The sequence below is a fragment of the Oncorhynchus clarkii genome, chromosome 20 (assembly GCF_045791955.1).
Source record: "Oncorhynchus clarkii lewisi isolate Uvic-CL-2024 chromosome 20, UVic_Ocla_1.0, whole genome shotgun sequence".
In the NCBI taxonomy this organism is placed as follows: Eukaryota; Metazoa; Chordata; class Actinopteri; order Salmoniformes; family Salmonidae; genus Oncorhynchus; species Oncorhynchus clarkii.
Window position 1 is genome coordinate 68,025,511 of NC_092166.1, and position 144,179 is coordinate 68,169,689.

Below are 144,179 nucleotides of genomic sequence, written 5' to 3' on the forward strand. Positions count from 1 at the left end.
TCTTTCGTATGTGTTTAACATTGGGCCATATAGACTAGCCCTACTAGACAATATTCAAATCAATAAATATTTTAAATATTTTTGCACATGCACATTTTTATTTAGGCGATACAATTCTAAAAAGCCGAATAATTCCAGAGCCCCTGAATCATGCGGAACCACTACATCCTGTTTAGACTACGCTACTACAGGCCTAGCAACCGACGGTAGGCTAGTGAACTTGATCGACCAAATAACATTGAGGGATCGACCCCATCCACGTTAGAAATGTACAGAACACGAAGAGCCTCGATCTCCTCTGATAGTAAAGTGGAAGACAAAAGGCAACTATTAGGCAACGTCTTTATATGATCCATCAACTAGGTTGTCGTGGAATGTGAGCCATTTTCTCGTTTAATTCTCTGAGATCAGAGCCCAGATGTCGGGTCACTATGGACATAAAAGCCAGCATGCGTTCACAGTGGATGTCTGGATGGAAAGTTCCTTCCGCGTGTTTATCAATATTTCACTCTTTGTTGTTGACTCTGGCAAAGGCCCTGCTGCCTGACACTCTGGTGCCTTCAGTTGACGGTGATTTAAAGGGTGCATGTCAATGCGCTGTATAGAAGTTTTAAGTTCCAAATGGCACACAACTCCCAATGCAGTGCACTAAATAGGGTGCCATTTGGGACGCCACTAGAAGATACTTCCTTTAAATTAATGATTATGAATACATAACTTTGGGATAAAATATAGGAATTATTCTTACGATTAAATACTTCTAGTTCATGAACTCAAACCAAAACCACATTTTGATACATTTCCCCCGCCTCATTCCAAATAAAGGGAATAAATAGCGCTGAAATATTTATATGACATAAAACACGCACGAGGAAAATAAGAACTTTTATGTTTAAGACTATTACTCAAATATAAAACTAGGCTACTTTATTAAAGATGGAACAATTGCCATCTTCATAGGATGATATCATTTACCTGTTAACAAGACAGCAGGTGAGGAATCAAGGCTTCTGGTTGACAAGGTCCATCAGCGAAGGGAGCTCCAGGACTGTAGAAATCTCAGAGTGGAGGCCTGGTAATACGAGTCATAGTCGCTATACACTTGTCATAGAGGCAACAGGTGAGAGCTGTATTAAATGCCTATGAAGTTTGTACAGCATCTGAGATAGGAAGGGAGAGCGAAGTAGAGGTCTGTGTCTACGTCCAAAATGGCACCATATTCCCTACATAGTGCACTGGTCAGCAGTTGTGCACTATTTAAGGAATAGGGTGCCATTCAGAAGGAACCGAGGGGCGAGAGGAAACCCCAGCAGGGGAAAGAGAGGGAGCCGCAGGGGCAAGGCAGACCCCCTTGCCTCCCTGTGGATGGAATCGAGTGAGGTCCAGTCTACCACACTGCTTTCGCAGCCTCCTCTGAGCGGATGTTGTAAACGTGACAGGCAGGCAATCACACTGACTGAGCCCTCAGAAGGTTGGCAACTGACATTTCATCTACACACAGAGAGTGAGACACAGAGAAACACACAGACACACATAGGTTGCGGTGGTGTTTTTTCAGCCGATACAGTAACAGCTGTGCTGATATGGAACACTGTATCCATTCTGAGCCCTTTCGGGGGATATTACAGTTCTGTTCCTCTGCAGCATGCTTGGGACAAATCCCACAGCCCCCTTTAACTAAGGAAGGGGAGGTAAAGAGAAAATGTCCCAAATTGCACACCATTCCCTAAATGGGCCCTGGTCAAAAGTAGTGCACTGTATAGGGAATAGGGTGCCATTTGGGACACCAGGATTGTTTAATGGAGGTGGGTGATGTTTAACGTAAACAAGCTAAGGGTAAAGAGTGGAAGGGGAGCATGTGTTGGGACTAAGTGACAGGTACAGCAGAGGGTTGAGTTTTGCTAAATAGGTGTTGGTGATATTGATATTCATGTGACTAACAGGACATATGTATCTACTAAGGCTACGATTAACCTGAATCTTGACATTACCGAAGTTCATGCCCATGCCAACACAATTTTCTAGCTGGCATGTGGTGGTGGTGTGTGTGTGGGTGATGAATATCTACACAAATGTGTAAGACTCATCCCTTTTATGTCAGATAGCACAATGACATCATCTGCACTGATAGGAATGACGCCCCCTGTGGGAAGGACTTGGTGTCACTAATGAAACTCCCTCTAAATTTGCTTTAATATGGATAACAATGATAACACACTTTTGACACAGTATAATGAAATAATTAGACAATCAACTGACTAAAAAGTAAATCAAATAAATTGGTTAAATCATAAAACGTTTATTGTAAGAGAACATTTGTAATAATTTTTGTGTCTTACAAAAATGGTTTACAAGTTAACTTTTCTCTTTTGTTTTGGTGCAGGTGAACCGTGTAGAGTTAAAGCAGTGTGTTGCAGACAGAAGAATACCCTCCACTGAGATTGCTGAACAGCTAAAACCAAGAGGCATAGGCAATCGTTACAGTCAAGTAACATATAGGCAAGTAATAACTTATCATTGCATTTCAGTGCAGTGGCTAGGTTTCTTTAATACGTATTTCCTTAATCGATTATTTAAAAAAATGGAACAAATGTTGACGTAACTCAATGTACTGTTGTCTCATTTATCTTACAAGTCTTCATGTCCATCACAGTTCACTCTCAATTCTTTCTTGACGTCATCTTGTGTTGATACAATGCATGGGTTTCTTTCAAGATTGGGGCCCAATTGCGAATCCATAGGAGCAATTTACACTGTACAACGTTCTTATTAACAACAGTCATATACAACATGGACAGGGACTAGAGGGCAGCCTTCCATTATAAATACATATATACACACACACTGAAATGATTCCTTACACTCTGAAGTTATTTCAGGAATTCACAATGTGTGGTTTTCATTGATCAACCATTTCAGCCATGTTGCTTCCACCCCGTCCCCTTGTCTTGAGGGCATGGAGAGTGCAGTTGGTGAGCACCACAAGTCCACAGACATACATACACACAGTCCCTAGTACTCCTCTCTCTCAGGGTACAGAGGCAGAGGGAGGAAGACATGGTAAGGTAATACCTCCATTTGTACGAAGGGTGGGTGGAGAAGTAATGGCCAGTGTGTTGGAGGTTGGATGTGGTGGTGGGGTCTAACGGGCTATCCTAGTTCTGCACGGCGAGGGGCAGGGGTGCTGGGGCTAGGCTCGAGGTCTTGGCCACGCCCTCTTTGTCGGTCCGGGACTTCTTACAGGTGAGCGCCAGCAGCAACAACATAGGCAGGTGCCACAGACTGCAGAAGAAGAGCTTGCGGGCGGAGCTGCGGTCTCCCTTCTGGTAGAAGCGGAAGGCCAGATAACTGATGTAGAGGTTGATGGGCAGGGAGACTAGAGGAAAGGTCCAGGTGGTGACGTCCAGCACAGGGCCCAGGGCCGAGAGACCGATCAGACCCAGGCTGTGGCGCAGGGCCACCCTCTTACACATGCCCGGGTGGGTGACGGACATCATACGGTAGCCTCCCCGGGAGTAGTCCTCACGCAGGTTCCAGCTCAAAGCGTTGAAGTGGGGAAACTGCCAGCAGTACAGGAAGCCACCCAGCAGCAGAGCACCTAGAGAGGGGGAGGGAGAAGAGAAGATATTGACAATGACTAGATAGAGAATTCACAAATCTCTTGGTGTTGAATTTCCCAGTCCCTCTCGCAGGGATTTGTGGGCAAAAATGCTTGATTTTGCTGCAGCAATTCTGACATTTTGGACAGCAATATGCAATGATTCTGTCCAATTTGTCACAAAAATGCACTGAGGGAAGAAGTTCATTGACATGTGGCTTGATTGAACCATATTACCCTCTTGTTTTGCTGCGGTGATGGGTCTGTTGTATGCCACAGAATTGGGATGATTTGACGTAGTGCGTTGCATAATATGCAGGAAACTGTTGACTTTGCACATTTGTTTTTTTGCCAACGCAGTATCCTGGAGGGACTGATTTCCTTTTTGACTGAATCTACGTCTTTTTTCAATCAACTTATCCTTCCTGGACATTTCACTGCCCTGACCCCTATGACACAGCCTCTGTACACGATACAGGAGATGTTGTGAGGTGAGAGAGTGAATGGGTAACTGAATACGAGAACATGAATGTTGTAGACACTAGAGTCAGAGAGGAGGAATCCCCCAGTCATTCTGTCTGTTCTGTTCCTCTCAGACCTGTGGTTAAACAGAGAGAAAGAGACCCATTCATCAGCTCGCCTTGCACATCCTGTGTGTGTGTGGGGGCAACAAACAGCCCGGGGCCACGTGTACGGTGTGGCGTTGTAAACGTTCCACCAGAGAGCAAGAAGCAGCAGAGAGAGAAACAGGAGACCCGCCCCGGCCGCCGAGGCACAAAGACTTACTCGGCAGCGCTGCAGAGGCACCCGAGCGTTACATACAGGGTTTCCTTTTGTTTCACTCCGCTGTTCTTGCGTTTTGTAAACACAAAAGAAGCCTAAATCCTGTAGGAAAACAGGGCCTTAAGGCACCTCTACTGCAAACCTCTCCGATCTCACCAAACACAGTGATCAAACAGGCCAATATGCAGCCTGTAGTAGCAGCTAACAGGACATATGATGGTAACTATTGTCACTTTAGACTTACTTCTGTTCTATTATTTTATTACTTTATTTTTTGAACGTTTAAATGACCCCCAATTGACCTGGTTAAAATGCCAATGTCCAAGTCATACTTATAGCCGAAACTGAGGGGGTCCTTCTTACATAAAGGGCATGAATGTCATTGTATAGCATGAGAGCAGTCATTGAATCAAGAGGGCCACCAAGGGAAGAGAAAACCCCCAGCGGAAGTTCAATGGGAATAAAACACATTCACTCCCACGTGAAAAGCCCCATAGATTCATGATTAACATTTTGTTGAGAGCAAGTCCCAAGATCTTGGCTTGGTGAGTGTAAACTAGTGTGTGTACCCTACGGAGAGACCCCGGTGACAAGCTGCAACACAGTTCACAGTTGCCATAACAGAACACTTAACATGTCTGCCAAACAATCTGGAGAGGAGAGAGGAGAGCCCCCTCTGCTCTGCCTTCCTCATCCACTAGAGAAGTGCACGCACGCGCACACACACAGCTAGCCGAACATAAACACACACAATACTGTGTGTGTGTTAGCAACGTGGGACTCTGGGTTATGGAGTATGTAAATAAAAGGCTGGTCGTAATGGGGGGGAGGGGGGGTCAGGCCTGGTCACAGAGGTCCTCGTCAACCCAGTGAAATACATACAAACTCTGTTGTGTTGAATGTCAGTTGTGAAAGAGGCCTCACGGAGTCAAGCAGAGACTAATTGTGTTGGAATGACAAGACAAACTGTAGAAATAGAATTGAACCTATAGAATAGCTGCAGTTCAGTGGAGACATGGATATACAACATGCAGACATTCCCTCTAGTCTACACTACAGCCTAGCTCCTAAGTCTCCTGGGAGTGACCACACAGTAGGTTCATTTAGGCTGTGATAAACCGTGTATTTCCCACTAGCTGGATATCTAGTTTGGAAAATAATAAAATTGCTCTGAAGTGTCAGATTTGAACCACTTTATCAGAGTTTAACATATGTAACTGTAGGAACGAACACCAATGTATTATCATGAGTCTAAAATGAACATATGAACTTTAACACAACACAGCTGCTCTTTGACCCAATGTTGGAAGAACAAGTATGGTGTATCCTTTTCTCTCCTCAATCCCCCATTTACCAACATATTCAGTTTGAACAGCTCGTCATACACCGGCTGCTTCATCGTGAAACATAAGATGGGGTGTATCATTACTGTGTGTGTGTGTGAGGGAGATCCATAGGACAAAGTATCATGACTGTGTGTGTGGGAGAGGACACTAGGACCCAGCAGAGAGGCGTACAGTGGGTGCGTGTCCTCCAGTTCAGTACCTGGGTCCAGAGCACCTGTAGCGGCCGTCCAGCCCATGATGGGGGGAATGGCCCCCACCACCGCCCCCACCCAGGTGTTGATGATGCTGAGCCTCTTCAGGGGTGTGTAACAGCAGGTGTAGAGGAAGATGTTGAGGGCCCCCAAGGCCCCTGTTAGAGGGTTCACAGCCAGGGTCAACAAAGTGATACCAGGGACACCACAGACTAGGGCAAAGCCCACCGCATGGAGTGGACTGTGCGACGGAGGAAGAAAGGGAGGGAAGGAGAGGGAGAGAGGATAAGGAGGGAGAGATCAGGAGGGAGATAGAGACATCTCTTAATACAACTTCCCCACACTATTTCACCAACAACAAATTCAGCATACAATAGAGAGCTAAGCTTCCTTCAAAATACTGAACACCTGGCTTAAAGACACAGAATACTGAACACCTGGCTTAAAGACACAGAATACTGAACACCTGGCTTAAAGACACAGAATACTGAACACCTGGCTTAAAGACACAGAATACTGAACACCTGGCTTAAAGACACAGAATACTGAACACCTGACTTAAAGACACATAATACTTAACACCTGGCTTAAAGACACAGAATACTGAACACCTGGCTTAAAGACACAGAATACTGAACACCTTGCTTAAAGACACAGAATACTGAACACCTGGCTTAAAGACACAGAAAGACAGAATAGAACAACAATTGTTATCATGCTCTGATTGAGATATGTGGACTTGTGGAGATTATAGGAGAAGATGACAATAGTCCCATGTAAAGACACACACACACAGCGAGTGCCACACACTCGGAGACAGTTAGTGGCGGTCCTGCACTCAGTCTGAAAACATGGGCTTAGAGGAGAGCTCATGTGATCAGCGTTTGTCAGGGATAAAAGTGGCCCTGCAAGACAATGAGCATGTGGCTACGAGGCTGTACGCATTACGCACGCCCAGAGATCAAACCGTCCTCAGCCCTAACCACAGAGGCTCCCGCTTTTAACCGGATGAAGACCTCCTCCTCCTCCCGCTGTCTTTTATTGAAAGCAGCTAGCTAGCGACTGACTCCAGGGCTGGTTCAAGTAAATATGCTGTAAATTAGAGGGAGGAGATTTGAAGATTAAAATCTTGAACAAACGCAGCAGGCCTTCTGAAGCGAAAATGGGCTTTTATTTTGGGAGATGGGGTATTAATGTGATTAGTGTGTTATGTCTGTTTTATGTGGCAGTCGTGTGTGTAAGTGTGTGTGTGCGCGCGCTGAGTTTAGGTAATCTCTGTGGGGGTCGAATTGAGGACTGCGTCTCCCGGCCTGTGGGGAGGGGGTTGTCTGGCCTTAGTTTACAGTTGGACACTGTCCCAGTCATAACGCTGTCAGCCGGGGTGGGGGGGGTAGTCAGCACTTAGCCCATGTAGCTGGCTGGTTGGCTATAAGAGGGAACTTACCTTCCACAACTGGGGGCTAAGACAAGTGCTTCACCCAGGTTTACAAGTTCTTCACCCAGGTCTAAAACAGGGGTACTAAACTAATTTCATGGAGGGCTTAGTGTCTAGGAGGTTTTTGGTTTTCCTTTCAATTAAGACCTAAAACAACAACCAGGTGAGGGAAGTTCTTTACTAATTAGTGACCTTAATTCATCAATCAAGGAAGGAGTGAAAAGGGAGGAGTGAAAACCCACAGACACTCGGCCCTCCGTGGAATGAGTTTGACACGTGCTCTAAAAGTTCTTCAAGCTCGAGTGAGAGAATGAAGAGAGAATGAGGACTTAGACAAGAGCATACGTTGGGGGGTTGAAGGGGTGTCTTCAGCGTGATGAGAGGGTGGTTGGTGGCAGGCTGGCAAGAAGAAAGTGTCTGGAAGAGAGTGTCATGGCTTCTCCATTTAGATCAATGAGGGCTACACGAAGGAATGGCTCAGTGTTCAATTGAAACGAGATCCACACAAGAGTGTGATGTGCTAGAGGAGACGGTGGTGAGCCGAGTCCTCTCTCTCTCTCTCTCTCATCCATCTTACCGAAGGTCCAAAATCTCCACATGCTGCAACCTCAATGTCTTCAACCTCACACCACAATAGAGAATGAGTTCATCTCATTGAGATTTCAACAAGAGATTAGAGGGAGAGCTCTGCAAAGTTGTCCAAACAGATGATCAAAAAGACATCCACCAGTATGCTCTGCTATACATCTAGCTGTCTAGGGACAGTCTTCTAGAAGACCCAGATTAAACTAGACTAAAAATCACTTTCAATCAACTTTTCTTCATTGGACATACTTTGTGATCTAGGCTTGAGCTGGGTCCAGGGAGCCTCATGGAGAGGGTGGAGCGAGGATGGAGCGAGAGAGAGAGAGGATAGAGAGAGAGGATTGGAGAGAGAGGATGGAGGGTGAGAATGTGAGATACTGAGGGCTTGCTTGACAGGGACTGTAAGTGTTGTCTGCGTCACAAATGGCACCTCATTCCCTATATAGTGCACTACGTAGGCTATGGTCATATTCCTTACGTAGGAAATGGGGTGCCATTTGGGATGCTGCCGTAGCCATCCAGCTGGTCCACATCGGGCCACAGGTTGTGTGTGTGTCACACACAGTCCTCAGTCACGTCAACACCAGGATGTACGGACAAAGCCAGGCAGTGGCAGCACCCTGGGTCTGTTTGGAGAACAGTTTACATCCTAAATCTCCAACTCAACAAGAGGAGTGTCCCTTTAAACAACACATCACATGAGGATTCCACTGTGGACAGGAGGAGATGGGGCCAGGTCAGGGTTCAACACCAGCGCTTCAGCATCTCACAGTTGTTATGGTAGGAGTCTTCTCATTTACCCTGGAGTTCCCTATGCCAGGGATCATCAACTAGATTCAGCCCCGGGACCTTTTCTTCTTTAATGGATGGTCATGGGGCCGGAACATAATTAGAAATCATTTTATACTACAGATTGACTGCAAGAAGCCTAAACATATATATTTGACTAAAGCATAGTCATTTCAAAACTTGCTTCGATTTGTATACAATCACATATCTCTATTATGAGTGGGAATATTTCAAAACAGATTTCCAAAATTAAAATCAACTGGAGCTGATTTGCTGGTGTTTTTACAGTCTTATGCCCAACAAAGAAAAAAATAGTTGTATTTATTTTGCTGGCTAGAGCGAGAGTGAGTGAGAAAGAGAGGAGAGAGAAAGAGAGGAGAGAGAAAAAGAGGAGAGAGAAGAGAGAGAAAGAAAGAGCAGGTACAGGTAGCCTACACCCTCCTCCCAGCCTGCCAATAAATAGTATCAGGTTACACCTGGCAGGTGTGGAAGGGGAGGACTGGTTGGTGCTGCAGGCATACTATTTCTGATCTGATATTGGCAGCAACCTTCCTGGCTCCTGGCTGTACTCTGCTACTCTGTATAGACAGCCTGTAGCCTGTCCCAGGCTTGGCACCATAACTAATTGGGAAAATAGTGTAAATGGATCTGTGATATGGGTGGTGTTGCTGTGCTCTGCAGCACTATTGTCTAATTGAAGGTGTGCTCCCTACCTCCCCTCGTTATCACGAGACATGCAATAACACAGAGCTGTTATTACGCCAAGTGGCAGGATCCAGTTTCTCCACTGGTAATACACTTGATCAGATAACCTACTCAATATGGAGACGGCATGATAAGGGAAGTGGCAATGTATTTGGTGATGGTAGCAAGGTATCAAAGTCAAGGGATTTTATCCGTGTGAAATAAAGGTTGAATGATTGTGAAAAATATATTTTATGCAAAATTGTTGTGAGACAGAAACAGAAGTAGACACAAAAAAAACAGAGTCTATCTCCCAAATAGCACCCTATTCCATATGTAGTGCACTACCTTTTGACAATGGCCCATTGAACTCTGCCAAAAGAAGGACACTATATAGGGAATAGGGTGCCATTTGGGATAGAGATAACAATTGTAAGTTTACCTTATCTGTCCCCTGACCAGGGGCCGGTTCTTTGTGCGGTTCATGTTGGAGTCAAAGGGCACCTCAAAGTACTGTGGAGAGAGAAAGAGAGAGAGAACAGAGTATGGGTTAATGGAGAAGTCAAGGAAGGAAGGAAGGAAGGAAGGATGGAAGGAAAGGAAGGACGAACATACAGCTCATATTCAGAGGCCTTTCAAGTTCTTCTTTGTAACCATTCATCCTGTCAACCCACCATTCCCTAAACTGCCTGGCTATGTCACCCATCACCACATACACCTGGTCAGTGGCACTTTCATAATCCTATCTCTCTGGCATAGTTTTGGTCTTAACCAATATCATCTTCTATGGGAGCATGAGAGGCTTTGCTACAAAACTTTTAGGGAAAAGTTTTCTGATATTTTTCATGACCAAAATGAGGCTAAATTGTGGTAAACATACAGGGGAAGATACACAGCAATGTATTTGTCGGACATCTGCAGTGAAAGAACGTGAGGGAAGCAGCTCAAGACAAATCTCTGAGCAGAACAGCGGCCCTTCACGTCGCAGAACGGGGACTGAGGTGGGATGTGGTTAGGAGGTTGTTGCTGGGGTCTAGGGTACATAGGGGGGGGATTATGTGAAAAACAACATTTTTCTGTTTTATGATCTACTCTGCTTCAAAGTGGCCCCAAGAGATCAGCTATGTGTGACTAAAACGCAAACACATGGGGCGCTTAAATGCAGGAACCAGCTAGTATGTGTACGTGTGTACATGTGTGTAGGCCTATGTGTGTGTGTACATAAATCTGAGCCAGCACCCTAATGATGAAAACAGACAGAGCACTCAGACCAGAGTCCAGACAACCAGAGAATATTAAGATCCATTACTTCTGAAATATGGCTGGAATAAAATAAATAAACAGATAATACACTTCTCTCCTCCATCTCCCCCTTCCTTAATTTACGGTCCTTTTGACATAGAAAAGCCTCTATATTTAAAAACACCCGTGGTGGGTAATACGTTTCATATAGAGTACATTTATATTTCGCTAGAGGCCTTCGGAGAGTTGGGTCATACCACTTTAGTTGCAAAGCGGGGGGGAGACTTCTTTGCATTATCTATGACAGGGAAGTCTGTCAGCTTGGCCTGTCGGTGTGTCCCCTCTGGAGACCTAAAGGAATGGATCGTCTTGACCTGATATGCTGCTTTCTCAGGAAAGGAAAACCTTTTTGGATAGATGAGAGGTTGCATAGCAACTTGCAGGATTCACCCGTGTTCTGTGTCTGCCTACGAAATACGTTATAAAAGGGGAAGGCACACTGAATTGTTCCTCAAAAGAATCACTTGTACTACAGATATGACTAAAACATTCCTGACTACTTCATGACCAGTCTAGCAGGTAGGTGTAACGAGGCCCTCAACAAAACTTGTAGCGTACGCATAGCAGTGTTTTAGAATACTGGACCGTTGGCCTTCATACTTTTTGAATTCTCCGTGCAGCTTAAGCAATTTCTCCAACTGTTAACACATTCAAATAAATAGAGGACGCGTACCGGAACCGCATCCTCAGCCCCCGCGGATGGTGTTCTCAGAGCCGCGTAGCTATGTCACAATGGGACGCTGGACTATCACGTCTCAGTGTCTGTGGACTACGATATACGCTTGAAACAGGTGGGCAACTGGTCAGGCCTAGGCTTCATACAGAGTGTGGGGTTGATAATTGATGCATTTCATTTTGTTTCAGTGGCAGGTTGTGTAACATAAGCTCACAGCCACCCAAAGGGATAAAGTTAGTGGTGGGATAAGCTAAGCTCCATATAAAGTCAGTCTTCCCCTTCCCTCTTGAGCTGAAGTCTGCTGTGCTGGGGCTGATGACGGGCTGGCCTGGGTTGGGAACAGCTGTGGCTGCGGCTATGGGACCCAGGACTCAGGCTGAGGTGTTAATTCTATTTCCTGGGTCAGGAAACGCGTCAGGGGGTCAGGGGCCGCGAGAGAGAGGGAGAAGAGAGGTCTGTACTGCAGTTGGAGCGGCAGCCAGGGCGAGAGCAGAACTGTCCCTCGTGCAGACCGAGAGCTCACATGCAGGACTGTCCCTCGTGCAGACTGAGAGCTCACATGCAGAACTGTCCCTCGTGCAGACCAAGAGCTCACATGCAGGACTGTCCCTCGTGCAGACCGAGAACTCACATGCAGAACTGTCCCTCGTGCAGACCAAGAGCTCACATGCAGGACTGTCCCTCGTGCAGACCATGAGCTCACATGCAGGACTGTCCCTCGTGCAGACCGAGAGCTCACATGCAGAACTGTCCCTCGTGCAGACCGAGAGCTCACATGCAGAACTGTCCCTCGTGCAGACCAAGAGCTCACATGCAGAACTGTCCCTCGTGCAGACCGAGAGCGCACATGCAGAACTGTCCCTCGTGCAGACCGAGAGCTCACATGCAGAACTGTCCCTCGTGCAGACCGAGAGCTCACATGCAGAACTGTCCCTCGTGCAGACCGAGAGCTCACATGCAGAACTGTCCCTCGTGCAGACCAAGAGCTCACATGCAGAACTGTCCCTCGTGCAGACCAAGAGCTCACATGCTGGACTGCTCGTTGGTCACATAAAATCACAATCTTTTCAGTTTCCAATAACGACGTCATTCTGACCTGCACATAAAACTCTGACACCCACATAACTGTACCTCTGCTTTGCTCCCCCTTCCCTACAGGCATGTGTGCAAAAATACCAGGAGTGCAGAAGAGTATCCCGGAATACAGCCCTAGTGTTTGGAGCAGGGTTGGATTCAATTCAGATTTTTTTATTTATTCACTACCATTCAACTCATTAATTGAAATTCAAAATTGGCCACAATCCCACAGGATGTAGAATTGTAATTTGTGTTTGAGTGACAGGAAGTATAATTTAATTCCACTCAGTCAGTCATAGAACATGAGTTTCTATGACTTCCATTTACCAAAGAATAAATCACTTAGAGCCCGACCGATAAAAATCGGTTGATCTTTTCACAGACACACTTGTATCGGCCTTTATTCCACAGATAAAGCGCCTATATTATATACATAGAATAAACAAATGGCGGTCAATTTTTTGACATTTTCAATGGTAACCTGAAGAGGGCACTCTACGAGATGTTCATTGAACATCATTCAGCCCGAGGTCACAACGTGAGAGAACGTAGGCATGGTGAGTAGCTTGCCACAGCCAACATATTAGAATACGTAAATAATCAAAAGTACACATCACCAAGCAAGCAGCCCTGTCCTCATCACATTCTCACTTGGTTAACATTAGCTGGCTAGCTAGCCGGCAAGGAGGTTAACTTAGCTAGTTAGCAATCGGTGCTACTTATGTGCCAAAACTGGACAGGCGCCAAAGTGAAAACTGTTAGTGTCTGGGCCTAATACCTTAGCTAGTGGGGCTTATTTTGTTAGTTTTCCGAAATATGAAATAATCAAAAAGCAAGACAGTTGGCGCAGATCTATCCTTCAGGCCATGTGCACTAGCTAAATCAGAATGTGTGACAAACCAGTGCGGCAAGCATTTGCCTGCATAAATGTTCTGCCATCAACGCATTCCATTTGCAATTGAAATGTATAGCCATTACCTTTTGTATTGAATAACAGTGTAAAATAGATATGGTTTCTGTAAGACAAAATTGTCGTAATGACCAGCTAGCTTTTGCTTGTTATAACCAAAGATTATGGATAGACTGACAAGATATTTGTCTCTCTGCCCTAACAATGGGTGTCGCTGTCCACAAAGCGGTACGGTGGGCGGGCTAGCTCCCACCTATCCTTTCTTTGAATTGGTGGATACATCTCATTATTGTTACCATTTTTTGAATATTTGATGAGGGTTGTTGACGTCAAACGCCTGTATTCAATGGAGAGAGATGGTATGCTACTAGCCTCATGCCAATAATATGCATAGCCATCGAGACAACAATATACATTTTTTGCCGGGATGTCACGTACACTAGTTATATCAGTACACTCGTAACAACTTAAGCGTAACAAAACTTCTATTTGATCAAATCAACCATACGTAGCAAATAAGCCATTCATTTTTTGGACCAAATTCAACACTCATTGACCTCCATACAAAAACTCCTTGCGTGGTGGGTGAAACAAAAAAACGCCACCTGCTGGAGGGAGACAGATTTTCCGCTGAGTTGAATGGTTGCCATAAAGTGTTTGTTTACATGACCTTTGTTGTAAACACTGTAGTAAATCTACTCAAGACAAATGCTGATACTGACATCTAGTGGTGACATTATGAAAAGCATGTTAGTGCATTTCAATACTTATTTGTGACCTTGTTAAATTCCTTCAACCAGCCACCCCTTGTGGTGGTTTAGTACAAACACTTCTACATACTGCTTATCCACTGCCAAAGACAGGTACAACTTAAATATGTGTCCAAGGCAAACTAAACAAGTTTTGTATTTACTGTCGTCTTTATAGAGGATATACACTGAACAAAAATATAAACGCAACACGTAAAGTGTTGGTCCCATGTTTCATGAGCTGAAAGATTCCATACATTTTCCATATGCACAAAAAGCTTATTTCTCTCAAATTCTGCACCTTGTACTGAGGACAATAAAAGGCCACTAAAATGTGCAGTTTTGTCAAACAACACAATGCCACAGATGTCTCAAGTGTTGAGGGAGCGTGCAATTGGCATGCTGAATGCAGGAATGTCCATCATAGCTGTTGCCAGATAATTGAATGTTTATTTCTCTACAATAAGCCGCCTCCAACGTTGTTTTAGATATTTTAGCAGTACGTCCAATCGGCCTCAGAAATGCAAACGACGTGTACCCACACCAGCCCAGGACCTCTACATAAACCCAGCAAAAAAATAAACATTATTTTTTCAGGACCCAGTCTTTCAAAGAAAATTCATAAAACTCCACATTACTTTAACCTCTTTACAATGAAGATCTGTAAACACAGTTTCCATGACACTAATAGCTTACAGATGGTAGGCAATTAAGGTCACAGTTATGAAAACTTAGGACACTAAAGAGGCCTTTTTTACTGACTCTGAAAAACACCAAAAGAAAGATACCCAGGGTCCCTGCTCATCTGTGTGAACGTGCCTTAGGCATGCTGCAAGGAGGCAAGAGGACTGCAGATGTGGCCAGGGAAAAAATTGCAATGTCTGTACTGTGAGACACCTAAGACAGCGCTACAGGGAGACAGGACGGATAGCTGATCGTCCTCGCAGCAGCAGATTACGTGTAACACCTGCACAGGATCGGTACATCCGCACATCATAACTGGGGGACAGGTACAGGATGGCAACAACAACTGCCCGAGTTACACCAGGAATGCACAATCCCTCCATCAGTGCTCAGACTGTGCGCAATAGGCTGAAAGAGGCTGGACTGAGGGCTTGTAGGCCTGTTGTAAGGCAGGTCCAACACCAGACATCACCGGCAACAACTTTGCCTATGGGCACAAACCCACCGTCGCTGGACCAGACAGGACTGGCAAAAAGTGCTCTTCACTGATGAGTTGAGGTTTTGTCTCACCAGGGCTGATGGTCGGATTCGCGTTTATCGTCAAAGGAATGAGCTTTACACCGAGACCTGTACTCTGGAGTTGGATAGATTTTAAGGTGGAGGGTCCATCATGGTCTGGGGCAGTGTGTCACAGCATCATGGGACTGAGCTTATTGTCATTGCAGGCAATCTCAATGCTGTGCATTATAGGGAAGACATCCTCCTCCTTCATGTGGTACCCTTCCTGCAGGCTCATCCTGACACCTGACATGACCCTCCAGCATGACAATGCCACCAGCCATACTGCTCGTTCTGTGCGTGATTTCCTGCTAGACAGGAATGTCAGCGTTCTGCCATGGCCAGCGAAGAGCCCGGATCTCAATCCCGTTGAGCACGTCTGGGACCCGTTGGATCGGAGGGTGAGGGCTAGGGCCATTCCCCCCAGAAATATCCGGGAACTTGCAGGTGCCTTGGTGGAAGAGTGGGGTAACATCTCACAGCAAGAACTGGCAAATCTGGTGCAGTCCATGAGGAGGAGACACACTGCCGTACTTAACGCAGCTGGTGGCCACACCAGAAACAAACTGTTACTTTTGATTTTGACCCCCCCCCCCCCCCCTTTGTTCAGGGACACATTATTTCTGTTAGTCACGTTAGACAAACTGAACTTGTTCAGTTTATGTCTCAGTTGTTGAATCTTATGTTCATACAAATATTTACACATGTTAAGTTTGCTGAAAACAAACTGTTGACAGTGAGAGGACACTTCTTTTTTGCTGAGTTTATATATAGCAACATGTTTGATGTATTATATACAAGATATACACTATATATTAAAAAAGTATATATTTCAACCACACCCGTTGCAAACAGGTGTATCAAATTGAGCACACAGCCATGCAATCTCCATAGACAAACATTGACAGCAGAATGGCCTTACTGAAGGGGCTAGTGACTTTCAACATGGTACCATCATAGGATGCCACTTTTCCATCAAGTCAGTTTGTCAAATTTCTGCCGTGCTAGAGCTGCCCCGTCAACTGAAAGTGCTGTTACTGTGAAGTGGAAACGTCTAGGAGCAACAACCGCTCAGCCGCAAAGTGGTAGGCCACACAAGATGACAAAACGGGAACAGAGTGCTGAAGCTTGTATGGTGTAAAAATCGTCTGTCGTCGGTTGCAACACTCACTACAGTGTTCCAAACTGCCTCTGGAAGCAACGTCAGCACAAGAACAGTCAGTCGGGAGCTTCATGAAAAGGGTTTCCGTGGCTGAGCAGCCACACAAAAGCCTAAGATCATCATATGCAATGCCAAGCGTCAGCTGGAGTGGTGTAAAGCTCGCCGCCATTGGACTGGAGCAGTGGAAAGGCGTGGTCTGGAATGATGAATCATGCTTCACCATCTGGCAGTCCGATGGACGATTCTGAGTTTGGCGCATAGCAGGAGAATGCTACCTGTTCAAATGCAGTGCAAACTGTAACGTTTGGTGGAGGAGAAATAATCGCCTGGGGCTGTTTTTCCATGGCTAGGGCTAGACCTCTTCCTCCAGTGAAGGGACATCTTAACGCTACAGCATACAATGACATTCTAGCTGATTCTGTGCTTCCATCTTTGTGGCAACAGTTTGGGGAATACCCTTTCCTGTTTCAGCATGACAATTCCCCCGTGCACAAAGCGAGGTCCATACAGAAATGGTTTGTCGAGATTGGTGTGGAAGAACTTGACTGGCCTGCACAGAGCCCTGACCTCAACCCCATAAACACCTTTGGGATTAATTGGAACGCCGACTGCGAGCCTGGCCTCATCTCCCAACATCAGTGCCAGACCTCACTAATGCTCGTGGGTGAATGGAAGCCAAGCCCCAGCAGCAATGTTCCAACATCTAGTGGAAAGCCTTCCCTGAAGAATGTAGGGTGTAAAAACAGCAAATGGGGGGAAAAAACTACAGTAACGTCCATGATTTTGGAATTAGATGTTCGACGAGCAGCTGTCCACATACAAATATACAGTTGAAGTCAGAAGTTTACATGCACTCAGGTTGGAGTCATTAAAACTCGTTTTTCAACCACTCCACAAATTTCTTGTTAACAAATTATTGTCTTGGCAAGTCGGTTAGGACATCTACTTTGTGCATGACAAGTCATTTTTCCAGCAATTTTTTACAGAGATTATTTCACATAATCTCAATTCCAGTGGGTCAGAAGTTTACATACACTAAATTGACTGTGCCTTTAAACAGCTTGGAAAATTCCAGAAAATGATGTCATGGCTTCAGAAGCTTCTGATAGGCCAATTGACATCATTTGAGCCCATTGCCGATGTACCTGTGGATATATTTCATGGTCTACCTTCAACTCAGTGCCTCGTTGCTTGATATCATGGGAGAAAAAATAAAAATAAATCAGCCAAGACCTCAGAAAAACAATTGTAGACCTCCACAAGTCTGGTTCATCCTTGGGAGCAATTTCCAAACGTCTGAAGGTACCACGTTCATCTGTACAAACAATAGTATGCACATATACACACCATGGGACCACGCAGCGGTCATACCGCTCAGGAAGGAAACGCTTTCTGTCTCCTAGAGATGAATGTACATTGGTGCGAAAAATGCAAATCAATCCCAGAACAGCAAAGGACCTTGAAGATGCTGGAAGAAACATGGCCAAAAGTATCGATATCCACAGTAAAACGAGTCCTATATTGACATAACCTGAAAGGAAGTAGCCACAGGTCCAAAACCGCCATAAAAAAGCCAGACTACGGTTTGTAACTGCACATGGGGAGAAAGATCGTACTTTTTGGAGAAATATCCTCTGGTCTGATGAAACAAAATAGAACTGGGGGAAAAAGGGGGAGGCTTGCAAGCCAAAGAACACCATCCCAACCGTGAAGCACGAGGGTGGCAGCATCATGTTGTGGGGGTGCTTTTACTGCAGGAAGGACTGGTGCACTTCACAAAATAAATGGCATCATGAGCAAGGAAAATTTACGTGGATATATTGAAGCAACATCTCAAGACATCAGTCAGGAAGTTAAAGCTTGGTCGCAAATGGCTCTTCCAAATGGACAATGATCCCAAGCACACTTTCAAAGTTGTGGCAAAATGGCTTAACCTCTCTTGGGTAGGGGGCAGTATTTTGATGTCCGTATGAAAAGCGTGCCCAAAGTAAACTGACTATTAATTAATCAGGCCCAGTAGCTAGGATATGCATATAATTGGTAGATTTGGATAGAAAACACTCTGAAGTTTCTAAAACTGTTAAAATTGTCTGAGTATAACAGTACTGATATGGCAGGCAAAACCCAGAGGACTTCCACTAGATGTCAACAGTTTTAGAAAGAGTTTCAGGCTGTTTTTTGGAAAAAAATAAGCCAGAAATTGTAGTTTTTCTAGGTGGCTCCCATTTTGGCTGTAGTGTTTCCAAGCGCGTGAAAGAGAGTGCGTTCTTTGGTATTTTTCTCCGGTAAAGACAATAACGATTCTCCATCTAAAATTTGATAGGTACCCTAATACGTAAATATACTAAGGTTGGATTATAAACGTTGTTTGACTTGTTTGGAAAAGATTATTAGTAACGTTTGGGATTCATTTTGTATGCATTTCGACGGAGGGAATCTGGATGGATTATTGACTGAAGTGCGCCAGCTAAACTGAGTTCTTATGGATATAAAGAAGGACATTATCGAACAAAAGGACCATTTGTGATGTAACTGGGACCATTTGAAGAGCCAACAGAAGAAGATCATCAAAGGTAAGGCATTTTTTATATCGCTATTTCTGACTTTCGTGTTGCACCTGTCTGGCTCAAATATGTTTTTCATGTATTTGTACGCGGGGCGCTGTCCTCAGATAATCGCATGGTTTGCTTTCGCCGTAAAGCCTTTTTGAAATCTGACACAGCGGCTGGATTAACAAGAAGTTAAGTTTTATTTTGAAGCATTACACTTGTGATTGTATGAAAGTTAAATATTTATAATACTGTCGTTTGAATTTCGCGCTCTGCAATTTCACTGGATGTTGGCCAGCTGGGACGATACCGTCCCACCTGCCCATAAGAAGGACAACAAAGTCAAGGTATTGGAGTGGACATCACAAAGCCCTGACCTCAATCCTATAGAAAATTTGTGGGAAGAACTGAAAAGTGTGTGCGAGTGAGGAGGCCTACAAACCTCAGCTCTGTCAGGAGGAATGGGCTAAAATTCACCCAACTTATTGTGGGAAGCTTGTGGAAGGCTACACGAAACGTTTGACCCAAGTTAAATAATTTAAAGGCAATGCTACCAAATACTAATTGAGTGTATGTTAACTTCTGACCCAGTGGGAATGTGATGAAAGAAATAAAGCTAAAATAAATCACTATTATTTTAATAGTAGTTATTCTTAAAATAAAGTGGTAATCATAACTGACCTAAGACAGGGAATTTTTACTAGGTTTAAATGTCAGGAATTGTGAAAAACTGATTTTAAATATATTTGGCTAATTTGTATGTAAACCTCCAACTTCAACTGTACACTACATGAACAAAAGTATGACTACACCTAATATAGATTAGAAGAGGCATTTGAATTTTATTTAATGCAACTATATTTCCTTTCCTTAAAACTAATTGCAATTCTGTATCCTGCTTACTACTTAAATTCAAATTCTAGAATTGAAATAGATGAGGTATTCTCAATTGATTTCTGAATGAGCTGACTGGTTTGACTTTGTGCTAGTCCTCCGTGGAGCCCTGGTTTGATGTGGGTGTCCTATTCTAGCTACTCAGTGAGCCCACTGTGTGCTGACAGTGTGTGTCGTCATTTCACAGCGTCCCCCCTCTATTAGCCTTCCTCCTCTCTGCCTTTTAAGTTGGATCATCTGGATCACATCACTACCAGCCCTCTCCTCTCAGCCCCTTGTCATTACTTCCCTACAACCACACAGTCCCATATGCTCCAAACATGGGTCCACGGCTTTAAACAATTATGCCATTCCATTCTACTGTGTGTGTGAACACACGTTTGTGTAGGTGCAGGTAAAGAGAGCCGGAGCAGTTCAAATCTGTTTAAAGTAATGGAGTATCAAATCAGCTCTTTAAATCTGATTGGCACAAAAACATGACCACCTGACAACTTAATCACTTCCTGTTCTCCTAGTCTCTTCCTGTAAAACAGAATGCTCGGAGGGAGAGACTACGTCCTACTGGCCTAAATCACATCACCAGTGCCATGAATGTCAAACTGATATCATAATGAACAAGTCATTCTACCTCAAAGAGTACAAGAGAATTGACACCCACCATCTCAGATTATTCCAAATACATTGTTGTACATAAAATAAATAAGATTAGCATTTCTAAAAACATTTGGTGAAATATAATTTGATTTCTGAGAAATTAAGCCAATTGATTGTACCCAAATTGGCCATTTTAATTTATAGGATTCATATAATCTACAATAAATATAGTACCTAACATCCAATTTGGACCATCATTCTCACTAACAATAAGACACAAGGTATCCCAAAAAATTATCAAAAGCCACCCATGGACCCCCACGCCAAGCCCACCCCAGCAACCAGTATATAGTATCGGTTCTCTATGTTGACAAGTCCTATGGAGCTGCTGCTTGGAGTATTGTTTCTTCATATTTTTTATGTATTCCCTGTGAATCTGGTGATGTTTTTTTTCTCCCTATTCAGAGAAATTAGCCATTGAAGTGATAAGTCGCTTGCAATATTTACCATAAATTAGTGTGGAATGTGCCCACTAGATGACGCTCTTCCTGTTACTTTTATACATATTGCAGTTTCCTGTGTTCATTAAAAATGGATCACATAATTTTTTTGCAACTTTGGGTAGAAAACCAATACCTTTTGCTCATGGTGAAAACAGATTGTATGGTCATCCTCACAACTCAATCCAGCCCTCCATGAAAGCAATTTAGTTTGTCATTCTCTTAGGCTTAATTTGTGTCCAGGAAACGGTCACAAAGGTGTATGAATCATACACAAAGGTGTATGAATCATACACAAAGGTGTATGAATCATACACAAAGGTGTATGATTTATCCCCTTAAAATTTTTTTTTTTTTTTTTTTTTTTTTTACAATTAGTTAGTCCATTCCTGGTGAACAAGCAAACCACATGGCAACAGCAGTTCTAATGGTTTCAATGTTATGGGCTGCGTTTCAAACTCAAAGTAGACAGCCCTCGGCCCTCAGCAGAATCCCCGTGGCCATGTTTGTAATCTGTCCAAATGCAACGTAAAGCCCCTCAGCCTTAGTTTTTAATGGAGTTTGCGAGTGTACAATGATGTTCACTTCGGGGCCTGAAACGCCCCAGAATTCAATTCGCAATGATTGTACATCCGCTAAGAAAAGCCAACCAAAACTTAAAACCTCAACGTCAATATGGAGTCAACATTCAAGTGTAAGTAAGAACAAATGTAAATAAGTTCGAAATTGTGCTACTAATGCACAAACACGTCTTGTAAAAGTAATTCTGTTTTTGTTCATTAGCTTTTGGAACGTTTTCCTTCTTCAGAAGTAGCTAATGTTAGTTAGCCAGCTATCACACAGTAGGTGTATATTAATATTTATATAGTTCATATAAGTAGACATGCACTCATAATTGACTGTAGCGCATATAAAGAACCCACAAGCTACCGGTGGCTGAAAACACAATCATTGCGCGATGAACAAGTGACAACTTTCCAGGTAAGGGTGTTCCATTTAAAAACCATTCCTTCATCCCTCTCCCCTTGCCCTACAAGTGTATACTCATCAGACATCATCAGTCGTGTCCACTTAATTTGAGGGCTGAGGGGATAGGGCGTGTCTTTTAAGTGTTTGGAATGCAGCCATGGTCTTTATTGGTCAGAGATGTGGACTCGAGTCACGTGACTTGGACTCGAGTACCACCCGAGTTGCAAATTCTGTGACTTGAGACTTGACGAGGCAAAGAGAAAAAACACTTTCCACTTGAGCATCTATGACTCGTGACTTAACTTGGACTTGAGCAGTATGACTTGAGACTTGCCTATCTGTCCTTTATTTCGGAGTGCTGCAGGTTCTGCACATTCGGTTGTGTCTTTACCAATCAGATTCACAGTAAATCGCAGGTTGTGCAGGCCGGGCACAAAAGCACGTCATCTAGCAAAGTGGTCGCCGCTACACGGTCCTCCGGTATTATTTAGCAAACTTGATAACACATCACTCCCGACATACACAAGCAAAAACTCTTGACAGATATGTTGCAGCAGCCTACACCTAAACTGTATGGGAAGAAAAGGAGAGGATTTCTCAGTCTGATCCACTAGGCTACTTATAACCGCAGCCCACAGCTACATAGGCTACAGCCAATGCGCCATGTCCCCTCTCGGCCAGAGGACAGAGTAAACAAAGTGGTAATGTTATGTGGCCTATTTATAGCCCATTTATTTGTGTTTGGAGAAAATGTGAATGTGATCAAATTTGGTTTGGGCTACATTCAAACTGGCTGGCTGGCTACGCTACCTTGACATTTTCAATCCAAAATGATTAACTGAAATTAATCAAACAATAGACTGTGTGAGTTACTTTTTAATTGCAGTTGCATAGGCCTATATGATGCAAGACTGCATAAAGCAAGCTCAGCCCTGTGAGTTCTATTGCAGTCATTGTGTCCGTTACGAGATTAGGAAAAGCTCTGGGCCCCATTGAAAACAATTTGCCCCACCAATCTGGGACCTGTGGTGCCACATTTGCATTGGTCCCAAAAATCGTTGCATTCAAAGACTGTGTGGGAAAAAGGGATGCAGTTTGTAAAACTTGTGGGTCCAAAATCACTGATGCATTGCAATGAAATTAGCAATAAACACTTTACCATTGACTTGAGGACTCAAAACCCAAAATGATGGACTCGTGACTTGACTCCACCTGAGCTGTGAAATGTGGGACTTGACTCAAGACTAAAAAAAGTTGAGACTTGGTCCCATCTCTGCTTATAGTCTTTAATGGTAAAAATCCCAAAACACACACACACACTGCATAGTGTTTTGCTATGGTAATAGTATTGGGTTTAAAGGTACATTTCACTAAAATCACACTACATATAGAGATGTTTTCTAATTATTTTATGTAATACATTTTATTCACGAGACCATTTCTCCATCAAAGTTTTGGGCTTGTAGGAAAAGTCTTCACATGAGAATTGCACCATGTAGGTAGCCCTCAGAGAGCTTCCATTTGTTGGACTATTCAAAGAGTTGGGTTGAAGCATTTAGGTTGCTAAGAGAATGACAAACTGAATTGCTCTCATGGAGGACTGGCTTGACCACACAATTCATTTATTTTGATAATGAGAAAAAGCTATTGGTTATGGCAAACAACTTCAAATGGATAATTTCTCTAAACGGGGGAAAAAACAGAACCCGATTCACAGAGAATATATTACAAATGCTGAAGAAGCAATACTCCAAGCTACAGCTTCATACTACTAGTCAACATAGAGAACGGATACTGTATGCTGGTTGTTGGGGTGGGATTGGCGTGAGGTGGGGGGGTCCGTGGGTGGCTTTTGACCACTCCATAAAGAGCTCTGTAAAAAGTCTGCATCCCAAATGACACCATTCCCTTTATAGTGCACTCATTTTGATCAGATACCATAGAGTGTGTGTCAAAAGTATCGTAGTGTAAAAGGTAATAGGGTTCCATTTGGGACGCAGCCATTAAGAGGCTCACAGCTAAAGCTGTAAGTTTTATGTCTAGCCTGTCATTGTGATATGATACAGAGTCAGTCTCTAGACTGTAGTATTCACATCCTCTGAGGTTTCACAGAAAGAAGACAGAGCTCACAGCGATACTCGGCGTGGTTTGATTGATGGACATGGTGTAAAACTGAAAGGGGGTCCAGAGGGGAGCTGCACCGGAAGCTATGGAGGGGTTGTGCTGCTTTTGATTACACACACACACCCTGACACCGCTGCAGGGACAATTATCCACCAGATGACGAGGGCGGAAAACAGAGGCGAGACCATGGAGAGCGGGGGAGATGGGGTAGCATACAGACACTACAGCTGCCAGATCCAGGGGGAATCAAAGACAAAACGTGATCCTCCAACCACCACCAAGTCTCAATTGACAACAGGCCTTGTGAAGTATGTGTGTGTGTGGCAATTCCTCTTCCTGTGGTCGACTTAGAGGAAAAATATATGCTTTTTTTTCACACTGATTTATAGTGATGGTTAAAAAAACACAGCGGGTCTTCGAGAACTTTCATGTCTGGCGAGATGAACAGACTTTGCAGTGCCATTGTGTCTAAGTGGGTGAGTCTGGAGGACGCCGCTTGGCCAGAGTATATAATGGCTTAATAAAAGGCTAGATGGAACATACCTGTCACTTAGGAGATAAACCATGTGGATGCCAAAGCTATCAGTCCCACACACATACACCCTCAAGGGCAACGTGAATGTGAACTGTGTGGGCCCCACTCTAACCATTCAGTCTTGTCAGAATGGACACTATTACAACACACACCTCAAAGCAGCTGCCTCCCTCAGGCGTCAATCATAACCACGGTGCTACAGTGTTTAAACAGTAACCGCATACCTGTGTCTATGAGGCCCGCACCCATTGTGCACCGCTCACTCCCACAGGGAGAGGGGTTGCCCTACCAACCCCCCACACGACTAACAGCCCGCCAGCCAGGCCACACAAAAGCAACAGGAGTGCGACAGAGGTCGGGGAAAGAGAAGAGATCTGCTAACATTACACACACACACACGCAGCTGTACAATATCAACCCCTCTCTCTTTTTTTATCTTTGTACTGAGGGAAACCCAGGTGCACTGTGTACATATGGTAAACTCAACAAAAACACCAAGTCATCACGTGTTGGGGCTGTCACCTGTTTGTACTGTAGTGTACACTGGAGCTCAATGGAAATGGAGACTGTTCCAACTACAAACATCCGTGGGGGGAGGGGGTTTCTAGCTTCTTGTATACGCCAGCCCTCTTTAAAACAGCACCTGATAGCTCTCCAAAAACCCCTCAACCTGTAGGGTGAACTCTCTCCGATATACTGTTTGGACAAACCCAGACACCCAATGATTTAGAATACCTAGCACGAGCCAACATTTGCTAACATATATACACCTATGGGCCCTAGTCAAAACTAGTGCACTACACAGGGAATAGGGTGCCATTGCCATCCCAAGTTGCTTAAAAACTTCTTAGGGCTGCAATCCAGTTAACGGGATTGATATGACAACAGCCAGTGAAAGTGCAGAGCGCCAAATTCAAACAGAAATCTCACAATTAAAATTCCTCAAACATACATGCATCTTATACCATTTTAAAGGTAATCTTGTTAATCCCACCAAAGTGTCCGATTTCAAATAGGCTTTACAGCGAAAGCACCACAAACGATTATGTTAGGTCACCACCAAGCCACAGAAAAATTCAGCCATTTTTCCAGCCAAAGAGAGGAGTCACAAAAAGCACAAAGAGATACAATTAATCACTAACCTTTGATGATCTTCATCAGATGACACTTATAGGACTTCATGTTACACAATACATATATGTTTTGTTCGAAAAAGTGCATATTTATATAAAGAAGTCTCAGTATACATTGGCGCGTTACATTCACTAGTTCCAAAAACATCCGGTGATATTGCAGAGAGCCACATTTTACAGAAATACTCATTATAAATGTCGATGAAAATACAATTGTTAGACATGGAAATATAGATACACTTCTCCTTAATGCATCTGTTGTGTAAGATTTCAAAAATACTTTACGGAAAAAGCAAACCATGCAATAATCTGAACACAGCTTTCAGACAACAAAGCAGCCAAAAAGATATCCGCCATATTGTGTAGTCAACAGAAGTCAGAAATAGCATTATAAATATTCACTTACCTTTGATGATCTTCATCAGAATTCACTCCCAGGAATCCCAGTTCCACATTAAATGTTTGATTTAGTTTGATAATTTCCATCATTTATGTCCAAAGACATAAAGACATAAGACATTTTGTTAGCACGTTTGGTAAACAAATCCAAAGTCATGAAGCGCGTTCCCTAGTTGCAGACGAAATGTCAATAAGTTCCGCTCCTGTCCGTAGAAACATGTCAAACAATGTATGGAATCAATCTGTAGGATGTTTTTAACATAAAACATCAATAATGTTCCAACCAGAGAATTCCATTGTCTTCAGAAGTGCGATGGAACAGAGCTCCCTCATGTGAACGCGCATGGTCAGAGCATGGTCAGCTCATGGCAGACCTTACTCATTCCCTTCTCATTTGGTACCAATTCACAGTAGAATCCTCAAACAAGTTTCTAAAGACGGTTGACATCTAGTGGAAGCCTTAGGAAGTGCAACATAACCAATATCCCACTGTGTATTCAATAGGGTCTGGGTTGAAAATTGACCAACCTCAGATTTCCCACTTCCTGTTTGGATTTCTTCTCAGGTTTGTGTCTGCCATATGAGTTTTGTTATACTCACAGACATAATTCAAACAGTTTTAGAAACTTCAGAGTGTTTTCTATCCAATACTACTAATAATATGCATATATTAGCAACTGAGGACCAGGCCGTTTACTCTGGGCACCTTTCATCCAAGCTACTCAATACTGCCCCTGCAGCCAGTTGTTTAAGGCAGAGTCAGTAGTGTATACCGAGCGTACAAAACATTAGGAACACCTTCCAAATATTAAGATGCACCCCTTTTTGCCCTCAGAACAGCCTCAACTCATCAGGGCATGGACTCGATAAGGTGTCAAAAGTGTTCCACAGGGATGCTTGGCCCATGTCGTCTCCAACGCTTCCCAAAGTTGTGTCAGGTTGGCTGGATATCCTCTTTGGGTCGTGGACCATTCTTGATACTGCTGAGTGTGAAAAATTCAGTAGCATTGCAGTTCTAGACACACTTAAACTGGTGTGCCTGGCACCTTTTACCATACCCCGTTCAAATGCACTTAAATGCTTTGTATTTTGTCTCCCCTTCATCTACATGGATTGAAGTGGATGTAACAAGAGAAAATAAGGGATCCTAACTTTCACCTTGTCAGTCTGTGTCATGTAAAGAGCAGGTGTACTTAATGTTTTGTATACTCAGTATAGTGTTGGAGCAATGCAGTATAGTGTTGGCAGTATAGTGTTGGAGCAATGCTATGTGAGCGATGCTGTGGTTTCTCACTAGGGCCTGAGTAACCTGTTTACCAGATTAGTCTTCCAGAGTGCTTATTAAACTGTGAGCACACAGCAGGGGGTTAATAAGAGGACTGTCTGGCATTGAGCGAGAGAACGAGACAGAGAGAGGCTGTGCAAAGGACAATATTTATTCAGCTCCACTATACTCGTCAAGTTGCCTTGCCATCAGCGTGGCGTCAACGTTATGATTTACCTGCTACACAGAGCACATTGTTGAGAGAGCAGAGAGGAAGTGTCTCTATTCTATTTTGCCTCAAGTACTGTAGCATATTCATTGATTATGCGTAAGCACAATAGCTTTGGTACAGTTTTTCGCAAGTAGCCTCTTTAAATTGTTGCTAGTCGAGGTCATATGCAATCAAAATCAACTTCCTTTCTCATTGGACGTGACGCTACGCGGCAGTGAAGCAGCTGTCATTGATTTCAAAGGACGCATTTCCTCAACGGCTGATGGCAATGCTGTTAGTGGCGGCCGTGGGGTCAGAGATAAAACGGAAGACAGGAACATCTGCCAGCCGTCCCGTCTGAGGTTCTACAGCTAGCCATTTCCATAGGCCTCTGATCCTGAGGCGTGCTGACATGACTGGGATCACCAGAGGGGAATCTAAGGGGGTGTGTGTGTATTGCACTCTGCCCCATGTGTGTGGAGGTTATGGGGGACATTAACAAAAGGCGCAGAGTTCAGAAACACACTGAAACATTTGAACCAGATCTCTCTCTGGTCCGCATGGCACCATGTGCATGACATAGGCCACTGTAGAGACGGACTCAGACCAGACATATGGAGCTGGTAAGGGTTACACCTCTCCGCCTACTAAATCCCTCAACCATGGAAGTATAGATTAGCTGTACGAATCGTATTTTGGGGTTCCTAGTGCTAGGCTACATCCTGTCACTTGTGTGTGCGCTCTCTCTCTATCCCTTCCTCCCTCTCAGTAGTGTAACACTGTGTTGGCAGAGGTTCAGTTGGCTGTGAGTTGGCACGGCCCATCTCAATTAATTGGTTGATTAATGAGAATAAAGATGTGGAGGGGACAGGGATGAGGAGGAAGAGATACAGAGTAGGAGGAGGACGAGGACGAGGGGGGGGGTAACATTGGGATGTGGAAAACGGAGGTCAGGATAAGTCCGCAAATTCCTACTACAATTGCAATTCCTTTTTCCCCCTGGCATACTGCTGTTTTTCGTCCAGCCCCAATGACCCGAACACAGACTGTTTTCACGGCTGTCGCTCCCGTTGTTAAGAAAACATAAAGGACATTTCCTAAGTTCTCGACTCTATCACTGGTGTCTCACGATGGACGAGTGTTGCCTATTCTGGTTGGATGTTGGAGGCAGTTGGAGACGGCAGGGGTCCTGGGGTAGGATGGGGAGAAGAGGGTCTTTAACCTCTCTGGCAGGGGTCCTGGGGTAGGATGGGGAGAAGAGGGTCTTTAACCTCTCTGGCAGGGGTCCTGGGGTAGGATGGGGAGAAGAGGGTCTTTAACCTCTCTGGCAGGGGTCCTGGGGTAGGATGGGGAGAAGAGGGTCTTTAACCTCCCTGGCAGGGGTCCTGGGGTAGGATGGGGAGAAGAGGGTCCCGTGTTGAGGTGATGGAGACCTAGTTCACCATACAAGCAACAGGATGTCATATCGCGTCACTACGCTCAGCGTTTAGGGCAACACCACGACCCGGCTACAGCGCCTCCTACTGAGAGGAAGGGTTCCGGTTACAGTCTACAGTGTGAGTGCGTGTGTCATGTCTATTGTGTGAGAGCGTAAGTGTGTGTGTGTGTGTGTCATGTCTCACCCACTGAGCTCTCAGTGGATAGCAGTGGGGATGATGAGATGGTGATTAGGTTAGCTATGGCTATAGAACACCCACAGGGAGGTATTCTATTACAGGGCATGTTTATAGGGTCTCACGCAGCAGGTAGACATACCTTCCTGTTTTGACCTCACTGCATATTTCAAGCCATCTGTAAACAAACTACTCAAAACAGTCAAATGTGCTTCCCACCATGAAGTTATGGGTGCTACACAGTGCACTACTTTTGACCAGGTCTAATCTGGAATAGGGTGCCATTTGGGAGGCAATTCATGGCTCTGAGTGGCATCAGAGAGAACAGGTCTGAATCTACAGTGCATATGTAAAATGGATTAAATAAAACATTTTCCTCAATCTACACACAATACCCCATAATGACAAAGCATTTACATTAGAATTTAGACACTTTGCTATGAGTCTCGAAATTGAGCTCAGGTGCATCTTGTTTCCATTGATCATCGTTGAGATGTTTCTACAACATGATTTGAAGTGCACCTGTGGTAAATTCAATTGATTGGGCATGATTTAGAAAGGCACACACCTGTCTATATAAGCATTGTATCGAGGCACAGATCTGTGGAGGGGTACCAAAACATTTCTGCAGCATTGAAGGTCCCTGGGAACAGTGTCCTCATTCTTCAATGGAAGAAGTTTGAAACCACCAAGACTCTACCTAGAGCTGGCCGCCCGGACAAACTGAGCAATTGGAGGAGAAGGGCCTTGGTCAGGGAGGTGACCAAGAAATGGATGGTCACTCTGACAGAGCTCCAGGGTTCCTCTGTGGAGATGGGCGGACCTTCCAGAAAGACAACCATCTTTGCAACACTCCACCAATCAGGCCTTTATGGTAGAGTGGCCAGACAGAAGCCACTCCTCAGTAAAAGGCACATGACAGCCCGCTTGGAGTTTGCCAAAAGGCACCTAAAGGACTCTCAAACCATGAGAAACAAGATTCTCTGGTCTGATGAAACCAAGACATGAATGCCAAGCGTCACATCTGGAGGAAACGTGGCACCATCCATACGGTGAAGCACGTGGTGGCAGCATCATGCTGTGGGGATGTTTTTCCAGGGCAAGGAACTAGTCAGGATCAAGGGAAAGATGAACAGAGCAAAGTACAGAGAGATCCTTAATGAAAACCTGCTCCAGAGCACTCAGGACCTCAAACTGGGGCAAAGGTTCACCTTCCAACAAGACAATAACCCTAAGCACCCATCCAGGACAACACAGGAGTGGCTTTAGGACAAGTCTCTGAATGTCCTTGAGTGGCCCAGCTAGAGCCTGGAACCCGATCTAACATGTCTGGAGACCTGAAAATAGCTGTGCAGCGACGCTCCCCAGTCAACCTGACAGAGCTTGAGAGGATCTGCAGAGAAGAATGAGAGAAACTCCCCAAATACAGGTTGCCAAGCTTGCAGTGTCATACCCAAGAAGACTCGAGGCTGTAATCGCTGCCAAAGGTGCTTCATAAAAGTACAGAGTAAAGGCTGTGAATACTTATGTAAATTTGATTTATTTTTTAAATACATTCAGAAAATTTTCAAAAAAACTGTTTTTGCTTTGTCATAATGGGGTATTGTGTGTAGATTGATGAGGCAAAAAATATTTAATCAATTTTAGAATAAGACTAACGTAACAAAATAAAAAGTAAAAGTCAAGGGGTCTGAATACTTTCTGAATGCACTGTATGAGCAAATCCAAGATTACAATACGAGTTCCAATTTCAAGGATTGTCACAGGTGTAAACTTCTATCTTGGCTAGTGCCCTGGTCCTCCTGACCTGATTTGGTACGATGTCCCTACAAGGAAAACAATGAATCCCTTCCCAGTTCCCTCCCAATCAGACACACCCTGGCAAAGTTAACAACACAGTATAGAACCGGATTAACTAGGTGATAGGGCTGCCATTATTCTCACTCCACTGTAAACATAAATTGTGCTAATAGGACAAACCCCTTTCTCTGGAGCACTGGCTGGCTGACCATATCTATCTCAGACTGATAAAACACACACACACACACACACACACACACACACACACACACACACACACACACACACAATAACAATAGCATTCCACTGAGGCTCCTGTTAATCATTAACTCTCCACACTAGATTAGTCTTTACCCAGACTTGGTGTGTGTGTGTGTGTGTGTGTGTGTGTGTGTGTGTATGTTTGCGTGCACACTCGCACGTTCCAATGTTCCAAACACTTCACATGTTTTGAAGGGAAATATACACCACTTTCTGGGATTTCACTATCACTTGACAATAACTGTGAAGGTGTGTGAGTGAGATGACATGTGTTTCGCAAGTTTGTAATAGTACGTCTCAACAGTTTGGTTAGAGAACAGGCATGTGCATGACTGTGTATAGGGGGAGAGAAAGAGAGTGTTTAGAGTACCTCCTTCTCCTCCAGCTGTGTGGAACAGTAAGAGGTTCCTAGGAAGGGTTCAGCCTGAATCCTGCACTCGGTCGTATTCATTCGGCACCAGATTAAGAAAAAAAAAAAAACTAGGAACTAATTGTACTTGCCCAATTAGAAAAACAATTTTGTTTTCTGTTACAAAACATTTTGCTAAGGTGTGCCCTAATGAACACAACCCAGATATGGTGGGCCCTTGGTGGTCTAGGGAGGTGGGGCGCTCCTCTTGGGAGTTCTACCAATTCAGTCTGAGGCGACAAGTGTCAAACATCTGAACGAGGGCCTCCTGGCCTGATCTCTCTAAATATGACGGGGCCCGTCAGCACCTCTTGCAGGTTTGTGTTGAAGCCGTGGACACCAGTGACCCACAGTTATATCCACTCATTCACCTAGACAGGGTCATTCATCAAGCTGATGGAACATCATGGAACTCTCAGCGAAGAACACAGAGAGAACTAACACTGTTCCCTAATCTTTGTCACGCAGGGCCCCCTTCCAGCAAAGGAAAACTGATGATGCACTACCCAATTTCTATTATAACACAGCTGAACTGGGGGGGGCAGCACAAATGCCTGTCCATTTAAGGTTTTAGACATCAGACTTTGGAAATTATATTTGGTTTGATTGGATACAGGGCAAAGAAAAAGGACAAATTGATACAAATCCAATGAGGCAATTGAGAAAACAAACAAAATCTATCATTCTTAGGTGCCTGTCAGGACAAGTTGGTGAGTTTGTGGTAAAAATGTCAAACTGACGGGCTTACAGACATATTAGGCTATTTAGTTAATTGGATCTTTTTGAGTGATCGACAATAGAAATACACAGCCTATAGTCTTAGGCTTAGTCTCTGACACACAAACACATCGGCACACACGCACACATCCTACATCCCTCATAGAAAAACGTATTCAATTCTTCTGTGTTTATTTTTTCAGTTTTTTTTTCATCAGGGTATTGTGGTAAGCGCTCTGGCATGCTGAGACATGGGTCACAGGCCTCCAGTGTTCTGTCTAGTCTCAGGGCTCCTTCTGAAAACAGCCATACAGTCCTGCCGCTCACACAATGAGACCCAGCTAACGCTGCCTTCCATCACATTCCTCAATCAGGTCTGCCTTTCTTCTGCCTACCGCTCTTCCTTTATTTGTCCTCTTTCTACCTCCCTTTCCCCCTGCCTGCATGTTCTGTAAACTGAACAGCTGATAACACACGATACAGAAGCCCCAAGTCCAACACAGTACAGAAGCCCCAGGTCGTTTTGGGATGCATCCCAAAAAGGATGCATCATTTGGGATGACTATAGGTCACATCCTCCAGTATAGCAGAGCAGCTTTGATGCTGATGGGAGAGAAAACAAGAGGATATAGTGTCCCTAGTTTTTGGATGTGTCCTCCGCAACATACTATAGGTCACATCCTCCAGTATAGCAGAGCAGCTTTGATGCTGATGGGAGAGAAAACAAGAGGATATAGTGTTGTAGCACAGAGCCAGCCTGCCAGAGAGCACATGGTTAATATCAGGGCTGTGTCTGAACATGGCCAACATAGGGAGGGAGTGGGAGGGAGAGATTCCTTCAACCATCACATGGAGACTGGGGCTGGAGAGTTGAAGAAAATAAACGTCCTCCCACCATCTTTATAATCTCTAATTATGAACCAGGATGTATTTATGGTCCCCCCCCCACTCTCTATATGAGGGGGTTGAAAGATTGCATTGATCCGATGCCCCCCACAAACCCCCTATTATTTCAACATGCATTTGCTTGACAGGAAATGGAATGAGTTAAAGGTTAATTTAATGCTGGCAATGGGGGTGGCAGCATATTAACTGGTAAAACAGGAACCGGGAGTTTGAACTGAGGGGGTAAAACTAGTGAGGATAAATAATATTGTACAATGATATTTGTAAAAGCAGATGGGAAGTCCCTCCATGAATAGACAAACTGAATGGTGAGTCCCTGTCATAGCCTCTCCGTGTCCACTTCATGAGCGACACCCCAGAGACCTAGGCTCTCTCTCTGTCCATCATCTACTCCAGTTAGCTCCTTGGATAGCTCCTGAGACGGAGTTGTCAACAGTCTGTCCCTGTAAAGCCACAACATGGTTTTTGACAGACATGGAGAGAGCGGGCTCTCTCTGTCTGGGTCTCTCTCTCTCTGTGTGTGTGTGTGTGTGTGTGTGTGGACAGTGAGCTGAGAGCAGTCAGTCAGAGGAGACCCCAGAGGACTGTAGCCAGGGTCCATGACTTAAGGACTGGGACACATCTAAATGGCTGAGGACAGGCTTGCTGACATGTGTGATTTTACAGCTATAATGTACTGAGGATAGTGTTGGCTGATGAAACTGGAGCTGCTTTTCTACTACCTACCCTCTATCAGTCAGGAAGCATTTACTAGAAAGAGGAAGTGGGCTATCAGATAAAAGGCCTCTAGGCATCAAAAAGCCAGAGTAAGAAGATAGAGACCCACTTTATTAGACACTTTCAGACAGACATAGCGGAAACAGTTAATCCCCAGGATTTGGATACGAGAAACAAAGGCAGTTTCAAGTTCTATCCTCTCCATTACAAAACGTATCTCTCATATACACAGACACCTACTAGGAGGGGAAAATACAGCTGATCACAGAGTCCCTGCAACTACCAATATGAGGGTAAGAAATGAATGGGCAGAGAAACTCAGTGCCCTACCTGAATGACTGGCTACAGAACCTTTCATCTCTAGCTAAATGTGGTGGTGGTGTGTGTTTATGTTCAGGAGTCGTATTTTTCTTGGGAGTATCACGTGTCTGTATTGAGCGACGAGGAACAGGTCGGCAGATCGAGTTCGAAGACAAGAGGATCCAACGAAAGGCGCTACTGGATCAGGCCCGGTTTGATTATATAAAAACCCTTTCATCGCGTGCCAACAAAACAAAGGATCATGAAAAAGATGACACCAACTAAGTGTGTTTAGCTATTGGTTTAGTGAAGCTAGAGAAAACACCACGGACATAATGGCAGCAGCTCCTTTAGATAAAGAAACAGCAAATAGTGGTGCCTGCCTGCCACACTCCAAAGGCTTTCAGGTTTCTTTTGTTCTTGGTTGACAGAGACAGGGCGATTTCTAAGAGGAGAGGCGAGCTAGCAGGTGAGCCATGGAGAATCCGGAAAACGGTTATTAAGCATCAGTGTATGGAGAACTAATGTCATTTCACACTGCTAGAAGGGGGAAAGATTAAGTAACGCAAAAACAAAGAGTTGCATTACAAAAACAAAAGTGTGGTATTCCAGACGCTGTGTGCCCGAGATGGCGAGAGCTGTAATGAGTAGAAGGATTAAAGAGGGAACTTCTACACACACTACTACCTGTCATGTGGACATTCCTCCAGACCACCTGCAGTCTACCCAGAGACACCCCACCTGGGCCAGACAGAAAGGCAGGGCCTCTCGTGCCTCCACACCGCCCAGCCCTACATCGCCGCACCCAGGGCCCCAGCCTGGCAGGTAAGTCTGCCCCAGGTGAGAGCCAGCTGACTGGGAGAGGAGAGCAGCTGGGATCAGAGAACAAGAAGACTAGACAGATCAATGGTAGACTGTAGTAGCATCTCATGCATTGTCACATGTGTGCAAGCATCTCACATTGGTTTAGAAAGCAGGTGGGAGCTAGTTTGTGTGACACCATCCCAGTCGTTTTACTACATTTTTTGGTCTGCATTGCACACACAGATCATATGTCTTCAAAATGTTGCAATCTGTGTTGTCAAAGGTAGCTTTTCAGACTGTATAGTTTCCTGCTTTTAGTTGTCAGTCAAATAAAACTAAATGTATGTCTAGTTTTAGTCACAATCTGCATACTTATTTTCTATTAAATAATTCATATTTAGTCTACCTTCCATCATGTGCATGTTCAGAAAGCCTACGATCACCATTGGTATTGTGGCTATAATATACAGACTATAAAGCCTTGGTTAAACAATTTCCGGCTCGGATTTTCTCCCCATCATAACAGTCAAGGGGGTAAATAACAGTGGTTTCTAGGGCTGGGAACTCACAATATCATATTATCATGATATTTCGGTGCCGATACGATATATTGTGATTGTCATGATTCTATACAGTGCCTTCAGAAAGTATTGATACCCCTTGACTTATTCCACATTTTGTTGTGTAACAGCCTGAATTCATAACTGATTGAATATATTTTTTTCTCAGCCATCTACACACACACACACATCATCCCATAATGACAGTGAAAACATGTTTTGAGAAATGTTTGCAAATTTATTGAGAATGAAATACAGAAAAATATGTATTATATGCATTTACACCCCGAAGTCAATACTTTGTAGAAGAACCTTTAGCAGCGATGACAGCTATGCCTTTTTCTGGGTCAGTATCTAAGAGCTTTCCACAAGATCGTGCAACATTTGCCCATTATTCTTTTCAAAATTCTTCAAGCTCTGTCAAATTGATTGTTGATAGACAAATCTTTAGCAAGACCTGAAAATGGTAAAGTCAAAACCAACTCAGCCATTCAGTAACATTACCCGTCTTCTTGGTAAGCAACTCCAGTGTAGATTTGGCCTTTAAGTTATTGTCCTGCTGAAAGGTGTTTTCCTCTACCAGTGTCTGGTAGAAAGACTGAACCAGTTTAAACAATATTATTGCACACAGAGTGAGTCCATGCAAGTTATTATGTGAATTAAGCACATTTTTACCCCTGAATTTATTTAGGCTCAACAAACAGGGTTGAATACTGATTGACTTAAGACATTTCAGCTTTAATTTATTAATTTATAAACATTTCTAAATACGTAATTCCACTTTGAAATTATGGGGGTATTGTGTGTTGCCCAGTGACCCAAAAATAGCAATTTAAACAATTTTAAACTCAGGCTGTAACATAACAAAATTGGGGGAAAGGGGTATGACTACTTTCTGAAGGCAGTGTATGTACTGCAACTCGATCCTGTGATTTTATTGCAATTCGATGTTCCAAACATATTGCTCACCATGTGTCTGCTGCAGAGGGACAAGAGAGAGAGAGAGCCAGGAGAAAACTAGTTTTGATCAGTCATGGAAATAAAAGCACTGAAAACAAAATTGGCTCCTTATTTCAGAAAGAAGATTGAGAAGAAGCTATGAAGGAAAAACACTGGCGATTTTGTGCAGGTACAGCCAACTAGCTCAAATGAATAAATATTGCAATATTGTCAAAACTATACAATATAATCGTCACAAATAATATCCCTATATATAACTGTATCGATTTCTCCCCTATCACTAGTGCTTTCCTTGAAGAGGGGGGAATTTGACCTATACAAAAAATGCAAGAAGTATTACTGTACTCCATATAGTCAACAAATAGCATTTGTTTCTCCCCATAGGAAAAAAGCAACTGCAACTCGCATTTTGCGGACCGCGACGACACAGATGAATGAATAACAGCGCATGGGGAAATAGAGCTTCTGATGGGATCAAAGCAAAATAGCCTACATGAAAGTAAGAGAGATTTCGAGTTATTTACAAGTCAAGTGTCCTGGCTTCGCATCAGTTCAAAAGATTGATGAGTGATTGAAGTGACCGCCTGGTAGCTGCGTGGTATAGCTGGGCAGATCTGCTCAATTAAGACAGCCAACTGAAAGATTCTGCATACATGCATGCTTATGATTGGACAAAACAGATGAAAAGGAGCTTCAAGTCAAATGCCCATTTGTTTTACATGGAATACTGGTCACATTTTTGTAGACTAAAATGAAAAGTAATTTGTAATAATTCTCCACCCCCCCCCCCCCCCCCCCCGAGTATTTTTCGTAATAGTTATTGTTGACTAAATTAACACTGGATCAGACTAATTGCAACATAATGCTGGCCTGTCTAGAACAGAGCCTTGCATTACTGCTCCGACTGTGCTTTGTAGGAAATTCTTAGAGGTAGAGGGTGTTCCAAAAAATGGGTTACATGATGTCCAAATCTGTCCAGAAATATAGCTAGCAACACCCAGACAATGATATTTCCAAACCTCAAAGCCTTAATACCTCACAGGTCAGTAGATGCCTTGAAGCATTGGGACAGTTTGACAAGGCACATATTTATGCTAAAATACCCTACATTTGTTTTTGTTGTTGCTAAACCACTCTCTCACCATCTGCTGTACCGCAAAATCACTGTAAATCTCCTTTGTGCAATCTAGAAGTGTTACAGCTCCATCATTAGCACATCAGAACAACTCGGTCATTAATACATTAAGCCTCCCGCCAAAAGAATCCTGACGATGCCACATCTGACTAAACGAAGCCAAGGTTCATATGGCGTCAGGTGCAACCAAAGCTCGAGGACAGTCCCAAACAAGGCCCAAGGCATGAGGACAGTTCTTGGGCAATGCTGCCAGGCAGCCATCTTGGTTTTCCAGGCAGCAGCGATGCCCTTGCCCCATAAGCTGCTTGACGGAGTTAAAATTAGCATGAAGTGTTGGCTGGCGGGCAACACCATAAAACAGTGCTGCTTTTGTTAATTATCCACGCATCTCAACATTAAATGGAGGGGTCCTGTTTGCCGTTGGCTGTGTTAGCTACCTTCGAGAGGGGAGTTTGAGAACAAACAAGTGCCCCCAAATGGTACCCTATTCCCTATATAGTGCACTACATTAGACCCTATGGGGGTAAAAATCAACCATGGGTAGAAGACGACGACTAATGAAGTAGCAAAACAGATCTTAAAGTGGTAGCTGCTTAATAAATGACCTAGATTTGGGAACATTGGGTCTCTGTGTTTTTATGACAACCACTACCTGGTCATTCCTTAAAACTTTGTCACTAGTAGCCTAGTTCACCATCAATGCCTTGGCTAAGGTACATCAGATAAGTTTCAATGGAACCAATCCTCTGCGACATCCTTTCCAAACATAACAGCATGTAAACAATTACGCCTAAGCTTTATAAAACATTTCTCAAGCGGAAAACAAGAAGGCGGAGCTGAATGGAAGGTTTGAGATTCATCAATACAGAAGCACCAGAGGATGCTACCGCAATCAAGATTTAGGCCTAGATAGAAATCCCTAGGCATATAACAATGCTCGAGTCTTGAGACCCAAATCTTGGCCCGCGTAAGCTTTGTTTGTGAGCACTCACCTAGTCTGAATTTCCACTCTGGTGCACATTTCACTATGCACAAATGTTGTTAAATAGAACAGACAAGCAACAACTACCCTGATGCGCCTGACAAGGCTAGATATTCATCTAATCAGATCCAATAAGGTAAACCAACCTTAGAAGCAGACCAAGGGGGGAAATGGCTTAATTGTAATCCTTCAACGATGACAGAAGTAGCAAGTGATATCATTAATTTCCTATCCTATTTGACTTTCACTGATCCTTGTAACATAGTATCACACAGAAGATATGCATGTACTCATATTGGCCATCCTAGCATGGTAATTGAACGTTCTGCACCAGTGCTTAAGTTATTACTTTGTAATTTCATTGTAAAAACGCGGCAATTTCTGACTACTCAATAATAACAAAGAGCCGTCCTTGGATGCAGACTTGCTAGATCAAATATGCAACACATGCATTGTTCAAGAAACGGCTCCCTCATGGATGAAATTACTGTCGTTTTCTGTGCTGTAGTTTGTGGAAAATGTTGATGGGTAATACAATGGTAAAAACCATCTTTCCATCAGAGGGGAAAGGTTTAACAGCAGTACTTCAGTAACACAACCTTCAACAAGGCAGCAGGTAGCCTAGCGGTTAAGAGTGTTGGGTCAGTAACCGAAAGGTCGCTGCTTCGAATCCCCGAGCCTATTAGGTGAAAAATCTGTCTATGTGCCCCTGGGCAACAGAATGTGAGCTTGAGAGATCAGGATGGTTTGTACAAGGCTACCTGAGTAAGGCACTTAAACCTAATTGCTCCTGTTAGTCGCTCCGGATAAGAGCGTCTGCTAAATGACTAGAATGTAAAATGTAACAAAGGGCAGTAAAGGAACCTCCTCCGATAACAGACAAGGGGTCCGCGAAGGGGCTGCCCATTTAAACATGCATGATGTGAACTTATGGCCTCAACGTGTTAGTGCTGCGGACTGAGAGGGCATCTGAGTGCAAAGAGGAGAGTCAGAGGAACACTTCTAAAAGGAGTGCATACTCAGCAGTAGCCCATTATCCACACACACTCAGGTGCTGAGTGACGGTAGGGCCAGTGTGTCCTTTAGACTAGAAAGGGGCCACTTCACCACACTGGCCGCACCAGCAGGCACCTCTAGAGAGGACCACCAAGGTGCTGACCAGTCATATCCTTTTCCATGAGTAAGAGAACTCAGACATGAGGTATGGTATAAGACATTATCAGGGCCAGTTTTCAGGACCCAGATTAATAGCATTAGCCTCTTCTAGGATTGTCCATTTAGCATGCTTTTTAGTCCAATCGTTTGTTTCAATCTGGGTCTGGGAAACCATCCCTATCCGTTTACTGTATGACTCAAGCAACTGCACTGTCATACAGGTATGGGGTCGGTCTCGTCATTTTGTCACCATAGACTTAAATAAGGAAGGAAGTATTGATTGCTGTCCTTCTCTGTTCGACCATTTGTAATTATATTGACAGCTGTTTCAATCTGCAGCAGGCTGGTGGCCTGCTGCATGTCTCTCTGGTCACTGAAACCCAGAATCACAGCACTTTGTCAGAACCTGTAAGGGTGAGTTGAGACAGAGAGCTGCCTGCCCAGTCATTCAGCGAGTAAGTCATGAAGTCTTCCTCGCTGGGTGACGGCTGGTTCTATTGTAGACAAGTGTGTGTACAGTAAACAGACCAGGGCGATGAGAGAGGAGGGACACCTTGCGTGCGAGGGGGAAGTGTGTGTCGCTGCAAACACACGCCTTTGATCAAAGAAGCTGATGACTCGTTGTGGATCCTCCTGGGGCAATTCCCATGAAAGTATTCTCAGCGGTCTGACTCACAGTTGTAAAATGAACCTGGATAGCCACTTTTTATTCTGGCACTTGCAACACAAAGATGCCCATACTTTAATACTGCAGTCAAATAGGTTAGGCTAATAGGTTGTACAACTGTAGTCATATGCAGTGCCTTCATTCAGACCCCTGGACTTTTTCCTCATTTTATTACGTTACAGACTTTCTCTAAAACTGATTCAAATAGTTCCCCCCCCCCTTTATCTACACACAATACCCCATAATGACAAAGCAAAAACAGATTTTTTTTTTATACATTTGATCAAATCAAAAGTTTTCAGACACTTTACTCAGTACTTTGTTGAAGCACCTTTGGCAGTGATTACAGCCTTAAGTTTGCTTGGGTATGACAATGCAAGCTTGGCACACCTATATTTGTGGAGATTCTCCCATTCTTCTCTGCAGATCCTCTCAAGCTCTGCCAGATTGGATGGGGAGCATTGCTGCACAGCTATTTTCAGGTTTCTCCAGAAATGTTCAAGTCCGGGCTCTGGCTGGGCCACTCAAGGACATTCAGAGACCACTCCTGATTTGTCTTGGCTGTGTGCATAGGGTCACCTCTACCAAACTGTATAGTTTGGTGGAGAAGGAATAAATGGTATGGGGCATTTTTTCATGGTTCGGGCTAGGCTCCTTAGTTCCAGTGAAGGGAAATCTTAAACGTTACAGCGTACAATGACATTCTAGACAATTCTGTGATTCCAATTTTGTGGCAACAGTTTGGAGGAGGCCCTTTCCTGTTTCATGGTCTATGGAAGAACTTGACCGGCCTGCACAGAGCCCTGACCACAACCCCATCAAACACCTTTGGGATGAATTGGAACGCCGACTGTAAGCCAGACCTAATCGACCAACATCACTGCCCGACCTCACTAATGCTTTTGTGGCTAAATGGAAGAGTGGAGGCTGTTATAGCAGCAAAGGGGTGACCACCTCCATATTAATGCCCATGATTTTGGTATGAGATGTTCGACGAGCAGGTGTCCATATACATTTGGTCATGTAGGCTAGGCTCCTGTAATATTGTAGTCGTATAGGCTAGACTACTGTAATATTGTAGTTATAGATTAGGCTACAAGAGCTCATGAGGTTAAAGGGCAGACTAATGCAACAAGAACTCTTGAAATGGTCCAATTGGTCAATTGAGGGAAAACCACAAACCCTTGACCCATGTTAAGGTTACAGTGCTTTAGGCTGCCTGAAAAGCTGATATACTTGAAACCACTAATCAATCATCCACTTGTCTTCAAAACCAGCCAATTCTGACATCCGAAACGTTTAAACAGTTGTCAAAAACTCCACTCTGGCGCTGTAGTGTTGCAGGCAGCATAGAGCTGAAAAAAGACCAATAGGCTGGACTCAGGTGAATAGGGCAAAGAATGAAAAGGAGGAAGTCAAGTGGCATGAGTGAAAATATCAGGGGTTAAAATATATATATTTAACCTTTATTTAACTAGACAAGTCAGTTAAGAACAATTTCTTATTTCCAATGACGGCCTATACCGGCCAAACCAGGACAACGCTGGGCCAATTGTGTGCCGCCCTATGGGACTCCCAATCACGGCCGGTTGTGATACAGCCTGGATTTGAACCAGGGTGTCTGTAGTGACACCTCAAGCACGGAGATGGTGCCTTAGACCGCTGCACCACTTGTGAGGATATGAAGCTTCATCAGTTCAGCTTTTGCCAAATAAGGCCTGGACTATGGACTTACATTAAAAGGAGCAAGTCAATGGATACCAGAAACGACCGTGGTCTGACCACACATTTGTTTAAGGTCATGTTCCTAACCACCTGCCTCCTAAACTACTTTGTAATGATTTGAAATCAATGAGCACACTTGCATTGCAACTCAATATTTCTTCCTGTTCATTCACACAGATTGGCCAGACGTGATGCATGCTGTAATTACTGTATGACTGCTCCAATGTGCATGTTCACTGCCACCAGCAACTCAACGGTTTCTGCACATATGATATTTTATTAATGTGCATGTTTTGAAAAAATAATGTTATTCCTGGAACATTTTGCGTCATTGGATTGACTGGCTTACTGTGTTTGTTCTAGAACAGTCATGAATGTAGGTGCATTAATTTCAACTGTGAGGTGGGGAGGTCAATACAGTCGGCCTATATAGGCCATTTACATATTCTAGAGCCATTTATTTCGGATGTCATCATAAAAACAAAGAAAATATCAGTGGATCTCATAATATTGCAGCCCTCCACACCAGTGAATACAAAGCTAATAATTTAACAAGCCCAATATCTAGCCAAGGCCCCTCTTTTCCCCAGGCGTTTCTCTTGAGGACACAGATCTATGATCTCCTTTACAGCATTATCAAAGGCAAGCGTCGGTCTCCTCCGGTCTCTCTCAAGCTGCATAAGATCCAGTCGTGTACAGTTTGACATGGATTGGCACCCCGCAGCTCACACAGACAGAATTTAAGGAAATTAACTATTAAACAGTGCCGCCTAGTTAAATATTCATTTTAATCCAAAGCAGAATGAACGAAACCCATCGGGGCTGCTCTCGTGCCTTCCTGATCCGACCAAGCGATTAAACAAGGGACTTTCCATCCTCATAATAAGGCTCCCCAGTGAATTCACTTCACAGCTTGGTGGAAAAGGAGAGAGAATACAAAAATCTTTTAAAAAAGTGGCAAAGGCAAAGGTTAGTTAGCTCTATTGTTTTAACAAAGCTGGTGGAAAACAAGAGCTCTCACACACACACACACAGCAGCAGCAGCGTCTGTGCAAAGGGATCAGGGTAGTGTTAAACCTCTCCTTAGGCAGCCTACTGATGTATCTGACCTTTACCATCAAAAACCAAAATGAGAAAAATAACCCCCCAAAAAACATGTGATGCAGACAAAATACTCAGTCATTACACACAGTCAGAGCGGAACTAATATGATGACCAAATGATGGATTGATTACTAGAGCTAGCAGTCCATCGGTCTTTCTCATGCTTTCTTTGAAGCCCACCACACAAACGATTAGTTAAACATAAACAATTTGACCTCAGCATAGAGGTTATTTTGAAACAGTCTGTTGCAATTCTTCCAAGTGGTGGAGTGGAGGCATGGGGTGTTTAAATGTTTTATTCCATCTCAAAGTAGCTTCATGTTTAGAGGGAGTGTGTGTCATGGTTTCCGTTAGATGTTAATAGCTGGCTTTTGTCCGCTAGATTTTTTTGCCGATAAATAATAAATTGCCGCCGGACAATTGTCCAGGATAAGAAAAAAATCCCATTGCAAAATGTTATTTTTGCCTCTTCATTGATGGAAATACATTTGACCGGTCATGCTTATCGGTCTATGTTAATTTGCATAATTAAGGGGAATTAAATTGGTGTGTATTTTCATAGTTATGTTTATCAACACGGGCAGCATACAGATTATGAGCGGAAAATCCAGCAGACAGCACAAGATCTGCTGCTACAGCTTCTCAAACAGCTCATTCGTTGCTGGAGTGAAATGTGTTTTTATAAGCCCAATCATTGAGTAGCAATTCTAAATGCAATCGTGGGTTAAAAGCAGTTCTGATGGCTAAGATTAAAAAGAGCTACTATTTTTATTTCTCAACTGGTCATTCAAAAGCGCTTCACATTTGCCATTCAAGTGAAAATAGGCAACTTTAGGCAGGCTTCAGCGTGTCACACACCACTGACTTTGCTATGAGCTGGAGGCAGTACGCATTTTGAACACACACACTTAATTGTTTGAAACCTGAACATTTTACTTCATATTATGAGGCATGTCTTACCTTGCTTCAAAGTAAAATCCGACCATAGAAACGTGGAAGCAATCATTGAAACCTGTAGCCTTTTTATTCATGTTCTATTGGGTTTCTTTCACTTTCTTTCATTTTCCAGTAGCCAGTAGACACTCCAAGTCATATTAGCAACCCGTGCTACTTGTTGCATCTTTAGGATTTCCTCTCTTTCTAAAAGTCAAATAGATATTTTAATCTTAGTCACATGAAACCACTCACATGAGCGGTGGGCTTTTAACAATGGTGTATTCCCGCTAACTGCATTATGGAACAAAATGTGTATGTAGCCTACTGCCTTGTGTGCATTGCTGTGCTTATGTGAAGAAATAAATAGTTTAACATTTTAAGATAAAATGTTCTGATCTGTTGCATCAGCCTTATTTTTTTTTGGTAGTCTAGGGCTACTGGGTTGTATGAATTTGGGATCTATCATCCCACAACTGTCCCAGAGTCCATTTGGAATAGGCCATTTCTTTCTCGCACAGAATGACAAGCTGACCAATAGAATAGGTACACTTTTCTACTATGGGGATATTAGATTGCCGTTCGTTACTCATCTTGTTGCTGAGGATAAGCAAATGTGACAGTTATTCTAACATCTTCAAAGTGTGCATCTGAAATCGGTAAAGTCGCATGTCGCATGTTCTGTTAAGAATAACCATAATCTAAATGTAATGCTGTCATTCTGAGCACCGTGGGTGAACGCCCTAATGGGGTTACACACCCAATGCATATGGGTCAGTAAATGTATCAAAATCTCTGTTAAATTAAAATGCTGCCGGTCAAGTGTCCGGCACCAACTTTCCCTAACAGAAACCCTGGTGTGTGGGGATGTTGTCATGCTAGTGGTATTCATGCTCTGTTTGAAAGCGTATCTTCTGTCACTACTGCTCACCAGGGGACAGATAAAACTCTTAGAGCAGAGCATTTTCATGGTCTTTGAAGAGTGTTCTTGTTGGAGAGGTTGAGAGGTCCTGTTACTACTAATGGTCCCTCTTCTGGAGGTAGAATGTCACAAAGGGTACCCCAAAAGACATTAAAACCTTGGAGGGTTTGTGCAACCCTGGGAGAGGACTTGACAGTTGAAACCCACGGGGTAGTTGAGTAGGCCTACCCCAGGGAGGGTAGAATGCCCCGTATGTGGCTGGCACCAATACTGGAAGAGGACACCTAGTTGACAGATTTAGAACTGTGGTGACATCCAACTGATTGTATCTCAGAAGATATGACAGCAAGGTATCCACATACTGTAGGCTATTCAGTGCCTGATATGACCTTCAATAGCCTGACCTTATCTACCATTGTGTCAATACAACGCCTAAAGGAAAAGCAAATAGCAGCAACAATTGAAAAGCACTCAGGAAGTCTTTGGAAATTGATGGTGGGATATTACAATGGTGAATAAACAAATGTTCCACCACCTTTAAAGATGAATGATAACATGCATAGAATAAGCCTGCTATGTGGATGTTATTCTCACCATTATATATAAAGCATTAGGCTCTGCATTTAGAAAATGTCTGAGATAAAAGTACATTTTTAAATGAAAGTATGAATATTTACTGACTGTATAAGTTGCTCTGGATAAGAGTGTATGATGCTAAATTACCTAAATGTAATGTAGTAATTAAAATAAAGCAAAATAAGACTCCATCTATTTATAAGATCTCAATTTCTTGTACACAACAAGGCTGTTTCTGTCATCTCTCACACACTGCCATATCTCTGAGTCACAGTACATTGCCTCTGATGATGCTCCCTATGCATGCAAATGTGGATTTAAAAAATGCATGGGAAGCTATGGGGATGCATGCATGAGCCACTCATTCTCCAACCAAATGACAGGCGACACAAAGTGTGTGGGTGTGGGGAAATTGCCTGTGGAGACAGAGGGGGCCTATCCCCATCTATGTTACCATTGGAAACCTCATAAGTAAATTAGTCTAATCACCAATCAGCTCATTATCAGATCCACAGGTGTTCTAGAACCAGCATCAGCAACATGCTGATTTTCAAGGTTTTGGAACGAGAGAAATTGAGGTAATGGGCCACATAAAAAATGCAAGCCTTGGCAGGCTTCATTATTGCATCAAGCTCAATAGCATGATTAGGACCCCCATGCCAGACAAGTCAAGTCTAAATTAAACAATGATCTGCTCAGTTCAAACGAGGGGAATATAACCAGAAAACCAAAGACAAAATGTAGGCTCTTGCACGTAGAGGGATTTCTTCAAAAATGCACTTTTGAAGTAGGGCATAACCAGACAAATAAAAAATAATTATCACAATAATTTATCCTATAATGATTTATTTTTGTTTTGTGGTTACAGCAAATAACTAAAGTGTGATTCGAAATGGCTTTCCTTCGGACAAGATTTAACATTTGCATCAGTATAGCTCTTTAAATGCCCTTACAGACTCACAAGTTAGAGGTGGGGTGCCCAAAGGAGGGTTCAAGACATTGTATCCCAGTGGGTAATTTTCTGACTCATTTCAGGGCCCAGTCATTCCAACTAGCTAGCACCTCAATTTGACCTCCAAGCGTTTGGGTAAATATGATTAAAACAGTTGATTGATGGCGTCCGGGCAAGCGGTACAGTGCATCAAGGCTAAGACAAACAGACTCCTAAACAGCTTCTATCCCATTGGCCATAAGACTTAAATGGCAAATAACTACTGCTCTCCCACTCCCAGAGTATCCACATTGATTATATACCAATCCACAAGTCTCAACCCCCTCTCACAACCTACGCTGCTGCTAAAATCACTATTGATTTGATGTATTACTCCTATACACTACTATCCATTGATTACCATTAGTATGTATCCTGCTACTGGTCACTATTACTCCTGATTACATGTATAACCACTAGTATGTTAACATAAGTATTTACCATTCCTGCAACCAGTCACTTTCAGCCCCAATTACATGTCAAGTATATCCTCTTCATAGGACAAGGTGGAATCCTATTACACCGGCTCCGACGCTCATTGCATGTGGCAGGGTTTGCAGACGATAACAGATTACAAAGGAAACTCAGCCATGATACACTCTCAAACGAGCTAAATGCTAACGTCGAGGAACACAGCACTGTCTTGCGTGAAAGCCCATTGTTCCGGATGCTTGTGTAATCACGCTCTAAAATCAAAGTGTGTTCATCGCGTATACAGATGGTATCTCAGGTGTAGTCAAATGTGTTTCTTGCTCCAACAATACCTAGAAAACACATAATCCAAAAGAGAGAAATTAAGAAATATCACAACGAGCAATGTCATAATCCGGAATAGACAGACAGCATTCGGAAAGTATTCAGACCCCTTCACTTTTTCCACCACAATTTACATTACATTTTAGAATAAGGCTGTATTATGTATTTTATCAAATCTACAAACAAAACCCCATAACGACCAAATTGAAAACAAGTTTGACATTTTTGCAAAAAGTATTCAGACCCTTTGCTATGAGACTTGAAATTGAGATCAGTTGTATTCTGCTTCCATTGATCATCCTTGAGCTGTTTCTACAACTTGATTGTAGTCCACCTGTGGTCAATTCAATTGATTGGACATGATTTGGAAAGACACGCCTGTCTTATGAAGGTCCCACAGTTGACAGTGCATGTCACACCAAAAACCAAGCCATGAGGTGGAAGGAATTGTCCATAGAGCTCCGAGACAGGATTGTGTTGAGGCACAGATTTGGGGAAGGGTACCGAAACATTTCCGCAGCATTGAAGGTCCCCAAGAACACACTGGCCTCCATCATTCTTAAATGGAGGAAGTTTGGAATCACCACGACTCTTCCTAGAGCTGGCCGCTCTGCTAAACTGAGCAATCAGGGGAGAAGGGTTGATGGTCATTCTGACAAAGCTCTAGAGTTCCTTCCAGAAGGACAACCATTTCTGCAGCACTCCACCAAATCAGGTCTTTATGGTTTAGTGGCCAGACAGAAGCCACTCAGTAAAAAAGGCACATGACAGCCTGCTTGGACTTTTCAAAAAACTACCTAAAGGACTCATGGGAAACAAGATTATATGGTCTGATGAAACCAAGATTGAACAATTTGGCCCGAATGCCAAGTGTCACGTCTGGTGGAAACCTGGCACCATCCCTACGGTGAAGCACGGTGGTGGCAGAATCATGCTGTGGGGATTTTTTTCATGGACTAGTCAGAATTGATGGAAAGATTAACAGAGCAAAGTACAGAGAGATCCTTGATGAAAACCTGCCCAGTGCTCAGGACCTCAGACAGGGGTGAAGGTTCACCTCCCAACAGGACTATAAACCTAAGCACACAGCCAAGACAAAGCAGGAGTGATCCCTGAATGTCCTTGAGAGTCCGGACTTGAAAATAGCTGTGCAGTGATTCTCACACACGGGATGGACCAATATGGCAATTTTGGCCGATACAGATATCCAATATTTCCCCCAAAAAATTCAAGCAAAGCTCGGCTTTGTTTGATGGCTTGTGACCATCCATCTTCCTCTTGATTACATTCCAGAGGTTTTCAATGGGAGTCAGGTCTGGAGATTGGGCTGGCCATGACAGGGTCTTGATTTGGTGATCCTCCATCAACACCTTGATTGACCTGGCTGTGTGGCATGGAGTATTGTCCTGCTGGAAAAACCAATCCTCAGAGTTGGGGAACATTGTCAGAGCAGAAGGAAGCAAGTTCTCTTCCAGGACAACCTTGTACGTGGCTTGATTCATGTGTCCTTCAAAGACAAATCTGCCAAATTCCAGCCATGCTGAAGCACACTCCGATCATCACCAATCCTCCACCAAATTTCAGTGGGTGTGAGACACTGTTCCTTGAAGGTCTCTCCAGGTCTCACACCCACTGAAAAATTTGGTGGAGGATCGGAGGTGACAAGTCAAACAAAGCCGAGCTGCTTGAATGTTTGCGCCAGGAGTGGCATAAAGTCACCCAACATCAATGTGAAAGACCGGTGGAGAGCATGCCAAGAGGCATGATAGCTGTGACTGAAAATCAGGGTTATTCCACCAAATATTGATTTCTGAACTCTTCAAGTTAAAACATTAGTATTGTATTGTTTAAAAATGAACATTATTTTCTTTGCATTATTTGATGTCTGACAACACTGCATCTTTTTGGTTATTTTGACCAGTTCTAAACGACAATATTTTTATTTGGGATAAATGTTGTCAGTAGTTTATAGAATAAAACAAACATTTTCATTTCACCCAAACACAGACGTATAAATAGCAAATCCAGAGAAATTAATAGTTTTTCCAGAGGTCTCAAACTTTTCCAGAGCTGGCTGGCGTGCGTGCATATATACACTGCTCAAAAAAATATAAGGGTACACTTAAACAACACAATGTAATGTCACACTTCTGTGAAATCAAACTGTCCACTTAGGAAGCAACACTGATTGACAATACATTTCACATGCTGTTGTGCAAATGGAATAGACAACAGGTGGAAATTATAGGCAATTAGCAAGAAACCCCCAATAAAGGAGTGGTTCTGCAGGTGGTGACCACAGACCACTTCTCAGTTCCTATGCTTCCTGGCTGATGTTTTTGTCACTTTTGAATGCTGGCGGTGCTTTCACTCTAGTGGTAGCATGAGACGGAGTCTACAACACACACAAGTGGCTCAGGTAGTGCAGCTCATCCAGGATTGCACATCAATGAGAGCTGTGGCAAGAAGGTTTGCTGAGTCTGTCAGCGTAGTGTCCAGAGCATGGAGGCGCTACCAGGAGACAGGCCAGTACATCAGGAGACGTGGAGGAGGCCGTAGGAGGGCAACAACTCAGCAGCAGGACCGCTACCTCCGCCTTTGTGCAAGGAGGAGCAGGAGGAGCACTGCCAGAGCCCTGCAAAATGACCTCCAGTAGGCCACAAATGTGCATGTGTCTGCTCAAACGGTCAGAAACAGACTCCATGACGGTGGTATGAGGGCCCGACGTCCACAGGTGGGGGTTGTGCTTACAGCCCAACACCGTGCAGGACGTTTGGCATTTGCCAGAGAACACCAAGATTGGCAAATTCGCCACTGGCACCCTGTGCTCTTCACAGATGAAAGCAGGTTCACACTGAGCACATGTGACAGACGTGACAGAGTCTGGAGATGCCGTGGAGATCGTTCTGCTGCCTGCAACATTCTCCAGCATGACCGGTTTGGCGGTGGGTCAGTCATGGTGTGGGGTGGCATTTCTTTGGGGGTCCGCACAGCCCTCCATGTGCACGCCAGAGGTAGCCTGACTGCCATTAGGTACCGAGATGAGATCCTCAGAACCCTTGTGAGACCATATGCTGGTGCGGTTGGCCCTGGGTTCCTCCTAATGCAAGACAATGCTAGACCTCATGTGGCTGGAGTGTGTCAGCAGTTCCTGCACGAGGAAGGCATTGATGCTATGGACTGGCCCGCCCGTTCCCCAGACCTGAATCCAAATTGAGCACATCTGGGACATCATGTCTCGCTCCATCCACCAACGCCACGTTGCACCACAGACTGTCCAGGAGTTGGCGGATACTTTAAGTCCAGGTCTGGGAGGAGATCCCTCAGGAGACCATCCGCCACCTCATCAGAAGCATGCCCAGGCATTGTAGGGAGGTCATACAGGCACGTGGAGGCCACAAACACTATGGAGCCTCATTTTGACTTGTTTTAAGGACATTACACCAAAGTTGGATCAGCCTGTAGTGTGGTTTTCCACTTTAATTTTGAGTGTGACTCCAAATCCAGACCTCCATGGGTTGATAAATTTGATTTCCATTGATAATTTGTGTGATTTTGTTGTCAGCACGTTCAACTATGTAAAGAAAAAAGTATTTAATAAGAATATTTCCTTCATTCAGATCTAGGGTGTTATTTTAGTGTTCCCTTAATTTTTTTGAGCAGTGTCTATATCTTATATGCTACACTAGCATTCAAAAGTTTGGAGTCACTCAGAAATGTCCTTGTTTTCCATGTAAACATACATGAAAGGAGTTGCAAAATGAATATGAAATATAGGCAAGAAATTGACAAGGTTATAAGTAATGATTTTTAATTGAAATAACAGTGTCCGTCAAAGAATCATCCATTTTCAGTCATTACAGCCTAGCAGATCTTTGCCATTCTAAACTCAGCAAAAAAAGAAACTTCCTCTCACTGTCAACTGCGTTTATTTTCCGCAAACTTAACATGTGTAAATATTTGTATGAACATAACAAAATTCAACAGACATAAACGGAACAAGTTCCACCGACATGTGACTAACATAAATGGAACAATGTGTACCTGAACAAGGGGGGGGGGGGGGGGGGGGGTATCTGGTGTGGCCAACAGCTGCATTAAGTACGGCCGTGCATCTCCTCCTCATTGACTGCACCAGATATGCTGTGAGATGTTACCCCACTCTTCCATCAAGGCACTTGCAAGTTCCCAGACATTTCTGGGGGGAATGGCCCTAGCCCTCACCCTCTGATCCAACAGGCTTTTCGCTGGCCATGGCAGAACACTGACATTCTTGTCTTGCAGGAAATCACGCACAGAACGAGCAGTATGGCTGGTGGCATTGTCATGCTGGAGGGTCATGCTGAGCCTGCAGGAAGGGTACCACATGAGGGAGGAGGATGTCTTCCCTGTAACGCACAGCATTGAGATTGCCTGCAATGACAACAAGCTCAGTCCCATGATGCTGTGACACACCGCCCCAGACCATTATGGACCCTCCACCTCGATCCCGCTCCAAGCCTCTGTGTAATGCTCATTCCTTCGGCGATAAACGCGAATCCGACCATCACGCCTGGTGAGACAAAACCTTGACTCGTCAGTGAAGTGCACTTTTTGCCAGTCCTGTCTGGTCCAGCGATGGTGGGTTTGTGCCCATAGGCGACGTTGTTACCTGTGATGTCTGGTGAGGACTTGCCTTACAAACAGGCCTACAAGCCCTCGGTCCAGCCTCTCTCAGCCTATTGCGGACAGTTTGAACACTGATGGAGGGATTGTGCGTTCCTGGTGTTTTTGTTGCCATCCTGTACCTGTCCCGCTGGTGTGATGTTCGGATGTACCGATCCTGTGCAGGTGTTGTTATACATAGTCTGCCACTGCAAGGACAATCAGCTGTCCGTCCTGCTCCCTGTAGCGCTGTCGTAGGTGTCTCACAGTACGGACATTGCAATTTATTGCCCTGGCCACATCTGCAGTCCTTATGCATCCTTGCAGCATGCCTAGGACACGTTAACGCAGATGAGCAGGGACCCTGGGCATCTTTTTTTTGGGCGTTTTCCAGAATCAATAGAAAGGCCTCTTTAGTGTCCTAGTGTTTCATAACTGTGACCTTAATGGTCTACCGTCTGTAAGCTATTAGTGTCTTAACGACCGTTCCACAGGTGCATGTTCATTGATTGTTTATGTTTCATTGAACAAGCATGGGAAACAGTTTAAACCCTTTACAATGAAGATCTGTGAAGTTATTTGGATTTTTATGAATTATCTTTGAAAGACAGGGTCCTGAAAAAGGGATATTTCTTTTTTTTGCTGAGTTTAGTTGTCAATTTGTTGAATTAATCTGAAGAGATTTCACCCCATGCTTCCTGAAGCACCTCCCACAAGTTGGATGGGCACTTCTGTACCATATGGTCAAGCTGCTCCCACAACAGCTCAATAGGGTTGAGATCCGGTGACTGTGCTACCCACTTCATTATACACATAATACCAGCTGACTGCTTCTTTCCTAAATAGTTCAGAGCTGTGCTTTGGGTCATTGTGCTGTTGTAGGAGGAAATTGGCTCCAATTAAGCGCCATCCACAGGGTATGGCATTGCAAAATGGAGTGATAGACTTCCTTCTTAAAGATCCCTTTAACCCTGTACAAATCTCCCACTTTACCACCAAAGCATCCCTAGACCATCACATTGCCTCCACTATGCTTGACAGGTGGCGTCAAGCACTCCTCCAGCATCTTCTCATTTTCCCGTCTCATAAATGTTCTTCATTGTGATCCGAACACCTCAAACTTATTTTTGCCTGTTAATAACAATTTCCCAATCTTCCTCTGTCCAGTGTCTTATTTTGCCCATCTTAATCTTTTATTAGCCAGTCTGAGATATGGATTTTTCTTTGCAACTCTGCCTAGAAGGCCAGCATCCCGGAGTCACCTCTTCACTGTTGACGTCGAGACTGGTGTTTTGCGGGTACCATTTAATGAAGCTGCCAGCTGAGGTCTTGTGAGGCGACTGTTTCTCAAACTAGACACTAATGTACTTATCCTCTTTCCAGTTTGCGCTGTTCTGTGAAGGAAGTAGTACACAGCATTGTATAAGATGTTCAGTTTCTTGGCAATTTCTCGCATGGAATAGCCTTCATGAATAGCCTTCAGAACATGAATAGACTGACGAGCCTATGTAGACATTCCATAAAAAATAAAATAAGCTATTTCCAGCTACAATAGTCATTTACAACGTATTTCTGATACATTTGATGTTATTTTAATGGACAAAACCAAATGTGGTTATCTTTCAAAAACAAAGACATTTCTAAGTGACCCCAAACTTTTGAACGGTAGTGTACATCACAAACACACACACACACACACATAGATATATCTCTATATGAGAGCGAGAGAGAATGTATCTATATATACACACACACACACACAGCTCCAAAAGTATTGAGACAGTGACAATTTTTTTTTGTTTACATTGCATCATAGTCAGACTGTCAGCTTTAACTTGAGGGTATTTTCATCCATATAGGGTGAACCGTTTAGAGACTACAGCACGTTTTGTACATGGTCCCTTAAAATGGGGGGACAAAAGTATTGGGACAAATTCACTTACATGTGTATTAAAGTAGTCAAAAGTTTAGTTGCATATTTCTATTACGCAATGTTTACATCAAGCTTGTAAATATACAAATGCATGCAATATACAAATGGATGCATTTGCAGTTTGTTTTGGTTGTTTTCAAATGATTTTGAGCCCAATAGAAATGAATGGTGAATGATGTAGTGGGGTCATTTTTTTGTCACTTATATTGTAAACGAGAATAGAATGTTTCTAAACACTTCTACATTAATGTAGATGCTACCATGATTACGGACAGTCCTGAATGAATCATGAATAATGATGAGTGAGAACATTACATACACACAAATGTCATACCCCCAAGACATGCTAACCTCTAACCATTACAATAAAGCTTGAAGGAGCCCACTAAGAGGAGTTAGAAGCCAGAGATCCTGTAGGAGGGTTAATAATACATGTCTCCACAAGACAAGAGCGAAGGGCGTCGCTCACAGTGGCGGTAATAGCGGACGGGCCGGGGGGCTTGTGGGGGCTCGCCGCTCGCGTGCCACCATCCTTAGACAGCACTTCGCAGGAGACAAAGACACAAACTAGACAGACAGGCAGGCACAAAAGAGCACTCAGTCACCCTTCAACACTACAGGGAAAATGACATGCCAGACAGCCACAAAAGACAACGTTTTATCCACAACAAAAACTAAAATCACACAATCTTTAAGACTCAGTCACACTCACATTTTTATTTAACTCGGCAAGTCAGTTATTAAGAACAAATTCTTATTTACAATGACGGCCTAGACCAGCCAAACCCGGACAATTGTGCGCCGCCCTATTGGACTCCCAATCACGGCCGGATATGATGCAGCCTTGATTCGAACCGGGGACTGTAGTGACGCCTCTTGCACTGAGATGCAGTGCCTTAGACCGCTGCACCACTCGGAAGCACTTGGTGTGTGTGTGAAGTATAACACATACTAGACTGAGACACTTCATTCACACACTAGAAGGCTGAGTCCCAAATGGTACCCCATTCCCTATGTAGAGCACCACTCTTGACCAGATAGCTATGGGCCCTGGTCAAAATAAAATGTTTTGACACGTGCCGAATACAACAGGTCAATGCTTACTTATAAGCCCTTAACCAACAATGCAGTTTAAATAAACATTTACAAAATCCCCCCCCCCCCAAAAAAAAAATGAATAATGAGGGTATATACAGGGGGTACCGGTAACGAGTCAATGTGCAGGGGTACAGATTAGTCAAGGTAATACATACATGTAGGTAGGGGGAAAGGGACTACGCATAGATAATAAACAAAAAAAAGTCCAGGTAGCCATTTTATTAATTGTTCAGCAGTCCTATGGCTTCGAGGTAGAAGCTTGTTAAGGAGCCTTTTGGACCTAGACTTAGCAGTCTATGACTTGGGTGGCTGGAGTCTGACAATATTTTGGGCATCACACCACCAAGTATAGAGGTCCTGGATGGTAGAAAATTGGCCCCAGTTATGTACTGGGCTGTACACACAACCCTCTGTAGTGCCTTATTGAGGGATGCTGAGCAGTTGCCATACCAGGTGGTGATGCAACTTGTCAAGATGTTCTCAATGGTGCAGCTGTAGAACTTTATCTGGGGACCCATGCCAAATATTTTCAGTCTCCTGAGGGTGAATAGGAGTTGTCGTGCCCTCTTCACGACCGTCTTGGTGTGTTTGGACAATGATAGTTTGTTGATGATGTGGACACCAACAAACTTGAAGCTCTCGACCCGCTCCACTACAGCCCTGTTGATGTGAATGGAGGCATGCTCGGTCCTCCTTTTCCTGTAGTCCACAATCATCTCCTTTGTCTTGCTAATGTTGAGAGAGAGAATGTTATCCTGGCACCACACTGCCAGTGATCAGACCAACCACCGTTGTCATCAGCAAACTTAATGATGTTGGAGTTGTGCTTGGCCAAGCAGTCGTGGGTGAACAATGAGTACAGGAGGGGACTAAGCACGCACTCCTGAGGAGCCCCCGTGTTGAGGATCAGCGTGGCAGACGTGTTGTTGCCTACCCTTACCACCTGGGGACAGCCCGTAAGGAAGTCCAGGATCCAGTTGCAGAGGGAGGTGTTTAGTCCCAGGGTCCTTAGCTTAGTGATGAGCTTTGTTGGCACTATGGTGTTGAAGGCTGAGCAGCAGTCTCATGTAGGTGTTCCTTTTGTCCAGGTGGGAATGGGCAGTGTGGAGTGCAATGGAGATTGCGCCATCTGTGGATCTGTTGGGGCGGTATGCGAATTGGAGTGGGTCTAGGGTTTCCGGGATTATGGTGTTGATGTGATCCATGACCAGCCTTTCAAAGCATTTCATGGCTACAGAGATGAGTGCTACGGGGCGGATGTAATAAAGGCAGGATACCTTGACGTTCTTCGGCACAGGGACTGTGGTGGTCTGCTTGAAACATGCAGGTATTACAGACTCGGTCAGGGAGATGTTGAAAATGTCAGTGAAGACACTTGCCAGTTGGTCCGTGCATGATCCGAGTACACATCCTGGTAAACAATTCACAACCCGCGGCATTGAGAATGTTGACCCGTTTAAAAAGGTCTTGCTCACGTCAGCTACGGAGACCTTGATCACACAGCCGTCCGGAACAGCTGGTGCTCTCGTGCATGCTTCAGTGTTGCTTGCCTCGAATCAATAATAAAAAAAAGGCATTTAGCCCATCTGGTAGGCTCGCTTCACTAGGATGGGTTTCCCTTCCTAATCCATAATAGTTTGCAAACACTGCCACATCCGACAAGTGTTAGAGCCGGTTTTGAAGGGTTCCTTCTTAGTCCTGTATTGATGCTTTGCCTTGTTTGATCGTTCGTCTGAGGGCATAGCGGGATTTCTTAGTGTCCCACTCTTTGAAAGTGGCAGCTTTAGCCATTAGCTCAGTGCAGATGTTGCCTGTAATCCAGTGGTTTCTGGTTGGGATACGTACGCACGGTCACTGTGGGGACGACATCGATGCACTTATTGATGAAGCTGGTGATTGAGGTGGTATACTCTTCAATGCCATCTGACGAATCCCAGAACATATTCAAGTCTGTGCTAGCAAAACAATCCAGTAGCTTGAGTGAGTCACTGGTACTTCCTGCTTTCATTTTTGCTTGTAAGCAGGAATCAGGAGGATAGAATTATGGTCAGATGTGACAAATGGAGGGTGAGGGAGAGCTTTGTACGGTTGTGAGTGTGTGTGGAGTAAAGGTGGTCTAGAGTTTTTTTCCCCTCTGCTTGCACATGACATGCCGGTAAAAATGAGGTAAAATGGATTTAAGTTTGCCTGCATTAAAGTCCCCGGCCACATGGAGCGCCCCTACTGGATGAGCATTTTCCTGTTTGCTTTTGGCCTTATACAGCTTGTTGAGTGCGGCCTTAATGCCAGTGTCGGTTTATGGTAGTAAATAGACAGCTACGAAACATATAGATGACAACTCTTGGTAGATAGTGTGGTCTACAGCTTGAAAGGTACTCTACCTCAGGCAAGCAAAACCTCAAGACTTTCTTAATATTAGATATCGTGCACCAGCTGTAGTAGGGCACTATACAGGGAAGAGGGTGCTTTGGGACAGAACAAACACTACTAGACTGCACTTTTCCTCCTGATTTGACAGTACAGGCCAGATCCCGTTTGTTTAGCTGAGGACCTCAGGTTACACCCGGGGTCTTTAGACCCAGCTTGAAACAGTCTTCAGTCCCAATTACTCAATTAGCTGAAATTAGGGCTGGAGAGTGGGGAGTTAGTGATGCGGGGGAGATGGGCCCGAGTGGCCTTCTGATGGCTGGAACACCCGGGGAGTCCTTCCCTGCTGTAGCCCCCAGGGGCTTGGAAAGCCAGACCACCTCCGGGACACTAAAACACTCAAGGCCCTGTCTCCAGACCCATTACAGAGCTGTTCAACCATCTGGCAGGTTTGCAAGGACACAGGGAGCTCTGAGGGAAAACCACAAGCTCAGCCCTCAGACGAGGCCATCACCACCTCATCCCACAAGCAGGTTCCAATACTACTACCACTAGGTTTGAATATTCTCCGGTTTTCACAAAATGTTTTATCCCGAGAATAAAACATTTTTCCCAGGTAACCCGGTATTCCCCAGAAAACATGCAATGCTGGTGCAGGACATGTGGCCTACAAAGTTACAAATATGGGCTAGCAAGTTTGACTATAATAGGACCAATTTTACATTTAGTAAGCTGACGGATATATACCTCGATATCATAATATTTACCCTAATGTTGTGTGTATTACTTTCTCTAGTGTTGCTTCATGCCTTCCTCGCTGTCAACAGTTAAATGAAATTAGTGTCATTGTCCTCATCTTCATTGTCATGACATGCTTGAACAATAGTTGGACTAGAATAAGATGCAGATGGAATGGTCATGAGTCTGAATAAATAACTGCTATAGCCTAACGCCATAGCCTGTCTTCTTCTTTCAAACTCCTATTGGCTGCTGTGTTTAACATTCATCAAACAAGATGAATGTCAAATCATCGAATAGTTTATTAGTATAAGAAATTCAAATAAATATATGTCCATCCAGCTATTCTCGTGTATCCTTTCCTGGGACTCCAAGAGCTAAGCTTTTTTTATGAGAGGAACCAGCGGAGTGCCGGTGCATTTTGCACAAGAAACAGAGGCTATAAGTTAGAAGCGTACGCATAACCCACCATTCATTAGCGAAATACAAGGCTAATACTGCATAGAATGTATTACCTGAAAGAGGTAGGGTAGGACATCTATATGTACACTGTATTATCTTGAACAGGATTATCTACTGATGACATTTGAACGTAACGGAAGGAAAGACTGCTCACTGATTTAAAGCAACGATATTCGAGTGATATGCTGTTTTAGAACTCTGCAGCTGTAATTAAAAGAAAATCATCTTCACAAAAATATGGGGAAAAAAGTGTCTAAGTGCTAAGCTGCAGCAAATGTAGGCCTTCCCGTCACAAGAAAAAAGCTACCATGAGGGTACATGCCTTGTGAACTGCGGTCCATACCGAGATGTGCCGCCTGTCCCCACCCTGAGCGTTAATGACTGATCATACAGAGAGAAAGCCGTAGAGAAGCCAGATTCAGACATTGCATACAATTTAACACTTCCATTTCACGTAATGCTGCTTATAGAAATTATTTATTATAATTTTCCGGTTTCTTGCAGTTATTTATCCTAGGAAAAGGGTGTGGGTTTGGGCGGGAAATCTCGGTAACCAAGTTCCCGCTATTCAACCCTAACTACCACCTTGTCCGTGAAATCAACTTGGGCACATTTCATCTGGTGAGGTAGTCAGAAAGTTTGTCATGAACCACGTCAAATTGTGTCCGCAAGGAAAGCACACAGACAAACAAACTTGGATACCCGGTTTAGCAAAGCTGGTGATCCAACTGCCAAGCCAGCTGTTTAAGTTTTGTTGCGAACTCCTGCGGAAGAGAGAGGGGAAAAAAAAAACTGCAAAAGCCCACTATCCTTCTCTGGCTCGCTGACTCGGGGTCAAATCACATGACTGTCATTGTGTCTTTTTAGTGCAGTGAGAAACTCCAGACGGTGCCATGCCATTGTTACATGACTCCAGGCGCTTACACCCTTGCGTCAGTTTCCCGAAATGGGGATGTTTAAGAAAAGAAACCACAACATTTCTGTCTGTGAGAGCGCCTGCCTTTGGGCACTTCCCCCATGGGAAGAACAGCAGCCTTGGCTTTGATAGCTGCACTACTGAAGGTCTGGCTTCCCTTTGCTGGCTTCATAGACAGGTTAAATCCCAAATTACACCCTATTCCCTGTATAGTGCACTACTTTTGACCAGGACCCATAGAACTCTGGTCAAATGTAGTACTATGCAGGGAATATGGTGCTATTTGGGATACAAACCCAAGACAGGCATTCTTCTTCCCCAAAGACATTTTCTTTTCTCCCTTTCCTGAAGGTAATTCAACCACAGTTGTTTTATGTGGTCTCACACACACACACACACACTCCGTCCGCTGCCGACAATTCAGTCTTCAGGGCCCAACACATTAAAGGATTAAAAGGGTGGCGGGGGAATTCATAGGAAGTGGATCTTTAGTGGGGGATCTACCCTCGGCTTACTTTGATTTGAAGCTGTAGTTTTATTTGTCAAATCAAAGCCCAACCACTGCACTGACACTGTAGCACTACTTGAAGAAAAGAAACACTTGGCACCACATCTAAAGAAATATATATATAAAAAAAATGTAAGTGTAATTTTCTTCGTACCCCTCCCTTTCTTTTGGTTTTATTATGAAAACCAAATGGACGACCAAAGTGTTTAGATCAATTACGCCCAGGTGAGGGTGTGTTTCTTTTACGAGACAAAACCTTGACAGATGATCCGGTGTGTCAAGCCGACACAGCGGAGGATCAGAGTCACCACGGAAGCAAAGTGTGTGTGGCAGCGCACCGCAGTCTTACGTGTCACACGACAACCCCTAGGCCTGTGAGTGTGTGTGTGTAATTACACAAAAGAAAATTACATTATTTTCCAAACAAAGCAAAAACAACTACTTGGCAGTCACGTGCATAGACATACGTACAGTGTACATTTTTTAAAAGGGGGAGCAACTCCCAACTTGTAATTAACTGGCTTTTTTGTCTAAGAATTGTGTTTCCCTGTTAGAGAAACAAATACAAATACTGTAAAACCCTAATCTCTCTATGGGCTCATTGGATATCTTTTTTTAGGTAAGTATCACTGGCCAGCCAGTATCATTGAGCAGGCATACTACCAGCATAGGTAAGGTTAGGTCTGCATCCAAAATGGCACCCCATTCCTTATATAGTCAAAAGTAGAGCATTATGTATGGTAAAAAGGCCCCATTTGGGATACCAACTGGAAGAAATGGCCTCCTTGAACCAGGTGGCTCTTTTCCCTTTCAACTACATTTAATTCAATCCCTCAATCTTGCCAATTAAAACAGATGACATCACAGGGATCTGTCACCACAGAGGGACATTGAGAAAGACAAGAAACATGGAGGCAGACAGGGGCTGCCTTGTGTGGAGTGAAGCCCCGGTCTGTCTGACAACTGGTGCTGGCCACAAGAAAGAGAAGCCCTGGCCTAAAGATTTAATGCCCTCAGATTCCAGACAGAACCGTGAGGAGACGCGGGCTCTGCTTACATAAGGTCTGAAAAAAACAAGGCCATCCACATAAAAAAAGGGAGGAAAACATGTTGAGGTAAGACAGTCCTACAAGAGCTCTGTATTTACTTTCAAAGACAATTTACTGCGATCCAATGACAATGGCATTTTTACCTCATCCACAATTTTCTTCCTGTATGTCTCTTTGCCAGCGTGAATAAATGACTGTCAGTTGGCCAAGTGCACACCGCCACCACCCATAATGCACTGGCCTGGCTGGCGGGCCCATTAAGACTTCAAAGCGGAGACACATCAAACAAAACAAATCAACATGAATTCCATTTGTCCTGCTCTACTGTAATACTACCTCCCAACTCAGACTACTACCCTTCATGTCCGGTTGAAGGAAGTCCACATGTTCCACACTGCCCACTTCAGAACAGCAGCTAACCCACACCTCAAGCCTACCCAAACTATAGCCACACACTCCCCTCTAGGACCCAATAAAAACTGAGTTGGCGTAGAAGGCGGACGGAACCAAAGAATCCAGACATTAAAACAAAATTCAAAAATGGATTGAACTTAGTAGGAAATCATCTCAAATGTTTTTAACTTTGTAGAAAATGCATTAATTTGCCCAAGATTATCATAAGACCTAAACAAAATGCATCAGTGATTTGCATTTTCCTTCAACTTTCTGAAAAGGCACAGGAATGCCCGTGTCTGTGTGGTGTGCGTGTTGGTCTAACACTAGAATGAGCTCATGATTATTTGCGTCAATCCAGTGGCCATTTGTCGTGCAAACACTGCAATCAGATGAGCACTACAGAAACATTGCTAACATCGGTCTAATGATTTTTAGAGCGAAAAACAGAAACCTGGAAAATAAAACCAAATCAGACTAATTTAACTGATTTTGTAGGGCCCGAGACCTGTCACCTAAACCCAGTCTTGGTGGGTGGCTCCCTGGACTTCACCTTCACCCAAGCTCCAGGCTTCTGTTCTGACTAGGCCTGGCTGGTGACTGCTGTGCTGGGAGGAGATGAAAGGAGAAAGATCTAGTACTCTAAATGAAAGATGAATCATCATGTCCTTCCTTGCCCCGAAACAATATCTATAAAGAAAATTAAGAATGACAGCGGCTGACTTGATACAGACAGGGACGGACGCACACGGACGGACGGACGCACAGGGGCGGACGGACGCACAGGGACGGACGCACAGGGACGGACGGACGGACGGACGGACAGGGACGGACGGACGCACGCACAGGGACGGACGGACGCACGCACAGGGACGGACGGACGCACGCACAGGGACGGACGGACGCACGCACAGGGACGGACGGACGCACAGGGACGGACGGACGCACGCACAGGGACGGACGCACAGGGACGGACGGACGCACACGGACGGACGGACGCACACGGACGGACGGACGGACGCACAGGGACGGACGGACGCACAGGGACGGACGGACGCACAGGGACGGACGGACGCACAGGGACGGACGGACGCACAGGGACGGACGGACGCACAGGGACGGACGGACGGACGCACAGGGACGGACGGACGCACAGGGACGGACGGACGGACGCACAGGGACAGACGGACGGACGCACAGGGACAGACGGACGGACGCACAGGGACAGACGGACGGACGCACAGGGACAGACGGACGGACGCACAGGGACAGACGGACGCACAGGGACAGACGGACGCACAGGGACAGACGGACGCACAGGGACAGACGGACGCACAGGGACAGACGGACGCACAGGGACAGACGGACGCACAGGGACAGACGGACGCACAGGGACAGACGGACGCAGACGGACCAACCTGCCACTGCTTTTAGAGAAGGAGACATAATTGTCAACCTATAGGATATTTTACACTCCTGCTCCAGTGTAAGGTAGATGGGTGAAGAGGTAAATTGAAGGGGCAAGGCAGGCAGAGTTTCGTTCCAAGAAGTCATTGACGGGACAATGCCATTTTTTGTTTGTTTGATGGATTGACGCTATTCATATTTCTACAGATGTCACACTGACAATGACACGCTAGACTAGAGAAAATACTACATGCCTGCACGGAAAGGTCAGGTCCAAGAGCTTTGGATTGTTGGGACAAATTATAAGTTCCGTTCATTGTGACCCGGTTGAGAAAATAACCTAATTCCAGCTCTAAACGAGAGAGGGGACACTGCCTGGAACTTGGCTGTTGAAGGCTGGGCTAGTGTTAGGGCTAAGGGAGGGTTTTACAACCGAACACATTTTGCAACAAAAACAAGCATTTCTCATTGGACTAGTTCAGGTTAGTCCCTCCCAGTTTTAGTCGGTTTTCTTCGGTTTGGAGCCTACCTGAGTGAACATAACCCTGCTGTCTGGCCCCTAGGGCAGGAACCTGCAGTGTAATCAGGGCCCAGGACAAATTACAGGCAGAAGGCTGCAGCTAATTGGGGTTCAACCCAGGGCTGAGGGAGAGGTTGTCCATTAAACTAATATTCTTAAGTCATGGAGCGCATTCCAGCGCACACACTCAGCGAGGTCTGATTATTCCAGGCATTTTAAGTGTCCAGGCGCAGCGGTCACTTTATTTTTTGGTACAAAAAAGCCTTCAGCAGACAAATAATAACAGTATTCCAGTTTGAGTCGCCTGTTAATGCATTTTTTAGATATGCAGCGAGAGAGGAATTTAACTAAAAGTTCAAAGGTGCTGTCAATGGCTCCCGCAATGTTTTGTAGAACAACAAGAAGTGCACGACGAGGGGACAGTACTGTGTGTGTGCATGTCTGTCAGCCAGTGAGTTCATGTTTGTGTAAAGTGCAATGAAAATCTATTACGCGTTTCAGAACCCAACTGTAATCTTGCCAGCCGTTGAAATGAGACCTCATCCATCTTTCAGAGAAACAACTTAAGAGGGAGAAATAAAAGTAAAAAATTGACCACTCGGGACCGATTACAGTGATTTTAATGTTTTGTAAGTCTGGGATTGACCAGGGGAAGATGTTAAATGCAGAATCATTAAAGTTTTGAGCTATTAACCACCCCATACAGTGCCAGAAACCAAAGATTTGGCTTTTGTTCTCCATGTAAAACAAAGTTCATCACGGGGAGGGGATATAGTCCACAATAATACATGCATTAATAATACAGCAGGCCTATATACACAGCTAATTGTGCTTTACCGATGGTCATATCTCACTGCAATAACAAGACAATGTCTGAAACCAAACCAAGAATGCCCAGGCAGGCTACTCTGCATGACAATTTTGACACATGCGCACACAGCTGTGACGCAACTGACCTGGTTGATGGAGTTGGCAGTGCAGGAGGCGAGCCCTGTCCCGAGGGATGCCAGGAAGAAGGTGGCAGGGTCAAAGGGCACTGGAGCCATGGCAAAACCAGCTGCTGCCGTCCACACTACTAACGCTGAAACAACCAGACAACAATATCAACATCATAACTACACACACAAGCAACATGCATGCTTATCATACTTGAATACCCGCCATAATTTCCATATCAATTATAGGACTACAGCTTTGGGCAATTACTGGCAGAACAGGATCAGGAATGCAAACTGGTGAGTGACAGAAAAGGGTGACACGGAAACAAGAAAATTCTGTGTAGACTAATTGCGGAGTGGGGTTGTTACGATAACAACATTTCACTAACGATGTGATACAAGGTCAAGTATCACGATAGTTTTCTATACATTCTGCACCTGTGCCACACAAAAACCGGTCCCTGATATTCACACCTCTACTCAATACAACACATTGAATGGGCTACTGCAGAAAATGGCCGATTTGCTCATATCCAAAGGCCTTCCTGTGATTTGGCAGGAGGAATGTAATCAAAAAATATTAACACATATTGATCTGCATTTTCATTGTGGCAGTAATGCAGTAATATTATCACGATACTTGGCTGCCGATGAGATATGAACTGCAATTCGATGTTCTAAACATTAAAAAAAAGTAATGGAAAAAAAGTGCTGAAAACAAAAATCAGCTCCTAAGAAGATGGAGAACAATCTATGAAGGAAAAATAATGGAGTTTTGGTGCAGGTCCAGCTAACTAGCGTAAAAATTATATTGTGGTAGTCAAAACGATACACCGTCAAAAATAATATCCGTTACGTAACTGTTATTGAGACCCCCCCCATTACTAGCCTACTCTTCAGACAACTTTACACACTCACGCCCGCCCCCCCCACCACGACGACAGCTCCCAAAAGTTAGGCACCAAACCGAATTTAAGGAACACCAGAAAAATATAATTATATTGATTCGGCAACTGCCTCCTAAATTTGAAGATATTGGATAAAGCACTCATTCTGATAGGACATCCCACTCTGAACTCTGATATTCTCATTGAAGGATGCGTGAGGATTCATTCTGTGCTCAGTGAATATTTTCAATACGAGAAACATACCCCCCCACACCAAACCTTTTTTCTTAGGATCTACACGATTCATGTGGACAACACATTTTGAAATCAAAATGGCGGATATCGCTGGAAAGTGACGAGTTTGCATCCCCGAGTATATGCGAATGCTACAAGTTCCCATCTTTGTGAAAGGTGAAGCAATACCCTAGACCAAATTGTGCACATGCTTGATTAAAAATAAGACATGCTTTCATACATGTTCCTATGGTTCTACGGACAATTTAAAAAAAGCCTAAAATCATAACACTGTCAATGCTTGCTAAAGTTTGATCACTAAGCAATCACTTGATTTTGGTTACCAAGTAGTCTGGCATGCATAGCCTAGTCCTTAACATACCTGTGAGTTTGATTTTGGAAAGTTTGGCGTACACATCTGGAAGCTCAGCCAGGTCCACCTTGAGCTCCTTCCACTGCCTCTCCAGCCGAGCCTCCCTGGCTTCATCAGACTCCACCTGCACATGGGGCACCTCTAACATCTCAGTCCCAGACTCAGCTGCACTGGACACAGCCTTTGTCTGTGGTGGTGACACAGTCTTGCTGGAGGGAGGTTTCAACACAGCAAGTGCTGCCACAGTCGAGACAGGACTTGAGACAGATGTTGCAGTCATATTTGTGGTTGTGGTCTCTGGCTGTGGTGTGACATCGGTGACCATAGGCACATGGTCGATGGTTGGGACTTGCCGGATCTGACTGTCCATGCCGTCATCACGATGGTCCTCGAGGACGGTCAAGATGGCTGTCTGCTTAGGTTTAGCTCTCTGATAGAGGGCATTGTTACTCCTCATCACATACTGGGAAGAGGGGGGTAGAGCAGATAGTGTGTGTGAAGATAAAGGCGCTCTATTGGCACATTATGGCACATATTCCTCCTTCGAAAGTACAAGCAGTGAAAGTCATACTTGTACATTGGCACACAACATGGTTAGGTGGCACTGGCATAACATGCAGCTGACAAAAACATGTAACACATCGAGCTAGTCGTTCTCTTAGTGGCGGCTGCCCATGACATAGCCTATACAGCTGCAAGTATAATACAGCTAATCCTGTGTACATGTCCTGACATTACCTGGTACATATAGGCCAACTAGGTTACATGAGCATGGACTGAGAAGTCAATTGGTATGATAGACAACATTCTGTCCTTAGATTGTGCCCTATCACTTACAAAACAGGGTTGTTGATGCCTGCTAAAATGGGCGGCATGCGACTTACCTGGCGCTTCAAGAAGTTGAGGTGGTGAATCCATTGTGATGGGTCTCTCCTGGACATCTGGATGAGGCTGCGAGCACTCTTGTGATTTCTAATGGCATTTCTACCAAATAGTTTCTGGTTCACACTCACACCAACCAGACCTAAAAACACAAAACAACCCTGTTCATGACATGAATATGCATCATCTGACAAAAATGTCCACTGTTTTGGACTTGCTAGAAAAGTAATTAATGCTGCTCTGCTATAACAGAGGCTAGCCCAACAATGGACTAACGGAGCCTAACATTACTCCTTATAGTCCAAGGACATTACATGGTTTTGTTTAAAAGCGAATTGGCTCTGGAAGAACTATGAGGCAATCAAAGAGGCAAAACGTCAGTATAGAGACAAAGTGGAGTCACAATTCAACAGCTCAAACACGAGACGAGAGGCCAGTTAAGAACCATATCACCTCCATCTTACCTGACACCCTAGATCCACTACAATTTGCATACTGCCCCAACAGGTCCACCACGTACAATGCAACCGCCATTGCACTACACAATGCCCTAACCCACCTGGACAAGAGGAATACCATGTAAGAATGCAGTTCAGCCTTCAACACCATAGTGCCATCCAAGCCCATCACTAAGCTCAGGGCCCAAACCCCTCCCTGTGCAACTGGATCCTGGACTTCCTGACAGGCCAAGCCCATGTGGTGAACGTAGGCAACAACACCCCTGCCACGCTGATCCTCGGGGGTCTAGGAAACCGATGGACAATATTTTAGGATGAAATTCAAATTTACATTTGACAATGTTGAAGACAAACATTTCCCAGACAGCCATGTATGCATTACATACATTTTCAAATCAAACAATACATTTCACTTCGTTTTTACCAAAATTACATAACGGTAATAATTTTGTTTGAATCGTAAATCTCTTGATAAACTAGGGAAATTTAGATGGCATATTCTTACTCCCAATACATGCAAAATGTATATTCAATAGGAGTATGTGTATGCATTGAGTTATTGAGCTTGTTTTGTCTGATCAGTGGAGTTTATGGTGCTACAGATGCCAAACCGCTTGCCTTCCGTTCGAGAGCCAAACCGCTTGCCTTCCGTTCGAGAGCCAAACCGCTTGCCTTCCGTTCGAGAGCCAAACCGCTTGCCTTCCGTTCGAGAGCCAAACCGCTTGCCTTCCGTTCGAGAGCCAAACCGCTTGCCTTCCGTTCGAGAGCCAAACCGCTTGCCTTCCGTTCGAGAGCCAAACCGCTTGCCTTCCGTTCGAGAGCCAAACCGCTTGCCTTCCGTTCGAGAGCCAAACCGCTTGCCTTCCGTTCGAGAGCCAAACCGTTCGCCTTCCGTTCGAGAGCCAAACCGTTTGCCTTTTGTACAGCCTACTGATCAACATTTGCATAGAGAAGCGTCACTCCAGCATGTCACGCCTCTGTGGAAGGACATATGCACAGCTGTTTTTTTATTTTTATTAATTTATTAATTAAAGGTTAACTAGGCAAGTCAGTTAAGAACAAATTCTTATTTACGATGGTCTACCCCGGCCAAACCCAGACGATGCTGTGCCAATTGTGTGCCGCCCTATGGGACTCCCTATCACGGCTGGATGTGATGCAGCCTGGATTCGAACCAGGGACTGCAGTGACGCCTCTTGCACCGAGAGGCAGTGCCTTGGGCTCCCGAGTGGTGCAGCGGTCTGAGTTGTTTCACTTATACATGCACCTATTGAATATGCATTCACATGTATTGTGAGTAGGCCTATGCCATCTAAATTGACCTAGTTTATCAAGAGATTTAGCATTCAAATACAATTATAACCATTATGTAGTTTGGTCAAAAACAATGAGTTAATGTATTGTTTGATTTCAAAATGTCTAGGAAATGTTTGTCTTCAACATTTTCAGTTTAGTTTGAGAATATAAAATATCTACTCAATGGAAAAGGGTTCAACATAATGTCAAAGATGTTCTCATTGCTCTGTGATAAAGTGTGGTCATTTGTGTGGTCATTTTCCGCGATGGCGGATTTTTCATTTCTTATTCCCCCACTGTCAGGACGCATCTCTAAACAGCTCGGCTGCCAGGATGAAATTAGAAACTAATCAATTGGCTAGTTCAGCCCTCTTTCAGAAATGGGCGGGAAGTAACTGCTACGATTGGATAGAGCGAGGTATCTAATCACATTTCTCGCTGTCGCTCATATCAGTTGCTGCAGTTTCCTGCTACTATGAGAACTAGCTCAATGGCGATGACATTTTCTACCAAGCCATAAATGTGCATAATATCTAAAACATGAAGAGTGAGGGTAGGAGGGGGAAAAAAATGAAAACGAACATTGTCTGAATGACTCAAATCTGCCTATAGTTTAAGTTATCACATGCGCCGAATACACTGAACCTTCCCCAAAGATGTAGTAAAAAATATATATAGAATAACTGAACAAAAACACAACCTGCTACAATAAAGATTTTACAGACTTACAGCTCATATGAGGAAACCAGTCAATATAAATAAATTCATTAGGCCCTAATCTATGGATTTCACATGACTGGGAATACAGATATGCATCTGTTGGTCACAGACACCTTAAAATAAATGGGCCTCGGGATCTCATCGCGGTATTTCTATTAATTCAATTTGCCATCGCTAAAACGCAATTGTGTTCGTTGTCCATAGCTTATTCCATCCCAAACCCCAACGCCACCAAGGGGCACTCTGTTCACAGTGTTGAAAATCAGCAAACCGCTCGCACACCCAACGGCATGCAGTTGAGGCCAAATTCTCTAAAGCGACATTGGAAGCGGCTTATGGTAGAGAGATGAACATTCCGTTCTCTGGTAACAGTGCTGGTGGACATTCCTGCAGTCAGCATGCCAAATGCACACTCCCGCAAAACCCGAGACATCTTTTGCATTGTGTGACAAAACTGCACGTGCTGTTTAATCAGCTTCTTGATATTCCACACCTGTCAAGTGGATGGATTATCTTGGCAACGGAGAAATGCTCACTAATAGGGATGAACAAATTTGTGCACAAAATTTTAATGTAACAAGCTTTTTGTGTAGCTCATGTAACCAACACTTTTCATGGGGGAGAGATCTATCTATATACACACACACGGCAAATGTTTGGAAACACCTACCCATTCAAGAGTTTTTCTTTATTTTACATTGCAGAATAGTGAACACATCAAAACTAAGAAATAATGTAGTAACGGTAAAGTGTCAAAATCAACATATATTTGAGATTCTTCAAAGTAGCCACCCTTTGCCTTGACAGCTTTGCAAACTCTTGGCATCCTCTCAACCAGCTTTATAAGGAATGCTTTTCCAACAGTCTTGAAGGAGTTCCCACATATGATGAGCAGTTGTTGGCTGCTTTTCCTTCACTCTGCAGTCCAACTCATCCCAAACCATTTCAATTGGGTTGAGGTCGGGGGATTGTGGAGGCCAGGTCATCTGATGCAGCACTCCATCACTCTCCTTGGTCAAATATCCCTTATACAGCCTGTGAGGTGTGTTTTGGGTCATTGTCCTGTTGAAAAACAAATTATAGTCCCACTAAGCCCAAACTAGATGGGATGGCGGATCGTTGCAGAATGCTGTGGTAGCCATGCTGGTGAAGTGTGCCTTGAATTCTAAATAAATCACTGACAGTGTTACCAGCAAAGCACCCCCACACCACCTCCTCCATGCTTCACGGTGGGAACCACACATGCGGAGATCATCCGTTCACCTACTCTGCGTCTCACAAAGACACGGCAGTTGAGTGCAAATTTGAGATTTTTGCTTCCATCAGACCAAAGGACAGATTTCCACCTGTCTAATGTCCATTGCTCGTGTTTCTTGGCCCAACCAAGTCTCTTCTTATTGGTGTCCTAGAAGCGGTTTATTGGCAGCAATTCGACCACGAAGGCCTGATTCACGCAGTCTCCTCTGAAAAGCTCATGTTGAGATGTGTCTGTTACTTGAACTGAAGCATTTATTTGGGATGTAAACTGAGGCTGGTAACTAATGAACTTATCCTCTGCAGCAGAGCTAACTCTGGGTCATCCTTTTCAGTGGCAGTCGTCATGTGAGCCAATTTCATCATAGTGCTTGATTGTTTTTGCAACTGCACTTGAAGAAAAATGTAAAGTTCTTGAAATTGTCCAGATTGACTGACCTTCATGTCTAAAAGTAATGATGGACTGTTGTTTCTCTTTGGTTATTTGAGCTGTTATTTCCATAATATGGACTTGGTCTTGTACCAAATAGTGCTATCTTTACAACTGATTGGCTCAAAACACATTAAGAACAAAATAAATTCCACAAATTAACAAGGCACACCTGTTAATTGAAATGCATTTCAGGTGACTACCTCATGAAGCTGGTTGAGAGAATGCCACGAGTTTGTAAAGCTGGCAAGGCAAAGGGTGGCTACTTTGAAGAATCTCAAATATGTTTTGATTTGTTTAACTCTTTTTTGGTTACTACATGATTCCATGTGTTATTTCATAGTTTTGATGTCTTCATTATTATTCTACAACGTAGAAAATAGTAAAAAGAAAAACCCTGGAATGAGTAGGTGTCCAAACTTTTGACTGGTACTACACATACTAAAGTATGTGGACACCCCTTCATATTTCTGGATTTGGCTATTTGAGCCAAACCCGTTGCTGACAAGTGTATAAATTCCTAATAGGCCACACAAACTCACAGAACGGGGTTGCAGAGTGCAGAAGCATGTAAAAATTGTCTGTCCATGGTCGCAACACTCACTACAGACATCCAAACTGTCTCTGGAAGAAACATCAGCACAATCATTATTTCGTCAGGAACTTCATAAAATGGGCAGCCACACACAAGCCTATGGGCAATGCCAAGCGTTGGCTGGAGTGATGTAAAACTCGCCGCCATTAGACTCCGGAGCAGTGGAAACGCGTTCTCTGGGGTGATGAATCCCGCTTCACCATCTGGCAGTCTGACAGATAGATCTGGTTTTGGCGGATGCCAGGAGAACGCTAGCTGCCCCAATGCATAGTGCCAACTGTAAAGTTTGGTGGATGAATAATAGTCTGGGGCTGTTTTCCATGGTGCGGACTAGGCCCCTTAGTTCCGGTGAAGGGAAATCTTAACGCTACAGCATACAATGACATTCTAGATGATTTGGTGCTTCCAATTTTGTGGCAACAGTTTGGGGAAGGCCCTTTCCTGTTTCAGTTGCCCTTCTGTGTACAAAGCAAGGTCCATACAGAAATGGTTTGTTGAGATCGGTGTGGAAGAACTTGACGGGCATGCAGAGAACCCTGACAGAATGAACACCTTTGGGATGAATTGCAACGCTGACTGCGGGCTAGGCCTAATCGCCCAACATCAGTGCTTGACCTCACTAATGCACATATCTGAATGGAAGCAAATCCCTGCAGCAATGTTCCAACACCTAGCGGAAAGCCTTACCAGAAGAGTAGAGGCTGTTATAGCAGCAAAGGGGGGCCAAATCAACATCAATATTTATTTCTGCATTTTAAGACACTTCTTTCCCTATTACGACAATCTAATCCGACTATCAACTGTCAATTTATGGATACAATTGCTGCTGGTCAGATCAGTACACCATTAAATAGCTAAAGTTACACTGCTAGTCAGATGGCTCGTTGCCGAAAATGGTGCATGTTCAAAATACTAACCAGCTAACATTAGCTAGCTATTAGATCATATCTGATATCTTAGCACCACAATCACCTAACCAGCTAGCTAGCATAGTAGCTAATAACGCCACAGATGAAAGGGATAGTTATCGTAATCTTTGCTAACAGGTCACATAGCTATTTCATTAGCTTGCTAGCTTTCTTTTTGCATGCATATCTGAACCTGTTCGACACAAGCTTTATTATTCGTGAATTAACTAAACCAATCATTTGCAACAGGAGTTTGATTTTGGTCACTGTGCCAATTCATCCACTTCTCAATAAATCATATCTCTGTTGGAGAATGAGTTGGCTTGACGCTTTCTGCTGATTTTCCCAGCTAGACATTCCTAGGCATTGAGGTACACATGGCATGGCACAGGCGGTGAGTGGCGGCTGGTATTTGTTATATAAAGGGACTGTACATTAGAAAAAGTATAATATCGGCCCAACATATTCTCGGTCATTCTCTAACGGGCGCCCCCTGGGGTACGTGCTCAGCCCCCTCCTTCACTCCATGTTCGCCCACGACTCCATGACCAAGCACATCCCAAACTCCATCAAGTTTGCTGATGACAGGGAGGATGTGAGTGCCAAAACAAAGTGGCTGATCATGGACTACAGGAGACAGCAGACGCCACATCCACATCGATGGGGCCGCAGACGAGTAGGTCAGAATATTAAAGTTCCGTGGTGTGCACATCACTGACGACCTGAAATGGTCCCTTTACAAAGTGTGATGAAGGCGCAACAGTGCCTCTTCAAACTCAGGAGGCTGAAATAATTCCAGAACCCTGCCCTGAATCACAGACACCTTAGCCACACCTCAAGCCATGTCTAGACTTAACAGTTCATGCAGCTTTAGTATTCTGATCACAAAGTTCTGATCATAGAATTCCGAACGAGTAATGCCTCTACACCTACATATAAAATGTGTCTACCGTGTCCAGATTCCCTTTTCCCGCGCTATATTCAAATGCCAGTATGCATTCTACAAATGGTGGGATAGGCAAAATATGATAAACACTGACGGTAGTAGCCAAATACTGTAGCTAACTAGCCAGCTAACCAGCAAGCGACGCTAAAAGGACCGCAAACGGGTTAGCATAAGTGTAGCCAAAAATAATTATAATTATAAACATTAGCTAGCTGGCTAGAATTTATTAGGCCAGCAAACATTCCTTACACGCTAGGAACGCATTTTCTTCAACATTATAATGAAAAGGTGCCTCTCGTTCTCGTTGTCTTGCCTGTGTGCTTAGGGTCGTTGTCCTGTTGGAAGGTGAACCTTCACCCCAGTCTGGGGTCCTGAGCAGGTTTTCATCAAGGATCTCACTGTACTTTGCTCCGTTCATCTTTCCCTCGATCCCAACTAGCCTCCCAATCCCTGCCGCTGAAAAACATCCCCACAGCATGATACTGCCACCACGCGTCACCGTAGAGATGGTGCCAGGTTTCCTCCAGACGTGATGCCCTGCATTCAGGCCAAAGAGTTCGATATTGGTTTCATCAGACCACAGAATCTTGTTTTCCATGGTCAGTGTCTTTCGGTGCCTTTTGGCAACCTCCAAGCAGGCGGTCATGTGCCTTTTATTGTGAGGAGTGGCTTCCGTCTGGCCACTCTACCATAAAGGCAGAGATGGTTGTCCTTCTGGGAGAATCTCCCATCTCCACAGAGGAACTCTAGAGCTCTGTCAGAGTGACCATCAGGTTTTTGGTCACCTCCCTGACCTCATGGCTTGGTTGTTGCTCTGACATGCACTGTCAACTGTGGGACTTTTATATAGACAGGTGTGTGCCTTTCCAAATCATGTCCAACCAATTGAATTTACCAAAGGTGGAATCCCAGTCAAGTTGTAGAAACACCAAGGATGATCAATGAAAACAGGATGCACCTGTTTTGAATTCTTATGTAAATTACGTATCTGTTTTTTATTTAACAAAATCAGCAAACATTTCGAAAAACCTGTTTTCGCTTTGTCATTCTGGGGTAGTGTGTGCAGATTGAGGATTACTTGATTTAATCGGTTATATTAGAAGGCTGTAACTAAACAAAATGTTGAAAAAGTTAATGGATCTGAATACTTTCCGAAGGCACTGTAATTAACGTTAGTGGCATACAGTACCTGTGCGCCACTGTTTCCTAAAAAAAACTGTAAAACGGAAATATGGCGTGTGGGAACAGTAACATTATAAAAAAGGTGTGTAGCAATGTTACTTTTTTATTTTTTTCTCGCTGATATTAAAGATAGCCTCCTTATGTTTCCCAAACCGTACCGCAAACGATGCGTGTTAATGTTTAGACCAAGCGTCGGGGCGCTTAACAAACACCCATGGGCAGAAGATATTATCGTTAATGGGGTATCGAGTTACAGACAGCCTAGCTAACATCAGCAACTTGTTATAGTGCTAGCATTTGCTAACTAGGCAGCTAGATAACTCTTCAATGCAAAGTATAGTTGACGGATTTGGTGCTGGCACTGCAACACCACACGATATGTCAAATGACTAGAAGAATCGAGAGTAGATTGGCACACATTGGCTGGATTAAATCGAAGGTCATGCAGCATTGCTAACTGACAGACATATACATAACATACCGGTACATAGCTAACAGTTATGTTAGCAAGCTTACCTAACCGAGCAAACGTTGGTATTTTCGACCAGCAAAAGTACAGTAATTAACATTTTATTCGGGTGCATCAGAAAGATAAGCACATTATCTATGTGTTCACCTGTGAGTCTGCTACATGTCGATTTGTACATGTTTTTGTAGCATAAAGCCGGCTCCCTTATGTCCTCTTCACATGTAGCAAGTCGCCATTTTGACCTCGTCTGAGCGTGGGAATCACTTCCGGTGAGACTGACTGCGCAAGCGCATTTCAGATGCCTCATTTGAACGCATAATCATTTAAAGTCATACGTCCACCTTAACACACAGCACAAGTATGTGACACTGGTCCGGTGTTATAACGTTCAACAGAGACAAACATGGAACTCATGTAGCACATCTACTAGTCCTTTTCTAGTCCTTAGCCTATCTCAGGTTGAAATTATGTGCCCACTAGGTTACATAGTTGCTTGAAAAAGAGCACACCATTGACAACAAGAAACAGGAATTCCAACACAAGTAAAAGGGGACACCTAAAGTTTAGTTTATTAAAAGTTTTAAAATCTTCCGATCCTGATGGGTAAAATCACTGGGGAAGCCGAGCCAGAAAATCCTATAAATCCGGTTAGTTCATATGCCTTGCCACTGTGATATAGGCCTAAGGCCGAGACAATAAGAGACACAGTAGGTTTCCATCCAATTGGCGACAGATTTTCATGCAAATATTCAAAAATCATCAAATTGTTTCCATCAAATTGACCTTTTGCTGATAAAAGGCTGTGTGTCATGACGTAGTGCACATAAAAATACATTTTGCACTTAAATCCCCATGGGTTTCCATTGGATTTTCAACTCTACTGATGGTTTTCTCACAAAAAGTGATGCGTAAAACAGTCTGTGCCCACTTTAGTATTGTCACGTGTGCTCTAGCCAACAGCGCTATCTGTCTGCCAGAGTGCATGTATAGCCTACATGAGGAGATTATTATAATTATTATGAAAAGTATGTGGACATAATAAAGAATACTAGTAAAGAACGAGAAGGCCCACACACTGTTAAAGCTCCCAATTCACCACTTTATTGTAACATTGTCAATAAACCTGTGAATTGGGAGCTTTAACAGTGTGTGGCCTTCTTGTCCTTTACTATTATTATTATTACTATTATCATTGTGGACACTAGAGCGATATTAATTTTATTTGTCAAGCATCAACCTCATCACCTTGCACTTTCACCATCCTGTGAAGTTCAGCATAATTTATATAATCTGTAGCTTAATAAACTGCATGCTTTCCTGATACGTTGTAGTGGGAGGACCACACAACATTGACATTGTGTGACTCCAAGTTTACATAGATAGGATGATTATTATATCAATATTTCTGCATAAGTGTTTCCACTGATATTTCTAGCATAATTCATTTTACCAACACAAAAATATCCCACCTTGTGTAGTTTATTTTGTTTTGTCGACATTTGGAAAGTGTAACGAAACTTTCATCAGGCCTGTCATGACATTTTCAATTTGACATGTACTTTACTCTCATAAAAAGGTTGGATGGATATTAAAAAGGATGCATGAATAATATCAAAACCAACTCTGAACCAACTATATTAATTTGGGGACAGGTCGAAATGCATTAAACATTTATGGCAATTTAGCTAGCTAGCTTGCTGTTGCTAGCTAATTTGTCCTGGGATATAAACATTGGGTTGTTATTTTACCTGGGATGCACAAGGTCCTCTACTCCGACAATTAATCCACAGATAAAAGGGTAAGCCGAGTTTGTTTCTAGTACTCTCTCTTCCTTCAGAATAATTATTCTTCTTTGGACTTGATATGGTGGTTGGCAACAAACTTTAAGGTGCATTACCACTACCGACTGGAGTATGGACCTCAGTTCATCTTTCAATCACCCACGTGCGTATATGCTCCTAAAAACCAATGAGGAGATGGCACCTGGGTATATGATACTAAAAACCAATAAGGAGATGGGAGAGGCGGGACTTGCATTGTGTCAAGCATCACAAATAGAACCAAGTTCTATTTTAGCGAATGGCTATGCAGACGCTCGCGAGCAGTGTGGGTGCAATGATTGAATAAAATGCATGTGTACATTTCTTTTGCAACACTCGCACACGTGAAGCGAGCAGTGTGGTCAGCATATAGGCAGAAAAAAGCATGTTGACTCACCCTGCTTGTAGAGAAATGCCAATGCCGTCCTAATCTCTCTTGTGTTGCCGAAATGGGCTATGACTCTATTATACAGTACATGCTTTAACTTTTTGTCGTTCTAGGCTACCTGGCTAAAATGCTTGCTTGCCTAACTTCCATTCATGGGCAACGATTAAGCCAGCTAACATTAGCCTACTACATCTAGCTACATATTGAACTTACATCAGGCCAGAGGCACAATGTATGAATTTATGGTTGGATTAGAATCACCATTATAATCTTTGTCCAGTACGGATAATTAAGTAAAACCACAAGTCTAAATCCCGTTCTCAATGGCTAATTCAGGAAAGGGACAATTTTAGCCAGCTAGCCACCGGAGGACAATAACACAAGGAGATGCAACAATGCACATTTTTTCTGTCAATGATATTGGCTTTTGATGTGATGTGATTGGTGTGAAGCCAAATCCAAACTGTCTTTGCTTGACACTTTTTATTGTATAATTTTTCATCAAGGGAGGCCAAATGCTAGCTGGCTTCCCTTGCATTCAATATTAAGGCGGGAGCAATGTAATACTCTTTTTGACCAGACAGCATCAGATAGATGGGCTGTACATACAGAGACAGGTGGGCTCTGTTTTGCTCACTCGGATGCTTTCTCCGGTTAAATACATTCAGCCTCTGACGAATTGAAGGACAATTATGAAACACAGAGAGATGAAAGATAAATGATTGTATGTATTTTTTTTTAAATACATTTGGGGGAAGCCTGGCTTGCCTTGGCATCCATGAATACATGCCAATGTAGATCACATGCCTGATGTCCTAGAGGAAAATAAAAAAGCGTCCAGTCTTCCAGTCTTCCAGTCATTGCTCTAATTCCAAATTAGTATTGGCTTGCGAAACTACCTCTAACTTCAGTCATACTCCATGCAGAAACCTAAAAATGGTATCCACGAGTTCATCTGACTCTGGGTAAGTAGATCAACTTAATTGCCAGAATCTTGCAGTATCCCTTTAATTCATGTGAAACTTGATGGGTCCTGATTTCAATGAAGTCTACTGTTGTTTGTTTCTGCTTCTTTGCCAACTCCTCCTTATACAGTGCCTTGCAAAAATATTCACCCCCTTGGCGTTTTTCCTATTTTGTTGTATTTCAACCTGTATATTAAAATGATTTTTATTTGGATTTCATATAATGGACATACAAAAAATAGTCCGAATTGGTGAAGTGAAATGAAAATAATACCCAGCGTCTTCTGGGTTTATCCGGTGTACTGTAGGCCGCCATTGTAAATAAGAATTGGTTCTTAATTGACTTGACTAGTTAAAAAAAAAAAATTGCGTGGGAATACTTGGGAACAGATTTCTTAAATTAAAATCAATTAGAGCTGATTTCCTGGTGTTTCTACAGTCTTTTATGTCCAACAATAAAAAATTATATTAATACAAAAAAATAGAATTTTTCTGCTCAGAGGCAAATAATACCACCTGTGTGTGGGCCAAATTCAGTCCACGTGCCGCCAGTTTGAGAATCCTGCTCTATACCCTCAAAAGTCAGATCCAGTCGTTTTTAGTTCAGTCTATTTATTTGACAAATATTCCAGATATCATTTGAATCCCTTGTTTAGCCATCAAGCCAATCATATAAATTCCTATAGTCATGATAACTTTGAGTCTTATCCCGTCCGTTACTGTAGATCAGGGGCATTCAACTATTACTCTATGAGGGTTTTCTGTTCTACCTGAAAATGAATTGCACCCCTCTGGTGTCCCATGACTAAATCTGTCCCTGATTAGAGGGGAACAATTAAAAAATGCAATGTAACTGGCTTCAAGGTCCAGAGTTGAGTTTGAGGGCTGATGAGTTTGATGGATTTCCTCAACCGATCAAAGGTAACAAATCCACTGTTTGTTCCAGATCAAACAACATATTTGTTTTAGCAAGTTCACCTGTTTATTTAGATATATCAGTTTGTTTTTAATTTTGTTGGAACTGAACTAGTGGTTTATCAACCAGACAAACCCTGTCGCTGTCCAATAAATCTGAGTTGCAGATGGGATTCGTTTAACTCTAAATTGCCTTCTAATTCAATGGCTGGCCTTTTGCCTCCCTGCCCTTGCGTGTCCTCTGTGTAGCCCCACTGCTTGGCCTGTTATTTATGTGTGTGATCATCCTGATGGCCTGGGCTGCCAATGGTGGCTGCCTGATTAATATCCTCAGCTTCCTCCTTTCCTGCCTTGACTTTGAGCCTCAGTTACCCCTGTGTTACTACAGAAGTTTTGGGCAGAAAACATAACAATAAAGCCTAATATACTGTGTAGGTGAAAATCAAATCAAGTTTATTCGCCATATGCACAGGATACAACGAAAATGGTGCAATGAAATGCTTATTTGCGAGCTCCCTCAACATACAGTGGGTATCCAATACAGTGGGTGTCACGGTCATCATAGACACAGTGTGATAAGAATACATTCTTCTTTAATGAACACTAAACAAAATAACCTGCCGCTAATTACACCAAGGGCTGACATGCAACTTCTCATAAACAATAACCCACAAAACCAAAATGGAAAATGGCAACCTAAATAGGATCCCCAATCAGAGACAAGGATAAACAGCTGCCTCTGATTGGGAACCAATTCAGGCCACCATAGACCTACATTTACCTAGACATACCAAAACCGCATAGATATACAAAAACCCTAGACAAGAAAAACACACATACCACCCTCGTCACACCCTGACCTAACCAAAATAATAAAGAAAACAAAGATAACTAAGGTCAGTGCTTGACAGTAGGTATCATAAAACGCTTTGGATTTTTTTCACAGAATACTTAATAATGTCCACATTTGCTCCACATTTTTTCAAATGAATAAAAATGAATGAACTAAGATAAAGTTGTTCCATAAGTATTCACCCCCTTTGTTTAGGCAAGCCTAAATTAGTTCAGGAGTAACATTTGGCTTTACAAATCACAAAATAAATTACATGGACTCACTCTGTGTGAAATAATAGGGGTTGACATGATTTCTGAAAGGCTGCCCCTTCCTCTGTCCCCCATACATCTGTAAGGTCCCTCAGTCATGTATTGAATTTCAAGCACAGATTCAACTACGAAGACCAGGGTGCTTTTCAAATCTAAGTTTTTTTGGTTGCGTACACAGTTTAGCAGGTGTTATAGCGCGTGCAGTGAATTCTTATGTTACTAGCTCCTAACAATGCAGTTAAACGTCAAAAAAGTACACAAATAAACTAAATGTAAGCAAAAAATACAAAAGAAACAAGCTTGTAGGTCATAGGAAATAATACTGCACTCTTAGAAAAAGACGGTTCTCCGGCTGTCCCCACAGGATAACCCTTTTTGGTTTCAGCTAAAACCCTTTTTTTGTTCCAGGTAGAACTCTTTTGGGTTACATGTAGAACTCTCTGTGGAAAGGATTTACCTGGAACCAAAAAGGGCTCTTCAAAGGGTTCTCCTATGGGGACAGTCGAATAACCCTTTTAGGTTCTAGATAGCACATTTTTTTCTTTATAAGAATGCAGAAACTGTCTACTCAAATAGTGCACAATAACACTAAAAGAAACAAAAGACTGCAAAGTTGACTGGGAGCTAGCAACAGGTCGTCCATTTTCGGCACCAACTTGTCTCATGAAGCCAATGAAGGGCAATGATTGGTGGATGGGCAACAAGAAAAAATCAAACATTGAACATCTCTTTAAGCATGGTCAAGTTAATAATTATCCTGTGGACGATGTATTAAACCAGGCAGACACATAAAATATACAGTCGTCCTTCTGACCTGAGCTGCAGGACAGGAAGGAAACGGCTCAGGGATGTCACCATGAGGCCATTGGTGATTTTAAAACAGCTACAGAGTTCAATGGCTTTGACAGGAGAAAACTGAGGATGGATCAACAATATTGTAGTGACTCCATAATAATGACCTAAATGAAAGTGAAAAGAAGAATACAAATATACAGAATAAAAAATATACCAAAACATGCATCATAAAGTTAAATAGCATTACTAAAGCAATACTGCAAAAAATCTTTGCAAAGGAATACACCTTTTGGCCTAAATGCAAAGCCTTATGTTTGTGGCAAATCCAACACCACACATCACTGAGTAACTACATCCTTATTTTCAAGCATGGTGGTGGCTGCATCATGGTATGGGTATGCTTGACCTCAACAAAGACTGGGGAGCTTTTCAAGATAAAAAGAAACAAGATTTATCTAAGAACAGGCAAAATCCTAGAGGTAAATTCATCTTTCAGCAGGACATTAACCCACAACACAAGGCCAAATCTACACTGGAGTTGCTAAATTGCACTTTTAACTTAAATCTTGAAAATCTATGGCAAGAGTAGATCCTTGATCTTGAAGAACTTAGAAAATAATAATAGGCCAATATTTCACAATAAAAGTTTGCAAAGCTCTTAGAGATTTACCCAAGAAGACAGACAGCTGTAATGGCTGCCAAAGGTGTTGCTAACATGTATTGAATACTTATATAATCAAGGTATATTAGTAAATTATTACATCTATTTTAATCCCACTTTGTAACACAATAAAATGTGAAGAAATCCCTAGAGGGTAAATACTTATGATATAAAGTGTAGGCTATTACATAAAGTGTAGGCTATTATATAAAGTGTAGGCTAGTATATAAAGTGTAGGCTAGTATATAAAGTGTAGGCTAGTATAAAAAGTGTAGGCTAGTATATAAAGTGTAGGCTAGTATAAAAAGTGTAGGCTAGTATATAAAGTGTAGGCTAGTATAAAAGGTGTAGGCTAGTATATAAAGTGTAGGCTAGTATATAAAGTGTAGGCTAGTATAAAAAGTGTAGGCTAGTATATAAAGTGTAGGCTAGTATATAAAGTGTAGGCTAGTATATAAAGTGTAGGCTAGTATATAAAGTATAGGCTAGTATATAAAGTGTAGGCTAGTATATAAAGTATAGGCTAGTATATAAAGTGTAGGCTAGTATATAAAGTGTAGGCTAGTATATAAAGTATAGGCTAGTATATAAAGTGTAGGCTAGTATATAAAGTGTAGGCTAGTATATAAATTGTAGGCCAGTCTTTGCTGACGTTGCAATGTTTCCATGTGTTGTTATGAGAAATAGCCTATTTGGCTGGGTTATCAACATGATTATGATAACAGAAAGTAGACTCAGTGAAAGTAGTCTTAAAGGAAAAGCACACCGTTGCTACAGAGTTGTTACCATTGTAATCTATCCTAAATGATGTATTTATTTCAGCCAATGTATAGCTAAGCCTACAGTAAAAAGGCTACTTTTTGTATACATATACCTAGGTATGATAGATCCTATTTGTTTATTTCATTATCAAATTGTTTTGCAGAAATGTACAGTATCTGCCATCTTGTATCTTACACCATCATGCTGTGGATCTTTTATATGATTGTAGATGGTTTCATTGAGCACAAAAGGCACTGTGCTGTAATCCAATCAGATCCGGGCATCCCATCCCAATCCAGCAAATCCCTTTCCCTGATTCATCTAATTCATTACAGCTTCCAGCTGCATGGCCCCTCCCCTTCTCTCCTCTTTCCTGGCAAGATTACTCCATGTAATCTGGTTGCTCCATCAAGATGCAGGGGACTGGTGTATGTCAACAATACACACTAGGGTTGAATTCCAAATGTCACCCTATTCCCACGTTTGACCAGGCACTTTTGACCAGAGCTCTATGGGGCCTGGTCAAAAGTAGTGCACTACCTAGGGAATAGGGTGCCATTTGGAACACATCCCATCCTAGACCCAGCTTCACAGAACCTTTATTACAGGAGATAATGATTGTGTGCTGTACTACAAGATTTTATTTGGCTCTGAACCAGTCAACCTCTTTTGTGTGATTTTGATATGTGTGATAAAATGTTTTATTACGTTGTTATACACCACATCTTTCTTTTGCAGTGGAATTCATATTGGCTCCTGTCTTGTTTCATATTGCCTCTCTAATGACGTCTGGAGTGAAGTTGTGGAGGGTCCAAAGTTTAAACCATATCTTCATGCTGTGGATGTGTGTTGAGCTGTAACCTTACCTCAGACCCTGGAATTTCAGTATAGCAGCCCCCCCCAGATGTGATGAGTGACATACAGCCCCAGTAGAACATTATAGGGCCTCTCACATTAACATTAACAATCAGACTCATTCATAACCACGAGGAGCAGAGCTGGCTGTTCTGCCTCCCCCAGCCCATGATGGGAATAATATTTGTTTATATCATTTAGGAATAATTGATACTGGTCCAATGCAATACGAAGGCTTGGATAGAGGAGAGGAGCCATAGGGAAAGGATTTCCAGCATTCAGATCTCCCCATTTCCCTGGCTGGCCATGAGGGCAAAAGGAGAGGTAGTACTGTGGCCTATGTTGTTGACCTGGATGGTTTAGATTTAAGGTACTTTGTGGAGATTTCATTCTAATGTATTTAGGTGATAATGTCTTCCCTTGGTGACAAATATGGCTGTAATGTCAGGCTTCATGGCATACTTATGTGGAGCACAGGGACGATTTATATAGCTATACATGATAAAGATGCAACCCTTTACTTTATCAACAGTTGAAGAGTAATGGCTCCAATTGTCCAACAAAGATTGGATAATTGCATGAGATGCTCAACAGAGGGAAGACAGAAGCTCTGTAGAGGTCAGAAACCCAGACATGCCTCCACTTCCTCCTCTCCCTCCTTCCTTCTCTCCTATCTGTGTTGTGGGGTCTCCTCTCCTCCTCGTGTACTCTATTCTCCTACCCTCTCTTCCTCCTCTCATCCTCTTTTCTGTGACGTGGGGTCTCCTCTTCCTCTCCACAATGTAGGGTCTCCTTGCCTCCTCCTCTCTCCTCCCCTTTCCTCCTCTCTGTGATATAGGGTCTCCTCGACTCCTCCTCTCTCCTCCCCATTCCTCCTCTCTGTGATGTAGGGTCTCCTAACCTCCTCCTCTCTCCTCCCTTTTCCTCATCTCCTCTCCTTGATGTAGGGTCTCCTCACCTCCTCCTCTCTCCTCCAATTTTCCTCCTCTCCTCTCCGTGATGTAGGGTCTCCTCGCCTCCTCCTCTCTCTTCCCCTTTCGTCCTCTCTGTGATGTAGGGTCTTCTCGCCTCTTCCTCTCTCCTCCCCTTTCCTCCTTTCTGTGATGTAGGGTCTCCTCGCATCCTCCTCTCTCCTCCCCTTTCTTCCTCTCTGTGATGTAGGGTCTCCTCACCTCCTCCTCTCTCCTCCATTTTCCTCCTCTTCTCTCCTCTCTGTGATGTAGGGTCTCCTCACCCCCTCCTCTCTCCTCCCGTTTCCTCCTCTTCTCTCCTCTCTGTGATGTAGGGTCTCCTCGCCTCCTCCTCTCTCCTCCCTTTTCCTCCTCTCCTCTCCTTGATGTAGGGTCTCCTCACCTCCTCCTCTTTCCTCCAATTTTCCTCCTCTCCTCTCCGTGATGTAGGGTCTCCTCGCCTCCTCCCCTCTCTTCCCCTTTCGTCCTCTCTGTGATGTAGGGTCTCTTCGCCTCTTCCTCTCTCCTCCCCTTTCCTCCTTTCTGTGATGTAGGGTCTCCTCGCATCCTCCTCTCTCCTCCCCTTTCCTCCTCTCTGTGATGTAGGGTCTCCTCACCTCCTCCTCTCTCCTCCCATTTCCTCCTCTTCTCTCCTCTCTGTGATGTAGGGTCTCCTCGCCTCCTCCCCTCTCTTCCCCTTTCGTCCTCTCTGTGATGTAGGGTCTCTTCGCCTCTTCCTCTCTCCTCCCCTTTCCTCCTCTCTGTGATGTAGGGTCTCCTCGCATCCTCCTCTCTCCTCCCCTTTCCTCCTCTCTGTGATGTAGGGTCTCCTCACCTCCTCCTCTCTCCTCCCATTTCCTCCTCTTCTCTCCTCTCTGTGATGTAGGGTCTCCTCGCCTCCTCCTCTCTCCTCCCTTTTCCTCTTCTCCTCTCTGTGATGTGGGGTCTCCTCTTCTCCTCCTCTTCTCTTCAAGCTATTGGGTCAACAGCGAGGCAGTTCCAGGACCTCAAGAACAGATGGGCACTGTGTGGAAAAACAATGCCCACAAGGCCCAAGAACAATAGGTTGAATTGGAAAGGTCTGCTCAACACAAGGAACCTCTCAAAAGGCCTATACAATGATTTCATCCACAGCTGACAGTGGTCTCAATGTGCAGCTCTTTTATCACGCCACTTTAGCATCTTGAAAAAGACTGTAAACATTCTCTTTGAGAGACAATGAAACACGAGTAGTCCGTAAAGCGTTACAGCATGTATTCAAATTTGGACATTTCGGAGTGGTGACGGATCAGTGTTAGACCACCGTAATCTAACAGTTTGCTGAGGAGATGTGCTGTAGGCTATGTCACTGAAAGCGGAAAATACATCTGGTGCAGGCGGTACATATTTTCTTTGCAAGATGAATTTGCCAGGTTGGCGTCTTCGGGGTAAACAAGACTGGAACATTGCAGCTCTCAGAGAAGATTCATAAAGAAATATTTATCCGCTCAGCTCTTATGAAAACAAATGGGAACACTAAGATAGTGTGTGTTGGAAAAGAACTATAAGCACATTTGGAAAATCTTTAAAAAATGAAAAATAATAATCCTCTATTGGTCATTGGATAACCTCTGATTAACTCCTATTAATTTATGACAAACAAAGTAATGTCTGGGCAGGGTTGTGTAGCCCTATACTCTGCATGCTATTGCTGAGACAGCTATAGCCTAATATCTTGGTTTGAGTTATTTTGTGGGGGGGACTAATTTCTCCCTAGCAGGAGACTAACCTTGCCCAAATGTGCAGCACCATTGAGATTAAAGGTGAACAAACATGGGAAAGCAGTCATTAGGAAGATTGATGGACCAGGACTATGTTAGGGTCTCTTCAGTTGTCTGGGTTGCTGTGAAATCGATGTGGCCAAGCAGCCAACGGGAAAAGGGGGTCTCTATAGCGAATTTCAAATGGCAGAGGAATTTACCCAGCTTGTTAATTTAAACACAGATCCCTGGCGCTCTGCAGTGGAAAGGTGACATGTTGAATCAATTGAAGGTAACTTTGGCCCCAGGTTGTGTAAGCAAAGTGCTGAAGGACCATTAATAGACTTCAATACTTAGGGGCCTCTCTAAGTCTAACTCCAGTCCAGAGCAGCACCCCACATGGCATTCTACAACGCCCAACAGTCCAGCTTATTTGGTGTTTTTTGTTTAACACGTCCAATGCAGCAGAGAAAGCACTGAGCACAGATAATGAGGAGGACCCCCCCCCCCCCCCGAGTGTGTATGTGCATGTTAAACCCTCTAATAAATGGCCCAGTGAAGTAACATTGGCCTCCTGGACCTGTCATCGCACCATTTCATCCTGCCTGATTTACAAGCACTGTCCCACAGGCTTAAGTGCCATCACTAATCCCTTGGAGATGGCCATTTCAACTGCTGTTATGTGGAGTCCGATCTTTAAAAAAGGGGTTAGAAGACAGAGACAGACAGACAGTGACTGGCTGCTACTAAAGTCCCAAGCAGAAACAGATGCAGCCAGGTCAGGCCAGGGAGGGAGGGAAGCTCCGCTGTTTATAATTGATTTTCAAGGGCAGCGTCTTGTTGTCAGAGTTTGTCTAACAAGCCTCCCGGCTGGCGCCGCTGGAGCTCGTCAACTACAGGGTGTCAAATGGAACGGCTATCCCACCCTCCACCCCCCTTCCCTTCTGTTGGAGATGATGGCACCGTTCCGGAATACCGGGATCAGCCATGGAATTAGTCTGAGGCTGGGATTGTCTCTTGTCTTGGTTTCATCTTATGGAGGAGGGAAAAGAGAAGCATGATGACATTTGTCCAAAGTATTTTGAGGCAATGAAGTATTTGAAACCTCCCAAACAGGGCTTCTGTTGTTTTACATAGCGATTAAGTGTGCCTGTGTGCTTGTGTGTCTTGTCTCTCAATTCTGCTTTATATCCCAGAAGAACACATATCCGCAGGAAGTAGGGGTGCTGAGAGTGCTGCAGCACCCCGTGATAAAACCAACCATATTTTTTTTTTTTAAATGCGTTTGAGCCAATCAGTTGTGTTGTGACAAGGTAGGGTTGGTATACAGAAGATAACCCTATTTGGTAAAATACCAAGTACATATTTATAAGGGTACATGGCGATACCCAGATGCAGACAAAGGAGGCAGATGGTTAGAGTCCAAGATGTTTATTAACATTCCAAAAGGGGTAGAAAAGAGAATGGTCATTGACAGGCAAAAGTTCAAAACCAGTTCAGAGTTCCAGAGGTACAGAATGGCAGGCAGGCTCGAGGTCAGGGCAGGCAGAATGATCAGGCAGGGGATAAAGGAGTCCAGAAAAACAGGCAAATTTCAAAACCGGGAGGAGTAGTTTAAGAGAATAGAAAAGCAGGAGCACGGGATAAACACACTGGTTGACTTGAACACACAAGACGAACTGGCACAGAGAGACAGGAGACACAGGGATACATAAACCAGGGAAAATAAGCGACACCTGGAGGGGGTGGAGACAATCACAAGGACAGGTGAACAGATCAGGGCGTAACAGGACCCCCCCCCCCTCTATGCCACCGTCCTACCTGGGCGCATAACTGGCTGCCCGGGGTGATGGTGCTGAAAATCGGAGATGAGGGCCGGGTCCAGGATGTCTTTAGCCGGAACCCAGCACCTCTCCTCCGGGCCATGACCCTCCCAGTCAAACAGATACTGGAAACCCCTGACCCGTGGTCGAACCCTCAGGAGTCGTCTCACCGTATACGCTGGCTGGCCATCGATGACACGGGGGGGATGGGCCTAGAAGCAGGAGACAGAGGACAGTGGGACTAATGACTCTAGAAATGGGGAAAGGACAAATGAAACGGGGGGAAAGTTTACCGAATTCTACCCAGAGGGGTAGGTGCCCAGTGGACAGCCGTACGCTCTGCGCAACCCAATAGCGAGGAGCCAGAGTCCGGTGGCGGTCCGCTTGTCGACAATATCTGGAGGTGGTCTTGAGAAGAGGTCTTTTCCAGATACGCCGACAGCGACGGACGAACATCTGGGCTGAAGGTAAGGTTGACCTTAATTTCTTGCTCTGGGAAGAGCGGGGGCTGATTCCCCTTTCAAATGCTCCATGGGGTTAGTTCAGTAAACCCAGAGGACAGGCTGGCTGACAACCCAAAAGAGTGCAGAATGCCTTCCAGAATTGGGACGAGATCTGTGAACCCCGGTCCAAGACAACGTCAACCGGGAGTCAATGGATACGGAAGACATGCTGCACCATAAGCTGGGACGTCTCCTTGGCTGAAGGTAACTTCGGAAGAGGGATGAAATGGGCGGCCTTGGAGAATCTGTCCACCACTGTCATAATAAATCCAGAGAAATATGGGATCAGGGGTGATGAGGGACAGGATGTGGCTGAAGGAGACTTGCTTTGTGCGCACACCATGCATGCGGCAATGAAGGCTGAGACGTCAGGAACCGTGGTAGGCCACCAGAAGCATTGACGGAGGAAAGCCAGGGTGTGACAATTACCAGGATGACCGGTAAACCTGGAGCAGTGAGCCCATTCCAAGACCTTAGACCGGACCGCATCGGGCACAGACAGATGGTTAGCTGCGCAGATGGTTGTTCCTGGGCAGATAGCTGGGACAGGATGGCCCCCACTCCAACATATGAAGCATCCACCTCAACCACAAATTGACAGGACGGGTCTGGATGGATGGGGATGGGTTCTGTTTTGAACCGATGCTTCACGTCCACAAAGGCTTTGTTGACAGCTGGAGACCATGTAAACAGAACTTTGGGAGAGGTGAGTGCAGAGAGGGGGGCCGCCTGGGTGCTGTAACCACGAATGAAACGGCGGTAGAAGTTAGCAAAACCTGGGAAACGTTGCAACTGCACCCTGGACGTGAGTTGAGGCCAATCCACCACTGCTTTCACCTTTCCAGGATTCATCTGGACATTTTCCAGAAAGGAGATGGTAGAGCGGTGGAACTCAAACTTCTCGGATTTTAAAAACAATTGGTTCTCCAGGAGACGCTGAAGGATCTGTCTGACATGCATAGCATGTTCTTGGGCAGACCGGGAGAAAAACAGGATGTCATCAAGGTATATAAACACAAACTGGTTTAGCATGTCCCGGAGCACATGGTTTACCAGGGCCTGGAAGACAGCAGAGGCATTGGTGAGTCCAAACGGCATGACCTGGTACTCATAATGTCCGCTGGCTGTGTTGAATGCTGTCTAACACTCATCTCCTTCACTTCGCGTATCCAAACCAGATGGTAGGCATTCGAAGGTCTAGCTTGGAAACAAATGGTGGCCCTCTGGAGAGGTTCAAAGGCCGAGGAGAGGGGTGGTAGTGGGTAACGATTCTTAATCGTAATATCATTAAGACCCCAGTAGTCAATTCACGGAGACAGGGTTTTGTCCTTCTTCTCCACAAAGAAAAACCCTGCACCGGCAGGAGAAGCAGACAGACTGACAGCCCCAGTAGCCAGAGACTCCTCTATGTACTCCTCCATGGCCTTGGTCTCTGGCCCAGGTAGAGAATATAACCTACCACGAAGTGGTGTGGTACCTGGGAGGATATCAATGGCACAATCATAAGGACGATGCGTGGGAAGAGAAGTGGCCCGTATCTTGCTGAAAACCTCCAGGAGGTCATGGTGGAGAAATCCGAGATTTGACTTAAGCCCTGAGGAGGCTGTCTCGGGGAAGGCTAACCTGCGTTGAGGCAATGGGAAAGGAAAAACGGACTCCAACCCATGATTGAACTTGTGGTACAATCAATAACGGGATTGTGTTTTTTTAAGCCAAACAAATACCAAAACAACTGGAACCTGTGGAGACTCAAGGAGAAGCAGCTGTATAGCCTCACTGTGATTTCATGAAACCCGTAGATTAACAGGAACAGTGACTACCAATGGAGCGACTATCCAGTGCTCTAGTGTCCATGGGAACAGAAGTTGAGTGGGAATACCTAATTCAGAAACTAGAGTAGCATCCATAAAGCTCTCATCTGCCCCAGAGTCAATGAGCACCCGTAGAGATTTAGACTGGTCTCCCAACAGCAGTATAACAAAGGAGGGAGTACGGTTAAAACTTATTAGGGCTAAGGGTTCCGCGACAACATCCGCTGAAAAGGCAGAGCGCGAAATTCTAAAATATTGACCATAAGAGACTACATTTTCCAAGTGTCCGCCTGGTGTCCCTGCGTCGAAATTGGAGCGTAAAGCCAGGTGCAATTATTTTTCCATTTGAGAGCAAGGAGAAAACAGGCTTCCACGAAGGATATATCATTGAAGAGATATGTGGAAAAACACCTTGAGGATTGATTCTAAACCACGTTTGCCATGTTTCAGTCGATATTATGGAGTTAATTTGGAAAAAAGTTCGCGTTTTGAGGGCTGAATTTTCGTTTTTTTTTTTTTTTTTTTTTTTTTTTTTGGTAGCCAAATGTGATGTACAAAACGGAGCTATTTCTAATACACAAAGAATCTTTTTGGAAAAACTGAGCATCTGCTATCTAACTGAGAGTCTCCTCATTGAAAACATCAGAAGTTCTTCAAAGGTAAGTTATTTTATTTGAAGGCTTTACTTGTTTTTGTGATAGTTGCCTGCTAAATGCTAACGCTAATGCTAACGCTAAATGCTACGCTAGCTAGCTACTGTTACACAAATTATTGTTTTCCTATGGTTGAAAAGCATATTTTGAAAATCTGAGATGACAGTGTTGTTAACAAAAGGCTAAGCTTGAGAGATAGCATATTTATTTCATTTCATTTGCGATTTTCATGAATAGTTAACGTTGCGTTATGGTAATGAGCTTAGGTCTATAAATAGAATCCCGGATCCGGGTTTGGTCGTCGCAACAGGTTAATCTACCTATTGTGTCTGATTTCAAAAAGGCTTTACAGCGAAAGCACACCATATGATTATGCTAGGTCAGAGCCTAGTCACAAAAACACATACAGCCATTTTCCAGGCAAAGAGAGGAGTCACAAAAAGCAGAAATAGAAATAAAATTCTCCAACCGGAGAATTCCTTTGTCTTTAGAAATGCAATGGAACGCAGCTACCTCTCAAGGGTGCGCGCGTGATCAGCTCATGGCCTTCTGCCAGACCTCTGGTTGAAACAGCTCTCATTCACCCACTTCACAGTAGAAGCCAGAAACAATGTTCTAACGACAATTGACATCTAGTGGAAGTCTTAGGAAGTGCAATAGGACCCCATAGACACTGTATATTCGATGGGCAATGAGTTGAAAAACTACAAACCTCAGATTTCCCACTTCCTGGTTGGATTTTTCTCAGCTTTTTGCATGCCATATGAGTTTTGTTATACTCACAGACATCATTCAAACAGTTTTAGAAACTTCAGAGTGTTTTCTATCCAAATATACTAATAATACTGTATGCATATATTGGCTTCTGGGCCTGAGTAGCAGGCAGTTTACTCTGGGCAAGCTTTTCATTCGAACGTGAAAATGCAGCCCCCTATCCCAAACAGGCTAACCTCTTTCTGCTAGGGGGCACTATTTTCACGTCCGTATTAAAAGCGTGCCCAAAGTAAACTGCCTGTAGCTCAGGCCCAGAAGCTAGGATATGCATATAATTGGTAGATTTGGATAGAAAACACTCTAACTGTTAAAATAATGTCTGTGAGTATAGCATAACTTATTTGGCAGGTGAAACCTCAAGGTCAAACCATCCAGTAAAAAAAGATTAAGGTCATTGTTTTTTCAATTCATTATCTATGGGAAACTATATTTATGAGGCACCCAGTTCCTATGGCTTCCACTAGATGTCAACAGTCTTTAGAATTTGGTTGATGTTTTTCTTTTGAGAAATTAAGAAGTAGGGCTGTTCATTGTGAGTGTCGAGCAAAGTGGACTCTATTGTTTGTTGCGTGCTACCTAGAGCTCGCTCCACGTTGATTTTGTCTGCTATTGAACACAGTATATTCCGTCTTAAATTGTATCGATTATTTACGTTTTAGGATACCTAAGGTTGGATTAGGAAAGTTGTTTGAAATGTTTGGACCAAGTTTACAGGTAACTTATTAGATAATTTAGTCATGTTGGGCGAGTTGGAACCGGTGTATTTCTGAATCAAATGTGCCAAATAAATTGACATTTTGGGGATATAAAGAAGGAATTTATTGAACAAAAGCACCATTTATGATGTTTCTGGGAATTGTTGGAGTGTCAACAGAAGAAGATCTTCAAAGGTAAGGCATAAATTACATTGTTATTTCTGACTTTCGTGTCGCACCTCCCTGGTTGAAATATGTTTGTCATGCATTTGTATGATGGGGCGCTGTCCTCAGATAATCCCATGGTTTGCTTTCGCCGTAAAGCCTTTTTGAAATCTGACACTGTGGCTGGATTAAAAATAAGTTCACCTTTATCTTGATGTATTGCACTTGTGATTTTATGAAAATTAAATATTTCTAATAATTTAATTTGAATTCCGCGCTCTGCAATTTCACCGGATGTTGTCGAGATGTTCCACTAGATGAACGTTTAACCGTACCATGCTAACTCCCTGATATTCTCCATAATAGTCTTAAACCCCTGGTCGTGGCATTCCGTCAGGGAATGAAGCCTTTCCAGAAGGTCCTGAAGTAGCTCCAGATAAACAGGCAAAGGTCAAAACCGGTAGGACTAGTAAAAGAGAATAGAAAAGCAGGAGCATGGGAAAAACATGCTGGTTGACTTGAACATACAAGACAAACTGGCACAGAGAGACAGGAAACACAGGGATATATACACCAGGGAAATAAGCGACACAGGGAGGGGGTGGAGACACTCACAAAGACAGGTGAACAGATCAGGGGGTGACAATATTATGGAAAGAACCGCTCAAATAAGCAAAGAGAAACGACAGTCCATCATTACTTTAAGACATGAAGGTCAGTCAATCCGTAACATTTCAAGAACTTAAAATAGTTGCAAAAAGCGTCAAGAGCTATAATGAAACTGGCTCTCATGAGGACCGCCACAGGAAAGGAAGACCCAGAGTTACCGTTGCTGCAGTTCACGAGTGGCGCAGCGGTCTAAGGCACTGCATCTCAGTGCTTGAGGTGTCACTACAGACACCCTGGTTTGAATCCAGGCTGCATCACAAACGGCTGTGATTGGGAGTCCATTGGGCGGCGCACAATTGGCCCAGCGTCGTCCGGGTTTGGCCAGGGTAGGCCGTCATTATAAATAAGAATTTGTTCTTAACTGACTTGCCTAGTTAAATAAAGTTTTTTTTTAAGTTCGTTCGAGTTACCAGTCTCAAAAATTGCAGCCCAAATAAATGCTTCACAGAGTTCAAGTAACAGACACATCTCAACATCAACTGTTCAGAGGAGACTGTGTGAATCAGGCCTTTATGGTCGAATTGCTGCAAAGAAACCACTACTAAAGGACACCAATAATAAGAAGAAACTTGCTTGGGCCAAGAAACACGAGCAATGGACATTAAACCGATGGAAATCTGTCCTTTAGTCTGATCAGTCCAAATTTGAGATTTCTGGTTCCAACCGCTGTGTCTTTGGGAGACGCAGAGTAGGTGAAAGGATGATTTCCACGTGTGGTACCCACCGTGAAGCATGGAGGAGGAGGTGTGGGGGTGTTTTGCTCGTGACACTGTCTGTAATTTATTTAGAATTCAAGGCACACTTCACCAGCATGGCTACCACAGCATTCTGCAGCGATACGCCATCCCATCTGGTTTGCATTTAGTGGGACTATCACCTCCAGACTGTGTAAGGGCTATTTGACCAAGAAGGATGATGGAGTGCTGCATCAGACGACTTGGCCTCCACAATCACCCGACTTCAACCCGTTTGAGATGGTTTGGATGAGTTGTACCGCATAGTGAAGGAAAAGCAGCCAACAAGTGCTCAGCATATGTGGGAACTTCAAAACTGTTGGAAAAGCATTCCAGGTGAAGCTGGTTTGGAGAATGCCAAGAGTGGGCAAAGCTGTCATAGGGGCGATGGTTGGCTTCTTTGAAGAATCTCAAATATAAAATATATGTTGATTTGTTTAACAATATTTTGGATACTACATATGTGTTATTTAGTAGTGTTGATGTCTTCCTTAGTAGTCTACAATGTAGATAATAGTAAAAAATTAAGAAAAACCCTTGAATGAGTAGGTGTGTCAAAACTTTTGACTGGTACTGTATATATATTTTATTTCATTTATTCCCCCCCCCACAAATTTAAGGAACCAGGCCTCTATTACTCCTGCATTAGCATACTCCTGTGATTTGGATCTCTTGATTGAATCTCCTCATAATGCCCCTGAAATGGTCATTCAGAGGAAAATTAATTGTCCATCTGTCTCCAATCTATTAGTCCTTTATTTGGCCTTTTTCACTTGAAATTGTCTCCCTTCTGTTTTATAAACTGGGTGAGAACGAGACTGTTTTCTTTCATTTCACTTTATTATCTTGGTTTGGATGCTAGCTGGACCTGTGGCTGTAACTGGGTGGAGGGCCTTGAGGGCAGTTCCATGTGGTGCTGGAGAAGGTGACAGCCTGTGGACCTCAAGGGTCAACGAGTCCAGCCCATAAGCCAGAACCGTACTCCATACTGGGTCTAAAAGGGTTACCCCAGAGCCACTATTCTTTTCGTGGTCTATTTGGTTTGGCTGAACTCTCACTGTCAGTCCAGGGTTTGAGGCCACGCACAGGAAAACGTTGCAACGAAGGGCCCACAAATTTGTCAATAGGAAGAGGGGGAAAAGTACCACAGCACATGAGGTTTCTGCTGGGGTCACAGCAATGTCTCCATATTTCTCCACATCCATCCAGAGAGATTGCCTGCATGCGCACTGCAACCCCTGGCTTGCTTCAATGTGGCTTTCCCATCAGTCTGTACACATGTTATTTATCTACCCTAACAAGTTCAAATTGGCTTGCATTTGTCCAACAACGGAGCCTTGCTGCTTCAGGGGGCGTGGTGGGGATTAGGTGGACGTTGGGTGGGGGAGTGGGAGGGGTGAAGCCACCTCTCGCTGGAGTATGAGGTGAGGATGTGGAGAGGACGAGAGGAGAGCAGTCTCTGCAACAATGTCGCCCCTGGTATATTCATCCTGTTAAAAAATAGGAGAAAGCTGAAACTGGTCCCATGTCCAATTCTCCTCATTGTCCGAGAGTAATCAACTGTGTCATCCTTGTCATAAATCTCGTCTGACCAGCGGTGGCTCCCGGCCCAGATGGGAATGAGCTCTCTTCACTCGTACTCTCCTCCATGTCATAAATCCACAACCATCTATAACAGAATCTGTTTTCTCTGCTGTGTATTTCCCCTGAACGACCCGACGGATGCGGGAATAAGCAAGGATATTGCAAGACCACAGTCTCCTCCAGAAAGAGTCAATAAGCAAAATGGACTAGGACTATATTCTCTTCCTAGCTGCTGAAATAAAATTGGATTTTTGAGGCGATGATGGTGTGCGATTGAATGCAGATTCCAAAGCTTGGGCCCTGTACTGTCGCTGGAATCACAACAATAGAAAATCATGAGAACAACATGCATGCTTTCAATTACTGCATTCTGCATATTTCATTTTTAAGCTTACTTTTTTTAAATGAAATGAGTTTTAGTCTAGTTTTAGTCACAGCTAAATAGTTCTGATTATAGGACTCGACCAATGTCTCTACCACAATAGTAAACTTAATAACAACTAAAGCTTTCATTCACACATATGGAAAACATATCTGTCTTACTGCTTGTCCCTTTTTTATCCTTCTTAGGTCAAACAAACAGAATTCACAGACATGGACAATCGACGAAAAACAAAAACAGATCCTGTAGTAAAATGTCATTTTTATAGAAATCTGTCCCCAGTTTGTCTGATGTTTATTGGTTTAAGAGTGAGATAATTTCCCATCAATAAAACCATAACCTAATCCATGCTGTTTTTAGTTTGGATTTCAGAAACAGCTGTGGACGTCTCCATAACCCAGTTTTACATCCCTGGGTAAACTAAATGTCCCTTTTATATGATAAAATGTATTCATTTGGGGACGCTAGATTTAGGCTACATGAAACCAAGCTTTTCTGTATAATATCAATATCAAGCATATTGTTAGAAGAATATTCCCCTGTACAACATATATGTGAGGTTCAGCTCTATTTGATAGTTGGACAAATATGTGGGCTTGATTTCAGTATTGATGCAATCCACCTTGTGCTGGTCTTGTACCAGCACGTTTCCAATAAAGAGTTTTGAGTATTGTATAGATCACCATTGTGGCTGTGTACCAAATGGCACCGTATTCCCTTTATAGTGCACAATTTTGCACACAAGTAGTGCACTACATAGGGAATAGGGTGTAATTTGGGAGTCAACACCACTGTGACCCCAGGTCAGTGTGCATGGTTAGCCTTATGAAGGTTTAGTCTGAGCAGCTGTGGTCCATGGAGTCCTGTCTGTCGGAGTGTGACAGCTAGGGAGCATTCCTGGATTCTGCTCTCATTCAACAGGGACCAAGCTGTTTCACACATTACATTACAGAACTCCCTCTCTGACTGCACAGCACCCCCTGTACTGATGGTGTAAGACTGTATTGTACATCAGGTACCACCGACCACCACTCCACCCTGATTCAATGGTGGTGTACTGGCTGTACTCTACATTACCACGACCCCCACCCAGCCTGATCCCTGATCCACTGGTGTTCTACTGACTGTAGTCTACATCACTTAATTTACCAATACCAGGGTTGGGGAGTAACTGATTACATGTAATCTGATTACAAAAAAAAAATGGTTATGTTACCAGCTATAATATCGCAATAAGATTACAGATCATTTTGAAAAACTAGATGATTTCTTCTTGGATTCATTTTTAAATTCAGAAATGATGTTTGTGGAAAAATTAATTATGACACATTTCTGTTTTCTCAATGACATTCAATTCAGCATTGAAGTTTAAGTTTGTTCCACCTGAGTGAGTCTGACCACAAGTCAGAGACCACTATAATGATATTGGTTCTTAAGGGGTAAGTAATTCAAAAGTAACGTTACTGATTACAATTTTGGACAGGTAACTAACTAGTAATGGTAAAGGAATACATTTAGAAAGTAACCAACCCAACCATGTGTAAGGAACAACGCTGCAGAAGAGAAGCAGGTACAGGGAGTTGACATTTCATTTGGAACGGACATGCAACAGGACAGGAACAGCGTCAGAACTGGGAAACATAGAGACAGACGACAATCAATGCAGCAGCTGGGAATAGAGCTGGGGAACTGACAAATATAGGGGGGGTAATAAACAGGTGATTGAGTCCAGGTGAGTCCAGTATCGCTGATGCACGTGATGAGGGAAGGCAGGTGTGCGTAATGATGGTGGCAGGAGTGCGTAATGCAGGGCAGCTTGGCGCCCTCGAGCACCAGGGGGGAAGATCTGGAGCAGACGTGACACCCTGACCACGACCTCGACCATGACCCCGACCCTCACCCCTGATCCACTGATGGTCTACTGAATGTACTGTAGCTACATCATTCATCACCCCGTTCCATAACCACTACCCCTTTTGTTCCTCCAGTTCCTCCAGTCGCCTCGACCCCCTCTTCGTTCAGAGGAGGAAGTGACAGAAAGACAGAGTACACCAGAGAGGCAGAAAACAAGAGGATCCTATCAGTGGATGAATTGAATTACCCCTCCAACGGTTTGGGATAATGAGGAACACGTAGATATGTAATGGTATCGCATAATTCATTCATTGCACTTTTTCTCATTTAAACTTCTCTCTTTACCCCATCCTCCTCCCCTCTTCCGCCTCCTTCCCTCCCTCCTCCTCACTCCCTTTCCTTTCTTTTCTATGTGACACTACATTTTTCTGAACTATGGTCAATAATTTATTTGTAACAGAAAATGTTTTTATATAGGGAATTATCTGCGTGCCATGCGTGTCACTGAGATGGAATGTGCAGGCCTCGGCCCAGGAGGGAGCACAGCACAGGTGGTTGAAATCAGCTCTTCCTCTGCACCTAGTTGATCTTTTCTTCTGCAGTAATGGATTGCAAAGTGGCACTGCACTGTAGTTAGTTTCCTGTCCTTTCTCCAGATTCATGACTTGAAGGCTGTGGGCTCGAGCCCAGCATTGCTTCTGTGCTTTGAAGAGGACCAGGGACCAACAGTTCGGGATTCGTTTTAGAATGAAACCGAAATGTGGTGTTAGATTGAAGCACCAACAGTTTTTTTTTAGTTTTTCAAACATCCCCATACATGCACACCTAAGAAATTAGTGCAGGACAAACAACATACAACATATTGTTTTTCAAACTAGCTAATAATATATGTTGTTGTCCTGCACAATTACTTAATAAGGGTTGGCGATCTGACATCAGATGTTCAACATTTCATTAAGATTTTTTTGGTCAGAAAAGTTGCTTATTATTTAGGCCTACTTTATGAGCTGGTTTCAAAATGTATTTTAGCCAGTGACCTATGTATCTGTATGTATGTGTATATCTCTATTGCCAAGTGTCTTTCAGAAGACCTCTGGGTTCATTTCACCTCATTTACAGCTCATTTAAACGTTTCATTAGGCTGAATTCCCCTGCTTATTACAATAAACTGACCATGGTCTGGCTGTCCACTTCGTTTTACACATGGTGTGTGCATGTGTTTGTGCATGTATGTGTATGGAGGTTAGAAGTGGTTGTTTGAAACGTGATGCTGCAGGGGCCAATTAGATCCTTATAAAGGCACTCTTTCATGTCCTGTACCCTTCCAGACTTTGTCCCAAATTGAGTGCACTACTTTTGACCAGGGCCCTTAGGGTCCTCTGTAGCTCAGTTGATAGAGCATGATGCTTGCAACGCCAGGATAGTGGGTTTGTTTCCCGGGGTTGCCCATACATAAAATGTACGCACACATGACTGTAAGCTGCTTTGGATAAAAGCATCAGTTAAATGGCATATTCCATTATAATTAGGTAGTGCACTTTAAAGGGAATAGGGTTGTCATTTGGGACACCTGCCTGACTTGTCCAGCCTGAATCAAGTGCTTCCTTATGCCAAAGTGTTTACCTGCTACTTAAGAAAATGAAACAAGTCTCTCTGTGAGTAGGTATTGGGTGAAACATTTATAGTGTGCGAGTGTATGCATACATGAAGGTGTCACTCAAACACCTACGGCTTTCAAGAGAAAATAGTCACAGTGTCATGATGTGTTTCTCCTTCCTACCTAAATGACCCTCTCTCTGACTGCGTTGCAATTTCCTCACTGAAGACCAGTTTCTCATAGCTGAAGTAGAGAGACCCGTGAGGAGATTTCATAAGGCATAGATGGATGTTGACATCAGCAGAACAAATTGTATTCATTTAGTTTTTATAGGTTTTATAGGTTTTTATAGGTTCTTTATTCTGTTTCTGTTTAGAACTAAAAGTTCCAGGTGGATTTGTCATTATGTGGAGTCTCAGCCGGCTAGACAGATATTTGGAAGGGAGGAAAATGAGAGGGATACCGACGGACATTCCATATACTCAGGAATGCTGGGATATTTTATAGGGCTGTGGTTCTCCTGTGACAGTGTCCCTATAACCTAACCATCCGTCCCCTCTGGAACATCAGCAACACCCTACATCTGTCAATATCTGTATCGGGTCGGAGGCTCTCCACAAGGGTACACCAAACTGAGAAGATAAAGATGTCCACAAATGTTCCTTACTACTGCCTCACAAATGATGTCTGTGTCACAAATGGCACCCTATGCTCTATATTTCACGGAGCCTTGATCAATAGTGCACTCTGTAGGGAATAGGGTGCCATTTGGTATGTAACCTATATCACTGGGTCATAGGAGGAGGTGACCTAGGATATCTCTGGTGTTCTCCCCTGGATTTTTCTATCAAGGTGGTGCTGATTATCGATGTGAGGGGGAGGCCCGGAGGCCTTTGGACTCAGAGAGCCTTAAATGATCACAAATAAAATAGCAAAGTGAGGAGACTTTGGTATATGAATTTCATGTGATCACTTGTGGAGTGTTCCAAAAACACATGTTTTCATGTGATCACGTGATCTTATGTGAAGTTAATGTGATAACATGTGACACATGTAAAGCAACGTGGTAACATTAAACTACACATGTTTTAAAACATCCTCACATGTCAAATGTTCGAAAAACAGGATTTCACGTGAAATACCAAGTGAATTCATATGATTTTTCTGTAAGGGAAGCCCATGTGTGAGCACATACAACAAGAAGCCTCCTATAAACAGTGGAGGGTTAATTTGATTTAAACTGAAATGGAAACTTGTTGTGACCTCTGTGAATTACAAACGGCTGTTTGCTGGGCCTGGTAGCCAGGTTGAGTACTGTAGGGTTTTTTACTGCAGTGGTCCATCATGTCCAGCTGTTTTGCTTTTAGCAGGATACAGCAGGGCTCTTTGATAGTCTGGCCATTTTGTTACACTTGCAGCTCATCAGGCTACAGTCTGGATTTGGAGAAATTGTTAGCAGGTTTGGAACACCTGTGTTCTGTTCCCCTCAGCTCCATGTTGCTTCAGTGCTCTCTGTTCTATAATGAACAAAGAATGTTTTAGATGGCGCTTTCAGATGGGTATTTTTTCCTTCCTTTATTTTCCTACTGTATGATTTATTTGTGTAATTAATCTAATTATTTATTAGCTTGTTATGAGATGGAAAGAATGTTGACTGGAAGAATTTTCCGTACAGGTTGTGTGTGCCTGGGCATACAATACTGTTATGTGCTCAGTTGTTCTTCATACTCTGTTTGCTCTTTTTTGAGATGACGTGAGATAGCAAGAGTAGAAGTAGAACAAGACCTCCGCAGATGCTCTCTGTTTGTGTGGTCTACTGGGACACATCACCAGGGAGTTGGGGAAACCCCCCCTCCATGGACCCCCTCTTCTGCCGCCTGCACCAATCCCAGGAGCCTGAGCCTCAGGAGACAGGAGGGAATTGGAGAGGATTGTTCATGTTTTGCCACCGTAGCGTTTCGACCTCTGCTCACCCACCGTGTGAGGGGCCTCCATCAACTGCCTGTCTCTCTGATTGATTTATCAGCATGGAGGAATGGTGTTCTCACGACACCCATGTCTAAGTGTGGCTCACCACTCTCACCCACATAGAGTATCAGCTCTCTTCTTCAGGACAATTCAACCTATTCAACTGCCTAAAAGGAATCAGAAATCACTAATTGTGTTTTTAACCTAGGGACATTTTTCCTCCTCCTTCACAGAAGGGCAAGGTGAGGCTTGTTCCTGAAAATGTGAATGTGTAAACAAACATAGTTTTCACTGTGATGCTCCCAGGCATGACAATATTATTATATTAATCTTTGTTAACAAAATAACTTAATCATGTTAAACAGTTTGAACTGCTCAATAAGACACTCTGGTTGGTCAAATTTTTCTTAGATATCTGTACACAAATACAATGTTTACTGTCAGTGTTTCAAGCTTTAAATGGAAAAATGACTCCCAATGTCTCACCTCCAATTCTGAGATCAGAGCTGAGAGTGATTGCATGTTGTAGGCTACAGACAGAGCACAAACGCAGTGAAACAAAAACAGTCCCATATAAGCATTGACTACCAGGACCGCATAATTAAAATCAATCCATCCAGCACCGACATTTGTGCCAAAAGCAAATCTGTTTGGTGGAGCTCAGTAATGGATGGGGTGCATGAATAGAACATAGAGACAGGTCCAACCGAACGCAACCATTCTCTCCCTTACCATGAATGGCTATCTTTGGCTCTGAACAAGCTTAGACATTTTAATTGGCCAATATGGTTCTTTGGAGCATGATTGGGATTCTGGAATTCCACGGGGTTGCGGAATTAGTCCATCATTAGGCATTACAGGAGGCTGTGCCAGTGGGTTGGTGCCCGTTCAAATGGGGCCTTCTGGAGTTGGCGGGCCAATCAATTGGCTGGGGTTTGGGGAGGTAGAGAGAGCTTTGTCTCAGAAAGGAGTGAGACTGTGTCAGGGAGACTGGTAAGAGATGGAGGTCAACAATATGATTGAGACTAGGGCTCTTAGCATCAATCAAGTCTCTTCATCTCTCCTCTCAAGAGGAGACGGGCCATTATGAGGCTACACTGGAGAGTTATATTCTAACTAGTGCTGAGAGCCTTCGTTCAATGGACAGCTATTCAAGAGAAATGAGAACTTGACAGGATCAATGACGGCCTTGTGCGTCTGCTCAAACACTTGATGTAGTGGCACGTTGGATCAGTCTACCCTCTTTCTTTGACATCTCACTACCGCTCTCTGATTTCAAAGCTACTTGAAGATTCTACACGTGACATTCTGTTTTCCACTTCTCCCTCACTGGACTACATGACCTGGAAGTGTGTGTCTCATCCTTCTTCATGCAGTACCGGACAAAGATCCCCAGTTGTCCTCTCCACAGCCATCCTCTGTTTGCCCTGTAGAGGAAATGCATTACATATCATTTTAGTTCTTATATGAACTACTGTATATATTCACTAGAGCAGCACATTTATCATAAAACCACCAATATCCTTTATATCCATCTAGCGCTGTGGTCACCAACCAGTGAGGCATTACTAGTCGATCGCCAAACATTTCTGTGAAAAACAACGATAAAGCCTTGCGTTCCTTTTAATTGTATTTGTCTCATGCAGTTGGCGGTAGGTGCACCTGATTCAGCTGCTCTGCATGGCGGGTAGGCGAAGTGTTCCAATTTTGAACAATTTCATGTGTCTCAAGGTACAAACTCTGCCTTCCTGGCGGGCCCAGAGAGCAAATACAGTGCACTATTGGCCAACTGCTGGCCAATCGGATGGCTCAGATTACTGTGTCTGTAGTAACGTTGCAGGCGTAAAAGAAAGTTAGGTCAAAGTTGATACTGTGAGATTACTGTGAAACTCCTAAAAACATGACTAGAGACAGACTCAACAACTACAGCAAAGAGCTGATGATTTTATGAGTGAGTAAATGTTTAAGCACTGACAGCACTTTTTATTCAACACTTTTATAAGCCATAAAATGCGCGTTCTTCCTATTTCCGCTCAGCGCTACAACAAACACTGCAGCTGTAATGTACATAGGCCATCTGTAAATAGTCCATCCAACTACCTCATGTTTGTTTATTCCTTGTGTAACTCTGTGTTTGTCACGACTTCCGCCGAAGTCGGCTCCTTTCCTTGTTCGGACGGCAGGTCGCAGTTGTAAATGAGAACTTGTTCTCAACCAGCCTACCTGGTTAAATAAAGGTGAAATAAAAAATAACATAAAAAATTTGTGAGTAGGAAAGTGTATCGATAATCTTGTGTTGTTGGGTCTTTTTTAATATCAAGGAATAATTAACTTTCTCTGTTCATAGGAGTAACAACATGAATTTGTGTATGATGCAGAAATAATGCGGTGCGACTCGAGTTTCGCCATCAGCTGGAAGACAGTGTCCCTTTTTGGTCAATGTCAGTGGAGGAAAGGGGGAGTGAAGGGATGTTGAGAGACGGACCCTCAGTCTGCTGCTCTCTCCCTCTGCTGAGACTGACCATCAGATGCAGGCACCATCAGCCCATTAAAATTAAAAGCACATTATTTAAATGTATGCTCACTCAGCTGTGCTTCACAAGTAATATAACAATGGATCTATTACCGGTGGGATCATATAGCCTACTTCAATTTTTTAAAATATAATTTTAAAAGACCAATTACTGGAAAAAAAGATCAGAATTGGGCTGCATGTTTAAACGCAGCCATGGAGTCTCTCATGCTACACCATCCAAATAAAAAAATATCAGAATTTGGCTGCATGTGTAAACGCAGCCATGGAGTCTCACATGCTACACCATCCAAATGAAAAAAGAATTGCACATGCTTCGTAAACAACAGGTGTAGACTAACAGTGAAACGCTTACTTACGTGTCCTTCTCCAACAATGCAGAGTTAAAGATAACATACTTTTTTTGACATAAAAGTGACAAAAGGAATAAATACACAGTGAATATTAAATAAAAATAATGAGTAAAAATAACCTGGCTATATATAGGGAGTAGAAAATAACCTGGCTATATACAGGGAGTAGAAAATAACAGGGCTATATACAGGGAGTACCAGTACCGAGTCGATTTGCAGGGATCCAGCCAGCAGACCAGATGCCATGGCATTGCTTTTTATTACTCTTTTATTGTCTCTCTGAGTGAGAATAAAGCTTCAGTACAACACCGCTATTACAAAATAACTCTGTCAGCATGAAGATGCTTCTTCATTTAAACTATTTTAATGTTGCTTCTCTAGACGCTTCTTTTTCATAGTAGCCTCTTCTTGGATCCAATAGTGTGTGTGTGTGTGTGTGTGTGTTTCTGTATCTGTGTGTGTGTGTGTGTGTGTGTGTGTGTGTGTGTGTGTGTGTGTGTGTGTGTGTGTGTGTGTGTGTGTGTGTGTGTGTGTGTGTGTGTGTGTGTGTGTGTGTGTGTGTGTGTGTGTGTGTGTGTGTAAATGTGTCACAGCAGCAAGGAGAGGTACAATTAATGTAAAGATATTGTTCTGCCTGGGTGGGCTGGGACCTCAGGATATTATCTCTGCAGCGGACAGAAATCATTGTTTAAACGTTAGTTAAACGTTTCAGGTGGCGAGGGGATTTGCCTGACACAGGTGTCATGTTTAATATCTTTCATATATTATTATGAGGGAGGAAAGAAAAGGGAAGAGTGCCATATGTCCCCAGGGAGAACCCAGACACAGACAAGCCATCCTAGACAATTGCTGTGTTCCTTTTAGTATTTAGTATTTATTAGGATCCCCAATTATCTGGTGCCAAGGCAGGGATACTCTTCCTGGGGTCCAAACAGGAAACAACATAACAAATAACAATCATAATATACAAAAATATACACAGCACTACATTTACATTACACTTTAGCCATTCAGCAGACGCTCCCATCCAGAGCGACCCACAGCTATTGCATTCATCTGGCGATAACCAGGCGAGACAACCACATATCACAATCGTATCCCAACCACGTATCACATACATAGTACAATACATAATACAATGCAAAATACAATGCAAATGCTTTAAAACATGTGTGTGTGTCTCTTCACAGTCCCTGTCATGCCGTAAGGTGCTCTTTTATATGTTTTTTTTAATATGTTTTTATTGCTAGCTTGAGTTACCTGGGGTGGTAGAGAGTTCCATGTAGTCATGGCTCTATTTAATACTGTGTGTTTCCCAGCCTCTGTTCTGGACCTGTGGACTGTGAAGAGACGTCTGATTGCATGTCTTGTGTGATACTGATGAGTGTCCGAACTGTGTGCCAACTGATTGAACAGACAGTTCGGCACCATCAATACCTCGCACAAAGACCAATAGTGATGCAGTCCATTTCTCCTCAACTTTGAGCCAGGATAGATTGACATGCATGTCATTGACATTTGCCCTCGGTGTACATCTAAGTGCTGCTCTGTTTTGGACCAACTGCAATTTGCCTATGTCCTTCTTTGTCGCACTTGACCACACAACTGGCCAGTAGTCCAGGTGTGACAAAACTATGGCCTGTAGGACCTGTCTGGTTGACAGAGATATCAAGAAAGCAAAGCAATGCCTTATCATGGACAGACCTCTTCCCATTTAAGCAAGCATTGAGTCTATATGTTTTGACCATGACAGCTTGCTATCTAGGGTGACACCCAGCAATTTAGGTTCTTCAACTTGCTCAATAGCCACATTATTCTATTATACACTTGAGTATACAAAACATTAGGAACTCATCTTTCCATGACATGGACTGACCAGATGAATACATGTGAAAGCTATCATCTCTTATTGATGTCACTTGTTAAATCCACTTCAATCAATGTAGATGAATGGGAGGAGACAACTTAAACAATATTTTTTAAGCCTTGAGACAATTGAGACATGGACTGTGTATGTGTGCCATTCAGAGATGTGAATAGGCAAGACACAATATTTAGGCACCTTTTTAACAGGGTATGGTATTAGGTGGCCAACTTGACACAACTGTTGAAAGCATTGGAGTCAACATGGGCCAGCATCCCTGTAGAACGCTTTTGACACCTTGTGGAGTCCATGCCCCAATAAATTGAGGTTGTTCTGAAGGCAAAAGAGGTGGGAGGGCTTCCTAATATTTGATATACTCAGTGTAGATCTAGATGATGTTTAGGGTTGAGCGAGTGATTTGTCCTAAAAATTATGCTTTTAGTTTTTGAAATGTTTAGCACCAGCCTATTGATCGTTAACTATTCTTAAACTGACTGGGGCTCTATGTTAAGGGTGTCAGTTATTTATTTTACTGTTGCAGCCGATGTGTATACTGGTGAGTCGTCAGAGTACATGGACACATAGGCTGTATTCAAGGTCAGTTGAAGGTCATTAGTAAACACCGAAAACAATAATGGTCCAAGCTGGCTGCCCTGCGGTACACCACACTCAACCGAATTTGCATTAGAGAGGCTTCCATTAAAGAAAACCCTCGGTGTTCTATTGCATAGGTAACTGTCCATATATGATAAGGCAGAGGATGTTAATCCATAACATCTAGTGTCACGGGTTACTAGGAGTGGAAGGTAGGAGTCAGGCGCAGAGAGCAGAGGGTTCAATGATTAGTAATAATTTATTTCTCCAGAGAAAAGGGTCATTCCAAACACAAGGCGCATACACACTGACCAACCCAAAACACAGGGCAAACGATCCAGAGAACAAAAACACATCCACAGTCGACAGAGAACACAAAATAATCCTGCACAAACCTAAGCGGGCCTAACATGCTTAAATAGACCAAAAATCAAGAAACACAAAAGGAACAGGTGCAACTAATAAAACTAAACAAACAGAAAAGGAAAAAGGGATCGTGGCGGCTAGTAGACCGGCGACGACGACCGCCGAGTACTGCCCCGAACAGGCAGGGGAGCCACCTTTGGTGGGAGTCATGACACCTAGGTTTTTTCAGCAATATGTTATGATCAATGATATCAAAGGCTGCACTAAAGTCTAACAAACCAGCTCTCAATCTTCTTATTATCAATTTCTTTCAGCCAATCATCAGTCATTTGTGTCAGTGCCGAGCATGTTGAGTGCCCTTCCCTATAAGCAAGCTGAAAATATGTTGTTAATTTGTTTTCTGTAAAATAACATTGTATTTGGTCGAACACAATTTTTCCCAAAAGTTTACGAAGCACCAGTAACAGGCTGATTGGTCTGCTGTTTGAACCATTAAAGTGTGCTTGACTATTTTTGGCAGCTGAATGACCTGTGCCACCCTCCAGGCCTGAGGACACACTCTGTCTCTGTCTTCTAGGCTTAGATTGACGATGCAGCAAATAGGGAGTCGCAATGTATTCCGCTACCAACCTCAGTCATTTACCATCCAGTTTGTCGGTTCCAGGTGGGTTGTCCTTATTTATATATAGCAATTATTGTTTCACCTCTTCCACACTAACTTTGCGGAATTCAAAGCTACAGTGCTTGTCTTTCATTATTTGGTATGTTAGGCATCAATAAGAAGGCTCAGCATTTGTTGTTTTCATGTCATGCCTGACTTTGCTAATCTTGCCAACAGAAAAGTTATTAAAGGGGTTGGCAATATCAAAGGGTTTGTTATGAATGAGCCGTCAGTCTCAATGAAGGATGGAGTTTTTACATTTTCTGCCTAGAATATCATTTAAGGTACTCCAGAGCATTTTTGCTATCATTCTTTATATAATTTATCTTTGTTCCATAGTATATTGTTTCCAAGACGCTTCTAAACAGCTTCTACCCCTAAGCCATAAGACTCCTGAACATCTAGTCAAATGGCTACCCAGACTACTTGCATTGCCCCCCGCCCCGCCCTCCCCTCTCCACACCACTGCCACTCTCTGTTGTCATCTATGCATAGTCACTTTAATTAACTCTACCTACATATACATACTACCTCAACTAACCGGTGCCCCCCGCACATTGACTCTGTACCGGCACCCCCCTGTATATATTGTTATTTTTTACTGCTGCTCTTTTATTACTTATTACTTTTCTCTTATTCTTATCCATATTTTTTGAAACTGCACTGTTGGTTAGGGGCTAGTAAGTAAGCATTTCACTGTAAGGTCTACTACACCTGTTGTATTTGGCGCATGTGACTAATAAAATGTAATTTGATTTTATAGTTTCTTCTTTTTGTTAAGTTTAGTTACGTGATTTCTCAGTTTACTGTATGTTTGCCAATCTGCTGTGTTGCCAGACTTATTTGCCATTCCCTTAGCTCCATTCCTCTCAGCCATACAGTTTTTTAATTCCTCATCTATCCTTGGGGATTTGGCAGTTTTAACAGTCAGTTTCTTTATGGGCACATGCCTGTCAATACCTGGAAGAATGTGCAGCATCAGGATGTTCCTCATTACACACACCAGACTAACAAATATTTTTCACATCTTGGGAATCATTGCATGGGAATAATGGGAATCATTGCAAAACCTCTTGTATGATCACTTATGCAATATTTTAGGTCCAGACTTTAAAACTTGGGTTTTCCTAGATATGGCTATTATATTATGATCATTACATCCGATGGGTGTGGATACTGCTTTGGAGCAGATTTCTGCAGCATCAGTAAAGATGTGGTCAATACAAGTGGATGATTTAGTTCCTGTTTTGTTTGAAAATACCCTGGTAGGTAGACTGATAACCTGAACCAGGTGGCAGATGTGGTTACAGATTGAAGATTTTTCTTGAGTGGACCGCTTGATGAAAGCTAATCAATATTTAGGTCACCCAGAAAATATACCTCTCTGTTGATATCACATACATTATCAAGCCTTTCAAACATATTATCCTTATACTGACTGTTAGCACTTGGTGGTCTGTAGCAACTTCCACAAGAAAAGGCTTTAGGTGAGGCAGTTGAACCTGTAGCCATATTACATCAACAGCATTTGACATGAGATCTTCTCTAAGCTTTACAGGAATATGTGACCGACCAGCTCGATTTGGTCTTATGTAGCAAAATTTGAAATTGTGTTTTTTTTACATTGGATAAAAGTAGAAAATAGTATATCACACACATGAACGAGTGGAAAGTCATTCTGCTTTGAAAGTTGGCCCTTGAATGTTTTGGTACACCCACTAGAGAGCACTTCTTTGTCTACACCCGTTCAGCATCGTTCACACCCTCTTAAGCCTTAGCCCCACCCATCTCTTCACATGTGTGGCCATGTGCAATACAGAGTGAGTACAGGAGTGTACTAAACAACAGATTTCAAGACTAAAGGCTGGTTTATACTACGTCTATCGACATGCCTGTAGACAGCTGTTGCAGTGACATCATGAACATTCTATTGTTGTCCGACATCAAACTTGTCATTGTCGTTATGAAAAAGTATAAACACAAAAACGACAGGCTGGTGTATTTTAACAACAATAAAAATGAATTTAATATGTCAATCTAGCAAGCCAGGCAACCAAAAGCAACTTTCTAAGCAACTTGAAGTTAGCTGGCTCGCCAGTTTAAATAATGACCATATCATAGCTGACAACGTCTTAACTTTAGCTCATTTTTATTCATTATTACAGGGAAATAAACTCACAAGATCATTATTTACAAGTTCATGGTAAGCTAATTACATAAAACTGCTTACGGTTGTTATTGTGATTGAATGAAAGGAGGGCATTCTACTGGAGAATTTTAAAACTGGGACACTGTCTCAGCCTAACGTTATATCTTAAGTAGACTTTGGTGCAGGTCAAGTTGTTATTCACATTATTGTCTCTGGTAAAAACTTACCATATCAAATCAAATCTAAGTTTATTTGTCACATGCACAGGATACAGAAGGTGTAAACGCTACAGTGAAATGGTTACTGGCATAGTGGAGTCTTTTGTTAAGGCATTTGCTAGCTAGCTAAATAATGAACAATAATCCCAACTCATAGTATTACTACCATGCATGAATCTGCAGGTATCTAAAGCCAACCAACTAGGTGTAATGTTCGCCAGCTAGCGAACATTAAATCAAAATCAAATCAAATTTTATTTGTCACATTCGCCGAATCCAACAGGTATAGATAGACCTTACAGTGAAATGCTTACTTACAAGCTCTTAACCAACGATGCAGTTTTAAGAAAATACAAAAACAAATGTAATCAAGAAAAAAGTAAGGTAAGAAAAACAAATCATGAAAGAGCAGCAGTGAATAACAATAGCGGGTCTATATACAGGGGGTACGGGTATCGAGTCAATGTGTCAATGTGCGGGGGCACCGGTGTCGAGGTAATTGAGATAATTATGTACATGCAGGTAGGGTTGTTAAAGTGGCTATGCATAGATAATAACAGAGAGTAGCAGCGTGGGGGGATGCAAATAGTCTGGGTAGCCATTTAATTAGCTGTTCAGGAGTCTTATGGCTTGGGGGTAAAAACAGTTTAGAAGCCTCTTGAACATAGACTTGGAGCTCCAGTACCACTTGCCGTGCGGTAGCAGAGAGAACAGTCTATAACTAGGGTGGCTGGAGTCGTTGACGATTTTTAGGGCCTTCCCCTGACACCGCCTGGTATAGAGGTCCTGGATGGCAGGAAGCCTGGCCTCTGTGATCTACTGGGCCGTACGAACTACCCTCTGTATTGCCTTGAATTCGGAGGCCGAGCAGTTGCCATACCAGGCAGTGATGGCAGTGACGCCAAATATGGCAGTGACGCCAAATATTTTCAGTGTCCTGAGGGGAATAGGTTTTAGTCATGCCCTCTTCACGACTGTCTTAGTGTGCTTGGAGCACGTTAGTTTGTTGTTGATGTGGACGCCAAGGAACTTGAAGTTTTCAACCTGCTCCACTACAGCCCTGTCAATGAGAAGGGGGCCTGCTCGGTCCTCTTTTTCCTGTAGTCCACAATCATCTCCTTTGTCTTGATCACATTGAGGGAGGAGTTGTTGTCCTTGCACCACATGGTCAGGTCATTGACCTCTTCCCTATAGGCTGTCTCATCGTTGTCAGTGATCAGGCCTACCATTGTTGTGTCATCAGCAAACTTAATGATGGTGTTGGAGTTGTGCCTGGTCATGCAGTCATGAGTGATCATGGAGTACAGGAGGGGACTGAGCACGCACCCCTGAGGGGCCCCCATGTTGTGGATCAGCATGCCAGATGTGTTGTTACCTACCCTTACCACCTGGGGGTGGCCCGTCAGGAAGTCTAGGATCCAGTTGCAGAGGGAGCTGTGTAGTCCCAGGGCACTATGGTGTTGAACGCTGTAGTCAATGAAAAGCATTCTCATATAGGTGTTCCTTTTGTCAATGTGGGAAAAGGCAGTGTGGAGTGCAATAGAGATTGCATGATCTGTGGGTCTGTTTTGGCGGTATGCAAATTGGAGTGGGTCTAGGGTTTCCTGGGATAATGGTGTTGATGTGAGCCATGACCAATCTTTCAAAGCATTTCATGGCTACAGACGTGAGTGCTAAGGGTCGGTAGTCATTTAGGCAGGTTACTTTAGTGTTCTTGGGCACAGGGACTCTGGTGGTCTTCTTATAACATGTTGGTATTACAGACTCAGACAGGTAGAGGTTGAAAATATCAGTGAAGACACTTCCCAGTTGGTCAGCGTATGCTCGGAGTATACATCCTGGTAATCCGTCTGGCCCAGCGGCCTTGTGAATGTTGACCTGTTTGAAGGTCTTACTCACATCGGCTGCAGAGAGCATGATCACACAGTCATCCGGAACAGTTGGTGCTCTCATGCATGTTTCAGTGTTACTTGCCTCAAAGCGAACACAGAAGTTATTTAGCTCGTCTGGTAGGCTCGTGTCAATGGGCAGCTATCAGCTGTGCTTCCCTTTGTGGTCTGTAATAGTTTGCAAGCCCTGCCATTTCCAACGATTGTCGGAGCCGGTGTAGTACGATTCCATCTTAGTCCTGTATTGACGCTTTGCCTGTTTGATGGTTTGGCCGAGGGCATAGCGGGATTTCATATAAGCTTCCGGGTTAGAGTCCTGCTCCTTGAAAGTGGCAGCTCTACCCTTTAGCTCACTGCAAATGTTGCCTGTAATCCATGGCTTCTGGTTATGGTATGAACGTACAGTCACTGTAGGGATGACTTCCTCGATGCACTTATCGATAAAGCCAGTGACTGATGTGGTGTACTCCTCAATGCCATCGGAAGAATCCCGGAACGTATTCCACTCTGTGCTAGCAAAGCAGTCCTGTAGTTTAGCATCTGCTTCATCTGACCAATTATTTTATAGACCGAGTCACTTGTGCTTCCTGCTTAAATGTGTGCTTGTAAGCAGGGTTAGGGAGAGCTTTGTACGTGTCTCTGTGTGTGGAGTAAAGGTGGTCTAGAATTTGTTTACCCCTCGTTGCACATTTAACATGTTGATAGAAATTCGGTAAAACTGATTTACGTTTCCCTCCATTAAAGTCACCGGCCACTAGGAACGCCGCCTCTGGATGAGCGTTTTCCTGTTTGCTTATTGCAGAATACAGCTAATTTAGTGAGGTTTTAGTTCCAACCTCGCTCTGTGGTGGTATATAGACAGCTACGAAAAAAACAGATGAAAACTCCCTGGGTAAATAGTGAGGTCTGCAGCTTATCATAAGAAACTACACCTCAGGCGAGCAAAACCTTGAGACTTCCTTAGATATCGTGCACCAACTGTTGTTTGCATAAATGCATAGGCCCCCACCCCATGTCTTACCAGAGGCTGCTGTTCTGTCTTGCCGAGAGAGTGTGTAACCTGCCAGCTCTATGTTCTTAATGTCGTCATTCATCCATGACTCGGTGAAGCATAAAATATTACAGTTTTTAATGTCCCGTTGGTAGGATATATGTGCTTTCAGTTCATCTCATTTATTTTCTAGCAATTGAACGTTAGCTAGCAGAATTGAGGGCAACGGCAGATTAGCCACTCATCGCCTGGTCCTCACAAGGCACCCTGATCTTTTGCCTCGGAATCGCCGTTTCCTTCTCCTGCGAATCATGGGGATCGGGGCCTGGTCGGGTGTCAACAGTATATCCCTCGCATCCGACTCATTGAAGAAAAACTCTTCATCCAGTTTGAGGTGAGCAACCCCAGTTCTGATGTTTAGAAGCTATTTCCGGTCATAGGAGACAGTAGCAGCAACATTATGTACAAAACAAGTTACGAACAACGCACATTTTTTTTTTAAATTGCATGATTGGTTGAGGGCCGATAAGACGGCAGCCCTAACCATCAGCGCCATCATGTAATCATTAAGCTATAACTAGCAATGCAAATGGATTTCTGAGATACAGAAATTTCTGAGATACAAATAATATTACTACACAGATCATACACATAACGTTAGCCTAGCGAGCCAGCCAGCTACATTTAGCTAGCTAAATTACTACGCTTTAACTTTCAATGAAAACGACTTTCTGCCAAAATTAGAAACGTATGATATCTGAAAATGTAGCTAGATAGACTCTCTTACCCATATACATGGATGAACGCTTCTCCCTCTCTGTCACAGATGCCATGGTTGCCCTTAGTTTGAAGATGTAATCCGGAGACAGGTGTTTTATACAACAGCCTGTGACAACTGTGTTCTCTTTTTGACTCCATTCTCATATTTGCAATCAAAACGGCAGAATTTTCTCCAACTCCTTAGCTATCATACTCTGCTTCCACCGAGAATTCCACTGATTTCAAAACTCTGTCAACATCTTCCGTGACAACAACACTGTTGAGCACCAATTCAGAAGACTCTACAATGTCTGGTTCAATGAATTTTTAAAATCCTAAATTAAGGATTTCCTCATCGTCTGATTCGTTTTCAGAGTTAGAGAGAGTCAGCATGGCACGATCGTCACTTCCAGAAGGGGGAGAGCATTAGCAACAATTTTGCAGTTCTTTGTGATATCTTTAAAAATAAGCTGTGTTAGAAAGGATTACCAACACATACTCAGCCGCTCATGTTATAGACAGAAGCATGCTACATGGCAGACCAATCCAAACTCTTCTCTCGGGATGTCCAGGCCATCCATGATCTCAGCCAATCATGGCTAACGGGAAGGTTCCTGACTTTTTCCGTGGCTAAACCCACTAGTCTGGTAATTTAACCGTTTTCTTCGTATTTACAGACAGCATACAGGTTGGTTATTAAGGTACATGAAAGTTCACATGTTCCAAAAGGCATTTCTGACATATGTTTATGTTCAAATGCCTCTCCCGTGAAGTAATGACACGCGACATATACCTAGTTTCCTGAAACGAGTCACTTGTATTACTCTGAATATAAACAGCAATGTAGATGTTATAACCATATATTGCTACCACTGTATCATCAAATGAATTATCTAAGTGAGTTTCAGAGACTTGTTGCTAGCAAGTTATCGACTTCATGAACCTTGTTTCTTAGGCTATTTTTAGCACTTTTCTGGGATTCCTGATTGTTTTTATTGCTTTACTCAGAGGCTTATGAGGCCCATTTAAAGGCCCATTTACCATTGGTCAGCTATAATAAAGTGGCCATTGTTACTGCACCCCTGCCCTCCTTCTCTAAATTGGGATATTTTGTGCACACCATAAAGTCAATGAGATTATGTATTACTATATGACCCCTGAATTCACTGCAAAATGAGGTGGATTGTGGATAATGGTAATAAAATTAAGGACGAGATGCTCTTAAACTGTGGACTTCTTCATGTCTTCCTTCCATACCCATAAATGTAAAACTAGAGAGAATCGATACCGTGGGTTTAACATTACATGGGACTCCACATTCATGGTAGGTCCTATCATGTTTGATACTGACAGATATGGAGCATTTAAATTGGACATTTGACTTTTTTACTGGTGGTGGCAAGTTTGTTTCATTTCCTAGATATAACAGTAGTGGAATCTCTGTGGCCATTCGTGAGTGCTGCTGAGCTCTGCTGTCATGATGTTCAAGAAACAATGAGGTCATGATGAGGCCACATGCTGTGAATGTGTAGAAGTCAATGATATGACATCACAATGTGTTTAATTACAGTGGAGCCCTAAGGGCCTGGTTGTGGCATCTAACATAAGGAATATACATTATTACCTGTCGTAATTGGAAGACATTACGGGCTCCGGACACAGCTTTGCTATCACACAGACATGAATGACATTTTCTCTCTTCTTCCACCTCTCCTCTCCTTTAGCGCACATCCATCTCCCCTCAGCCCTGTTCCAGTCAGTCACACACACACACACACACACACACACACACACACACACACACACACACACACACACACACACACACACACACACACACACACACACACACACAGAGAGAGTAGTATTAAACTCACTGCATTATTTGTGTTATCAGTCTTTTACTTCGCTGTAGTCAGCCCAGAGCCTCCCCTCCACTTTCCCTCCACTCTGCAGTAAGACATCTAAGCCTCTGTCATGTTGGCCATTTTCTCTCCACTAATTTGAAGCTACTGTACAGATTCCCGTCGAAATCCCCAGACGGATTTTTACCCCTCTCACTCTCCGCAATGAATTAATTACTTTTAATCTCCCAATTACTTTGGTGAGGGCACGGGACGAGAAGAGAGAGAGAGGAAAATAAAAACTGGAAAGATAAACATTCATCCCTTGCATTTTTCTTATGCATTGATTGGTTTAGTCTGCTTTGGTAAACAGACAGGGCTGGCGTAATAAAGAGAGATAGCATCCTCCTAGAGGACACTGGGGGATGAGGAAACCTAATGAATACAAAAACTTACTGCAATGTTGGAGCTAGGAACACAAGCTTTTCGCTACACCCGCAAAAACATCTGCTAAATATGTGAATGTGACCAATAACATTTGATTTAATTTGATTTGCCTTGGCAAACTGGGTTGGAGAATCCCACATGTACAGTACACACACTCACGCACTGTCGCATATCCACGTTAGCACACAGACAGATCAATTTATGATTAATTTAGATGTTTGTATCAAGTTTAGCCTATATAATGTAGCAACGCGCATCCCCCGACCATCTATGGATCGGTCTTTTTCAGCCATCTATTGCCTGTGTTTTAGGGGTGCAAAACTTCCACTTATCACTTAAATCTTGCTGGAGTGGTTTTATTTTACTCCTACGACTCTTCCATACTCTTTCTTCTGCCTGTAGTTTTTTCCCGTTACCGTTAAGACCACAGGAATGTTTATAAGGACCCCGGTAATGGCTGAAATGGGCTCAATGAAATACATTGCCTTTCCGTTGAAAGAATGCTAAAGCTTCTAAGAGGATTTAACTCACCATCTCAACACTTACAGTGCCTTCAAAAAGTATTCAGACCCCTTGACTTTTAAAACATTTTGTTATGTTACAACCTCATACTAAAATATATATATTTTTTTGCTGATCTATTAAAAAACAGAAATACCTTATTTACATAAATATTCAGACCCTTTGCTATGAGACTCGAAATTGAGCTCAGGTGCATCCTGTTTCCATTGATCATCCCTGAGATGTTTCTACAACTTGATTGGATTCTACTTGTGGTAAATTCAATTGATTGGACATCCCTAAAAACACAGTGGCCTCCATCCTTCTTAAATATAAGATGTTTGGAACAACCAAGACTCTTCCTAGAGTTGGTCGCCCGGCCAAACTGAGCAATCGGGGAGAAGGGCTTTGGTCAGGGAGGTGACCAAGAACCTGATGGTCACTTTGTCAGAGCTCTAGAGTTCCTCTGTAGAGAACCTTCCAGAAGGACAACCAATCTCTGCAGCACTCCACCAATCAGTCCTTTATGGTAGAGTGGCCAGACGGAAGCCACTTCTCAGTAAAAGGCACATGACAGCCCGCTTGGAGTTTGCCAAAAGACACCTAAAGACTTTCAGACCATGAGAAACAAGATTGAACTCTTTGGCCTGAATGTCACGTCTGGAGGAAACCTGGCACCATCCCTATGGTGAAGAGTCAGGATCGAGGCAAAGATTAACAGAGAAATGCACAGAGAGATCCTTGATGAAAACCTGCTCCAGAGCGCTCAGGACCTCAGGTTCATCTTCCAACAGGACAACAACCCTAAGCACGCAGCCAAGACTACACAGGAATGGCTTCGGGACAAGTCTCTGAATGTGCTGGAGTGGCCCAGCCAGAGCCCGGACTTGAACCCAATCGAACATCTCTGGAGAGACCTGAAAATAGCTTTGCAGCAACGCTCCCCATCAAACCTGACAGAGCTTGAGAGCATTTGCAGAGAAGAATGGGAGAAACTCCCCAAATACAGGTGTGTGTTTCCTACTTCCGGCGCCGACAGAGATGGCCGCCTCGCTTCGCGTTCCTAGGAAACTATGCAGTTTTTTGTTTTTTTACGTGTTATTTCTTACATTAGTACCCCAGGTCATCTTAGGTTTCATTACATACAGTCGAGAAGAACTACTGAATATAAGATCAGCATCAACTCACCATCAGTACGACCAAGAATATGTTTTTCGCGACGCGGATCCTGTGTTCTGCCTTACAAACAGGACAACGGAGTGGATCCTATGCAGCGACCCAAAAAAACGACTCCGAAAGAGAGGGAAACGAGGCGGTCTTCTGGTCAGACTCCGGAGACGGGCACAGCGCACACCACTCCCTAGCATTCTTCTTGCCAATGTCCAGTCTCTTGACAACAAGGTTGATGAAATCCGAGCAAGGGTAGCATTCCAGAGGGACATCAGAGACTGTAACGTTCTTTGCTTCACGGAAACGTGGCTTACTGGAGAGACGCTATCCGAAGCGGTGCAGCCAACAGGTTTCTCCACGCATCGCGCAGACAGGAAAAAACATCTTTCTGGTAAAAAGAGGGGCGGGGGCGTATGCCTTATGACTAACGTGACATGGTGCGATGAAAGAAACATACAGGAACTCAAATCCTTCTGTTCACCTGATTTAGAATTCCTCACAATCAAATGTAGACCGCATTATCTACCAAGAGAATTCTCTTCGATTATAATCACAGCCGTATATATCCCCCCCAAGCAGACACATCGATGGCTCTGAACGAACTTTATTTAACTCTCTGCAAACTGGAAACAATTTATCCGGAGGCTGCATTCATTGTAGCTGGGGATTTTAACAAGGCTAATCTGAAAACAAGACTCCCCAAATTTTATCAGCATATCGATTGCGCAACCAGGGGAGGAAAGACCTTGGACCATTGTTACTCTAACTTCCGCGACGCATATAAGGCCCTGCCCCGCCCCCCTTTCGGAAAAGCTGACCACGACTCCATTTTGTTGATCCCTGCCTACAGACAGAAACTAAAACAAGAGGCTCCCACGCTGAGGTCTGTCCAACGCTGGTCCGACCAAGCTGACTCCACACTCCAAGACTGCTTCCATCACGTGGACTGGGAGATGTTTCGTATTGCGTCAGATAACAACATTGACGAATACGCTGATTCGGTGTGCGAGTTCATTAGAACGTGCGTTGAAGATGTCGTTCCCATAGCAACGATTAAAACATTCCCTAACCAGAAACCGTGGATTGATGGCAGCATTCGTGTGAAACTGAAAGCGCGAACCACTGCTTTTAATCAGGGCAAGGTGTCTGGTAACATGACCGAATACAAACAGTGCAGCTATTCCCTCCGCAAGGCTATCAAACAAGCTAAGCGCCAGTACAGAGACAAAGTAGAATCTCAATTCAACGGCTCAGACACAAGAGGCATGTGGCAGGGTCTACAGTCAATCACGGACTACAGGAAGAAACCCAGCCCAGTCACGGACCAGGATGTCTTGCTCCCAGGCAGACTAAATAACTTTTTTGCCCGCTTTGAGGACAATACAGTGCCACTGACACGGCCTGCAACGAAAACATGCGGTCTCTCCTTCACTGCAGCCGAGGTGAGTAAGACATTTAAACGTGTTAACCCTCGCAAGGCTGCAGGCCCAGATGGTATCCCCAGCCGCGCCCTCAGAGCATGCGCAGACCAGCTGGCCGGTGTGTTTACGGACATATTCAATCAATCCCTATACCAGTCTGCTGTTCCCACATGCTTCAAGAGGGCCACCATTGTTCCTGTTCCCAAGAAAGCTAAGGTAACTGAGCTAAATGACTACCGCCCCGTAGCACTCACATCCGTCATCATGAAGTGCTTTGAGAGACTAGTCAAGGACCATATCACCTCCACCCTACCTGACACCCTAGACCCACTCCAATTTGCTTACCGCCCAAATAGGTCCACAGACGATGCAATCTCAACCACACTGCACACTGCCCTAACCCATCTGGACAAGAGGAATACCTATGTGAGAATGCTGTTCATCGACTACAGCTCGGCATTCAACACCATAGTACCCTCCAAGCTCGTCATCAAGCTCGAGACCCTGGGTCTCGACCCCGCCCTGTGCAACTGGGTACTGGACTTCCTGACGGGCCGCCCCCAGGTGGTGAGGGTAGGCAACAACATCTCCTCCCCGCTGATCCTCAACACTGGGGCCCCACAAGGTTGCGTTCTGAGCCCTCTCCTGTACTCCCTGTTCACCCACGACTGCGTGGCCACGCACGCCTCCAACTCAATCATCAAGTTTGCGGACGACACAACAGTGGTAGGCTTGATTACCAACAACGATGAGACGGCCTACAGGGAGGAGGTGAGGGCCCTCGGAGTGTGGTGTCAGGAAAACAACCTCACACTCAACGTCAACAAAACTAAGGAGATGATTGTGGACTTCAGGAAACAGCAGAGGGAACACCCCCCTATCCACATCGATGGAACAGTAGTGGAGAGGGTAGCAAGTTTTAAGTTCCTCGGCATACACATCACAGACAAACTGAATTGGTCCACTCACACGGACAGCGTCGTGAAGAAGGCGCAGCAGCGCCTCTTCAACCTCAGGAGGCTGAAGAAATTTGGCTTGTCACCAAAAGCACTCACAAACTTCTACAGATGCACAATCGAGAGCATCCTGGCGGGCTGTATCACCGCCTGGTATGGCAACTGCACCGCCCTCAACCGTAAGGCTCTCCAGAAGGTAGTGAGGTCTGCACAACGCATCACCGGGGGCAAACTACCTGCCCTCCAGGACACCTACACCACCCGATGTCACAGGAAGGCCATAAAGATCATCAAGGACATCAACCACCCGAGCCACTGCCTGTTCACCCCGCTATCATCCAGAAGGCGAGGTCAGTACAGGTGCATCAAAGCTGGGACCGAGAGACTGAAAAACAGCTTCTATCTCAAGGCCATCAGACTGTTAAACAGCCACCACTAACACTGAGTGGCTGCTGCCAACACACTGACACTGACTCAACTCCAGCCACTTTAATAATGGGAATTGATGGGAAATGATGTAAATATATCACTAGCCACTTTAAACAATGCTACCTTATATAAATGTTACTTACCCTACATTATTCATCTCATATGCATACGTATATACTGTACTCTATATCATCGACGGTATCCTTATGTAATACATGTATCACTAGCCACTTTATACTATACTATGCCACTTTGTTTACATACTCATCTCATTTGTACATACTGTACCCGATACCATCTACTGTATCTTGCCTATGCTGCTCTGTACCATCACTCATTCATATATCCTTATGTACATATTCTTTATCCCCTTACACTGTGTACAAGACAGTAGTTTTGGAATTGTTAGTTAGATTACTTGTTATTACTGCATTGTCGGAACTAGAAGCACAAGCATTTCGCTACACTCGCATTAACATCTGCTAACCATGTGTATGTGACAAATAAAATTTGATTTGATTTGATTTGATTTGATTTGCCAAGCTTGTAGCGTCATACCTAAGAAAACTTGTTGCTGTAAACGCTGCCAAAGGTGCTTCAACAAAGTAGGGAGTAAAGGTTCTGAATACTTATGTAAATTTGATATTTCAGTTGTAATTTTTTTAATAAATTAGCCAACCTTTCTTGAAATCTGTTTTTGCTTTGTCATTATGGGGTGTTGTGTGTTGATTGATGAGGCAAAAAACAATTGAATACATTTTAGAATAAGGCTGTAACGTCACAAAATGTGGAAAAAGACAATGGGTCTGAATACTTTCTGATGGCACTGTACATCACAAGAAAGAGAAGAAAGAACTTTATATTGATGGTTGCTAATTTTTGGTGGAATTGAATTTTTTTATCATTTAATACAGTTGAATTGTTTGCAAATTACATGTGCTGAAATGAAAGCAACTTCCAAAAATGATCACTCGGATTATAGTGATAATTTAGAGGTCTCTTCACAGTCCCCAAGTCCAGAACAGACTATGAGAGGCACACAGTACTACATTGTCACGATCGTCGTATGAGTGAGACCAAGGCGTACAAGGTACAAGGTACATTCTCTTTTAATGAATAAAACACTTAACAAAAACAACAAAACCAACGAACGAACCGTGAAGCTATACAAATAGTGCAGACAGGCAACTAAACATAGACAAGATCCCACACCAGAAAGTGGGAAAAAGGGCTGCGTAAATATGATCCCCAATCAGAGACAACGATAAACAGCTGTCTCTGATTGGGAACCATATCAGGCAAACATAGAAATACACAACATAGAATGCCCAACCCAAATCACACCCTGACTTAACCAAATAGAGAAATAAAACGGCTCTCTAAGGTCAGGGCGTGACATACGTAGAGCCATGACTACATGGAACTCTATTCTACATCAAGTAACTGACGCTAACAGTAAAATTAGATTTGAAAAACAGATTAAAAAACACCATATGGAACAATACCTTATGGGACTGTGAAGCAACACAAACATTGGCACACACACACACACACACACACACACACACACACACACACACACACACACACACACACACACACACACACATTCAATAACATACGCACTATACATACACGTGGATTTAGTAATGTAGATATGTGGTAGATCTGTATATGTAATTGTATAAATTGCCTTAATTTTGCTGGACCCCAAGATGAGTAGACAGAGCAGGTAGGGTAGACAAAGCAGCTAGGTAGACAGAGCAGGTAGGGTAGACAGTACAGGTAGGGTAGACAGAGCAGGTAGGTGGGCAGACAGAGCAGGTAGGGTAGACAGAGCAGGTAGGTAGACAGAGCAGGTAGGTAGACAGAGCAGGTAGGGTAGACAGAGCAGGTAGGGTAGACAGAGCAGGTAGGGTAGACAGCGCAGGTAGGGTGGACAGAGCAGGTAGGGTAGACAGAGCAGGTAGGGTAGACAGAGCAGGTAGGGTAGACAGAGCAGGTAGGGTAAACAGAGCAGGTAGGTAGACAGAGAAGGTAGGGTAGACAGAGCATGTAGGTAGACAGAGCAGGTAGGGTAGACAGAGCAGCTAGGTAGACAGAGCAGGTAGGGTAGACAGTACAGGTAGGGTAGACAGAGCAGGTAGGGTAGACAGAGCAGGTAGGGTAGACAGCGCAGGTAGGAAGACAGAGCAGGTAGGGTAGACAGCGCAGGTAGGGTAGACAGCGCAGGTAGGGTAGACAGAGAGCAGGTAGGGTAGACAGAGCAGGTAGGGTAGACAGCGCAGGTAGGGTGGACATTGCAGGTAGGGTAGACAGCGCAGGTAGGGTAGACAGAGCAGGTAGGGTAGACAGAGCAGGTAGATAGACAGAACAGGTAGGGTAGACAGAGCAGCTAGGTAGACAGAGCAGGTAGGGTAGACAGTAGAGGTAGGGTAGACAGAGCAGGTCGTGTAGACATTGCAGGTAGGGTAGACAGCGCAGGTAGGGTAGACAGAGCAGGTAGGGTAGACAGAGCAGGTAGGTAGACAGAGCAGGTAGGGTAGACAGAGCAGCTAGGTAGACAGAGCAGGTAGGGTAGACAGTAGAGGTAGGGTAGACAGAGCAGGTAGGGTAGACAGAGCAGGTAGGGTAGACAGAGCAGCTAGGGTAGACAGTGCAGGTAGGGTAGACAGAGCAGGTAGGGTAGACAGAGCAGGTAGGGTAGACAGCGCAGGTAGGTAGACAGCGCAGGTAGGGTAGACAGCGCAGGTAGGGTAGACAGAGCAGGTAGGGTAAACAGAGCAGGTAGGGTAGACAGAGCAGGTAGGGTAGACAGAGCAGGTAGGGTAGACAGAGCAGAAGGGGTAGACAGCGCAGGTAGGTAGACAGCGCAGGTAGGGTGGACAGCGCAGGTAGGGTAGACAGAGCAGGTAGGGTAAACAGAGCAGGTAGGGTAGACAGAGCAGGTAGGGTAGACAGAGCAGGTAGGTAGACAGAGCTGGTAGGGTAGACAGCGCAGGTAGGGTAGACAGCGCAGGTAGGGTAGACAGCGCAGGTAGCGCAATTTTTTTTATTACCTGATACAAGAACGAGTGAATTCAATTTTTGGGGGGAGGGACATTTGACCCAAAAATTTATAATTAAATTACCACCAACATTACTCCATTCATTATTTGTCCATTCTAGTAAAATGTTTTATGTGTTGTAATTACAATTTTTTCCAACTGCTTACATACAAAATCTTTTCATGTCACACAATTTTTGAAACCTCTCACTCAAAGTGCAAAACTACACACCAAATATCCAAAACATTAAGCTATTTCTCAGCCTTTGACTCAGTTGTCAATTGCATAAAACACTTTTTTTTTTAAACACTACACACAACTCTCTACCTAAAACACAAAAATCTAACAGGAAGTGACTTGCTTTCCTTTTCCAAACACAACCAATCAAAATGCTACACTTATTCACCAGGTCACACACTCCTCACATGTGCAAACACTAATAGCTTAACTGATCACTAACCAATCACTGCTTTACTGTAGTATAGGCCTATAAATAGGTCAAAGGTTTTGAATAATGGATGCAAACAATGGACAGAGAGCAAGAGGTGTAGGAGGGAGAGAAAGAGGAAGAAGAGGATGAGGGCAAAGAAGAGAAGGAAGGAGAGCCATCTCTGATGAGATTAGGGCAACACTTGTTGATCATGTGATCAACCACGGTTTGACCATGAGAGAGGCTGGACTGAGAGTCCAGCCCAATTTGAGTCGATTTACAGTGGCGTCCATAATTCGAACCTTCAGAAATGAGAACAGGTATGCAACTATCTAATGACTATTTTAGCATTACAGTAATGTACTGTAAAATACGTATGACTGCATAGTATTGCATAAACATAAATTGTAACTCTAAGCTGTCCATTTACTGCACTGCATTGAATGAATGAGGTTGGTTATCATGCTGTACTACATTTTTTTGTACATTGTTTACAGTTCCTATGCTGAACACATACTGTGTTTGAATTCTGTACAGAGTGGAAAGGCAAAGACATCATGGAGGACGAGGACGCTTGTTTACAGATGTACAAGAGACTGCAATTATAAATATGGTTTTGGCCAACAATGCAATTAGGATTCGAGAGATAAGAGAGCATATCTTGAATAATGACACCATATTTAACAACATCAATGCTGTACGCCTGTCGACCATACAACGCATCCTCCAACGGCACCGAGTGACGATGAAACAACTTTACAAGGTGCCATTTGAGAGAAACTCTGACAGAGTCAAGAATATGCGACATGACTTTGTAGAGGTATGTATGCAGCACTACTTCCAGTACTTCAGACATACCATATTTACTCATCTGTATATCCTTTTGTCTGTTACAGAGAGTATTGGAGCTGGATGCCCATGTAATTCACCATGAATTTATTTATGTGGATGAGGTTGGCTTCAACCTCACCAAAACCAGGCGCAGCGGAAGAAATGTAATAGGACAGAGGGCATTTACCAATGTCCCTGGACAGCGTGGGGGTAGTATAACTATGTGTGCTGCCATCACTCAAAACGGGGTCCTCCATCACAATGCCACACTGGGTCCGTACAACACCGGCCATATGCTCACTTTTCTGGATGCAATTTACACAATGCTTGTCCCTGATCCAGATCAGGAGCCTGCTAGATTTGTGGTTTTATGGGACAATGTTAGTTTTCACCGGGCTGTTCTGGTCCAAAACCGGTTTGCCACCCATCCACAATTTGTAGTTATGTACCTACCTCCATATTCACCTTTTCTAAATCCCATAGAGGAATTATTCTCAGCCCGGCGCTGGAAAGTGTAAGATCGCCAACCCTATGCCCGCATGCCGCTTCTCCAGGCAATGGAGGACGCATGTGGGGACATAGAGGTTGCCTCTGTCCAAGGTTGGATACGCCATGCTAGGAGATACTTCCCTCGATGTTTGGCAAGAGAAAACGTATCTTGTGATGTGGACAAAGTATTGTGGCCAGACCCAGGCCGGAGAAGAGATGAAGCATAGCTTAGCACTGGTGACTGCCCCCCCCCCCCCCCCCCCACCCCACACACACAATTGTGTTCTTTACTGTATTCTAAAGAATATACTTTTGGTTTACATATGTCTATGGTTTTGTTGTATGCTACTGTATACAACAGTAATGTTTGGCTGAATAAATATTTTCTGTTTCTACATTGCATTGGTGTTTACAGTGTACTTGTTACCCCTCTCAGCAGATGACTTTCACTGTAGAACATTGTATTGAAATGTAGATATAAGCCTATGAAAGACCAAAGAGCTTTAGATTTAGAACAACAGTGTTTACATGGTATATCCAAAAATGTACTATTATGAAAGCGGTGTTTGCCATTTGTTGCAAATGCTTCATTCCGACATGTGTTTATGGCATTTTGAATGCAGTGTTACATTTTGAAGGAGATGTGAGGCATTTTGTATGTGCAGTTTTGGGAATTTGTGTGTAGAGTTTTGAAAAAAGGAGACGTGTAAAACATGTGTAAGGAGTTGGAAAAAACTGTAAATCAATATCTGAGTATCTTCTTCCATTGTCTAACTGTTACCATTTAACAATTTTGATGACCGTTACTAATATAATGTGCTTCAACACATCTTCAGTGGCTTAGAGTTACTGAAATGTTCAGTCCCTAAAAATGTATTTAATGAGTTGGTTCAGTCAGTATTGTATTATCCGGTGGTTTGACGACCCTGTTAGTTAAATCTTATGCAGAGCTTCACCCTGTCTGTGTAGTTGGCACTGGTCTCTCTCTCTCTTTACCTCTCTCTCTTTACCTCTCTCTCTTTACCTCTTCCTCTTTCCCTGTACTTCTCTCCCTTTGATTACTTCCCCCCCCTACTCCCCAGTGGTGTAATGTCTGTAGTCAGTCTGTGTAGTTGGCACTGATAGTGAACCCTCAGTCTGTGTAGTTGGCACTGATAGTGAACCCTCAGTCTGTCTGTAGTCAGTCTGTGTAGTTGGCACTGATAGTGAACCCTCAGTCTGCTGTAGTCAGTCTGTGTAGTTGGCACTGATAGTGAACCCTCAGTCTGTGTAGTTGGCACTGATAGTGAACCCTCAGTCTGTCTGTAACTCAGTCTGTGCAGTTGGCACTGGGAGTGAACCCTCAGTCTGTCTGTAACTCAGTCTGTGTAGTTGGCACTGGGAGTGAACCCTCAGTCTGTGTAGTTGGCACTGATAGTGAACCCTCAGTCTGTCTGTAGTCAGTCTGTGTAGTTGGCACTGATAGTGAACCCTCAGTCTGCTGTAGTCAGTCTGTGTAGTTGGCACTGATAGTGAACCCTCAGTCTGTGCAGTTGGCACTGGGAGTGAACCCTCAGTCTGTCTGTAACTAAGTCTGTGCAGTTGGCACTGGGAGTGAACGGTGTAATGAGTCTCTGGCACTAGCCTTTATTAATGCATGTATCTCTTGGCCAATAAAAATGACACTTCCAAGTAAAGCATCCTTGGAGGCAGCGAGGTCATTTAACTCATCAGCAGCACTGTGTGTACTGTGTCTGTCCAGTATGTCTAATGTGTGTGTGTGTGGGCTTCTCTGGCTTTTTGATATTGATTGGTTTAACTGTTCCGTATTATGTTTTAGTTACTGCTCATCTTTGCCTTAATTGTTAATTAGCAAAAAAAACACATCCTCAATTTGTCATATTTGCATACCATTAGTATTCTCTCTTGAGACGCCAATGTTAGGAAATTTAAGGACAACGTCTGTATGTCCTTACAGCTTGTTCTCTCCTTCATTCAGACAGGCTGATTAATCCGAGGGGGATATGTCTGTTAAATGTGTGTGATTTATCTACTGCTCGTCTGTCTGTCCTTCCTTCCTTCCTTCCTTTTACTGTAAGTGACCAACAGATTTTGGACAAAAAATAGCTTTTAGCTGCCTGTATGCTCTTAGAAAGAAAGGTGCTATCTAGAACCAAAAAGGATTCTTTGGCTGTCCCCATAGGAGAACCCTTTAAAGAACCTTTTTGGTTCCGGGTAGAACCCTTTTCCCACAGAGGGTTCTACATGAAACCCAAAAGAGTTCTACCTGGAAGGAAAAAGGGTTCCATCTGGAACAAAAAAGGTTCTCCTATGGGGACAGCCACAGAACCCGTTTGGAAACCTGTAGGCCATAGAAAGAGACAAAGGAGGAGTAGTTTGAAGTAGTTTGACGAGGGGGAGTAGGGAAGGGGAGAATGTACGAAGGCGTTTTGAGAGTTAGCAGCACATTGCGTAGACACCCCAGACGAAACATCCAAGAACCGAGAAAATCAATGATTAGATCATACGAGGGTCAGGGGGTTTTGAAAACATTTTTGGAACAGCTTCATGTTTGACCAGTATCAGCACAGTATGTCTTTTCAATGGACTCACAAGAAAAATCAACAGAGAGGAGAGTGAAAGTGTAAGGAGAGTATAATTCTCCTCCATTCAGGAACAAATTAAGTGGCTTGGATGGCGTCCAGAAGTCTTCCTGCACTTGGTGATTACAGTACTTGTTAATTGATTTTCAGCTGGGCACACCATCAAGAAAACATTACGTAACGGGATTAGGGCCAATGACGGGCCTGGGGAGGGGGCCAACGAGAGGCCTGGGGGGCGCCTGTGCTATAGATGGGGAGACCTTAAATTAAATCTCCACCACCCTACCTGGCTAGGACTATCACTGAAATGTTACGGTAGTGTTGAGTTAATGTTTGGTACGTTCTATACACAACTTTATACTTTATGCTTTATACTAGGACTCCTGAGTGGTGCAGCGGTCTGAGGCACTGCATCTCAGTGCAAGAGGCGTCACTACATTCCCTGGTTTGAATCTAGGTTGTATCACATCCGGCCGTGATTGGGAGTCCCATAGGGTGGCGCACAATTGGCCCAGCATCGTCCGGGTTTGGCCGGGGTAGGCCATCACTGTAAATAAGAATTTGTTCTTAACTGACTTGCCTATTAAAATAAAACATATATATATACTTACATTATGGCTGAGAAGGTTTCTAATACAGAAAATAAAAGGGAATCTACAAAGTGTAAGGGTGGGAACATTCACTGGAACTGTGTTTTATTCTGTCTCGATCACTCTCTCTCTCTGTCTCTCCACAGAACAGAACGTTCCCTCCCTCCCTCCTCTCCTCGTCTCTATCTCCTATAAAAGCCTCAGTGCTCATTAAGGGGTCCTGCCCCCCACCAGGATATTAGCAAGTAAAGGTGATGTGAGGGAGAATGGGAAGACCTGCATGGCCATCCAATAATTAATCTGCCCCAAAACAAACCAAAACAACTCACAGTGACCTCCTCAGGCTCAAAGTGCTCTTCGTGGCCCATCATTTAAAACAACCTTGGGCAAGATGCACCGTGAGGCTTACAGATGCGTTCTATGGTGAGAGCGCAATAGAGGGCCAAAGGAATGGAAAGGGGTGAGGTGCATCCCAAATGTCACCCTGGCCTATTTCCCCTTTAGTCCACTACTTTTGACCAGAGCCCTATAGTCTCTGGTCAAAAGTAGGGCACTAAGGAATAGAATGCCATTTGAGACACAACCGTAGTATCTGCCGTATCCCTTTGACTGGGTGATGAGGGGAATGAAGGGAATCCCTGAGGGAAATAAAGGACAGAGAGAGTGTTTTTATCAGCCCCTCCAGTCTGTTACATGAGAGAGTTATAAGGCTAGCAGCAGACAGTGGTGCATAGTTCAAGGTTGTGTCCCAAATGTTACCTTATTCCATATGTAGGGCCCTACTTTTGAACAGAATTCTATAGGCCCTGGTCAAAAGCACTACTGTACGTAGGCAATAGAGCACCATTTGGGACGCATCCCAGTTCAGACTCGATCACTTTAGGGACTTTAATGTATCTCCAAGACATACAGTTAGAAATTGTTTTCTTTATACATAGTTGAGGGAAATTTGAGTATAATAGTGAGGTCTCTGCAGTAAAGGGAGAGTGCTGATGTTGGCAGTTTTCCCTTAAAGGAGGCATTCATTAACTTTCTGTGTCTGATACTCTCACTGGTCTGGTTATGCTCTGTCTCAATAGTATCAGTTCACCCCTCCTTCCCCATAGGTGTAGGTTTCCCCCTCCTATCCAGCCTAACACCTTACTTTACAGTAAAGGTCTGCTATATTTCTGTGGAGTGTTGTCCTTAACCTCACAGTCTGTCGTTGTGATGTTATCACCAGGGAGGGGTCTGGCGACCACCATAGTTTTGAAATAAATTGATTTGTGAAATCGACCACCAACTGTCGAACAACAACTTCAAAGTCATACAACAACAAAAGACACTTCAACAACTTGAAGAGAAAGACAGCACTGATAACAATGAAGATATCATCTACCTTGAAAGTGATTCTGGTGCAATGTATGAAATAACAAGGCAATGACAAAACAGCACATTCAAGCGGCTAGTGGAGTGGGTAATTCCTGGTGAAAACATCAACTCTGGTCTTAATGGCCATCATTATCTTCACTACTGGGGACCAGCAGATAATTGTGTTTTGAACCTCCAGTACTCAGTCCTCTTTGACAATGCCTGGTATTGTGCCCTGTTCTTCCCTAACATTTACTATGTAAGAATGGACAATGCTTGCATCCCAAATGGGACCCTATTCCCTACATAGTACACTACTTTCATCCAGAGCCTCAAGGGCCCTGGTCAAAAGTAGTTCCCTACATAGAGAATAGGGTGCTATTTGGGATTTAGACAATGTAAAAATGGACTATGAGCACCTGCTGCCCCCCTGAGCCCACCAATCTATTCCTTATTGGCTGAGTACATCCCCCTCAGTGCTTTTCTCAGGCCCCTGTCAAGCACAAAATAATATTTTGCTTTGGTAAAGAACATTTTAAAACAACAGTCATTTTTATGCATCCCCATGCATTGAACTGTCATTGCAGTTAAGGCATTCCACCTAGAGTTTTCTAAATCACCATTATGGGTAATTTCCCATCAATTTCCCCCTGAGTGGAATTCATCTTTGTTTTGGCTGTTTATTTATTATGACGTCTATTTTACCAGGTTAGTGATTGGACCTAAAAGGGCCGATTGGGTGATTTTTCAGGTGCCTGAGAAGATCTCCAGTGGTGCTTGACAGTCAGCCACTTAGTGGATTACCACTGAGTTAACAGGTGCCATATTATCAAAGGTGGTCTGTAGTGGAAAATGCAGTACATGAGGTTTTCAGTGTCAAGTACCAGATTTTGTTTCAGTTTGAGTGTGCTGTTGAAGTACAGTACGTTCTATACAAGTGTGTGTGTGCGCTACTTTTCCTGAAATCATCCCTTCACCCTGTAAATCCTGACCATGCATTAGCCTCTGTTTCTGTGTATGACATCAGTGGAACTGGTATGGAGCCCCATGTTGCCCTATCACAACTATAAGAGGAGCCCAACCCAGCCCAGCACACCCTAGCCTAGCACAGCCCAGCCCAGCACAACCTAGCCTAGCACAGTCCAGCCCAGCACAGCCTAGCCTAGCACAGCCCAGCACAGCACAGCACAGCACAGCCTAGCCTAGCACAGCCCAGCCCAGCACACCTTAGCCTAGCACAGCCCAGCTTGGCACAGCCTAGCCTAGCCTAGTTCAGCACACCCTAGCCTAGCCCAGCTCAGCACACCCTAGCCTAGCACAGCCCAGCACAGCCTAGCTCAGCACAGCCTAGCTTAGCTCAGCACACCCTACCCTAGCCCAGCACGCCCTAGCCTAGCACACCCTAGCCTAGCACAGCCCAGCCCAGCACACCCTAGCCTAGCACAGCCCAGCCCAGCACACCCTAGCCTAGCCCAGCACACCCTAGCCCAGCACACCCTATCCTAGCCCAGCCCAGCACACCCTAGCCTAGCACAGGCCGGCACACCCTAGCCTAGCAGAGCCCAGCACACCCTAGCCTAGCACAGCCCAGCACACCCTAGTCTAGCACAGCCCGGCACACCCTAGCCTAGCAGAGCCTAGCACACCCTAGCCTAGCACAGCACACTGTAGCCAAGCCCAGCCCATCACAGCAAACCCTAGCTTGGCCCAGCTCCTCTCACTAGATGGTGATGGCATCAGCTGGCTCATAACGTAAAGCTGCCGGTAGGCTACGGTAGCAGTTACTACGTGGCTACAACGCTGCTGTAATGTCCCTGGCTGGGAGGGAGATGCCATGTGGCGCTTAGCCTAATAGAGACATCGTAGGGGGCTTTTAGCACAGATGGTTGTCATATGTATGCAAATAAGGACCAGAGTGAATCACACAGCCTTCATCAGCACCACCTGTCTGCCTCACACAGCTCCGGTCTAGACACACACTCACTGTACACGCATACACACACACACACACACACACACACACACACAGACATGCATGCACACACATACACATGAACGCACACACACGCACACACTCCTCTCCAAGCCTCTGCTCAGGGACAAAATTGTACCACCCGTTTTCTAATCTAGTGGCTGTATATTAATTAAAGCAACATGAATCATAATTTGTTCTGTTTGAAAAGCAGAACAGAGAAAGAGAGATCGGAGGAGGAGACAGGGAGATAGAAGTAGTTAGAGATGGAGGAGAGGTTGTCAGGTCTCCTTTTTTTCTCTTTTGTTTGGGGATGTTTCTACTACTAGGGGGAGGTGTTAAGTGCGTCTGTCCTGGTCAAGGTGCACTATGCCTCTCTGGCACCCCAGGGGGTTGGCATGGTGCCCAGCCCTGGAGTGTGGCCGGGTAGGGGGTAGATAGAGGATCCTTTGAATACCCCCCTGGGTACATGCTCGTCTGCTTAGCCATAATAATGTCTGGCAATTATGGAAGTGTTCAGAAAGTCAAACAGCGAACAAGAGAGTATATAAAATACACCTCTCCTACCATTTGATGGCAGCAATATTTATTGGCAAGAAAAAATAAATGATGGTTATGATGTGGAATTCCCCTCACTAGTGCAAGTATTACTATCTAGTGTCAGTGTAAAGGATAATGTTGTGGATTAGTAGTGAACATAATCCCACATGACCCCATTGTTTTCATAACACCATATAGCGGCTATTTCGAAAGAATGTCACAGAGGAGTCGCTAGCAGATAGCATAATATTTACAATGCTGTCCCCATCTCTTTACTGTGGCAGGCAATGTGTTTTTCTGTTGTCATTGTAACACATTTTGTTTTTGGAAAGTACTCAGGTCAGCCTTTCTTTCTATTCCCATGCATTCTTCTAATTTCTGCAGCAGAAAATGACGTGTGGCTCTCTGTGTCGTGCGACAGCCAGTATTCTGCGGTGAGACCTTGAAACAGAAAGAATGTCCTACAATGCTTGACCAAAGAATAATTACAGACCGCAAACGCTTTTGATGGTGAGTTTAAGATCTTTTCCATTGTTGACCTAATTCCTCGTTGGGGGTCTTCCATGACAGTCTAGGCATGAACTGGGATTCCTGGCATGAGATATGTCATCTGTTTGTTAAAACAATTGAAGAATTAATGAATGGAACTATTTCTGGAGTGAAAAACAGAATCCAAGACATTGCATGTTTTCATCTTGCCGTAAAAAGGACATGGATTGTGTCTTCCTTTTGACAGGTCAAAATAGTTCTACTACTTAAATTAAAGACTGCAAATATACAGTATACATTTAAAACATATTTCCATGATCAGATATCCACTGACTACAGAGTCATCATAACGTATTGCTTAGTGAGGATTCAGTTCAAATTATACAACGTGAGGAGTTATAGTGTTGTTGGCTTCTCTCAGACAACAGTTTACTCTCTTTAATGTTATATACATTCTTGCATTCAGCCCCTCAGATTTTTTTTACACAAGTCAAACCCATTATCCCCTATTTAAATCACTGAGAATGCAATCAAGTAAAACTCTAAAATCCAGAGCCGCACAACTTCACACCTACTTTAATCCCATGTTGAACTAACCATTGGTCTCGTTCTTCTAAACTGGCGTCTCGTACACAAACTAAGCAAAGGATTAGAGAATAGAAAGAGAGAAGACGGATTTGTGATGTGTTAATACAGGGCTTAAGGGCTTTAAAGTTTTTTTTTTTCTAGTGTTAATTACCCAATTTAGGTGCTATAGAAGTAATATACTGTAGTTACCCTTCTGTTACATTGCTGTCCAATCCCATTCAAATTAGCTTCATTGACAAGTAAATAAACCAACACATGGCATGAGATGAGAGAGAAAATGTGGTCTGCCACTGAACTGGTCTCTGACGCAGATGCTAGCCATACTGTAAAACACAGTCCAGCAGAAGTCCTTTCACTGTCCTACCCACAACAACCCCCACAGGGCCACAGGGCTACTTCCCCTCTTGCCCTATCTAGAACATGTAACAAGTTAAACAAGGACCCACATTAAAGTCAATAGTGAAACAGAGGGGTCGTTTGCAGAGAGAGTAGCCTCAAAAAGCTCTCCAAACATACTTCCACTATATTTGAGTGTAAAAGAGATTGTCTGTCTGTTCAAGGGAATGTGTGTGTGTGTGTGTGTGTGTGTGTGTGTGTGTGTGTGTGTGTGTGTGTGTGTGTGTGTGTGTGTGTGTGTGTGTGTGTGTGTGTGTGTGTGTGTGTGTGTGTGTGTGTGTGTGTGTGCATACTGTGGCCGATGAGGGTTTAGGTGGGCATACATTATGACGAAAATATCCTGTCTGGTCCTTAACCCCGGAAAGACCACATCAAACCCGTCCAGGCCCCAGAGTCTACCTCTGTGGGCTGTACCTCATCCATCCAGTACAGTATTTCTACCACACAGTTTAACGCTGCTTTCCCCAGAGGAGGCCATTACGTTTCACCAGACAACCCCTCTTACAGACCTGGGTTCAAATACTATTCGAAAATCATCTGAAATACTGTATCTGTGATTGATTGAGCTTGTCTGGCTTAATCGATCAATAATATAGTCTGAAAACAGGCAAGACCAAACCCTCAAAGCATTTGAAAGATTTGGAAGAGTATTTGAACCCAGCTCTGGTCTCTTACATGGGGATCTATAGTGCCACCGATGGAGGTATCCTTGTAACCACTACCGACTCATTACCCATAATACCCATAGATAATGACAACACGGGCCAGGCCGCCCATCTGAGCAATGAGTTACCATTGCCATTACACCAATCATCTTGCCGCAGGGCCGGCAGCGAGCGTCCCATCACCCAGCAGGTACAGTAGAGAGGCAGAGCAGAGCCACACAGCCAGCTGGGGAAGGCATCAGGGAGACCTAAGGACAAATTCACGGTCACCATATGTATCCAATAAGGGCCCATGTAGCAACCCACTCTCTGGTATATTACTGTTCATTTTAGGGCATGTTTCTACTGGGATCCCTCTCCTCCTTTCTCCTCTCTCTCTCGCTCACACACTTTTTTCTTCTTTCTCCCACTCTCTCCTCTCTCTCTCTCTCCTCTGTCTTTTTGTCTCCCTCATCTCTCTCCCCCTCCACCCCCCCCCCCCCCCCCCCCAATCTGTTTTTACTGTTCCTCTCTAAACCACCGGGACTGTTGAGTGGGGATGATTATAACAGGACATCTGTGTGACAGGGGGGCGAAGAGCAGTTATAGGAAGACTGATCTGTGTTAACAGCAGGATGTGTGTGTGTGTGTGTGTGTGTGTGTGTGTGTGTGTGTGTGTGTGTGTGTGTGTGTGTGTGTGTGTGTGTGTGTGCGCACGCAGAACTGATGTGACCAATACAAACCAATGGCTAAACATACTGCCAGTGGCATTCCGACGGACCTTCTCACCTTAATTACTCACTCACTGAAAAGGTCATCAAGACTTGCCAAATAATGATGACAACTCAGGCCAAGAGTGCTGACCTTGTTATGTATGAGAGAGTGTGTTAGAAACAATTGTGAAACTACTGTATGTATCTAACACTATTCAGGGAGCTTTCCATATATGCACAGATGAGGCTGCTCGTCTCAAACTCCGCTCTACGGAAACATTGTATTCTGGTGAGGACATTGCTGAAACAACATGTCACAAACAGAACCAATCTGGTGTTTCACACCCCACTGAAAACAGTAGAATTGTAGAGTCAGCAATACATGGGCAAGTTATCAACAATGCCCCTCCATGTTAACTCAGAGGAGTAGGCCTAGGTTTCTGAATCAGTCAATGGATGAGGTGGAGAAAGGATAAAGCAGCACATTGTTGAGATGTCTGTCTCAGAGTGTGTACGGTGTGTGTTCTGATCTTCTTGTGCCCTCTGACCTGGATAGGTAGTCCTACCATGGAGATGGATGGGTGGAGAAGCTTTTCATACTGGCTGTTTGAAAAACTTTGTCCCTGGAACGGTCTAATTGACCTTAAAGCAAGGCATTCCAATCTAACACGCAACCCCTAGAAAATGAGGGAAAAAATACATCTATTCGTATTTTAAGTGATTCGCTCATTTGCTATGTGGGGTGCGGAAATTCTGATGCATTACAGACCTCCTCATTCTATGTTTTGCTAATTGCCATTTCTAATTCCATCCATGTAACTCTCGCTCTTCAAACCAAAACAAAGCAATAACATGGATACAGCACAAATTCACCCATAGGTTTTTAAGGCTGTGTCCTTTATTTGTCAAAGTGCCCTGGCAGTTGTTTGGCATTCAGAGTTGAGTTGAAGGTTGATTAGTCTCATGCCTCAGTCGGTGACGCCTCCAACATTACGACAAAAATTCTTGAAATACAGTGTGTGTGGTGTGTGAGAGAGAGAGAGAGAGAGAGAGAGAGAGAGAGAGAGAGAGAGAGAGAGAGAGAAAGAGAGCTGGGAGCCTTCAGTTTAGCAGCACGGAGGATGAACGACGTAGTCCTGCATAATGGAGCCTTTGTGAGGCCACTGCAACAATTTGGAACATAATTTCTCTGACACGTCTACCGGGGCCAAATTAACTTTGTCATCCAGTCTTTGTAAGGTGCCTGCCACATTAATCACTTAATAAAAGAATCCCAGATACTGTATGTATATAAAACTGTGTGTGTGGGTGTGTGTGCTATAACTTTAACTACCCACTGCAGTTTATGCTGCCCATCAACAAAGGGAGAAACAGAATAGATATTTCACTGTCAGTCTAGTAATAGTTGTTGCATCTCTGCTTAGTTTTCGAGTCAGAAGTCTGTTTTCACTGCCACTTCAAAAGCTTTCCAACTTCCTTCAACTAATTTCCGACTTCTGCCTAAACGTTACAATAAACATTTTATTTATTTCTTTTATTTAACCTTTATTTAACTAGGCAAGTCAGTTAAGAACAAATTCTTATTTACAATGACGGCCTAGTGAATGCCTTTGGAGAAAAAAAATCTAATTTCCAGTCACTTCATTGTGTCAGGCTTTCCTATAGAGATGAGTGGAGTCTTTGCTCTAATTTCAAAGAGGGAAAATTATAGGGAAAATAGGCCTGGAACTCTGCTTAGTGACAGTCCCTGTGTGCATCCCAAATGGCACCTTACTCCCTATATAGTATATTATATTAGTATAATATATTATATATATTATATTAGACCAGAGCTCTTTGAGCCCCGGACTAAAGTAGTGCACGATATATGGAATAGGGTGCCATTTGAGAGTCAACCATTCAGTCATTCATTGTTACGTTACCGTGCGTCATAGATACAGCCTCCAGTTATTGATAAGTCATTAACATACATTTCTCTCTCATCTGACAGGCCCCAGTAACATGTTGTCCCGTTAATGAAAAATGAAAACCGTTGCCATCCCTTTTGATTGATTAGCTCATGCAATTACTGTCTGGGACGTACGATGGGTATGAAAAACAACCCTCCCGTTGCCGGGCGGTCGCCGCCTCTGCTACTCTGCGTGACATATTAATCTCCCCTCAGATGAATGTGAGGCTGGCCTGGCAGAGTATTCCTCTATTGATTTTACTTATGAATCAAAAGCCTACTTTTTGTTGGCAGGTAGGTCTACTGAGGGGGGATCTGTGGTAGGCTATCACAACAGTGTGTGCATGTGCGTGTGCATGTGGCATACCGAGATGGGAGGAGACGAGACACCCGGGGTGGCGTCTACCCTGGCCCGTAAACAGCCTCGTCAGGCACCTCCCATTCTCTGCCTTATTGGTTTTAAAGGGACCTGTTCAGATATTGGTTTGTGGCCCGGGGGAGTACTAAATTCTGCTCGAGGTGCCCGCTGAAAACAGGAAGAAAGGAGAGGAGAGAGAGAGAGAAACTAAATGGAACGCTGCACCCATGATTTACAGCCATGCTTTAATTGGGTTGTAAAATCAAATCCAGAGTGGTTTCAGGAATGCCAAAATGTGATTCCTGGCTTGTTTACAGGAGGAGTCCGTCCCACAGTCAAGGACACGGAAAAAGAGATAAAGACAGATAGAGAAGAAAAGAGTTAGAGAGCGAGAGGGACAAATCGAGGGAGGGAAAGCGAGAGAGAGAGCGAGACTCATAGGTAGAGAGAGAGAGACGGAGGGAGAGAGGGATAAAGGGAGAGAGAAAAAGAGGGCAAGGAGGGGAAGTTGACCTAAGTTTCGCCCATCGTTTATAGGCCTGCTCTGTTTCACTCTGATTAAAACAGCCTGTGATTTATTTCAGCGTGGCTCAGGATCGGGGATCTGCTCGCCTGCCTGGAGGGAGCTGCTGCATGGCTCTGATGTGATGTGGGAGAGGGAGAGCGAGGGAGTGGTGAAAGAGAAAGGGTGAAGAGAGAGTGGGTGAGCGACAGGGAGATGGAGAGGATGGGGAGATTGAGAGGACAGATGGAGAGGGAGTGGATGAGGAAGGAGGCTCTGGCCCACACAGAAACCAATACTGTACTTTTGCCACACCGTGTAGAACCTAGTGTACTGGAGATGAACCACGCTTGTATGATAAGTGACCTTGCCTGAGACCTGAAAACTAGCTAGGGCCTAAGTTAGAGCCCCCAGCCTAGGCTTAGGATCAGTGGGCTATACCACAGTATTGTGCCATGCAAGACACCGGGGTTCTATGCCCGGTCAGTCACACTAGATCACTAGCATTGTACTAAACTACAGTAAGGACAAACAACTCAAGGCAGAGAATGAATGTTGGGCCTGCTGGAAATAATGGACTAAAGAGAGTTAGGTTTTACAAGCCAAACACTGAGGATCTTTAACATACACAAACACAAACAGTGCATAAAGGCAGCATATTTTCCTCTCTGGCAATGAAAATAAACGACACACGGTGAGGCAGTGGTTTCCAAGAGTTTTTGAACAATCCTCATTCTTACTGTCTGGACAGACGGAGGGAAGGCAAAGGGATTTGTGGATTTTATCGGTGACGAGGGGCTAATTTCCACATGATTATGAAAACACACAGTGCAAAGTCTCTCAGCACCACAGATATTCTGAGAGGAGAGCGAGAGAGAGAAAGAGAGTACTGGAGTTGGCTATAGAAGACACAGACAGCCAGACAGTCAGACAGCCAGACAGACAGACAGACAGACAGACAGACAGACAGACAGACAGACAGACAGACAGCGAGAGAAAGACCCCACAGAGCCCCAGGACAGCAACACAATTAGACCCAACCAAATCATGAGAATACAAAAAGAGAATTACTTGACACATTGGAAAGAATTTACAAAAAAACAGAGCAAACTAGAATGCTATTTGGCCCTAAACAGAGAGTACACAGTGGCAGATAACCTGATCACTGTGACTGACACAAATTTAAGAACATCTTTGACTATGTACAGACTGAGCATAGCCTTGCTATTGAGAAAGGCCGCCCGAAGACAGACCTGGCTCTCAAGAGAAGACAGGCTATGTGCACACTGTCCACAAAATGAGGTGGAAACTGAGCTACACTTCCTAACCTCCTGACAAATGTATGACCATATTAGAGACACATATTTCCCTCAGATTACATAGATCCACAAAGAATTAGAAAACAATCCCAATTGTGATAAACTCCCATATCTATTGGGTGAACTACCACAGTGTGCCATCACTGCAGCACGATTTGTGACCTGTTGCCAACCAGTGAAGAACAAACACCATTTTAAATACAACCCATATTTCTGTTTATTTATCATTACAACACGGTATAAAGACATAATATGACATTTTAAATGTCTTTATTCTTTTGGAACTTTTGTGAGTGTAATGTTTACTGTTCATTTTTTACTGTTTATTTCACTTTTGTTTATTATCTATTTCACTTGACTTGACAATTTAAACATATGTTTCCCATGTCAATAAAGCCCCTTAAATTGAAATGGAATTGAATTGACAGAACAGACTACAAACTTGGCCTAAGGAGCTATAACAGTTCTTAGATGCAGCCATTGGTTTCATTCTGGGTCGTTTAAGGGACTTAATAGGCTACAGAGAAAGTTTACAGGCACAGGAAGTTCTGTGCAATCCTGAGTAATGTCCACAACACAAAATTACTTCTCGTTCTTTAACACAATTAACATGGTGAAATAGATCAGTATAATTATATTTATCTTAATCCAATCACAAGAATCGTTACTAAATCATTATATAAGTGTGCCGTATATCATTTCCATAAGAAATATATTGTTCATAGGCATTGATATTAGAAGCCGTATGAACCATTTTCTATGTGTAATGCTTAGGCTGAACTTCTGAACCCACATTATCCCATTCTCCAGAATCACATTTTATCCAAATGCCATTTTTCTTGTTTATCATTTACTGTACATATGCATTCAAACTATTTTTGTTTCTATTACTATTATTATTATTATTATTATTATTGTGAGACCCTGACCTCACATCATTCTCTATGGCAGTTCAATCTAATAGGAGGTGAAGGTCTGCAGAAAACTCCATATATAGGGGGATATACATTTGATTTCTCACTCTTGCAATTGGTGGATGTGTCTGTCTGTCTGTCTGTCTGTCTGTCTGTCTGTCTGTCTGTCTGTCTGTCTCTCTGTCTCTCTGTCTGTCTGTCTGTCTGTCTGTCTGTCTGTCTGTCTGTCTGTCTGTCTCTGTCTCTGTCTCTGTCTCTGTCTCTGTCTCTGTCACTTTCTCTCTCTCTTTCTCTCTCTCTCTCTCTCTCTCTCTCTCTCTCTCACAGAGACAGAAAGAGACAGAGAGAGAGACAGGTGTGAAACAGGGAAGGGACTCAGGGGGTATGCTAATTTGGTATAGAGCAGACCTAACTCACTCCATTAAATTAATCAAAACAGGAACATTCCACATTTGGCTAGAAATTCAAGAGGAAATTATCCTAACAGAGAAAAATGTCCTCCTGTGTGCTACCTATATCCCCCCACTAGAATCCCCATACTTTAATGAAGACAGCTTCTCCATCTTGGAGGGGGAAATCAATCATTTCCAGGCCCAGGGACATGTACTAGTCTGTGGCGACCTAAATGCCAGAACCGGACAAGAACCTGACACCCTCAGCACACAGGGGAACAAACACCTGCCTGGAGGTGACAGCATTCCCTCCCACATATGCCCCCCTAGGCACAACTATGACAACACAACCAACAAAAACGGGTCACAACTCCTGCAGCTCTGTCGCATGCTGGGTATGTACATAGTCAATGGTAGGCTTCGACGGGACTCCTATGGTAGGTACACCTATAGCTCATCGCTTGGCAGTAGTACTGTAGACTACTTTATCACTGACCTCAACCCAGAGTCTCTCAGAGCGTTCACAGTCAGCCCACTGACACCCCTATCAGACCACAACAAAATCACAGTCTACTTAAACAGAGCAATACTCAATCATGAGGCATCAAAGCCAAAGGAACTGAGTAACATTAAGAAATGCTATAGATGGAAGGAATGCAGTTTGGAAACCTACCAAAAAACAATTAGGCAACAACAAATTCAATCCCTTTTAGACAATTTCCTGGGTAAAACATTCCACTGTAATAGTGAAGGTGTAAACTTGGCAGTAGAAAATCTTAACAGTATATTTGACCTCTCAGCTTCCCTATCAAATCTAAAAATCTCAAATAGAAAACCGAAGAAAATTAACAATAATGACAAATGGTTTGATGAAGAATGCAAAAATCTAAGAAAGAAATTGAGAAACCTGTCCAACCAAAAGCATAGAGACCCGGAAAACCTGAGTCTACGCCTTCACTATGGTGAATCACTAAAACAATACAGAAATACACTACGGAAAAATCAGCTCAATGTAATTGAAGAATCCATAGACTCTAACCACCTCTGGGAAAATTGGAAAACACTAAACAAACAACAACACAAATAATTATCTATCCAAAATGGAGATGTATGGGTAAACCCCTTCTCCAATCTTTTTGGCTCTATAACAAAGAACAAACAGCAAAAACATATACATGATCAAATACAGATCTTAGAATCAACTATTAAAGACTACCAGAACCCACTGGATTCTCCAATTACATTGAATGAGTTACAGGACAAAATAAAAACCCTCCAACCCAAAAAGGCCTGTGGTGTTGATGGTATCCTCAATGAAATGATCAAATATACAGACAACAAATTCCAATTGGCTATACTAAAACTCTTTAACATCATACTTAGCTCTGGCATCTTCCCCAATATTTGGAACCAAGGACTGATCAGCCCAATCCACAAAAGTGGAGACAAATTTGACCCCAATAACTACCGTGGAATATGCGTCAACAGTAACCTTGGGAAAATCCTCTGCATTATCATTAACAGCAGACTCGTACATTTCCTCAATGAAAACAATGTACTGAGCAAATGTCAAATTGGCTTTTTACCAAATTACCGTACAACAGACCATGTATTCACCCTACACACCCTAATTGGCAACCAAACAAACCAAAACAAAGGCAAAGTCTTCTCATGCTTTGTTGATTTCAAAAAAGCCTTCGACTCAATTTGGCATGAGGGTCTGCTATACAAACTGATGGAAAGTGGTGTTGGGGGTAAAACATACGACATTATAAAATCCATGTACACAAACAACGAGTGTGCGGTTAAAATTGGCAAAAAACACACACATTTCTTCCCACAGGGTCGTGGGGTGAGACAGGGATGCAGCTTAAGCCCCACCCTCTCTTCAATATATATATCAACGAATTGGCGCGGGCACTAGAAATGTCTGCAGCACCCGGCCTCACCCTACTAGAATCCGAAGTCAAATGTCTGCTGTTTGCTGATGATCTGGTGCTTCTGTCACCAACCAAGGAGGGCCTACAGCAGCACCTAGATCTTATGCACAGATTCTGTCAGACCTGGGCCCTAACAGTAAATCTCAGTAAGACCAAAATAATGGTGTTCCAAAAAAGGTCCAGTCACCAGGACCACAAACACAAATTCCATCTAGACACTGTTGCCCTAGAGCACACAAAAAACTATACATACTGTACCTTGGCCTAAACATCAGCGCCAGAGGTAACTTCCACAAAGCTGTGAACGATCTGAGAGACAAGGCAAGAAGGGCATTCTATGCCATCAAAAGGAACATAAATTTCAACATACCAATTAGGATTTGGCTAAAAATACTTATACTACTCTATGAATCAGTCATAGAGCCCATTCCCCTTTATGGTTGTGAGGTCTGGGGTCCGCTCACCAACCAAGACTTCACAAAATGGGACAAACACCAAATTGATACTCTGCACGCAGAATTCTGCAAAAATATCCTCCGTGTACAACGTAGAACACCAAATAATGCATGCAGAGCAGAATTAGGCCGATACCCACTAATTATCAAAATCCAGAAAAGAGCCGTTAAATTCTATAACCACTTAAAAGGAAGCGATTCCCAAACCTTCAACAGCAAAGCCATCACCTACAGAGAGATGAACCTGGAGAAGAGTCCCCTAAGCAAGCTGGTTGGTCCTGGGGCTCTGTTCACAAACACAAACACACCCTACAGAGCCCCAGGACAGCAGCACAATTAGACCCAACCAAATCATGAGAAAACAAAAAGATAATTACTTGACACATTGGAAAGAATTAACAAAAAAACAGAGCAAACTAGAATGCTATTTGGCCCTACACATAGAGTACACAGCGGCAGAATACCTGACCACTGTGACTGACCCAAAATTAAGGAAAGCTTTGACTATGTACAGACTCAGTGAGCATAGCCTTGCTATTGAGAAAGGCCGCCGTAGGCAGACATGGCTCTCAAGAGAAGACAGGCTCACTGCCCACAAAATGAGGTGGAAACTGAGCTGCACTTCCTAACCTCCTGCCCAATGTATGACCATATTAGAGAGACATATTTCCCTCAGATTACACAGATCCACAAAGAATTTGAAAACAAATCCAATTTTGATAAACTCCCATATCTACTGGGTGAAATTCCACAGTGTGCCATCACAGCAGCAAGATTTGTGACCTGTTGCCACGAGAAAAGGGCAACCAGTGAAGAACACACACCATTGTAAATACAACCCATATTTATGCTTATTTATTTTATCTTGTGTCCTTTACCATTTGTACATTGTTAAAACACTGTATATATATAATATGACATTTGTAATGTCTTTATTGTTTTGAAACTTCTGTATGTCACTTTATATACTCACTTTATATATTATCTACCTCACTTGCTTTGGCAATGTTAACACATGTTTCCCATGCCAATAAAGCCGTTGAATTGAATTGAATTGAATTGAGAGAGAGAGAGAGAGA

The 144,179-nt window shown here is 43.7% G+C and overlaps 1 protein-coding gene across 1 annotated transcript; it reads right to left on the minus strand.

Annotated features, from left to right (window-relative positions):
- Positions 1-2,266: 2,266 nt before the first annotated feature.
- Positions 2,267-75,565, minus strand: LOC139376785 (cytochrome c oxidase assembly factor heme A:farnesyltransferase COX10). The gene is made up of 7 exons (XM_071119712.1): positions 75,448-75,565; positions 67,045-67,184; positions 66,170-66,623; positions 64,685-64,809; positions 9,854-9,924; positions 5,927-6,159; positions 2,267-3,598 (listed from the first exon to the last, which is right to left on the minus strand). The coding sequence occupies exons 1-7, from the start codon at positions 75,476-75,478 to the stop codon at positions 3,156-3,158; spliced, it is 1,497 nt and encodes a 498-aa protein (XP_070975813.1). The 5' UTR covers positions 75,479-75,565; the 3' UTR covers positions 2,267-3,155.
- Between the last annotated feature and the right edge of the window lie 68,614 nt (positions 75,566-144,179).

Bases quoted from the DNA above. Each gene is read 5' to 3' on its own strand.
- LOC139376785 (XM_071119712.1), bottom strand. From the start codon at position 75,478: ATGTACAAATCGACATGTAGCAGACTCACAG. The intron at 64,810-66,169 runs GTATGTTAAGGA...TGGTTGTTTCAG, and splicing joins TTCCAAAATCAAACTCACAG to CGTTAGTAGTGTGGACGGCA. The intron at 9,925-64,684 runs GTCAGTTGCGTC...CTCTCTCCACAG, and splicing joins CTGCCAACTCCATCAACCAG to TACTTTGAGGTGCCCTTTGA.